Source organism: Pipistrellus hanaki, assembly GCF_964339955.1.
Source record: "Pipistrellus hanaki genome assembly, chromosome: 5".
NCBI classification, from domain to species: domain Eukaryota; kingdom Metazoa; phylum Chordata; class Mammalia; order Chiroptera; family Vespertilionidae; genus Pipistrellus; species Pipistrellus hanaki.
Genome location: NC_140507.1, coordinates 16,049,438 through 16,192,413, shown reverse-complemented (window position 1 = coordinate 16,192,413; position 142,976 = coordinate 16,049,438). Strand labels below are relative to the sequence as shown.

Below are 142,976 nucleotides of genomic sequence, written 5' to 3'. Positions count from 1 at the left end.
AGTGTCACGAGTCTGTTTTCCCACTTCCTCCCCAACCTTGGAAATTGTGTCATTTTCAAGCTTTACGAGTCTGATGGGTATAAAAGGCCATCTCATTTTAATTAGTTGTTTTTCATGACCAAAGCAGTAAAATAGGAAGACAGGTTTTCCTTATGCTTTGCATTTTCTTAACGTACTCTATTATATATAACAAGTCTTGCTATTTGCTAGGAGAAGTGTTCAAGGTCTTCCACTTCTACAGATTGCTTGACTATTGCTTACTCTTCCATGTCATTCTAGAATGAGTGTGTTACATTCTGCAAAAGACCTTGGTGGTGTTTTGATTGTGTTGCTTTGCCCTTATAAACAGAGGAGAACCTGGCACCTTTTACCAGTAATCAGGAGGTATCTTGCCATAATTCAGGTTTATTTTTTATATCCTTCAGTAACATTTTATAATGGCTCTCATAAAGGTGTTTTTTAGGTAGGTTATTTCTAGAAGTATAACTTTGTTTTGGGTTTTTTGTCATTGTTTGGCTTTGTGTTGCTTTTGAGAATGTGGTTTCTTTTCCATTACATATTTATGATTGATTATTGTTGCCGGATTACAACAAGGCTATTGATTTTTCCAGGTTGACCTCATATCTTACCACTCACTGAAATCTGTAATTAGTTTTGTTTATTTATTTGGCTAAATTTCTTTATTTAATTTATTTTTAATTTTATTATTTTTAATTTTAATTTGTATTTCTCCTTCCAGCAGTATCATTGAATACTAGCTGTGTGATTTTAACCTTTTGGTTCCTGGGTTTCCTTGGTAAACAGAGATGACAGTAGCATCTTCCTGGGGATTTTGTGTGTTGGCTAATTGAGAGTAAATACTGAACAGAGGTGGCCATTTCCTCCCAGTGATGTCATTGGTCAGGCACTCTGCTAGGGGCTGAGGGAGACAGAGACGCCCCAGGGGGTGCTCCCCGGGAAGGGGAAGAGTAGGCAGACATAAAAGTGGGAAAGCATGCCCCTTCCAGCTGGGAGCAGAGCCGGGGAGGGGCCATGAATGGGGCATCTGTGGCCTGAGCAAAGGGGAGGCAGGGAAAGCTGAGTTTCTGATGCTGACCTGGCACTTGTTCTAAGGGCTCCTAGCTTTGTACTGGGGCTGTCCGGTTCAAGGATCCCCCGACTCCTCCTGCTGCAGTGCCACCTCGGGCCCCTCTTCGGGGGATGAAGACAGTTGGCAGCTTGGCCAAGTGGCACGGAGCACCAGCAACAGAATCACACCCCCTGGCATGGATTCCCTGTCTGGGAGACTGACCCAGTGACCCGGCCACACCCTCTGGGCTACTAACCTAACCCTGCTGCTCTCCTTTCCAACTTCCCTGGCCTGCTTTGGCTCTACTTCCCCACAGCAGCCTGATCACACTCCATGCAGTTGTCAACCTCTCTGCACCTGTTGGTGTCGTGCTAACTGGGAAATGGTAGTCTTCTCCCTACAGCTCTGGGTGGCTGTTGAAACTGAGGGTTTAGCTAATGAATGTGGAAGGGATTTGTGGTGAACAAAGCATCCTGCAAACATTAATCTCCTTTCTAGCCCTGAAACCTTACACTCGTCACTTAGCCTTACAGGGCCTGGTTGCCTTGTCTGAGAGTTGAAGGTAGATGGGATCCTTCTGCATGGGGTTTCTCATTCATGTATTCATTCATTTGCAGGTGTTATTTTGGAGTGCTGACCACTGGGAGGCCCCAGGCACCCTATCCTCTCTTTGCTTCCCTCTCAGCTGGATGCATCCCACTCCCAGCTGGGGGTTCCCAGTCTTGGGGCAGGAGGCAGAGCACAGCTGGGTGAGAAAATTCAGGACCCTGTGGGGCATTCCCCATACAGCTACATTTATTCAACACAAGGGACTGTCCTTTAGTCTGAGATTCTCTTTCTATCTAGTCATAAAAAAGCCCATTTCTTTTGTGGAACGATGGTGACCAGAGGTGGGAGTTGATTTTCTAAATGTTCTTCTTTGGCAAAGTGAAAAGTTAGCAACTCTGGTGTGGCCGAAAGGCTCTCGAATGGGCCCCTGTGACAGCATCTTCCCGGCACGTGAGCCCTTGTGTAATCCCTGGGAGAATGGGCTGGGCTTGGTGACTTAGGTTCTAGGATGGAATACAGCAGTAATCACTTCCGGAACTAGGTTACGCAAGATTGTGACTTCCATCTTGCCAGGCGAGGCCTGCTCTTGCCTTCTGGCCTTGCACACATGCTCTGATGAAACAAAGTGCCATGTAAGGGATACTGTCCACACGGCCAAGATCTGAGGGTGGCCTCTGGCCAGGACTCCAACTGTCCTCAAGAATTGAACCCTGCCAAAACCGGTTTGGCTAAGTGGATAGAGCGTAGGCCTGCGGACTGAAAGGTCCCAGGTTCAATTCCGGTCAAGGGCATGTACCGTGGTTACGGGCACATCCCCAGTGGGAGGTGTGCAGGAGGCAGCTGATCGATGTTTCTCACTCTCTCTCCCTCTCAAGTCCTCTCTGTAAAAAATCAATAAAATATATTAAAAGAAGAAGAATTATTGAACCCTACAGGCAGCCACATGCCCTTGAGAAGATAGTTCCCCAGTCAAGCCTTACGATTACTGCAGCCCAGCTGCAGAGCCCAGAGTAGAATGAGGCCACTGAGGCACAAAATGGGTTTTACGGCAAGTTGTTATGCAGCAATAGATAACCAATACATTTGGATATTTTAAAATGTTCCTGGTCTGTGAGATCAAAAATTCAGATTCCCATTATGGTTAAAACAGCCTTTTGCAATTCCTTTGCAGATAAGCATGTTAGATGGTAAAGACCTGATTCTCAGCCGGGCCCTTCCTCTCTTAGGTAAATAAGCTTTGGGCAGGTTACATCTCTGAGCCTCAAATTCCTCATCACACTACTTTCCTAAATAGGATAATATGTGCAAATACCAATACTGATTATTCCTGGGAGGTTCTTTTGTGTCAGGGTCAGTGTTAAATGCTTTACAGGCATTATTGCATTTTATCCTCACAAACATCTGAGGTAAGTAGTTGTTACTCGCACCTAACCCCCCTAATCCCCCCCGCAAGGTGAGAAAAGGGAGGCTCACAGAGACCTGGGACCATACTGAAGCCTGCCAATTTGAAAGCACAGGACCTGTGTGTGCCTGACGCTTTGTAGGCCCTCGGTAAATTGTGACTTACTACCAGTAGTAAATGAGTAAAAATTTAAAAGAAAGAAGATGCTTTCTCGCTTGTGACCACTAGGTGGCAGTAAAGACAGGCAGACGAGCCTCCACCGCTTAAATTGATACTACCGGTAGTAGCTGAAAATTGATTCCTTCCTTATTTCCCTAAATATGTGTAGAATGCTTGCTCTATGCCAAATGGTTTTCAATAATTAGTTATAGTAATGCTCATCACAACCTTGTGAGGTTTGTTATTATCAACTTACAAAGCAGGAAACAGGCTGAGAGTTAAATCACTTCTCAGTCAGCTAGAAAACAGCATGAATTAAGTAAATCAAAAGCCACGCCCCGTGGTTGGCAAACTGCGGTTCGCGAGCCACATTCGGCTCTTTGACCCCTTGAGTGTGGCTCTTCCACAAAATACCGCAGCCTGGGTGAGTCTATTTTGAAGAAGTGGCATTAGAAGAAGTCTAAGTTTAAAAAATTTGGCTTTCAAAAGAAATTTCAATCGTACTGTTGCTATTTGGCTCTGTTGACTAATGAGTTTGCCGACCACTCGCCAAGACTATTTCCAGAGCTTTCCCATGCCAGTATACCTGAGTTGCTATATACAGTTGTCAAGAAAGAAAGGGTAGTTTTGTTTATGTATGTGTTACATATTATCCTTCATTTACCTCTTTCGCCTGCTGGTGAGTATTGGAAACATTTCCGTGGGAGTCCGTGCCTCCTCTCCTGGCAGCTGTAGAGTGTATCGTTTGTAGTGTGGCTGGATCACAAATATGTAGGCAAGCAAGCCTCCGTGAATAGTCATTTGAAAGGCTTCCAGTACTGTTATTGCTTTTACAAAAAAAAAAAAAAAAAAAAAAGCTTGCACAAACATCCGTTTACAGCTGCCTCTGTGGTAGCACTTCTGCCCCCATAGGCTCCCAGGAGTGCAATCCCTGGGTTGTGGTTGTGTGTGTGGTTGTTTGTTGATAGAGATGCTAATCGCCTGCAGGTAGGCTGTGCCCGTTTTCATTCTCACCCACAGTGTGGGAGGGAGCCCATCTCCATGGCATTGACAGCCTGGAGGTTATCAACACTCACAAAGTTTAATGTGGCTCAGTAGTTGAGTGTTGGCCTGTGCACCAGGAGGTCACAGTTCAACTCCGAGTCAGGGCACATGCCCAGGTTGTGGGCTTGATTCTCTCTTTTTTTTTTTTTTTTTTTTTTAATAATCTTTATTGTTCATATTATTACAAAGGTTCCTCATTTCTTCCCCCCTCCACCAGCTTCCCACCCCACCCTCTGCCCTTTCCCCACCCCCCATTGTCCTCATCCATAGGTGCACAGTTTATGTTCAGTCTTTTCCCGCATCCACCACTCCCCTTTTCCCCCCAAGAATTGTCAGTCCACTCCCCTCCCATATCTCTGATTCTATTATAATCAACAGTTAATATTGTTCATCAGGTTTTTTAATTTCCTTGGTGTTTTTTTTAATTAATAAACTTTTATATTTTTAAGAATAAATTTTAAAATCTAATAATTTTAAACCTTGTTTTTTCTGCCCTGGGAACTGAGAAGCAAACTTGTTTACATGTAAACTTGCCCTTAGTCTATCAAAAGGCGTAGCCATTCTAATGTAAATGGACACATTGTTTAAAGATAGCTGCTGGCTGGAATTGGATTACCTGTTCTGGGTGGGAAGGTCTTGTCTTCCCCTTTCTCCATTGAAATTAAGGTGTTAGCTTTAAAACCTCATTTTGGCAAGAGACCTTAAACTTTCAGAACTTTAAATTTTTCAGGTAGTAAATCAATTACTTAGTATTTTCTCAAATCAATAATACCTCCACATGCCCAAGGATACACTTCACACAAAAGACACTTCCAAATAGATCAACCAACCTCATCTAGACCCCACACAAGGCACTCACAGATCAATATCCCAGCGCTGTAATAACTCAACACATCCAGATCTAAGCCTTCATCACTTAATTCAGCAGACCCTCAAGTTCCCCCAAAAGTTTCCAGCCATGTCTGAGAAGCAGCCCTGGGGCATGGGCAGGCGAGGAGCGAGCTGTTTCGGCCCGGCCTCTGTTGCTCCGGTCCACTCCACAATCAACTGTTCCGGGCCTGGCCACTGCCGCTCCGGGCCTGGCTGCTGCTGCTCCGGGCCTGGCCTCTGTTGCTCTGGTCCACTCCACAATCAACTAGCCGCTGCTGCTCCAGGCCTGGCTGCTCCTGTGGGCTCGATTCTCAATAGGGGGCCTGCAGGAGGCAGCTGATCAATGGTTCTCTCCCTCTCCATTCCTCTATCTCTAAAAATCAAAGCATATTTTAAGAGAAAAAAGAAAAGGTACCACTTTTTTAGGTTTTTTTTTTTTTTTTTTTAAATATTGTTATTGGTTTCAGAGAGGAAGGGAGAGGGAGAGAGAGAGAGATAGAAACATCAATGATGAGAGGGAATAACTGATCAGCTGCCTCCTGCACGCCTCCCACTGGGGATCAAGACCGTGTAACAGAGGCATGTGCCCTTGACCAGAATCGAACCTGGGCTTTTCTGGTTTTGATGTACAGATGCTATCAGCACAACCAAATTGGAAGCTCCTAGGTTACATTTGTGCTTCCATTGACCTAGAAGTGTGAATGATTTGTTATTTGGGACAGTAGGGAATGAGGTGGGGAGGTGAAGTCGTAGGGGAAGAGGGAATTTGAAAATAATTCAGAAATACCACAAGGGGGAAGCTGAAGAGGACTTCTAGGCCCCACTCATGACTGAGACTCAGATGGGAGGTCTCTGTGCCTCCTTAGAGCAAGCATCCTGGGGGCTTCCAGAACATGGGGCTCTCCCTAAAGTTCGAGACTCCTATGCGCAGCCCTTTCCACTTACCTGACACCCCGCCCTGCCTCAGCTTCCTCATTCTTCTCTGCCCCTTATCTAAGACCTGTGATTTCCCCCATTTTACAGATAAGCAAACCGAGGCTTGGGAAGGTGAAAGTATCCAGGGGCCTAAAGGAAGTGGTGGGCAGTACAGAGCAGGCAGATACCGAGCTAGGTGGCCCTGAGGGAGCTCCTGGACCCTCAGGGGGAGGTAGAACCTCCCCACGCAGGGCCCGCAGCTGTGGAGCTGGCCGGGCCTCTCCCAGAGAGCAGCCTGGGTGTCATTCTCACCCCACCCTCTCCTGGGCGCACGTTATCTGAGTTCTGGACACACAGCTGCAGACTCTCACCAGCTGAGGCCCTCTTGGCAGCGCAGCTGACCTTTGCTCATGTAAACACGGCCTGGCCCAGAATGGCCTGGCTTGGCCTCGGGCCTCAGTCACGGCCGTGCCCAGGAGGGCATGTGTGCAGGTGCTCAGGGTCATGAGGGTGGCTTCAGGCCTCCACATATCCCCTTGGAGTTGCACCTGGGGGCAGAAGACATCCTGCTGTCTGCTCTGACCCCAGGGACTCTCAGGATGGTTTCAGGGCCCAGGTTACTTCCAAAAGGAGGACCAGGCTGGAACTAAAGAATCCCAGGCGAGCCAAAACCGGTTTGGCTCAGTGGTAGAGCGTCGGTCTGTGGACTGAAGGGTCCCAGGTTCGATTCTGGTCAAGGGCATGTACGTTGGTTGCGGGCACATCCCCGGTGGGGGGCGTGTGCAGGAGGCAGCTGGTCGATGTTTCTCTCTCATCGATGTTTCTGGCTCTCTATCTCTCTTCCTTTCTCTCTGTAAAAAAAATCAATAAAATATATTTTTAAAAATTTAAAAATAAAAAAAAATAAAGAATCCCAGGCGAACCTGAAAATCACCCAGCGGGTCCGTGCCCAGGGCCACCTGGCAGACAGAGCCTGGTCCACATAGACTGAACAGGTCACAACTTCTCTGGGCTCAGCAGCCTCCACTGTCCAAGGTCCCTGGCTCGCCTCCTGGCTGGAGACCCTGGACCCCCTGGTCCCCACCACCTACTCCCTACAGTCCTGTTATCTCCAGGGCCCGGGGTCCTGCTGGTTCCTGGGACAGGGCCCACCCTCCCTGGGGGACCAGATGAGAAGGGACTGCAGGGGCTGCTTGGTCCCGATAGCAGGGGCATGGCCTTTATCAGCGGGGCTCAGGGCTCTGTGCAGGCATGTGGCCCGCCTGGGAGAGGGAGCCACGAGAGAGGCTGCCCAGGTCCTGGGCATATGAGATACAAACCAGAGACCTTTCTTAGTAGTTTGTTTTGTTTTTAAGTCTATTTTGTTTTCTCTGATTAGAAAGGTAATGCAGGCATGTTACAATAAATTAAACACAACAAAAATAGATGGCACTGAAAGTGAAAGTGCCCGCGATGACAGGAAAAGAAGAGAGATGAGAAAAGAAAGTGAAAGTGCCTATAAATGCATATCCAACCTAATCCCTGAGCCCAGTTCATGCTCATCTCACCAGACTTTTTTTACACATAAACTGACACTGTCATTTCACGGGATTGGAACCATACAGGAGAGCCCGGTGTGCTGGCTCAGAGCCTGCCCCAGGTCCCAAGCCTGGGGCTCCCTCACTTCGTGCCCACACACGCGCTTCATCTCCTTGAACCTCGGTTTCCTAATCTGTCAGCCTCACTTGGATATTGCCACAATTAAGCAAAATAACGCAGGTGAGGCCTGGCCCCCGGCGAGCTCTCAGTAACCGGCAGTGTCACCAGTGTTGTCTATACCGCCCGCGCCTTTATTTTTCACCAACAGTAACCCCCTGGACTCTCTTTATATCGATGCCAAAGATGTAGCCCACTCCTCTGGACAGACTCAGAGCCTTCCTTGTCTGGCTATTTTTTGACATACAATAAAACACACCCATTTTAAGAGCACAGGTCAATCAATGACTTTCAAAAAAAGTCACACAGTCACGTATCCTCCCAAAGTTCTCTCATGCCCCTCGTGATCAATCCTTGTCCCCATATCCTGCCCCAGGCAGCCACGGACCCGTTTCCTGTCTCTGCAGCTGCGATTCCCCTCACCCAGGACGTGCGCCGAATAGAGTCAAGCGGTAGGCACTCTCCGGGTTAAGGCTTTTCCGCTCAACATACTGGTTTTGAGATTCACCCTCGTGCCCCTCTACCCGTCCTCGGTTGCTTTCTTTGCTGAGGAGTGTCCATCACGTGGAGGTACCTGCTGTTGATCCCTTATTTTTAAACCTCCAATGAGAAAGGACACTGAGATTGTTTCCAAATGATTACTGTGACCTTATAAGGATTCTGCAGTGAGTAGCTGTGCACATGCCTATGGTCAGGATTGCAGAGGAATTCTGGGATGATTGAAGTGCAATAGAAATTTAAAAAAATAAATAGATAAACCCTCCTTTTCCAGCTGGGGGCCCGGGGGCAAGGGCATGGCAAGCGCCATCAGAATCCAGCTCTGCCTTTACCCAGCTCTTCCTGAGGCCTTGCCCAAAGCAAGGTGGGCACACCCAGGGCATCTCCTACTGGTGTTCAAGTCTTTGATGGTGACAGTGAAGAAGTGATGATGATGATGTGATCACAGTGTTGGCCACTGGCGCTGAATTGGAATAGTAAGCAGTGTTCTAAGTGCTTTGTAGGGATCAGCTCAAGTTAATCTACGCAATAGCTCAATGAAGGAGGAAAAACTATTATTCCCATTCCATACATAAAAAAACAACAACAGAGGCGCAGAGAGGTTAAGCAGCTTGACCGAGGTCACACAGCCAGGAAGTGGCAGAACCCAGACTCCCCTCCAGGCAGTGGAGCACTGGAGCTGCTGCCCTCAGAAGCACATGGCCATGAGTCCCTGCTGAGCAGGAAAGGTGACGTAGCACTGTGGATACCGCCTGAATCAGACACCAGGCAGCCAGGCCTCCTGTCCCCGTGACGTGGGCAGTCCGTTCCATCTCTGGACTCAAAGAAAAAGGAGGCAGTTTGGAAAGATGGTTCTCAGGACCCTTTGGCAATGTGGTTCTAGATGATTTTCTAGAGCTGAGTTGACATGAGAAAGGTTCGTGGCTTTAGTCCCCGAACAGGGTCAGGAGAGGCAGGTGGTCTGGTGGCTTTTCCAGACTGGAAATCGGAGGCCAGCTCTCAGTTCCCAGTGGCTACGTGGTGATCCTGAGCAAGGGATTTGGCTTCTCTGTCCCTGGGGCAGGCAAAGCTGGCCTTCCCGTCACACCAATCTCACTGCTGGCTCAGACACCTGAAATCATGGAGTCGAGAGAGCAACATGTCTCTACTCTCAAAGTCCCTCTTTCAACCTCCAGGCCACCCAATCTCCTCCCTCCCCTGGCCCCTGCCTTCAGAACCAGTGTTATAGGTGCTCCCTGCCTCTCTCCAGCCTGTTCTCAAATTTATACCAACTAAAAGATGTGCAGTTTACACTACATTTATTGAGCACTGTTATAATTTACATGAATTAACATTTTTAATCCTTTTAAAAGCCTTGTGATCTAAAGATTCCCATCTCATATTACAGAGGGAGTATCTGAGGCTCAGAGAGGTTGAGTGCTTTGCCCCAGTTTACATAGCAAGTACAGGGTACAGCCAGGATATGGATCTAGACAGACTGTTCCTGAGTTTACACTCTTTAGTACTTAATATTCCGGATGGTATGTTACCTAAATCCCCCGTGAGGGACAGTTAGGTTGTTTCCAGATGACTTTTCCAAGTTTTTTTGTTTGTTTGTTTTTGTTTTTTTAATTGATTTTTCACAGAGAGAAAGAGAGAGGGATAGAGAGTTAGAAACATCGATGAGAGAGAATCATCAATCAGCTGCCTCTTGCACAACCCCCACTGGGGATGTGCCCGCAACCAAGGTACATGCCCTTGACCGGAATCGAACCTGGAACCTTTCAGTCCGCAGGCAGACGCTCTATCCACTGAGCCAAACCGGTCCCGGCGACTTTTCCAAGTTTTGACATTGGCTAGAGTCAGATGCCCCTTTCCACTGCCCGAGATCACAGAGGTATAGTCACTCTGTGACCATACGGTCCAGAATTCAGAGCTCCACCCACACTTACCCAGGATCAAGGTGAAATCCTACCATTTCCCGGGACCCACGTAGCTCTGTTCTTGCCTCCTGGAGCCCCAAGGATTCGTGGGTGTGGCCTTCGTAGTGTGGACAAGAGAGGACAGACTTCTGAGTCCCCCAGGCACTTCTGGCCTGGGCTTAATTGTTCCAATATGTGGTTAGGATTGTCAGACAGTTTTTCTAACCAATCAACAAAAGACAAGGCCTGTGATGGCCATCAGTGCCGTTCACCAAATATTCCGGTGCTCCCTACTCTAGCACATAATGGGATGCACACCTCTTCCCTAGAGAGTTAAACATGTCTGTATGACTTGCTTTGTCAAAGGAAAAAAAAAAAAAAGTGAGAGGAAGTAATGAGTGACTTCCAGGTAGAACTTTAAGAGCCAGAGTGCAATTGTCTGTATTCTCCCTTAGCTTTTGGAATGGCCATCGGTAGTGTTCCCAATGGTGACCACTCTGTCAGCTTGAGGCCTGGAGTAAGGGAACACAAAACAGAACCTGTCACAGTCCCACGTGGATGCTTTAAGCCCCTATCTTGGGGTGGTTTGTCACTGGAGCATAACCTGGCCTATACTGACTGATACAGGGCCCTGTCTGGTGAGCTCAGGCTGCTGTGAGCCTGGTGATAACCCACCAAGAGCTGTCCGAATCTGCAGACTCCAAGCCCTCTGGTCTCCTAGTGAACGTGCTGTGGAGGAATAACAGGCACTCGCTCCTTGAGGGCTCTGTTGGAGGGAAGAACTTCGGGATGAGAAAGGGAAGGGTCTTTCCCTGTGTTAGACCAGAGCCTGAAAGAGTCCTCGCCCTTGCTCTGAGTGTGCATGGGCTGGTGGTGGATTAAATGTGGTATAAACGTCAGGTACCCAGTGCAGCCCCTGGCACATGGTAGGTTCTGGACAAATGTCTGGCCAGCAAAGATGCTCTCTAAAGCCCCATTGCTAATGGCAAAGATTTAAAAAGTAGTATCAACAATAGGAGGAATAGTTAACTAATGAAGGTATGTCCATGTACTACTAAGCAGCCAAAAAAGAGGGGTGGGGAAGGTAGAAGCATGTAACATGTAGATAATTACATACTGTGAAGTGAAAAGAACAAATGATCCAACAGGTTAGCTTGGGAGACAGGCAGACCTGGGTTCAAGTCCCAGCCCTCCTAGCTGTGTGCCTTGGGCAAGGAGCCTAATTGCTCTAAGCTTCAGAGAATGACAATGATAGTTGCTCAATAAATGAGAGCTATTATTATCACTTTATTGTTATCATTATTCATAACAAACTTAGTCAGCATTGACAGAGCACCATTATCATCGCTCTGTCATCCTATATTTTATCTCACTGTGGACCCTGTGAAGTTGATTTTCTAAAAATATATTTTTATTTGAGAGGAAGGGAGAGGGACAAAGAGATAGAAACATCAATGATGAGAAAGAATCATTGATTGGCTTCCCCCTGCATGTCCCTGCACTAAGGATTGAGCCCACTCCCCAGGCATGTGCCCTGATGGGGAATCAAACTGTGACCTCCTGTTTCATAGGTCAATGCTCAACCACTAAGCCACACCAGCCAGGCCCTGGCTGACATCTTGATGGCAACTTTTTGTGAGAGGCCCCAGGCCAGCGCCTAGGAAGCTAAGTCACTCTTGAATTCCTGAACCACAGGAACTGTGAGATAGTAAATACTTACCTTAAGGCACTAAGCCTCGGGGTCATTTGCTACGAACACAACCACACAATCCCAGTACAAGGAAAAACATCCTGACTTTTTTAAAAAAATCAAACATTATTGCATGTCTCTCTCTCTCCCTTCTGGCACATGTGTTGGAAGAACTAACCAGTCCACGCAGACCATCCCCTTGTGTGTACTCACCTGGCCAAGTTCTCAGGACTCTCTTTCATTATTAACTCTAAACTGTTGCTTCCTCTGACTTACAGCAAGTTAAATGCCGTTTGGCAGCTTTTCTACAGTGCAATTCAAATAAAAAGCACTGGAGCGGTATATGCCCTGGCTTGTCACAAACATTAACTTCATGCACCAGTAAAAAGTTGACCCTTGGAGGTCAGGAGACCGGAGCCCACTGTGCTAGGGGGCTTCGTCGGTAGCTGGACCAGGGAGACCTCACCCTCTCCGATCACAAAGCCCTCCTGCCCAGGCCCTGCTGCCTGACCCTCTGGGCCTCTCCGCGGGCTCCGTGCACAGCGGGGGAGGAGCCCTCCTTCCTCCGTGGAATCTGCTCCTGGTGCAGACCAGGCAGTTAGGCTTTGCGGTGACTACGCTTTGGCTCAGATTCCCTTAGTCCTGTCCCCGTGGGTAAGTTACGTAGTAGCATCGGTGTTCCTGACCTTCCTCTTCGCTGCTGTGGGCCGGATGATAGCCTTTCCTCACAGAGCTGTTAACGGGACCCAGTGAAACGCTGTCCAGGGCTTAGCGCAGTGCCGGGCAATTAGTATGTGCTCATTTGTATTTCATAATTAATCTAGAATCATAGTGATAATGGAAGCTGTGATTTATTAAGGACTCACTGCCCATTAGCATCCTTCACATGTACTATATCTTTTTTTATTTTTTATTTTATTGATTTTTTTACAGAGAGGAAGAGAGAGGGATAGAGAGTTGGAAACATCAATGAGAGAGAATCATCGATCAGCTGCCTCTTGCACCACCACCCCCTCACCCCCCACTGGGGATGTGCCCGCAACCACATGCCCTTGACTGGAATCAAACCTGGGACCTTTCAGTCCGCAGGCCATGCTCTCTCCATTGAGCCAAACTGGTTTCGGCTCTTTTTTTTTTTTTTTTTTTTTTTTTTTTTTTGTGAGAGAGAGAATGTTTATTAAAACTGGGGACAGTGAAACAAGAAAGGACTTATGATAGAAGAAGCCACAGGAGAGCTTTGCCTTTCTAGAAATATTATGGGAAAGAAGTGAGCCAAAGTGGGGCTGCTATTAGCTCTCCAGGAGTCAGAGAAAAGGGGGCCTTGGGGACAGGCTCAGGGCTTAGCCCGGGACAAACTGCCCATTGCTCCCCTGGTTTCAAGTCACTCGGGGCCCCTTAGAGTTTAGGGGAAAGAAAAAGGGGAAGGAAAAGGCACGGGCATGCTCCCAGGAGGGAGGGCTTGCTGTAGTGTATCATTTAAGCCTGTCAGGGAGGGCCGCTCAGTACGCCCACTTTAGAAACAAAGAAGTCACAGCACAGAGGTTAAGTGCCTTGCCCAAGATCACACAGACTCGGGGGAGGAGGCGCCAGAATCCTCCTCCTTAACTATTCTGCTCTGCAGCCCCACAGAAGGAATGGAGGGAGGCCCCACAAACCAGGAACACCGCAGGGAGCAGGGGGAGAGATGGCACAGCAAGGGAACACACAGTCAAGAGAAGACAGTTCCCGGAGTAGCAGAGACAGGGGTGGCATGGAGGTCCTCTGCGGGCATTGTCGCCTGTGTCTTGTCTGCAGCAGGAGCCTCAGGCCTCCTGTGCATGTGGCAGGGCTACTGCACTCTTCTCCCCCGGCTGCCCAGACCCCACCCAGCCAAGGTGGCCAGCCCCATAGCAGCGTGGACAGCGTGCAGGGACCTGGACATGCTGAGAGCCCGCGGCAGGCTCCGCCTTGCCCTTCCTGAGCACCTGCTCTGGCTACAGCAGCAGTTGCTCATTACAATCAGGTTCTGCGGGTGGAGAAAGTCCATTTGCAAAGATGACACAGCAAAAGATGTAACAGCGTCAAACAGGCTCAGCTTTGGCCCAGCATTGTAGCATTGTCCTCTTCTCGCTGAACTAGGAAAGCAAATTCGCAGAACCAGCAGCATCCACAGATCTGGGCCAGAGAAGGTCAGCTGGCTCCAGGCCCTCTTCCTCCTGGCTCTGACCTCAGGGAACCCCTGTGACTCAAAGGATAACAATAAGAGCCGTAAAGGTATCTATGAGATGTTGAGCCCTGTGCTTTCTTTGGCTGAGGCTCAGAGAAGTTGCGTTCCTGGGCAAGGTGGCCCAGCTGCTAACCCTTTTGCTTGTGCAAAGGCAAGGAGCTCCCTGCATGGAAGTGGGGATCATCATGAGAAAAGAGGGATGGCAAAGCCCCTGGACAGCGCGGGGACTGTAACATTTTTCAGGGAGGCAGGAGAGTCTAGCATGTGGCGATTTTGTCTCCAGGACACTTGGGAATGTCTGGAGACACTGTGGTTGTCACAAGTGGGGAGGGAGGCGCTACCAGCATCTAGGGCGTAGAGGCCAGGCACGCTGCCGAACACCCTACCGTACACCAGACAGACCCACAACGCTGAGTTCTCCGGACCCAAGTGTCACAGTGCTGAGGTTGTGAGGCCCGGGGCTTGCAGGTGAGAGGGCATGTAGCCTCTGGAGCCTGGGACTAACCAGCTGCATACCAGGCTCGGCCCTTCACTTCCTCACTTCCCCCTCTGTAAAGCCAGGGGTGCCTCTTCTGGCTCCAGAGCTGAACCAATGCTGGTTAAGTGCTTCTCAGGGGTAGGCACACAGTAAGTGCTCATAAAGTTGCTACTGTTGATTACCAAGGACATGCCTCTGCAGAGGAGCACTGACAAGGTAGGCCGAGAGGTAGGCTATGAGAGAAGCCAGCCAAGTGCTTAAACGGGTGGAGAGGCCAGGGGAGGCCTGGGGAGGCCGTGACAAAGGTGTTCTGGCCTTTAAGGCCTGCCCTGGTCTTGCTTCAGCCTACATTGCCCACCCCATCTCCCACTGCTCTAGATGGTCGCTGGGCCAGCATACACTTTTCTCTACCTCCATATCCCTATACTCCCCAAGGACATCTTCCTCTAAGAAATGTCTTGAACCAGTGTGGCTCAGTGGTTGAACATAGACCAATGAATCAAGAGGTCACTGGTTTGATTCCAGGACAGGGCCCATGCTCAGGTTTCAGGCTCTATCCGCAGTAGGGGATGTGCAGGAGGCATCTGATGGATGTTTCTCAAAACAATGTTTCTATCTATCCCTCTCCCTTCTTTTCTCTCTCTCTCTCTCTCTCTCTCTCTCTCTAAAAATCAATAAAAACATATCTACACTAATAAAAGAAAAAGACACAAATTGACCATACCTTTGCGATGCCCACCAGCCAATCAGGAGTGAGTATGCAAAGTAACCCAACAAAGATGGTGGGTTAATTTGCATAAGCAGGTGCTGAGCAACCAGGGGCAACGATGCAGGCATTCTGCATTGCCCCACCGCTCTGGGCCTCTGGGCAGCGCGTGAAGGCGGAAAGATGGCTCCGGCCATTGCAAAGGCTGTGCTGACAGCCCGGGGAAGGAAGGCCCATTCTTGCACGAATCTTTGTGCATCAGGCCTCTAGTTTGAAAAATAAAAAGAAATGCCTTGACCAGCCCAACCCTTAAGAATCATGTCCTCCTCATGACAGACTGAATCAATATGATGGCTACAGATATACATCTAGATACATACAAAGATATCCACATGACTCAAAAAAAACCTGCATTCTCTCTCTCTCTTTTTTTTTTTTTTAATATATTTTTTTATTGATTTTGTACAGAGAGGAAGGGAGAGAGATAGAGAGTTGGAAACATCGATGAGAGAGAGTCATCGATCAGCTGCCTCTTGCACACCCCCTACTGGGGATATGCCCGCAACCAAGGTACATGCCCTTGACCGGAATCGAACCCTGGACCCTTCAGTCCCCAAGCCAACGCTCTATCCACTGAGCTAAACCGGTCTTGGCTGCATTCTCATTTATACACATGCCCATATGCAACCTCAAGACACACTCCAGCCCTGGTCACAGACTCACACACACTCTCTCTCACACACACACACACATATACACACGCAATCACAACCAAAACCCTACAGGAGGTTAACCTTGCCTGAAACAATCCTTTCTTTTCTTTTGCGGTTTCTGCCTATAAAAACCTTCCATACCGTTCAGCTTCTCTGGCTGCGCTCTCCTTGCCAGAGGGGATGCCACTCAGTTCAGGACTGGATCAATAAAGCCAATTAGGTCTTCAGAAGTATTCATTGACTTTCTGTTCTTTAACAATAAACATGCATACACACACCTGCTCAAGACACGCAAATGCACTCCAATACATCATCCCAAACATTCAAAAATATATGGGAAAAAAACACGCCTGTCCCCTCACACACACTCCCATTCATGGATTCATGTACAACACAAAAACATTGCTAAGGAAACTTTCTTGGGGCAACCTTCCAAATCCAAACTTGTGTTATCCCTACAGAATGCGCCAGTAGATCGTTTCTCCCTTTAAATTTCCATTTGTGGCAGCGCTGTGGGTTTTCTCCCTCCCCTGCAAGCCCCCGGAGCGGCTCGGTCTTACTCTTCTCTTTCGCTTTCTAACGCCCAGTCCCGCCCAGTCCCGTCCCCAAGGCCTCCCGCGGGAGGTGCCCGCTAAAGACCCGTGCCTAGTGGTGTATTTGGCTCAAACAAACTATTATACCAAGTTCCTTAAAATCAAACAACAAACAAAGGTGCGTTCCCCAGCACCAACCCTACACAGGCAGAGCGGGCCTGTGGGTGTGGCTAGAAACCACGTGCTCACAGGGGAACAAGGGGATGAGGATGAATGGAGTCCTGGCACTCTCCCCTCCCATCTCCGCCCAGCCCCACCCACTCCGCGACTCTGGTCCCCCTCCCGCTCGGTCCCTCCACCCTCCACCCACCGCCCTCCACCCTCTCCGCGTCCCCAACCCCGGCCCAGCAGGAGGGAGGCGGCGGGGGTGGGGGCTGGGGCTTCGGCCTCCCTAGCAGCTCCTCCCCGCCTCCCTTCCTCTCTCCTTCCGACCTTTCTCCTCCCTTTCCCCTTCCTCCTCCCTCCACCCCACCCCCATGTCGGCCCCGCCCCGTCCACCGCCCCACCTCGGCCCTCCCGGCCCTCCCCTTGCTCCTCCTCTCCCCTCCTGTGCGCCCGAGGCTGAGTCATCGCTGCGGAGCGGCGGGGCTTCTGGCCTGCAGGTTGGGAGGGTAGGAGGGTGTGGGAGAGGGACGCCCGAGACCGTCACCACCGCCCGCGAACCCGGCAGAGCCCCCCCCCCCCAACGGCCCTCGCCGGGGAAGGCCTGGGAGGGGCGCGGGAGAGAGCCAGGCCCGCGGCGGGGAGGCATCCCGCCGCCCCTCTGCGGCGGCTTTGCCGCATTCTGCAGGAGTTGAGTGATTAGGGTGGCATCACACACACACACACAGATTAGGGTGACTCCTAGGCCAGGCATCGCAAACCGGCGGCCCACGGGCAAATCTGGCCTGCACCTGATCTTTATCTGGCCCACAGAGTGTTTTTGTTTTTGTTTTTTTTAAAGGGTTAACTAGATGCCAGTATTTAAACACCTTACTGTATTTGCCATGGTCTCCACACACAGGCCACTGAATTCCTTTTATGTTACAGGCCAAGCCCTTGTGCCAGTGATTCTAATCCAATCCATAATATCCTTTCCTCACATGGGAATGGGGAAGGGGATGGTGCCCAAAGACACACTCTACGTAAGGCCTTAATGCTGACCTGACCGAGAACTCAGCTTTTCCTCATCTGTTTTATCTTTTCTACCAAACCATTCTGCTTCCCTGATATGCAACCAAGAATGGGAATTGTCTTGTGAAGCCGAGCCCCAGAAGAGGATCTGGTGATCAGAGTGGGCCCCAAATGGAAGATGCTTGGGAGCAGTAGTTAACCAGGAGAAGGGTCAAACGGCTTTGACCTTGGGTGAGGGCAGATTCATACTAAGACACTGAGCAGAAAGAGTCCACAGCAGCCCTTCTCTGGAGTTGATGGTAGCTTCTCACAACCTTACCCTTGGAGTTGCAATAGAAGACAAAATTGGGGCAGGTGAATAGGTAGAGCAGTTGGCAATTCTGACAAATCCTATATAATAAAGAGCTAATATGCAAATGGTCATCACCCTGGTCTTGGGTACCTGAGACTGCAACCTCCCCCCCCCCCCGCCCCCCCTTCGTGGGGCTTGATGGGGAGGGGGCTGGCTGGGGCTGGGTCTCACACATTTCAAAGCACACTCATGTGGGCGCGTCCCACAGTGTGCCCCATACTCTGACAGGAGGGATATTTTGATATACATTTTACTAACTTCCTTTCATCTCTGACACTTCTATTATAGAGAAAGGGCAAATAGCAATATTAAAATATTTCCTCTAATTCCCTTTTAATGTACATGAATTTCTTGCACCGGGCCATTAGTTTGACTATAAGTTGTTTTCAAGTCACTGTAGACTTGGCCTTAATACTAGACGGTTGTATAAGGACTACAAAGGCAGTTATTGTTTGAATTATTCTCTACTGTAGTGTTCCTCAGCCTGTAATATCTACACAATTCTTACAAAATGCAGATTCTGACTCGGTAGGACTGGGGTGGGATCTGAGATCCCTTATTTCTGACAAGCTTCCAGGTGAGGCTAGTGCCAGAAGCCCTCAGACTCCACTTTGAGCAGCAAGACTCTGGACGCCTTCTGTTTACTCATGAGGGTCACTGCTACTTGGCAACTAAGAGGAGGGGCTCAGATCCCACAGACCTGGGCATGGTTCCCAGTCCCCCCTTAATGCCAGGAAACCTTGGGCAGGCTGCTCATCCTCTCTGCCTCAATTTTCTCAGCTGTCAATTGGAATAAAACACTTCCTTCCAGGGTAGGATGGGGAAGGAAGAATGAACCGGACATGTGGGCCCAGCAAGGTGTGACTCATGGTAGGTGTTCTGTAAAGGTAGTTTCTGTTGTCGTGGGAATGTCCGTGGGCAATGACACCCATAGCAACATGGTTAGGAAAGGGGAAATATAAGATGTTTCAGGATAATAACTGAACCCCTTCATGTGGCCTTCCAGGTCATGTATGGAATGGTTACACCCAGCCCACTCCCGGCCACTTATTAACTCCTTCGGCCATGGTACTTTCTCTCCTCAGAGGCCTCGTACATGCTGTTCCTCATACTCCTACCTCTCCTACCTGCCTGGCCCGTTCTTATCCTTCAGTCTCAGCTCCTATGTCACTTCCTCAGACATGGCTTCCTTGATCCCCAAGACTCTAGAGCAGGGGTCTTCAAACTACGGCCCGCGGGCCACATGTGGCCCGCAGAGGAGTCTGATCCGGCCCGCCAGGTTTTTTGGGCAGTGAGCGCAGCCAAGGTGTTACAGTAGGAATTAGTAGTTCATATAGTCCGGCCCTCCAGCTCTCTGAGGGACCGTGACCTGGCCCCCACTTTAAAAGTTTGAGGACCCCTGCTCTAGAGTAAGGATTTAGGGGGTATATTTTGGTAAGGAGTGAGGGGACATCTCTTGAGGCCATATATATATATATATATATATATATATATATATATATATATATATATATTAGAGGCTTGTGGGGGAGCTGTCTATCTATATTTTGATTCTAAGTTTATTCAGAACAACATTTGTTGGGGCGGGGGGGGGGGCACTAGGGATTCAGAGGAACTAAACACTGACCCAGCCACTCTACAAATTGGAAAATTGTCTTTCTGCAAATTAGAAAAAGGCACAGCTTAGGCAAGCAAGCAGGGCCTGGATTTCAGGTCTCGCCTGCCCTCTCCGCTGGTTACCTTTGTGCAGTATACAAACTGCAGCCTTGTATGGCCGCTCTAGAGCTAATGCTTCCGCAGACCGCCTCGTGAGCTGCTTAATCCTCTTGCCTGGATTAGGCTCCTTTTATAAACTTTCTGAACTCCATAAAACTCATCACAATTGGAATTATTTTTCCGTAGGAACGCTTTATTTAAAATCAGTCTCTGGCACTAGCTTTAAACAACATCAAGGCAAAAACTATTCCCCTTGTTCAAGGCTGTTTCCCCAGCACCTAGCCTGGTGCCTGCAGCAAAGCAAGTGCTTCGTACATATTTGCTGCATGTTTCCGGAGCTTATGGTCTGTCGGTGGAGATAGGACTCAGGACCACGGCATGAGATGGACAGGCTCGGAGCTAAAATATCGGTGCTGTCCCAAAGAGGGAGGTGTCGCTTCTGGCTGAGGTCACCCAGGGATGCCCACAGGAGAGACGGTGTTTGGACGGGGCCTGACCGAACAGGTGGAGCTCATTAGACCCAGGTGAGTGGGAGGTGTTCTTGACAGCAGGAACAGCAAAGGCAAGAGGTACAGAGGGAGAAGAGTTCAATGTGTTCCTCTGACAAGTCTCAAATTATGATCAGCAGACGGGCCAAATGTCTTTGGCAAATTAGCAAACTATTTAAAAAATCAGATTTCATATAAAGATCCAGACTTCAGAATTCTCTTAGAAAAAAAAAAGAAAAAAAAAGGAAGATCTCACCAGGCGGTAACGGCGGTCACTGACTGGCACTGAGAAGTGACACTCCCTTTGGAAAGTCTGTGCATGCTCCATTTTGCCACAGTCCCACCTTTCCCCATTGCATTCTTTCACCCGACTCTCTTCACTCATTATCGACCCTTCCATCCTAGCTGTGCAGCCAGCTATGGGAAACCAGACCCATTTAGACCCACACCCCGTGGGGTCCACAGGCTGAAGGTCTGCGCATAGGTTTGAGGAGGCACTGAATTCCTCCCTGGATCTCTGTTCCCTGGGGCCCAGCTCTCCAGAAGGGGCACCCGGCCTTCACCTGCTGGGGCAAGTGGGGAGAGTTGATGACCCCAGCAGCCCTCCACTCATCCTTCCCAGGGCAGGCAGTGAGCGCTCTCAGGCACCATGCCCACCCCTCCTGCCACTGGGATAACACCCAGCTCCTTAGAATGGCAGAGGAGGCTTGCCTCCACCTTCATCCAACCTGCCTTCCCATCTCATGTGCCTTGAGATCTTAAGGAAGACTTTGTGAATTTCCAAGCAGAGGCTCAGGCATTCACATTCAAATCCGAATCTTCTTGTTTCCAGCTGCATGACCTCAGCCAAGTTACCACATATCACTAAACCTCGATTTCCACACACTTAAAATAGGGGCGGTAGCACCCACTCTATGGATCCATGTGAGAATTACATGAGTCATTTAAGCATAGTTCCTGGAACATGTAAATTCACCCTAAGTGCCTGTTACTATAACAATTCCCAGCCACATTTGCCTGCCACCTCCTCCTTCCTAAAGCTCATCACACTCTTTCCAAACACTGTCTCCATGTATATCTAAGGAAACTCTTCCGCTTCCTTTTTCTCTGCTCCGTGGGCTCCCACACACCCTTGAAAGCCTTAGTCAAACACATTGCCTGTGAAGCCTTTCCATCCTTCCCAGTTTCTTCCTCCTGAGAGGATGCAATAGACGACACAGCTTCACCTATTTTTGGGCTTCTGCCAGAAATGCTGAGTCTGGATCTAAGCAGGCCATTAGAGGAATTTCAGAGGATAGAGGAACACGTTGAATAACAGAAGTCCAGAATGGGGGACAGTGTATCTGACAAGTCATTGACGTTTCTATTCCTTTCTCCTTCTCCCTTCCTCTCTTTGAAATCAATAAAAATATATTTAAAAAATTTTTTTTTAAAAAAAGAAGATGGGCTGAAACTGGTTTGGCTCAGTGGATAGAGCATTGGCCTGCGAACTAAAATGTCCCCAGTTCGATTCCGGTCGAGGGCATGTACATTGGTTGCTGGCACATCCCCGGTGTAGGGTGTGCAGGAGGCAGCTGGTCGATGTTTCTCTCATCATCGATGTTTCTAACTCTCTATCCTTCTCCCTTCCTCTCTGTAAAAAAATCAATAAAATATATTTAAAAAAAATAAAGAAAGAAAGAAGATGGCATGCCAAATCCGGTTTGGTTCAGCCTTCGGACTGAAGGGTCCCAGGTTCGATTCTGGTCAAGGGCATGTACATTGGTTGCAGGCACATTCCCAGTAGGAGGTGAGCAAGGGGCAGCTGACCGATGATTCTCTCTCATTGATGTTTCTAACTCTCTATCCCTCTCTCTTCCTCTATGTAAAAAATCAATAAAATATATTTTTTTAAAAGATGGCAGTATTTCAACTTTTTTATGGCTGAGTAGTAGTCCAATGTATGCATTTACCACATCTTCTTTATCCAATCACCTATCAAAGGACACTTTGATTGTTTCTATGTCTTGGCCACCATGAGCATTACTGCAATGAACCTAAGGGTGCATCTATCTTTGCAAATAAATGTTTTCAAATTTTTCAGGTAGGTACCCAGGAGAGGGATAGCTGGGTCATATAGTAACTCTATTATTTATTTATTTTTTTAAAACTGCCATACTGTTTTCCATAGTGGCCCTTCCAGTTTACATTCACACCAGCAGTGAATGAGGGTTCCATTTTCTCCACAACCTTTCCAATACTTGTTATTACCTGCTTTGTTGATAATAGCCATTCTAGCAGGTGTGAAAGAGTATCTCATTGTAGTTCGTTTGATATATTTTATTAATTTTTTACAGAGAGGAAAAAAGAGGGATAGAGAGCTAGAAACATCGATGATGAAAGAAACATCAACCAGCTGCCTCCTGCATACCCCCTACCAGGGATGTGCCCGCAACCAATGTACATGCCCTTGACCGGAATTGAACCTGGGACCTTTCAGTCCGTAGGCCGACGCTCTATCCACTGAGACAAACCGGTTTCAGCTGTTCATTTGTTTGTGTTCAGCACCATTTATTCTTTCTGTGCCCTCTTCCACCTTCACCTGTCCCCTCTCATTGTGGTTTTGAGTTGATTTCCCCACTAGCTAGTGAAGTTGAGCATCTTTTCAAATATCTATTGGCCATTTGTATGTCTTCTTGGAAGAAGTTGTCTGTTCATATCTTCTGCCCATTATTTTTTTTTATTGGATTTATTGAATTGTTTGCTTAAGTGTCGAGTTGCTGAGTTCTTTATATATTTTAGATATTAACCCCCTGTTGTTTATAAATATCATCACCCATTCCATCAGTTGCCTTTTTGTTTTGTTGGTGGTTTCTTTTCCTGTGCAGAAGCTTTTCAGTTTGATATAGTCCCATTCATTTATTTTTGCCTTTACTTCCCTTGCCTTTGGATTCAAATTAATAAAATCTTCTCTAAGACTCAGATCTGTAAGTTTAGTACCTATGCTTTTTTATGTAATTTATTATTTCAGGTCTTATATTTAAGTCTTTGATCCATTTTGAATTAATTTTTGACATGAGAACCAACGATAATCTAGTTTCATTCTTTTGCATCTGGTTTTCCAGTTTTTCCAGCACCATTTATTGAAGAGGCTTTCTTTTATCCATTATATGTTTTTGGCCCCCTTGTCAAAAATGGTATGCCCATATACATGTGGTTTTATTTTTGGGCTCTCATTTTTGTTCCATTGGTCGTTTTTTTCTGCTAATACCATGCTGTTTTGATTATTGTTGCTTTGTAGTATAGTTTGAAGTCAGGTAGTGCGATACCTCCAGCTTCAGTCTTTTTTCTTACAATTGCTTTGACAATTTGAGGTCTGATGATTTTTTGTTTTATTTCTTTTAAAAATGGCATTGGTATTTTGATGGTGGTTGCATTAAATTTATATGTTGCTTTGGGTAATATAGGCATTTTAACTTGTTGATTCCTTCAATCCATGAACACGGAATACCTTTCCATTTCATTGTGTCTTTTTCAATCTCTTTGATAATGCCTTGTAGTTTTCAATATATGAATTCTTCATATACTGAAAAGTTAACATCCTTTGTTAAGTTTATTCCTAGGAATTTTGTTCTTTTTGTTGCAATTGCAAAAGGAATTTTTTTTTTATTTCTTTTTCTGAAATTTAACTGGGGTCAACTGTATTTTCAGCTGTGGTTGGAAATCCAAGTAATGGCTAACTTAAATTATATTCAAATTTTCAACTGTGCAGGTGGCCAGTGCCCATAACCCCTATATTATTTAAGAGTCAGCTGTAGTCGAAACCGGTTTGGCTCAGTGGTAGAGCATCGGTCTGCGGACTGAAGGGTCCCAGGTTCGATTCTGGTCAAGGGCATGTGCGTTGGTTGAGGGGCACATCCCCAGTGGGGGGTGTGCAAGAGGCAGCTGGTCAATGTTTCTCTCTCATTGATGTTTCTAGCTCTCTATCTCTCTCCCTTCCTCTCTGTAAAAAATCAATAAAATGTATTTTTAAAAAAACAGCAACACTTTGCATGGATACATTTAAAAAAAAAAAAAAGAGTCAGCTGTATATAGGATTCAGTACTACCGTGGTTTCAGGCAACTACTGGGGGTCTTGGAACATACCCTGCATACAAGGGGGGACCATACATGCTGTAATATTGATGAACCCTGAAAACATTACTAAATGATTTAAAGGAAATCTCCAGAATAGGCAAACTCATAGAGACACAAAACAGATTAATGGTTGTTCAGGGCTGAGGAGATGGAGGATTGGGAAGTGATGGCTAACGGGTACAAGGATTCTTTTTGAGGTGATAAAAATATTCTAAAATTGATCATGGTGAAGGTTGCATACTCTTAATATACTAAAAACAATTGAATTTATATTTTAAATGGGTGTGTAAATTATATCTCTGTAAAGCTGGGAGGGGGGAAGCAGAGGAAATATCGTATGCACCCATGAATCTGCCAAGCTAGTTGAGTGTGTGTGTGTGGGGGGGGGGGGGAGGGGGAATGTGCGAATGAATGAATGGCTATTTCCCTTGCAGTTGACAAGAACCTACCATATTTCCAAAGTAGAAAATGAATTCTCTTGACAGTTTTATGGAAAGGCTCACTCCTAGCTCCCAAGAACCCATTAATGTACTAATAAGAAACCTGATAATTCAATAAATAATCCCTGAGGTTACCAGCACCACATCAGAAGAAAAGAAATGCACGGATGATTTCTTTTTTTAAAAAAATAAATCTTTATTGTTCATATTATTACAAAAGTTCCTCATTCCCCCCCACCTCCACCAGGTTTTCACCCCACCCTCTGCCCTTTCTCCACCCCTCATTGTCCTCATCCATAGGTGCACAGTTTATGTTCAGTCTCTTCCCGCACCCCCCACTCCTCTTTTCCCTGAGAATCGTCAGTCCACTCCTTTTCCGTGCCTCTGATTCTGTTATATTCAACAGTTAATATTGTTCATCAGGTTTTTTAATTCCCTTGGTTTTTAGATTCACTTGTTGATAGTTACATGTTTGTTGTTCAGATGATTTCTTTTGGATACAAATTGTGGGATTGAGAGCAAGGGGCCGCCAGGATGTTCTGTTCAGGAAAGGGTCCCTGGAGATCTATCTCACTGTGATCTGTTTCCACTTGGCAAACCTTGATTCATTTATCTGGGCTTAGCTGACTATTCCTGCGTTTGTTTTTCTCCTCACCCTGATCATTCAGGAGGACAGTTGTAATGAAAGCTCCAGGATAAAATAATTCACGAGGTTCTGCGGGAATAACTGGGGAGGACCCAAACACTGTGGTGGACATCCACCAACTGGCAGGCAAGGTGCTTGTTGAACATGCTGAGTCCCGGCCTGGGCCCTGGAGGTTCTGACTCAGGAGGACTGGTGTGGGGCCATGGAAACAGCATCTATAATACTAAAAGGTTAATATGCAAATAGATGAATGGTGGAACAACCGAACAACCGGTCACTGTGACGTGCGCTGACCACCAGGGGGTGTGTGAGGAACATAGTGTGCATTAGCCTCGGCGGGATGGTGGAGCAAGTGAGCCAGAGCACCAGACCAAGGTGGGGTGCCGGTGGCTGTCACTGGGGCGAGTGTCAGGTGGTTACTGAAAATTCTTTGCTCCCGTGCTGTGAATATTCCTCCACGTTCTTCACGTGGGTTCGGGCTCTGGAAGAGGGGCCAGCACACAAATGAAAGAGACAAGATGAGATAATTGGTACTATTGGGGGACCAGGAGGAAGCCCAGCTCAAGGAAGGACTTGGAGCCTTGCACTCCTTTTATTCAATTTGGGATCCACCTATTGCCCTTAGGCAGGCAATTTCTAGGAACAGGCAGACTATCTTATCAGTATGGATTTATATGACTGTCTGGTGGGGAAGTTGCTTCAGCTACCATTGCTTTGACTACACAGTGAGTGCATAACTGTTCTGGAATCCCTATCCACACTTCTCTGATAGTGAAGACAATGGGTGCTTCCTGCACCATGCACTGTGGTCCCACTGGGCACTTGGACCTGCTGCCAGTGCCAGCCCCGCTCGCACCCACTGCTGGCACCAGAACCATGCAGCTGCGGCGAGGATGGGCCGAGACACGCCCTTGTGCCCACCACAGCCTCTCGGTCCACAGTTCATTTCAAGGAACACAAATTTGTGCAACGGGCCCCTAGTTTCAAGTAAAGTAACTGCGGTGTCGCCAAAACAAGGAAGTCCTGGCAATCTGAGAAACACGTGAACGAAGAAGAGACAGCAGGATTTGAAATGTGTACATGCAGAAAAGCGGGTTTTCTTAGGGATCTTAGAGATCATTGAACTTCATGGTTTTCATACTGTACCCCCTGGAACTCCTTTAGGCTCCATGGGACACTTGGAGGGGGCTGTGGAGTTGGTGGAGGGACAGAAGTGTAGATGGGTCTACCTCCTTCAACAGCTCCATTTACATTTGTGATTTAATCGGGGGATTGAGTTGTATTGCTTGAAAACCACTACTCTTGCCCTGTCCCTCATATGCAAGTGGGAAAACTGAGGACTAGCGAGGAAAACATTTCCCCAGGGTAACAGGGTGATGGCACATGGAGGGCAGAACCTGGCCCTTCCAGCCCAGGGCCCCTCCCACAGGGAAGACCAGTTTTGGGTACATCTGTTCATTTCAGAGTAGTTTTTCCTCTCTGTCTCCAGCAAATTCCATATAAGACAGCAGGGCTCAGATAAGGGTGAGGAGAATGAGGCATCCACGTCTGCACAACATTTAGGGTGGTGCCAAAAAATTTAGTGATCATGATAAATAACATTTTAATGCAACCTTTTAAAAATCAAAATTAATGTTGAAAAATTCACCATGGACAAAATATCAATATTTTAAAGAAAAGTGGCATCGCTAGTTCTGATTTTTCATTTTGTTCCAAGCTCCAATGTGGTATCCATGACACAATTATGCGTCCTGATTTTATTTAAAGTTTTGGTATTTTGTTTATCATAGAGTTTTTGCATTAATTTTGATTTTTTTAAATTTTTTATTTTTATTTATTTATTTTTTTTTAAATATATATATTTTATTGATTTTAGACAGAGAGGAATTGAGAGGGACAGAGAGTTAGAAACGTCGATGAGAGAGAAACATCAACCAGCCGCCTCCTGCACACCCTCCACTGGGGATGCGCCAGCAACCAAGGCACATGCCCTTGACCGGAATCAAACCCGGGACCCTTCAGTCCGCAGGCTGACGCTCTATCCACTGAGCCAAACCGGTCCCGGCTTAATTTTGATTTTTAAAATATTGCACTCAAGTATTATTTCTCTAGGGTACTAAGTGTTTTTGTGCCTCTCTTAATTTACCAGTAGTACCTGAGGCAGGTGCCTCACATGTTTCACCCTAATCAGGTCTTTTGGAACAAAGCTGAGGAATGCCCCATTGCCTTCTGGGAATCCCTCCAGATTCTATCACAGAATTTGTCTGACAGAATTAATGTTTGTTTGGTCTCACTGTGACATTGCCCTTTTCACCTGACCTGCAGAGAGGTTTGCAATAGGCAATGGAAATTCGTTTTTGCTGACCCAGCAACATTCTCCCTTCTCTGGGGACAGCAACCTCACATTGCTTGGGAAAGCTTTCCTCCCCACCTGAGAAGCTGACTCCAAGCTGGAGGTGGGCATGTGACTCAGCTCTGCCAATCAGAGCCTTGTATCCCCTGGCCATATGATTGGTTCAGGAGTGATCATGTGATTCAGTTACAGGCAATGAGACTCAATTCTGAGGGTTTGGTATGAACTTTGGGGAAGGGAAACTTCCTCTTTTCTGTGGTAGCTGAGAGGATAGGATGTAAGCCTTCCTGGGGAACTGAGTCTCTGAGACAAAAGACAACAGGTGGAGAGATGGATTGAGCTCCTGGATCCAGCTGAGCAAAAAGCAAGTCTACTCTTTGAACTTAAGGGATGTGTGAGCTAGCTTTTGTCTAAGTCAGTTTGAGTAGTGTCTCTGACATTGAGGTGATTCACTCCCGCTTGCCTGCAGTCTGGCCAGGTTGGCCCCAGGAGGTGCCTTGGGGAAGCCTCACACCTATCAGCAGACTTCCACCCTGAAGATCTTCATCCAAGTGGTGGCATCCAGGGTGTCCTTCATCCAAGGACAGCCTTCGAAGGCAGAGTATTGATAGCAATAACAACTCTAGGCAGCATTAGTGAGCTTTAGTGCCACTGTCAGGTTCTGCAGTAAATACACATCTACTAACAACACTACAGAGCAGATTCTGTTTCAACTTCAGGCTGAAATTCAGTACATCTATCCCCAGGCCAAACATCCCAATCACCAACTAGAGGCCAAAAGAAGGCCCTGGTTATCTAGCGGATGAGCATGCTTCCCACTGTACCTTGTCTCTTTTGTCAACAGGCTCTCTAGGAGGCTGACTCTTTCTAAGAACAGCTGAGCCCAGGCATTAGCACCCTTCCATCCCCACTGTCGGCATTTTTAAAAAAATACATTTTTATTGATTTTTTCCAGAGAGGGAGAGAGAGTTAGAAATATCGATGAGAGAGAAACATCGACCAGCTGCCTCTTGCACACCCCCTATTGGGGATGTGCCTGCAACCAAGGTACATGCCCTTGATCGGAATCGAACCTGGGACCCTTGAGTCTGCAGGCCGACGCTCTATCCACTGAGCCAAACCGGTTTTGGCACACTGTCGGCATCTTGAAGTAGTTAGGCCAGCTTCCTTTGGCCTGGTAGTGGGGCCCAACACCTAGGGCAGTTCAGGTCTCCAAGATTGGTAGGTGGGTTGGCCCACTGACCATCTTTGTCATTTATGCTCATTTATTCATTCAACAAACATTTATTGTGTGCCAGCTATGTGCCAAATCCCATTTTAAGCAATGAGGCTACAACTTGTGAACAGTACTGGAGGCACACATCAAACAAATTATACAGGTAATTACTTAATTACAAGTATGATTGACACCAAGAAGGAAAAATTCAGGCTATTATGAGAATGTGCAATAGACGCATCTAAACCTGTCTAAGCAGTGGCCAGAGTATTATGACCACCTGACATTTGTAGACAAATTAGCTGTACACTGCATCGTATGGAATATGGAAGCCAAAGGTCTGTTCAAACACCTTTGCTGTCTGCAGTTACCAAGATAAAATGTCTCTAGTTCACATAAGAACACAAGGATTGGACAGTCGAGCATTGGAAAAAAGTCATGTGGTCTGATGAATCACGTTTCCAGTTGCATCATGCAGATGGCATATGGGAACCCCTTTCACATCCCGCGTGGTTCAGGGTTCCTGCTCGGGTTCTGGAGAAGGGCCGCACACAAATTAAAGAGAGACTAGAAGAAATTTATTTCACCTTTTTTTAAATTAAATTATTATCTGTGTAAATATTTTAACATTGCCCCCCCTCGAGACTAAAAGAAATTTAGTTTGGCAATATGGGGGACCAGGCGGGAGCCCACCTCTAATGGGAGGACTGCCATTAGGCTCTGGCCTTGCTATCCCTTTTATTGAGACTATGGGATACACCTATTGCCCTTAAGCAGGTTTGGGAGACACCCATAGCCCTTAGGCATGTAATAAGCTGATTATCATATCAGTAAGGATTTACATGATAAGATGGGGAAGTTGCCTCAGTTACCATTGTCTCTGACCTTTCAGAGCTTCAAGGTTGACCAGCCTTTTACATCTTTCTGTTAGTGAGACAATGAGAATTTCGAGGAAATAGCATGAAAGCACGCACCCCACATGCATGAGTAAAACCCTTCAAGCTAGTGGGGGCAGTGTTATGGTTTGAGGCATGTTTTCCTGGCATAATTTGGGCTTTTAATTCATGTGGAACAACATCTGAATAGCATAACAAACCTAAGTATTGTTGCTGATCAAGTTTATCCTATCATGTTGATGGTGTATCCCAATAGAGATGGCTTCTTCCAGCAAGACAATGAGCCATGCCACAGTGCTCATATTGTGCAGGAGCAGTTTCAAGAACATGAGGAAGACTTTACTTTGCTTAGGTGGCCCCCACAATCACCAGATCTCAATCCAACTGAGCATTTGTGGGATGAAGTTCAAAGAGCTGTCAGGCAGCTGGTTCCACAACCATCAAATCTCACAGAAAGGGACAGTGCTATTCATCAGGCATGCTGTCAGATTCCTCACATCACCTTTCAACATCTCGTGGGGCCAATGCCAAGAAGAATCACCATAGTACTGACGGCAAAAGGTGGCCCAACGAAGTCCTGGTGGGGGTGGTCATAATAATCTGGCCACTCAGTGTATATATATTTCTTGATTTCAGAGAGGAAGAGAGATGGAAATAGAAAGAGAAACATTAATGATGAGAGAGAATCATTGATTGGCTGCCTCCTGTTCACCCCCAAATAGGGATCGAGCCCACAACCTGGTCTTGTGTCCTGACTGGGAATGGAACCATGACCTCCTAGTTCATAGGTCAATGCTCACCTACTGAGTCAGGTAAGCCAGCCAGGAACTAAGCAGCTTTATTCATTTGACAGATATGTTCAGAGTGACCACTCAGTCCTAGGTGCTGTGCTTGGTGCTGAGTGCTGGTCAGAGTGGGGAATAGGGCATAGCCCCTGCCCACAAAGAGCTCACTGTGCACAACAAATAAACCATCTGACCAGCTGTCCCTGTGGCCTGTAGCCCGTGAGCAGCTGCCCGTCTACAGCTCTGACATCCGTGTGAAAAAACAACTATGCTCCTGCCTAGACAGGAGAACCAAATAGGGGAGTGCAAAAGTAGGTTTATAGTTGTGAGTACATGAAGCAGAGTGTTATTCTGTTTTATTATTTACTAGAGGCCCAGTGCACGAAATTCGTGCAAGGGCAGGGTCCCTAGGCCTGGCCAGCAATCAGGGCCTATTGGGACCTTCCTTGCCCTGGTGCTGACAGGGGCCTTCATTTGTTCCGTGCCACCCCCTGGTGGTCAGCGCACATCATAGCGAATGGTCAAACTCCTGGTCAGTCAGACTCCCAAGGGGACAATTTGCAGATTAGCCTTTTATTATATAGGATTGGTTACTGTATTATTTTCCATAGCAACAAGTGTAAACTTACTTTTGCTGTATTTAACTGGTTCCACTTGCCTCACATTGGTCTTACCATGTCATTTTCCTGACCTCAATGGCTTTTGCTCTCTGCGGTGGAAAGAATTGGGACAAACGATCGCTGGGCCTGCTGAGAATGTTTTGCTAGGCTTGTAAAAATGGTCTCATTGGAAGAAGGCATCAGTGAAGGGAAAGACACTCCCTGGGCCACATGCTCTAGTGCGCTGGCTGGGGACAGGAGCTTGGCTTTGAAGGACAGACCTCTTGTGATATTTCTGGCTGCCTGGCCCCCAGGGCGTAGGCCAGAGTGTGGTGCCCAGCTCTGCACAGGGAACTTTCTAGATGGTTTTATTAGAGCATACGATGCTTTGGCTTCAGCAGCCAGAAGCATCCGACAATTCTGCAGAGCTGGAAGTGGGGTTCTCACCAGCAGAAGTGAGCATGTGGGTGTTTTCAGACACAGGACTTGTGGCTCTGTGCTTCTCAGAGCCAGCCTCCCTGCAGAATATGGCAGCCAGAATCATTGGACCCCTGGGCCCTGATCCAGGCCTGAAACGTGACAGCATGGGGAGAAATGGGAAGGATGGAGTGGCCTCTGACTGAATCCTCGCTGGACTGAAGCAATTTGAGGATGGGGAGTGTTGACCCTTTTCTGTACCTCCAGAGGCTGACACCCTGGGTGTCTTATATAATCAGCATCATAACTCCAACATGTTGAGGGCATACTGTATGCTAAGCATTAGTTCATTTAAAACTCTCAACAATCCTATGAGGTAGGTTCCATTATCCTCACTTTATAGGGACCTGAGTGAGGCTTAGGTTGATAGAGCAGCATTAGATTATAGAGCTGTGTTATCCTGTCACGTCTTAGCAAGGGCCTCAGAGAGCAATCAGAGGAGAGTAGGAGGGTGGCAAGGAGTCCCTTAAATGTGCCTGCTTGGGGAAGGGCTGGGATAGAAAGCAGCTAACTGAGCCCGGCCAGTGTGGCTCAGTAGTTGAGCATTGACCTAGGAGCCAAGGGGTCACCGGTTCAATTCCAGGTCAGGGCACATGCCTGGGTTTCAGGCTCGATCCCCTATGGGACTGCCAGGTGCAGGAGGCAGCCTGTCAATGATTCTCTCATTGTTGATGTTTCTATCTTTCTCTTCTTCTCTGAAATCAATAAAAATATATTTAAAAAAATAAAAATAAATAAAGCAGCTGTCTGACCCGAGACAAGCTTTCAACTTCACACAGAGCCTTGTCCATCTTGGCTCTAACAAGTGTGAGGTTAACTATTTTTTTTTTTTAAAAAAAAGACGTTTTATTGATTTTTACAGAGAGGAAGGGAGAGGGATAGAGAGTTAGAAACATTGATCAGCTGCCTCCGGTTTGGGCATGAGGTTAACTATTTTAAGAGCAACATAGAATGTAGCATTTTGTCCTTTTGCTAAAGACTTTACTCTGCATTAATACTAATAAGAGTGAATAATCTCTCCATTGAGGTTTTATTCCTTTTCTGTCACAGGGTCTAGGGCTTTATTTAATCCTTAAATTTCATTTATTCTTCACATCAACCTATGAAGTAGGTATTATTATTATCCTTTTTAGGAAAGAGACTTTAGCCGAAACCGGTTTGACTCAGTGGATAGAGCGTCGGCCTGCGGACTGAAAGGTTCGATTCAGGTCAAGGGCATGTTGCAGGCTCACCTTGGTTGCAGGCACATCCCCAGTAGGGAGTGTGTAGGAGGCAGCTGATTGATGTTTCTACTCTTTCTCCCTCTCCCTTCCTCTCCTTAAAAATTCAGTAAAAAAAAAAATATATTTTTAAAAGTTGTTTTATGAATTAACACCAGCCGTGACAGCTACCCTTTCTTTGTTTCCTTTTTAAAATTTGAGTTTGTCATAGTTTCAAAATTCTGTTAATTGGCTGATATTTTAACTTTTCATGGTGAAAATTTTCAAGTATTTATACAATAGAAGAGAAAATAGTATAATGACCTTTTATGCTCCTGTCATCACATTCATGATTATCAACTCCTTTCCAATTTTGTTCCCTTTATATTCCACCACCCATTTTAAAAAATATATATTTTATTGATTTTTTACAGAGAGGAGGAGAAAGGGATAGAGAGCTAGAAACATCGATGAGAGAGAAACATCGACCAGCTGCCTCCTGCACACCCCCTACCGGGGATGTGCCCGCAACCAATGTACATTCCCTTGACCGGAATCAAACCTGGGACCCTTCAGTCCGCAGACCCACGCTCTACCACTGAGCCAAACCGGTTTCGGCAGAATTCCCCTTTTTAAACATAACCTCAGTACATCATGAAACGCCTCTGTCAGCAATAATCCCTTAACATTATCAAATTTTTGGTCACATTTCTCCAATTATCCTATAATTTTTATCTTTGAGTTAGGATTTGAAAAAGTCCATACATTATAATTGGTCAGTATTTCTTAAGTGTCTTTAATCTATCCCTCCCGTGGTTCTCTTTCTCTCTTTTTACAATCTTGCCATTCATTTGTGAAAGCAATCAGGTTGGTTTTCCTGTTAGGCTTCCTCCCAGTTTGGCTTTGCTTATTTCATCCCTGGGGTGTAATAATTTCATGTGCTCCTCAGTCCCTGCATTTCCTGTAAATTGGTAACAAGACCAAACTATGGTCCATGAGCCAAATCCAGCCCCACCCTTTTTTGTAAATAGGATTTTATTGGAACACAGCTATGCCCATTTGTTTAGCTCTCGTCTACAGCTGCTTTTTTGGTGCTACAACACCATGTTGCATAGTTGCAACAGAGACTGGATAGCCTGTGAAGTTTAAAATATTTACCACCTGGCTGTTAGTGAGAAAGTTTGTCAACTGCTGCTCTCAAGGCTTGATCAGATTCCCACTTGATTTGTGGGACATGATTTCTTCCTCAGAGGTGCTGGTTAATTCCTTCAAGAGCCCATTATGTCTGATTCTCTCTCCTTTTGTAATATTGTCAGTTAGATCAGCCATAAGGAGGTGCAAAATGGTGATATTCTGAGTCAGTCCTTCATTCCATTTCGTGTAAATTGTTGGAATGCTTATGTAAAGAGCAGCTTCCTCTCCTCTACCATTTGGTTGCCTGAGGCACAGATTTTACAGGAAAAACAATAAACGCTCAATTGTTTCCCTTTGTTACCAGTTTTCAAAATAGTAAGTTGATTTCCTAATATCTTCCAAGATCATCACTGAAGTTTTTGTTTATTTTCATTACTGCTGGGATTAAAAAAAAAATAGTCTATAGATTTTTAGAGACAAAAGGAGAGGCAGAGAGAGAGAAACATTGATAGGCTGCCTCCCACCAGGGATTGAGCCCCAAACCCAAATTCCTAGTCATCTGCCCTGACCAGGAATCAAACCTTTCATCATACAGATGTCCAACCATTGAGCTACACTGGCTAGGGCTACTGCTGGAATTTTTAGTATTGTATTCTGTTGGTTGGGATTTTGTCCTTCAGTGTGATAAACTCTTAAAGTCATAACCTTTACCCTCTGTAAGTTTATACATGTCTACAGAGTGGAGAAGTATGAGGTTATGGCATTGTAGGCTCATGGAATGATTGTTGGGTTGGTATGCCAGTGAGCTCCAGATTTTGGTCTCCCTCCCTAACACATGAAGATAAAGAAAGGAAGGGGATGGAGGGAGGTAGAAGGTAAAGGGAGGATAAATGGTGATGGAAGGAGACTTTATTTGGATTGGTGAACACACAATACAATATACAGATGATGTATTATCGAATTGTACACCTGAAACCTATATAATTTTATTAACTACTATCATCCCAATAAATTCAACTAAAAAAAAAAAAAGGAAGGGGAAATTTGCAAGAGGGGAACTTGGCAAGTCAATTCATCTCTCTGAATCACTTCCTTATATATTAAAAAAAAAAGGGGGGGGGGCTGCTGGGCCCTGGACGGGGTGGCTCAGTTGACTGGGCATCATCTCACATCCAAGGGGTTGCCAGTTAGATTGTCTGTTAGATTGACTGAGTTTCAGGCTCCATCCCCAGTTGGAATTCCCAGTAGGGGATGTGCAGGAGACAGGCAGTCAACATTACCCTCTCACATTGATGTTTCTCTCCCACCCCCCTTCTTCTCTAAAAATAAATAAAAATATTTAAATAAATAAATAAATACATTAGGGGTGCAGGGGCTAGACTACTCTGTAGCCATAGCAGCTTTCTTTCTGTTCTTCCAATACACCTGCCCCAGGGCCTTTGCACTTGCAGTTCTCAGTACCTAAAACACTCTTGCTCCACTTCTTCCAATGATTAGTTCCTTATTATGATTCAAGTCTCTTTGTCATGATTCAAGCTTCTCAGACAGAACCTCCCAGACCAATGATCTAAAATAGTTACTACTACCCCCATCACTTTGTCATATCAGCCTATTTCATTTTTTTCATGGTGCCTATCTAATCTGATTACTTGTTTATATCTATCTCCACTCTCTCCAGAGTGCAAACTCAATAAGAGTAGGGTCTTTGACTTGCTTGTTCACTGATGTATCCCCAGGAATTAAAATAGCCTGGCACATAACAGTTGCTGAATAACAATGCATGCTGAATGAAAGAATTTCTACTAAAGGAATGGATGGATGGATGAGATAATCTCCAAAGTCCCTTTTTGATCTGAATCCAACAAGATACCGTGAGTGTAGACTCACATACAAGCATGACTATACCACTTTACAGATGTGGAAACTGAGTCATGAGTGAGAGCCAAAGGCTTCACAGAGAGGAAGGTGGTGTGGTCCAATAGCACTACTTGGGAAGTCAAAAGCAGGAGCCTCGGTTTCGAATCCTCACACATCCTAGTCTGCCCACCTTCCTTCATAGAGCTGTGTGAACTGGACAAGTCATTTCACCCCTCCAAGGATGCCCAGCCAGTGTGGTCCCATGAACCAGGAGGTCACGACACATGCCCAGATTGTGGGCTCAATTCCCAGTGTGGGGCATGCAGGAGGCAGCCAATCAATGACTCTCTCATCATTGATGTGTCTATCTCTCCCTACATCTCCTTTCCTCTCTGAAATTAAAAAAAAAAAAAAAAATTTATAAAAAGCACACAGGCCAGCCAAAACTGGTTTGGCTCAGTGGATAGAGCGTTGGCTTGTGGACTCAAGGGTCCCAGGTTCAATTCCGGTCAAGGGCATGTACATTGGTTGCAGGCACATCCCTAGTGGGGGGTGTGCAGGAGGCAGCTGATCGATATTTCTCTCTCATCGATGTTTCTACAGGAGGCAGCTGATTGATGTTTCTCTCTCATCGATGTTTCTAACTATCCCTCTCCCGTCCTCTCTGAAAAATCAATAAAATATATTAAAAAATTAAAAAATCACACAGCTTCTCCATCCCAAATAGAAAGTATACTAATAACTCTGGTCTAGAGTTCCTGTGAGATAGTGAAGCTATGTGAACTGAACAGCATCAGGCACCGTGCAGAACGTTTTGCCTTTTCTTTACCCCCGGATTGTCCCTGGAGGTGGGAGTGAGGAAGGAAGCTGAGGACCCGGCATGGAGGAGGGGAGAGCCAGCAGGTTGCCATGGTTTGTTTACTCACCTGAGTCTCTGGCCTTCCCCTAGCCTAGCTGCTCTCACCTGCTCAGGTAAAGAAGTAGGGGGAGCTTGGTTCAGCCAATGAACTGTGATCATTCTCTTAAAGGCACCCAGCAGCTGGCAAGAAAACCAGCCATGCAACCTAGAGAGCTCCCTGGATGCCAGGAGGCAGCTGGGCAAGCTTCAGTAACTAAGGCCTCCAAGGCCACACTGTGACCCCGGGGCCTGGTCACGAGAGGGTGCTTGTTCAGAGAGGCCTGCACCTCACCCGGAGCTGCCCCTCCAGGAGGCCTTCAGGCCTAGCTGCCCTGGCAGACACCCAGGGAGGAAGACAACGTGGCCTTGGCAGCTGCCCGCCAGGAAGGAGCCCACAGGTGCCAGGGAGGAGACGTTTCCAGTCCCGGCCCCCTCAGCAGCCCTGGTGAGTCTTGATGCTCTGGCTTCCTGAACCTCAGCACAGCAGGGTGTGGTGGGCAGATGGTTGCCCCTGAGGGGGAGGGGGCAGACACGCTGGGTGCTGGTTCCAGCCCTGCTGTGTCCCTCCAGCTCTCTGAGCCTCGTGTTCCCCACCTGGGAAATGAGCTCCAACGTCCACGTCAGCTTTTCCTTTTATTATTTGCCCCTGTCACACCCCCTTGTTTTGAAAGTTTTCTGACTGCCAAGCTGTACTGTGTTATGTAATTAGTCATTAATTGGTATTCCTCCTTGTATGCTAATTGGGGCCTTATGATAGCCAATCAGTGGTTTGTGGTCATCAGGAACAAACCATGGCAATACTAGTTTAACCAAAAGCAAAGAAATGTGGTGTTTTAGTCTGTATGTGAGATCTTATCTAGAATCAATATTTGGTTTTCATTTGGCCTTTTGAAATATGAGAAATAGAGCACTTGTGGGTAATTTCCAGATTATGGGGACTCTAGGTCGGGGAACCCTAGATCTAGCTTGCATGGGTTATGGGGGCACTGGGCAGAAATACTTCCTTCACACCCCAAACCCAGCTTTGGTCTCTACAATGTTGCCTCACACATGAGATGTATTCTTGAAAGTGGAAGCCTTTGACCTGAAAACTTTCTGTGTGGGGCTGGACTGCTCCCAGGAGTCTCCACACAGGATTCCTCCCACCTCTGACTGAGGCTGGGGCCTGGGTGGGGCCTCAGGCCTCTGCTGGAGGGTGCCCAGGGGGAATGGGAACAGGTAGGTGTGAATGCAGGGCTTGTGCTGGGAATCAGGAGATGAGACTTGACCTCAGGCAACTTGCCTAATTGATTTTAAAAAAATATATATTTTTTATTGATTTTTTTTACAGAGAGAGATAGTTAGAAACATCGATTAGAGAGAAACATTGATCAGCTGCCTCCCACCCTACTGGGGATGTGCCCGCAACCAAGGTACATGCCCTTGCCTGGAATTGAACCTGGGACCCTTCAGTCCGCAGGCCGACGCTCTATCCACTGAGCCAAACTAGTTAGGGCTGCCTAACCTCTTTGACCCTCAGTTTTCCCAGCTGTGAAAGGGGAGTGATGTAATTTTGGCAATACTTTACTACTAAAATTATTCTTAGGGCCAAATAAAATAGAGTATTTCATGGAAGCTTAGATTCTACAGATTTTAAGATGCATTCAAGATTCAAACATGTTTTAAATTCACAAACATGCATTTTAGAACCCATGAAACAGAGTAATGGATGGTAAATTTGACTACATGATGAAGAATTATTCTGATTCTGATGGAATCGTGGCTGCTTGTTAAAATCTTTTACTTTTTGAAATATAGACTCATATAAACAGAAAGCAGGGGAAACAGCTCCCTGAGTAGTGGTATTTTCTAATGATTCCTTGAACCGAAACCCAGGCCTGGAATGCGCCCCGATGCATGAGGCAGGATAACAGATGCTTAATTAAAGCTTGCATTTAGAGTCAGACTGACTGGTGACCTTGGGTGTAAGTCACTTTCCTGTGTCTCACTCTCTTCCAAATCCTACAGTGCGATGGTGGGTGGGGGAGTGTCAAACGGGTAGCCCTTGCTGTTAAGTTGGGATGCAGCACAGGACAAGAACTCAGAACCCCCTGCATGTTCGGCTAGAGATTCCCAGATCTTGGAGACAGGAGTGGGCTGGATAAACGGATCCAGAGCAAGACTCCTGGGTCAGTTTCCTCCTGTGTAAAATGGGGCCCCTCACTCTCCTGCCCCCGTCTGGAGCAGCAGGAGGCTCCAGGGCAACGTTGGATGAGAAAGTGCTTTGGAATCAGTGCTGTTCCCCAAGTCCATGAAGCTGATGCTTCTTGCTTCCAAGGGCCAGTCAAGGTACCCAGCACCTTTCGTTCAGCCTCCCCTCGTTTTCTCCTCCCCAGCAGCTCCCTGCTGAGCACATCTCTTTCAAGGAACACTGGTTCCCAGGACTGTGACAGTGGGCCCCCTTCCCACCCAGTGGGGCTGTGGGAAAATGAAATGGAATAAGAATTAGAACCGAAGTTTCCCAGGAACAGAAGAGGCAGCCACTCTTGTCCAGGGCTTTGGGCTGATGGTGCATGTGAGCATGTGCACAAAGGCTAACAAAATTAAAGTTGAAAAATTCGAATGCTGTAACGACGCCCAGGAGGCCATGTTAGCCAGCCCCCTTCTGTGGGGGAGATCTCTCTTCTAACCAACACTAGAAGGTTGCAGCTGGACCCTAGGGAAGCCTCTTACACATCTTTCCTTGGTAACCAGCCCTGGCATCCCAAAAGCCTCTCCGGGGTGTGGCAGGGTGTGTGTGAGCCTGTTTGAGGGCGTTGGGTGTCTGAGTTCCATGGACATGGAGTACCCACAGCTTAGAGAAAAATAAGCTTGCGATGGATGGAGCTTGGATTACTCCTCCAACCACCATGAAGCTTAGAGACTGTTTGGTGGAGGAACTAGATTTATTGAGGACGTACCACGGGCTAATGATGGTGCTAAGTGTTGTAAATTCATGACTTCATTGAATCATCGCAGTAGCCCATTATATTATTCCCATTTTCCAGATGGGGGCACTGAGGCTTAGAGAGGCTACGCATCTTGAGTAAGATCGCTCAGTTAACAAGGGGCTGAAATGGGATTCAGATCTTTATGTCTAAATCCAGAGCCTGGGCTCTTCCCAATCCCACCAGAAGTTGCAAATCAAGCCAAATGCTAAAGTCTCCAGATACGTTTTCTTTGGCCTACATAGTGTTTTAACAGTTTAAAAATTTAGATGCTGACATTTAAAAATTTGACATTTGAAAATGGAATTTTTAATATAAAAATCTAGGTTCTGACTTCTCTTTAAAAACCAGAAGGAAGATGTGGGCCCATCTTCTCATGTGCCAACTATCAACTTGAACTGATTGTAAGCTGCTGCCTTTAAATGGGACGTGTAACCTCTAGTCTGCCACAGTCCCCACTGTTCCCTACTATTTCCTACCCAGCCCACTTTCTGTTTATACCAGCCTGGCCCTGAGGGCCTGTGGAGACCTGGACCCTGGTCTCCGAACACTGGCTTGAACTGGCTGTGACTTTAGGTAAATTATGGCACCTTTCCTGGCTTTAGCTGTAACCTGGAATCGTTAGCACTCTGAAATAGCTTCCCTAGAGACATTCTGGGCTGTTTGGGGGAGAAGCCACAGTCTCCAGCACATCTTCCCCTTGGCCCCTGGCTGTGTGTGAGCAGGGTCTGTGTGAATGACATCAGGAGTTGGCCAGCGTTATTCACTCTTTGTCACCATCATTCCTGCACTGCATGTCTGATGTTCCTTGTGACACAAAACGCTTGGGACAGGTTGGGCCTGGTGTGAGGCCCATTCCCAAAACTTGGATCAGAGGCTGACTTCCATGTGCCTCTAAGCATCTCCTCCAGGATTCTGATTGAGATTTCAGCAGCTGAGGGTCCTATTCCGACTTCATTTTTGCTATAGGTGCAAGAGAGAAAATCTACAGCCCGGCTGAGAATGTTCTCTCTTTCTCTGTTATACACATATGCACACGCCCATGCATATGTCCACATGCAAGCATATGGCTCAGAAGTAGCCATGTTTTTTAGGTCTTCCCATCTACCAGGTGTTTTAATTGTGTTTCTGAGATCAGATCTTTAGAGCCCTGGAATTGTAGAGATGGAAATGCAGTGGTGCCTTAGACCATTTAGATCATTGATATTTTTCACTTTATTTGCTAATTCCAATCCATTGGTAGAGTGTTTAAAAGGCTTCTGAAGATACAAAGGTCATGGAATGATCGTACACTGAGCTCTATCATCAATGTCTTTGGAGGGCATGGCAAGGAATTGTAACAGTACTCATGCCAAAAATTATACAGAAATGAAAAGTGGTCTGGGAATGGGAGATGACTTGTCCAAAGTCACTCAGCAAGGCAAGGCAGAGTAAGATCCAGAAGCAGGGTCTCTCTTGACCTTGAAGCATCTAGTACTTCGCTATAGTAGCTCAGAGAAGGAAACTGAGAATGGGAAGAAAAATGACAGAAACAAGACCAGGACCCAGGAGTCCTGGCTCCCCTAAGAAGCCTGGCTGGGCTTGGGCGAAGGAATTCTGTGTGTCCCAATAGGCTGAGCCCTGCCAGCCTCGCCTGTGGCTTCTGCTCCACTTAGAATCCCTTTGCTCCTGCCCCAGTTTCCTGTCTCATTTTCCTCGGGCTCAGTGCACATCGGAGCATGGGGCCCAGGGGATCCTAGGCCCTACATACCCTCTTTAGGCAGGCTTCGGCAAGCTCCCAGCCCCCTGTTCTGAAAGAGAAGTCCTAGAACATGGGATCTTAACCTCATTGATGCCATGGACTCCTCTGGCAATCTGGTGAAGCCAGTGGACCCCTTCTGAGTGTATTTTTAAATCACAAAACAAAATATATGGTATTACAAAGGAAGCAAAACATGTCAAAATATACCCAAAAAGTGAGTATATTTTTTCCATTGACTTTTAGAGAGAATGAGAGGGAGAGTGGAGGGGGAGAGAAGGAGAAACATCGATGTGAGAGAGACACTGCAATTGGTTGCCTCCCTCTCTCTCCCTGATTGGGTCAGGGATTAAGTCTGCAACCAAGGTACATGCCCTTGACAGGAAATGAACCCATAGCCCTTTGGTGCAAGGGCCTATGCTCTAACCACTGAGAAAATCATCTAGGGCTCAAGATTTTTAACAAATGTTTATGATAGACTAATATACACCTTCTTTATTAATACATTTGAAAAGAGATCTGGCAGTAGGTAGAATAACTGTTGTAATTTTAAAGTAATGAGGAGTGTAGATGAACTACAATGACTAATATGATATGAAAATATCAGTGATTTCTCCGGGTGACAGAGTCACAGGACCTCTCAATATTACTGTGGCCACTGCCTACACTCATTACGTAACATAGTATTTAACTCGAGTTAAAGGCTAGTGAAAAAAGAGAGAGAATTTTTCCCATCCAAGCCCCTGAATCCTATCTGCAGAGCAGGCTGGGAGTTCCTCACTCTAGGATGTTCAAGCAGGAGTCTGCGAGTCCAGAGGTTTGCAAACTGTGGGCCGTGGAACCCTGGGGATTCTGGAAGTGTCACGAAGGCTGCGACATGGTGCGGGCAAGCGAGACAGCCGTTGAAGCAGGCACCTCTGAGTCTACCGCCTCTGCCTCAGCAGGTTCTTTTCTTTTTGAGGTCATCTTCATGATTTATATAAGATCCCTTCATAAAAAAGGGCTCACTCATTTGTGTCTGAATGTCAAAAACTCTAGCTTGGCCCCACCCACCTCTTCATATAACACAGAGCAAAGCCGAGGTGGAGAGTAGTGAAGGTGTTAGAGAGCAGCAATCTTCAGCCTTGTTCCTCTCATGGCACACATAAACTAATTGCTGAGATTCTGCAGCACACCAAAAAAAATGTTGGTTTTCTTGCTGATCTGACAAAAGAAAAGGTATAATTTTGATTCATTCATACTGGACAGCTATTGTTGGGTTGGCTGTTGTCATTTTTTAATTTAGACAATCTAAGAGGTCAGTGCCCCTGACTAAATAGTCAGGTATTGCATGTGTTAAAAATTCTTGCCGCACGCCAGTTGAAATCGCAGTGCTAGAGGCACACTGCCCTTCGGTGGCTGGGGTGGGGCCGTGGAAGAGGGAAGGAAACTTCCCACTACCTCTGCCTGCCAACCATTCAGGGAAGCCGTCTCCTAAGGCCCGGTGTGGGCCCACAAGTCAGGGAGACCTGAATTCCAGGTCCTAGTTCTGCCACTACCTCGAGTTTCTCATCCGCTAAACAGAGATAATAATATACGGGTGTTGAGAGGACCAAATAAGAGGGAGTCATAAGAAGTATAAAGAACCGTTGAAGGGATTTTAATGTGTTTGTCTCCTTGCCTGAGACCCTTTCTAGTTCTTCTAGGAGTCTTCCTACCCATACCAACAAACTAGACAGGTCTGTTGTACCACAACAGAATACTAATCCCAGTAGTCCATCTCAGTGATACAGTCAGACTGTGGTTGAACAGCCCATTGGTTAGTCACCCAATCTGCCAATTGACCTCCTAAGTCCCTCCTCTTTGTTGCCCCTACCACCATGTTATCTGTCTGGCCTGCATTTCTCTACCAGCCCCTGAGCTCTCGCTCACTGTGTGCTCCAGTCTGACTCCATAGAGCCCAAACTTTTTGACTAAATCCCGACCCTGTCCTTCTTCTGCTTCATGGCCCATGGTGTCTCCTCACTGCTCACAAGGCTAAGTCCAGCCTCATGGCAACCCAGACCCTAGGCATCTGCCTCCAGCCTCCCTCCTTCCCTCCTGCAGGGAGGCTGCCACGCTCCTGCTGCTCGAGTCCCCCTTGTCTTCTGCAATGAGTGCAGACAGTAGCACCAGCCCCAGGACCTGTGAGAAGATGATTCGGGAAATTAGGCCTGCTCCTCTCTAAGTCTGATGGAGTGGCCTGGGGAAGCTGGACATGCAGAGGAAGGGGGCAGGGCACATGACACAGGGTTATTTTCGGAGATCAGCCAGTGGAGATAGCTGGGAGGACCTGCACTGTAGGGGCTGGGGGTGGGATGGGAGGAGTCTGCCATTTGCTAAATTTTATGAGCCAGAGGCAGGAATCGGGTCACCAGGAACAGGTTATGGCCAAGCAATGGGGAATTCCTAGAATCCCGGATTCTTAGAATGTCAGAGCCAGAAGGGAACATGGGTATCTCTCCTTTAGTCTAACTCCTCTCTGCTTCAGACAGAAAAGTAAATCCCAGAAAAGGGGAATGACTTGCCCACGGTCACATGAGTTTGAGGCACAGCCTGGACTGCAATGAACATCAGATTTTCTTCCCAATTTTCGTGTTCTGGGCTCTGCCCTGTGAATTCCCATTAGGAGACTAAATAACTGGTCTGAGACTGATTTACCAACAATGGGCTAATGTGTCACTCTGGCTAGTGCAATGCTGGCTCTTACCAGAGGTTGTCAACACCTTAACCCCAAGGTCCCCAGCTAGAGGACAGTGACAAGTTACAAGTGTGTCGAGATCTAGAGCCCTCAGGTGTCAAATGGCCAGGTGGAGCCTGGGGTAGCCAGAGCCCCCAATTCTGATGGGACAGTGACCTTCAGGCTTCAAATAATCTCATTAGTTTAAATCAAAGGGTATCAAATCATGTACTGTAATGGGAAAAGTTGGGAAGCACTGTCTTAATCCCAAAGCATGAATAATTTTAGGGTTGATGTTAACAAAGGTGGAGTGAGGGAGAGTCAGAAGATACAGGTTCTAGTTCTAGCTGTACTATTTCCTTCTGGCTTGTATATTCCAGAGGGAATAAATAACATGAGGAAAAGTAAGTTACTATTTATTGTGCCTCATTTCATCTTTCCAATAGTTCTATAATTAGGCACTGTTATCAACTCCATTATACAGATGAGGAAACTGAGTCAGGGAAATTAAGGGACTTAGCCAAAACCCACTACTAGGAAATGGTGGAGCTAGAATTTGAAACCAAGTCCATCTTTCTCTGGATTTTGTGCTCTTAACTACTCTGCTATAAGGACTTGTGTGGGAACTAGTGGGAAAGAAAGATTTGGGGTTTCTCAGCCCTGCTCCCTTGACATCAGAACTAGGGATTCTCCATCTGCTCCAGATTGCCAGGTTTCAGGAAGGCCTCAGCAGGAGGGAAAACAGGCCGTGGGGTCCTGAAGACTCCTGAGAAATAAGGACTACCCGCACCCGTGCCTTCATGGCTGAGAGATTATCAACAGGATTTAGGGTGAGTATTCTGCATAGAGAGAACCATAATCCGCCAGGAGTAGAACCTCCTGCCCTCAGGGGAGAAAAAGATGATGAGATATCACTGGTTGCTGCACTGAAATATAACTAAAATTAAGAACTCAATAGATGGATATAATACCGTATATTAGCGCAGCTAAAGATAAAATTAGTGAATTGAAAGACAGATCAGTAGGAAGTACCCAGACTACAGCACACATAATACAGAAAAGAATCATGGGGAACATGTAAAAATCTAAATATTTATCATTGAAGTCCAAGGTAGAGTGTAGTAATGGAGAGGAATAGGAAAAGATGAGGGGGAAGAGGGGGAAGAAGGGGGAAGAAGGGGGAGGAGAAGGAGGAGGAGGAGGAGTAGGAGGAGGAGGAGAAGGAGGAGGAGGAGGAAGGTAGGGCATAAGAATAGGTAGGGGAAGGGGGAAGAAGAAAGGAGAGAAGAGAATTGAAGAGAAATGAAGCAATATTTGATGGTGGTCAACAATTTTCCAAACTTGGTGGGAGACATTAAGCCACAGATTTAAGAATCACTTTAAAACCCAAGCAGAAGAAATCAAGAAACCTGAACTAGGGCCTACTGTGGTGTAACTGCTGAAATCTAAAGATAAGGGGGAAATCTTAAAGGAGCAGTAACACTGACAGGTGCTCAGCAGAAATAATGAAAGCTAGAAGGCAATAGAAAGATATCTTCAGAGTGACAAATGAAAATAAATAGTATGTGAGCATAGATTAATAGTTCTCAAGTTTTAATGCATATGGATCAGCTGGGCTGGGGTAGGAAGAGGAGAAATGTTCAAGTTTTAGATTCTCAGATCTCACCCCAGGTATTTGGATTTAGCAAGCTATGGGAGTAGAGTCAAGGAATCTACTCTCAAATAGTATCCTGCTGTTCTGATGCTGTGGGTGTGTGGTAGATCATTTGCAATGGTGTCTGTATCAGTTCCTCCCATTCCTGTATCCATGACCATTTGCAATGTGACTCTGCCATCCCTCCAGTTACAAGATAGAGTCTATTTTTCCTCCTTTTGAATCTGGGCTTGCCCTATGGCTTATTTTGGTTAATAGGTATCAGTTAAAGTGATATTGTGGGACATCTAAGCCTTGGCCTTAAGAAGCCTTGCATTTTCAGCATTCACTCTATTGGAACTCAGTTGCCATGCAAAAACACAAACAAACAACAACAAAAAATACCTGAGCCCGTCTTGCTGGAAACATATGGAGAGAAAGGCACAGACAACACCAACCTTGAGTGAGGCATGGATCTGCTATTTCTTTCTTTAGAGTTCTCTTTATTCCTAGTGAGCCAGCCCTCTGAAACCAGGAAGCAAAACCCCTTTTTTTGCTTTAATGTCTCTCCAGCTCCCTCTATGGAGTTAGGGATTCTCCATTTGCTCCAGATTATCAGGAAGGGTCCAACTACAAAAAAACAATAGCTGGCAAAAAAACAAAAACAAAAACAAAAACACAATATATTTGTAAAGGGCCCAGATCCATTTTCCTAGAGCGGGCAAAAAGGGTAAATAGCACAGGCCATCCTAGACCATCCGTTGCATCAGTCTCCGTGACTTCAACCACATGAGTGACCTTAGATGAGACTAGCAGTGCTATCTAGCTGAGCCCAGCCCAAATTGCCAAGTCAGAGTTATAAGCAAATAGATGTCATTGTTTTTAAGCCCTAAGTTTTGGGGGTAGTTTATTTATACAAAAAACTATAACACCAATGTTGCAGACTGGATTGTTTTCCACTTCCCACTTCTGAGACTTTTTCTGTGCTATTCCTTCTGCCCAAAGTGACATTTCTGCCCCCCTGTGCCTGATGGATGTATTTTCCTACAACAACTTAATAGTTTCATTGACCTATATATCGCACATATATAAAAAGTGCACAAGTCATAAATGTATAGTGTGACACATTTCTCCAAGTAATTATACAGCTGACCCCTGAACAACGCAGTTGTTCGAGCACTGACCCCTGTACAGTTAATAACCATGTGTAACTTTTGACTCCCCAAAGACTTAACTATAGTCAGCCCTTTGCATCTGTGGATTCAACCCACCATGGATCAAAATGGTATTTTATTTATTTATTTATTTATTTATTTATTTAATTTTTTTACAGAGAGGAAGAAAGAGAGATAGAAAGCTAAAAACATCGATGAGAGAGAAACATTGACCAGCTGCCTCTTGCACACCCCCTACTGGGGATGTGCCCCCAACCAACGTACATGCCCCTGACCGGAATCGAACCTGGGACCTTTCAGTCCGCAGACCGACGCTCTACCACTGAGCCAAACTGGTTTCGGCCAAAATGGTATTTTAGATCCACAGTTGGAAAAATACAGTTGGGAATGTGAAAATACTGTTTTCCCTTCGTAGTTTATTGAATCTGCAGATTGCAGAAAATCTGCAAATCCAAAGGGCTAACTGTATTTAGTGAGAAAATTCATGTGTAAGTGGACCTGTGGAGCTCAAACTTGTGTTGCTTAAAGTCAACTGTACGTTGTGACTTATAGTCAGATACCTCCCCCCACATTCCCTCAAAGTCTTTAGTCATGTCTCCAAGGGTATGCACTGTTCTGATATCTTATACTAGGGTTAGTTTTGCATTTTGACATCAGTGGATGTAAAAGTTCTCTTTTGCCCTAGCTGGTTTGGCTCAGTGGATAGAGCATCAGCCTGCGGACTGAAGGGTCCCAGCTTTAATTCCAGTCAAGGGCACATGCCCAGGTTGCGGGCTCAATCCCCAGTAGGGGCACGAAGGAGGCAGCCAATCAGTGATTCTTCTCATCCATCTATCTCTCCCTCTTCCTTCTTCTCTGAAATCAATAATATTATATATCCTTTTTTGTGGCTTGTTTTTGTTTTTGTTTTTGTTTTTGTTTTTGCTCAACACCCTATTTGTGACATTCAGCCACATGGCTACGTGTAGCTCTAGTTTATTTTCATCACAGTATAGTTTGCAGTTTTGTGTATATAACTCAATGTATTGTATTTTATCCATTCTATTGACCAATACTGTAGTCAGGTTGTTTCCAGTTTGGGGCAATTACAAAAAGTGCTGCTTGCCGAAACTGATTTGGCTCAGTGGTAGAGCGTCGGTCTGCGGATTGAAAGGTCCCAGGTTCGATTCCGGTCAAGGGCATGTACATTGGTTGCTGGCACATCCCCGGTAGAGGGGCGTGCAGGAGGCAGCTGGTCGATGTTTCTCTCTCATCGACGTTTCTAGCTCTCTATCCCTCTCTCCTCCTCTCTGTAAAAAAAATCAATAATATATATATTTTTTAAAAAGTGCTGCTTGCACATGCCTTTTTGGGAACATATGTATGTATGCATCTCTGTTGGTCACTCTAGATAAGTTAAATTTCTGGATTAAGGAGCACTCTCATAGTATATGAAAACTTTTTAAAAATCAAAATATAAAATGACATGCATAGATTAACAACCACCATGTAAGAGGAGAAAAAAAAAAACTAAATACCTATGCATGGAGTAAAAGGATATTAGAAAAGAAAAAGAAAACAAAATGTTCACATGGTTTATGGATCAAGGAAATAGGAGTGATTTTTTTTCCTCTTGACCTTCTTCTGTCTTGCCCAATAATTGTGTAATGACCATATATTACTTTTATAAACAAAAGAAACATTTAATCCTATTGATCTCCAAAGTTCTTGTTCAAATGCCACTTCCAGTGGCCTTACCGTAGCCAGATCACTGTAGCCAGCCAACGTCTTGCTTCATTTTATACTCTCTAGAGCAAAACCACATTGCAGCAGGAGCACAGTACCTTACCTGGGCAAGGTGCTTGCAAAACGTCTGATCCTTTGCCCATAGTCACAGAATTTTAAGCAGCAGACATTTCTCAAAAGAGCACTCTCTTTTACTAGTAAGAGAGGCAGAAATATGAACCTAGATTACCAGCTCCATTTTCAACTTGAAAACAACTGACGCTGAAAGAGGTTAAGCGGTAGGCCCACTGTCACACAGCAAATCGCTCGTTCAAGAAAGAGGAGTCTGGTGCAAAGCATATCATCTACCAAGTATATTTTGAACAGAGCCAAGAGTCAGGGTGGAGATTAAGATAAAAGCAGAAGTTTGGAAACCTCAGCTTTGCCTTACTGACTGTGTAACTTTGAGCAAGTTAATTTACCTCTTTGAACTTCAGTCCCCTCGCGGCCACATTGGAAAAATGGGAATAGACTGATTTTCAGGATGGCAAATAGGGTTTGACTCTGATTGGGTGGTGGGGGCTGCCTAGAGTGCTACGTTGAGAAGGATCTTGAGGACAAGTCCGGCCTTAGTGGGGAGGAGTCCTATAATTGATGAATAATGTCTGTCTGAGCAGGGGATTTAAAAATGGTATTATGTTTATTAGATTACTTATTTGTCTTTCCTGGACAAATTGATCTTCAAGACCTTTTCCAGCCTTCTGTTCAGAATTCTCAGGTTTAGATCTATTCATGTGTCTGGTGGGCAAACCATCCCATAGACAATTAATCTGAATTCTAAAGGGGAAGGAATTGTAATTATCTTCTAAAACTACAGACTTTGTCTCCAGCAATGTCTGTGATCTATATTTAAATAATCTGTAAAACACTCAGAGATCCTTGGTGATGAAAATGTCTGAATATAAAATGTTAATTACATAGTTGTAAGTTCTTTTTAGATAAATCATATTATTACAATCACCATATTTGATAGCCCTTCCTGCCTGCTCATTCCCCTCCCCTCAGGTTGGAGTTGATCCGAGGAGGTGTGTCCTGTGGTTGTAGTGTGCGGTGCAGTTAGTACACAGATGAAGCAGATGAATGTCCCAAGTACAGTCCCACAACCCCAGACCTCTCCTACTCCCCAGGCTGGTGTCAATCCTGAGCTGTCTGGACCCACCTGAATGTCACATGGCTTGGGATCTCTAAAGGAAGGTTGTCCTATCTTTAAAACAAATATTTTAAAACCACCAGAGAGCAGAAGGGGTGCTGCTTGAACAATTTAAGTAACACATACGTTACATGTTTATAGTTAATGAACAGAGCCATGAATAGGATGGCAGGTAAGTGCGTCACATTGATCCAGCAGAATAGCCAGGCTGTCAGACTGCTGTGGGTGTGAACATAGCTCTGAGGTCTATAAATGAGTTTGTACCATTTACCCGCTGCAGAATGGGCTTAATAATAGTACCTACTTCAGAGGGTTATTGTATGAGATAATTCATGAAAAACACAAGTGCCTGGCATAGATTAAGCTTGCCCTAATATTACTGTTATTATGTTAAAGTCAATTATTATCAGTGATTTCTAATTATATAGAAAATAAGACCTGCAATTATGAATTCAACTTATGTAAATTTTGTGGGTAACAAGACAGGTTTGCATGGGCTAAAGGTTTTGTTGTTGTTTTAATAAGTAACAAAATGCTCCTTTACAAAAATGTTAGAAAACACAGATTGGCAAAAAGAACAGAATCAGTACTTAGAGATAGCCACTGTTAATCTTTGGGGGCATATCCTAATGTAATAATGTACATATGTCAGAACAGAAAAGGACAATTGACAAAAATAGAATCATACTAAATAGGCTGTTTTGTAATCAGTGGTTTTTCAATGAGTAAAAGGAGGTCTACAAGCAAATGTATTAGGTTTTTGTTTTTGTCTTTAACTTTAATAAAAGATACACAACTTAGCCCTAACCAGTTTGGCTCAGTGGATAGAGCGTTGGCCTGCAGACTGAAGGGTCCCAGGTTCGATTCCAGTCAAGGGTATATACCTTGGTTGTGGGCACATCCCCAGTGGGGGGTGTGCAGGAGGCAGCTGATCAATGTTTCTAACACTCTACCCCTCTCCCTTCCTCTCTGTAAAAAATCAATAAAATATATTTTAAAAAAAGATACCCAACATAAAATTTACCTTTTTAAAGTATACAATTAATGTGTTAAGTATATTCATATTATTATAAAACTGATCTCCAGAGCGTTTTCATCTTGCAAATCTGAAACTCTACACCCATTCAACAGCTTCCCCTTCCCCCCACCCCCCAACCTCTGGTAACCTTTATCCTACTTTCTGTCTCTATGAATTTGTCTATTTTGTATACCTTGATATAAATGGAATTACACAGTATCTATTGTTTGGTGAGGACTTATTTCATTCAGCATAATGTTCTCAAGGTTCATCCATGTTGTAGCACGTGGCAGGATTTTCTTTCTTTCTAAGGCTGAATAGTGTTTTATTGTGTGTATATACCACAGTTGTTCAGCCATTCACCCATTGATGGACTTTTGGGTTGTTTCCACCTCTTGGCTATTGTGAGAAACACTGTGAACAGGACTGTGCAAGTATCTCTTCCTGACCCGGCTTTCATTTCCTTTGGATATATACCCAGAAGCGGGATTGCTAGATCATATCGTAGTTCTTTTTTTTTTTTTTTTAATTTAATTTTTTTGAGAAAGATGCATACTGTTTTCCATAATGGTCACACCTTTCACATTCCCACCAACAGTGTACAAGAGTTCCAATTTCTCCACATCCTTGCCAATGCTTTTTTTTCCTCCTCCTCCTCCTCCTCCTCCTTCTTCTTCTTCTTCTTCTTCTTCTTCTTCTTCTTCTTCTTCTTCTTCTTCTTCTTTTATAGTAGCCCTCCTAATGGTTGTGAGGTGAACAAATGTATTGTTTACAAAACAGCCTATTTAGTATGATTCTATTTTTGTCAATTGTCCTTTTCTGTTCTGACATATGTACATTATTACATTAGGATATGCCCCCAATCCTGGAGAAAATGTTCAAAATCCTCAAAAGAACAAACCCCTTAGATACTAGGAAGATGGAGTCTTCTTTTTTATTATAAACGAGTAACACATTGTTTTGAATCTTACCAAATTTAATCTCATTAAGCATAGTCTGCTTTGTGGATAAACCTCCCCCACTACGATCACTCCAAATTTCAGGGTGTCTGCTTATCAAAGGACAGTTAGCTTTGCGATGCTACAGGAACTCAACCTTCTCAAAAGCCAACCTACCTCCCAACATCTCTCTTTGATCTGCTCTTTTCCAGGTTTCCCACCCTGCCTTCTCCTCTTGAAATGAGTTGGTCTCTGTTTTCCCAGCTTTCCAGCTCTGCTCCAGCACCCACCCCCCTCAGCCCTCCCCCTCAGGGACCCTGAAATTTTCCTGATCCCATTTGCACATCGGTTCCTAGGGAAACTCAGATCCTTGTCTCATGCTCCAGGCCCTCAGGCAACCTGTTTGAACAATTAGCTCAGGGAGCTCAGTGAGTACATGTGTGCATGTGTGTGTGTGTGTGTGTCTGTCTGTCTGACTGTCTGAGATGGGATACTGTAACCATCATTCCCTTAGCAGTCTTCGTTACCACATGTGCATCTCACCCTACTGAATACCACTTTGTCAATAGAAATTAATTCCTTTTTCTTTTTTTTAAATAAATTTTTATTGATTATAGAGAGCAGGGGAGAGGGAGAGATATGGAAACATCAATGACAAGAGGGCCCCTAGCCAGTTTGGCTCAGCGGATAGAGCACTGGCCTGTGGACTGAAGGGTCCCAGGTTCGATTCCACTCAAGGGCACATGCCCAGGTTGCAAGCTCGATCCCCAATAGAGGGTGTGCAGGAGGCAGCCAATGAATGGTTCTCCCTCATCATTGATGTTTCTATCTCTCTCTTTATCTCCCTTTCTCTCTGAAATGAATAAAAATATATATATATTTTAAATGATGAGAGGAAATTATTGATCAACTGCCTCCTGCACGCCCCCTCATGGTTCATAGGTTGGTGCTTAACCACTAGGCTACACTGGCTGGGCAAATTCTTTTTTCTCACCAACTAACCTCTCTATGCCAACCAGCATCTAATCTGGACCTTGTGAAGAAACAGCAGGCTATTCTCATGCCCACAGAAACACTGAGAGACTATACTGGCTCCAATGGGCTGCCTTCCTCAGCACAATCCTTAAACCCTTTAGATTAGACATTATTCTTGCCCTAAATGCTGTCCTTAGACACTGACCCTCTCATAAATTAGGGCTCTGCCATATCATTTAATCACTTTTTTTTAAAAGCAGCTAAATTTATAGCTTTTCACTGTCCAGGTCAATGAATTTTGACAGATGTAAACCCCTCTGAATTATAAGATTTTGATACAAAATCAGCTAATTTAGATACATTGCATGATCCATATAACTATTGAAAAGAGAATGGAGTTTGAAGTCAAGACTACCTGGTTATGTAACCAAGCCTCTGCCATTAACTAGCTGTGTGACTTCGGGCAAGTACCTTTCCCTCTCTGGACCTTGGTTTCTGATCTGGACAATGAGAAAGCTGACTCTAGGAGCCTCCTCTAGCCTTAGGTCCACAAGACACGAAGGGCGTTGAACAAAGGTCATACAAGACTTCCTGAAACTATGCAGCCCTCCTATGTTCTGCTGACATTTGCAAAGTGAATGTACTACCTCACCCAGATCCTTCTAATCAAATTCCTAAAGGAGAGAAACCGAAGAAATAATCAATAGCTGTAACAATAAACAAAGATGGCAGAAATCAGCCAAAGCCAAGCCCTGCATCCTGTAGGAATGTACCAAATGCTTACAAATAAACCCTTCCCAAATGTTTGCTCCGGTACTTTAATGAAAGAAGCTTCTGAAGGCATTAGCTTCAAATTCACAACAAGTACCAAAAACACTCTGTGTGCCAAATAGGTTGAGTTTAGCTATTTTGCTGTTTGGAAGCTAATGTGCCGTGCTAAAAGAGGAAAGGATTTCTCCAATAAAATAAGACGAATCCCTCGTATTTATGCTGCACTTTTTACTTTTCAAAGCGTTCTTGTTCCATTCCTCACCTGATCTATACATGGTTGTGTGGTAAGGAGCAAAACGGAGATATGCGTGCTCCTTTTTTCAGGTGAGGACCCGGAGGCCCGGAACGATGTGAAGGGAATATTCTCACAGTCACCAGTGAGCTTACCCTTCTGAATTCGCAGGCCTGTGTCTTTGGGCTGGATCCCAACGCTGTGTTTTTGTTACAAACCAACCAACCAACCCACCCAGAGAACAGAGTCCAAGAAGATCTGAATAAAATAATAACAATAAGAACACTCACAGGCAGTAAGTAGTGAATGGTAACAGACATTCACTGCCTTCCCGCTAGGTATTTTCACTTGTAATTCTCCCAACAGCCCGACAAGTGTCCCCCTCTTCTACAGGAGGCAGAATGGAGGTGCAGAGAGGGCGCCAGTCTTGCTCAAGCAGACACAGCCAATGGGTTGCAGAGGTGGGATTCCTCCCAGGCCGCCTGGCTCACAGCCCAGGCCCTTTGCCCTATGTTGCGCTGCCTCATGTTTCACGATGCTGCTGATTAAAGAACTTTCTAAACAAAGCTGCCCATTGGCGAGCTGAGCCACCAGAGGGGCAGTAAGGCCCTACAGGGCACTCCAAGCGGCTCCCTGCTGAGCAGTGTTTAGAGGGTAGTTAGGCTGAAGGCAGAGAGCTGGCCTGCCATCCTGGAATTAGAGGATTTGGTGAAATGTCTCAAAAACCCCAGTGTTTCCAGTTCAGGATAGTGACAGATCCTCCTGGCCCCTGGGTTTCCAGGTTGAACACCCTCTCACAGCTAGGAGAACAGAATGGATCATCCTGGAAATCTGACAGCATGGTCCCATCCCAGGGACTGGGGACAGGGAACAGCAGAACACCGAGTTACAGAGTGCCTGCTGCCTGATTAAATCAATGCTCTGTGTGCTTACGGAGATACAACTCAGCAGGCTCGCTCCTGGGTCGGAGGCCCAGATGTTAGTCACAGAACCACAGTCAGAGCGCCAGGGGTTTTCAGCAGCACCTCCTCCGACCACTTCATTTCACACGTGGGGAATACGAAGGCCCAGAGAATGAGAGCGCCTTGCCAGAAGATACATAGCATCCATTCAACAAAGTATTAAGTACCTACTATGCCAAGCACCATGCTTAGGACCGGGGACACTAAAAAGTGAACAAAATAGCCACAAGCTCAAGTCTCTCAGAGATTATACATTGTTGCAGAAATGGGCAAAAAGCAGGTAAACACATAAAATCAGAGATTCTGATCTGATATGAGGGACATGGAGTAGATGAGCCAAGTTAATAAAGGGAGGTCTCTCTGAGAAGGGGCCATTCAAGCCGAGGCTTGAAGGATGAGAAGTGTATGGTATTTGTGTGTGTGCATGTGTTGGAGGCTGTGTCCCAGAGCCCTCAGGCTGGGATGAGCTCCAAGTGTTTAAGGAGATGGCACATGGCATGGGTTGGGGAGAGAAGAGAGGGGAGGTCCGAGGAGGATGAGTCTGGAGCACAGAGGGTTTTTGTGAGCCAAGGAAAGAGGTCTGGAGTTTATTCTTGTTGCAATCTGAAGCTATTGGAGGGGTTTTGCAGAATAGAGCCCTGGCATACAGGAGCAGGTCGCTGAACTTCTGTGGGGCGCAGTTCTTCAGCTGCCAACTGGGACAATCATGTTTGCCCTGTCTCCATGAAAACCCTTTGGGAAATGTAATGTGATACAAATAAAAGGTGGGCTGCTGTGAGGTAAGGCATCCATAGGTGCTTAATAGACAACACTTTACTGTATAAAGGGGGGATTTGCAATGAAGTGGAGAAAGCACTCATCATATAGAGTGTCGGGGGGTGGGGGCAGCAAAAAATAAAACTGTTGAATGTGCAATATGATCTCAAATGTAAAATATACATAGAAAGAAAGGCTAGAAGAAAATACATCAACATATTGCCAGTGATTGCCTCTGAATTGTGGGCTTTTTGTTTTGTTTTCTTAATCCTCACCTGAGGATATTTTTCCATTGATTTTGAGAGAGAATGGAAGGGAAGGGGAGAGAAACATCAACGTGAGAGAGACACATCAATTGTTTGCCTCCCACATGTACCTTTGACTAGGGCTAGGGATCCATTCTGCAACCAAGGTATGTGCCCTTGATAAAAATTCAAACCTGGGACCCTTCAGTCCTCAGGCTGATGCTCTATCCACTGAGCCAAACCAGCCAAGGCAGTTGTGGGCTTTTATGTGGGTTTTACTTAGCAAGACTTAACTTTTTTCCTTTTTTTTGTCCAGCCAGTGTAGTTGAGCATCAACCTATGAACCAGGAGATCACGGTTTGATTCCCAGTCAGGGCACATGCCCAGATTGCAGGTTTGATCCCCAGTAAGTGGCATATAGGAGGCAGCGATCAATGATTCTTTCTCATCATTGATGTTTCTATCTCTTTCTCACTCTTCCTTCCTCTATTTTTTTTTTAAGTTATTGGAAATTAAAAATATTAAAAATACTTAGCTGAAAGTATTTATTTTACTTTTGTATTTTATTGTTTAAAAGTTCAGTGAAACCTCATTTCTCGATACTTCTCCCATCTCAAACAATTCACTTCTCAACCTGACAACCCTTTCATGCTGATACCTGTATGCTAAGTCACACATCTCTCAGGTGTCAAAGGAGAGAATGCGCAAATATTAGTCCGTTTACCTCTGTTAAAATCTCAGCATATTTTACAGTGAATATTTTCATGTTTTCTTTGCTTTTGTTGCTGCTTATAATTATTGTTAAATTTTCATGTTTTACTGTACATATATCCTTTCCTTTTTGTCAAATTTTCATTTATATTTCATGTCCTTTTTGTTTTTAAAGTGATTATTTATAGATTAGACAGTACAATAGACATGTACTGTATATATATATATAAGAAAGGGTAAAACAGATTCATCTGAGGGTCTGGAGCGGATTAATTCAATTTATATTATTTCTAATGGGAAAAAATGATTCAGTTTTCCAACAGCCTTCCAGAATGAATTAAGTTTGAGGAACGAGGTTCCACTGTACATTTATAATGTATATGTTTATTATATATAATACTAGAGGCCTGGTGCACGAAATTCGTGCACAGGGAAGGGGGTGTCCCTCAGGCAGCCTGCACCCTCTGCAATCTGGGATCCCTCTCACAATCCAGGACTGCTGGCTCCCAACCGTTAGCCTGCATGCCTGCCTGATTGTCCCTAACCGTTTCTGCCTACCAGCCTGATTTCACCCCCTAACCACTCCCCTTCAGCCTGATCAACACCTAACTGCTCCCCTGCCAGCCCAATTGCCCCTAACTGCCCTCCCCTGCTGGCCTGGTCCCTCCCAACTGCCCTCCCTTGCAGGCCTGGTCCCTCCCAACTGCCCTCCCTTGTAGACCTGGTCCCCCCCAACTGCCCTCCCCTACTGGCCTGGTCTCCGCCAACTGCTCTCCCCTGCAGGCCTGGTCCCTCCCAACTGTTGTGAGCACTGGGGTGAGTCTCAGCCCATCCTTCACATCCCCACCCGGCCACTCCTGTTATGCCTCCATCCCCCACCCCAGTCCTCTCTGTCGGCAGCCCCACTCCTGCCACTGCCACTCCCATGTGCAGAGCTATTGGGGCCAGCGCCAGCAGCAGGTGCAAGTGACGGCTGCTGCCCTGATCGTCTCTCAGGAGCAGGGGGAGGTAGAGAAGCCCTCAGGGGCAACTGCGGCTAGCAGCCGCTGCTTGCACCCACTGATGGCACCGAGTGATGGGGACTGGTGCCAGTCTCTGGCAGTGGGTGTGAGTGGAGCCAGCGCTGGCAGCAGATGTGAGTGCCAGGCAGGACCATGGTGCGCAGGAGCAAAGAATTTTCAGTGATCACCAGAGCCTCACCCTGGTAACAGTGACCAGCCCCACCTTGGTCTGGCACCCCTACTCACCGGCTTCACCATGCCACCACGCCCGGCGCCCACATGTTCTGCGCTCTACCGCCTGCTGCTGACACCCGCCATATCTCATGCGTGCCCCCTGGTGGTCAGCGTGCGTCATAGCAACTGGTTGTTCTGTTGTTCTGCTGTTTAGTCTATTTGCATAGTAGTGTTTTATATAGAGAGATGGAAAATGTTAAAAATAGGTCATATGTTTTAAATTACGCACCATTCTCAGTGCAAGATGAAATCTCGAGCTGTCCCGCTAGGGAGGTGTCCCATCCTTTTGTCCAGCACATCCACACTGCATATGCCACTCAGCTGTTAGTCACTTAGTAGTTGTCTCAGTTATCAGATTGGCTATTACGGAGGGTGAGAGCACACACTGTCATATAACTTTTACTACAGCATATGGTTATATTTTTCTATGTTATTATTAGTTATTGTTAATCTCTTACTGCGCTTAATTTATAAATTAAACTTTATTTTAGGAGTGGATGTATAGAAAAAAAACCAGTACATATGGGGTACAGCACTACCTGCATTTTCAGGCATCCACTGGGGTGGGTCTTGGAACACATCATCCTTGTATAAGGAGGAAGTGCAGTGCGTATATGTGGCAGGGAGAACAGTTAGTGGGAAGCCTGTCATGACACCACCTGGAAAATGCAGGAATGCCAGGGAGGGTGCCAGGGCTGGGGAAAGAGGCCGCCTGGGTAGCCTGGAGGAGAAGGGGGCTGGGACGCTGCCTGTCTCTAACTCAGAGTAGTGACTGTGTTAAAAGTTAACCCTCTATTAGACCACCTTCACTGCAAACCCGTCCTGTTGCTTCCCCAGCTCCCATGAGCAGCTTGGACTGTCTCTGAGTCTACCTCCTTATCTGTAAAATGGGGATAATCATACTTACAGGGAAGGGTTGCCCTGGGGGTTAACCAGCTATTATGGGAAAAGTCAGCACCTCGCCTCCCTCCTCGCCTTACCCGTTAACTATTCCTGTCTACATCTGCTTCCCGAGGAGATCTAGGCCGAGCCTCCTCCCATGAACTGAAGTAAGTTTCTTGGCATGTGCCAGAAAGCCCAAGAGTCCTTAGGGATTGGAAAAACACTCCCCAGCTGGCACTGTTTGTTTTGGCCAAGGCCCTGCCTTCCCTGACCCCACCCACTCCTCCATGTCAGTGTAAAGAGGCCTCCTGCCCAGGAGCCCCTCATATCAGAAGCAGATAAGTGATACAGCCCAAGTTCTCCCAGAAACACAAGGTCCTTTGGAAAATCAAACTCAAAGAGGACTAAAACTGCACATCCACGTGTGTTAAATTTTCCTTTTTAATAAGTACAGATGACTCATGCCCGCCCCCCCCCCCCCAAAAAAAAAAAAACAAACACACAAACAAAACAGAATAAAGTATCTTTCTTCACACTCATAAACCAGATGGACAGGTATAATGCTCTTCATTTTGTGGATGGGGAAATAGACGCCCAGGAAGGAGGCTGCCCGAAGGCATTCAGCAAAGTCAGAGATGAGACCCAGGTTATAGACCAGGTCTCCCGGCCCTCTAATCTCTCATTTGGCTTCTTCTGTCTTTCCTTAGGACCTTGCCAGGACCAGGAGCACTGGCACGTAATTGATTACAAATAGGGATTTGGACCTACTTTGTCGTTTTTATATTTTAGGTTTGATTTTCTCACTCTGTATGCCTATGTGTTTTCAGCACATGACGTGTCAAAGTCATGGGTACAGCACAAGTTAGTCTGATCCTTGTCCCTTTCTGCTTAAATAATATGCTGTCTTACCTCTTTTATGGGGCTGAGATCACCTATTGCTTAATTAGTTGGTTTCTCCCCACCCCCCGCCCTACCCCCCAATTACAGTTTAGCTTTTGGAGAGACAGGATTCAAGTTTTTCATTATCTTCCCTGGACCTGTGTATTTGATGGGTTCCTTATAAATGCCTGTGGATATGGCAGCGGAGGGAAGGGAGACAGACCTTACAGTGATGTGGTGGGTAAGAAGGCCTGTGGAGTTAGACTGCCCCGAAACAGCCCTCTCTGATATTTGGCTGCTGCCTGTGACCCAAGCGCTCATCTTATTTTCCTTTCTGAACTTTGTAGTTGTTTGTAACTAAAGCTACCACCTGCAGGGCCTAGCCTGTGCCTAGCACAACCTAGGAACTCAAATATTTGTAGAAAGAATTAATACCTATATCACTAGGTTATTGTGAAGATTAAATGTGACAGTGGATATCAAGTATTTCTCATAGAACCTGACATACAGTAACTACGCAATAAAAACCACTCTTAACTATTGGGTCATTATTAGTATTAGAACTAAACACCTGCATATAGAATGCCGCGGTGGGTTAGGAATAAATAAAACCTGAATTCAAATCCCAATTCCATTATGCAGAAAAAGCTACTGGATGTAGAATCAGAGTACTCAGGTGTGAGACCTGGTTCTGCCATGGACCAGTTGTGCAACCTGGAATAAGTAACTGACTTCTCTCAACTTCAGTGTCATCATCAGCAAAGCAAGGAGATTGAGTAACCATTAAGGTTCTTTTTTGCCCTAGCCAGTTTGGTTTAGTGGATAGAGCATCGGCTTCAGACCAAAGGGTCCGGGGTTCAATTCCTGTCAAGATCACATATCTTGGTTGCAGGTTCCTCCCAGGCCCAAGCCCTGGTCAGGGCCCATGCAGGAGGCAACAGATTGATGAAACATCTCTCACATCGATGTTTCTCTCTGCTTTTCCCCTCTTTCTTCCACTCTCACTAAAAATCAATGGAAAAATATCCCCTGGCAAGGATTAACAATGAAAAGAGTCTCTCTTTTTTAAAAATTTTTATTAAGGTATTATATGTGTATATACCATACCAATCTCCCCCCCCCCCCTCCCCGTCTCTCTCTTTTTAAAAAAATATATATTTTATTGATTTTTTTTTTTTTTTATAAAGAGGAAGGGAGAGGGATAGAGAGTTAGAAACATTGATGAAAGAAAAACATCAATTAGCTGTCTCCTGCATACACCCTACTGGGGATGTGTCTGCAACCAAGGTACATGCCTTTGACCAGAATTGAACCTGGGACCCTTCAGTCTGCAGACCAACACTCTATCCACTGAGCCAAACTGGTTAGGGCAAGAGCCTCTCTCTCTCTCTCTCTCTCTCTCTCTCTCTCTCTCTCTCTCTCTCTCTCATCTCTTACAGCCTCAATGTCTCATTTCCTCTGGCCCCAGTTTGCCCATGTGTAAAATGACACATGGTGCTTAGAAGCCCCTTTCTAGGGCAGGTGAGGCCCAAGATGTGTAGATCCCAATGCCGCTCCAGCCTCTACACAGAGGTCCTGGCAATACTTGTTCAGCTGATTTACTGCTGAGGGGTGTGAACTGGTGACTTGTCCACACAGAGCTTTGGTCCCCTCATGAACTATAATATAAGGGGGGCATCTTTCCCTCTCTTTCTCCAATTATAGGAATGCTAGAGGCTCAGTGCACGAATTTTCATGCACTCCGTGGAGGGGGGCGGGGTCAGCCCAGCCTGTGTCCTCTCACAGTCTGGGAGCCCTGGGGGGATGTCTGACTGTGGCTGAGGCCCGCTCCCTGCAGGCTCAGCACTGCTGTGGAGGCAGGATAGGATCCCACCACCACCGCCGCACACCAGCCTTCAGCTTGCCTTGTGGCTGAGTGGCACTCCCCTATGGGAGCACACCGCCCCCCCATTCCCCCTCCGCAGCCACCTCCTGTTGCCATCCCCTCCCTCTGACCGCTAGCACCTGCCTTGGCTGGCCTGGCACAGCCTGCTTGCCCTGCACCCCTGTCCTGCTCCTATTCGGTCGATTTGCATATTAGGCTTTTATTATATAGGATTGGAAAGAATAACCAACCATGACCATTATGTCCCATATTAACAAAGTTTAGAGAGGGCATCATGTAAAGAACCTCTTCAGAAATTATTTATCAATAAATACAATAAAAATTATGCAACCCAGTGGCATTTTTTTATTTTTATTTTTTATTTTATTGATTTTGTACAGAGAGGAAGGGAGAGAGATAGAGAGTTAGAAACATCGATGAGAGAGAGTCATCGATCAGCTGCCTCTTGCATACCCCCTACTGGGGATATGCCCGCAACCAAGGTACATGCCCTTGACCGGAATCGAACCCGGGACCTTTCAGTCTCCAAGCCGACGCTCTATCCATTGAGCCAAACTGGTCCCCGCGGCATTTTATCTTCTGATTAAAGGTATATATAATGCAATTATGAAAAAAATGTGCTTAAATTCACTGAGATATCGTTAATCATTACCTTCTTTAGTACTTCTTTTTTTTTTTTTTTTTTAAGGGTAAAGAATTATAAATTTATTAGGTGATCTAGAAAACCAGATGGCTGAGCCCCCAAATGGTACCAGCCTTTAGTACCTCTTTTGAAACACTGGCCTCAGACTCTATAATTTACATAGCTCTCTGATTTATACACTGAGTGGCCAGATTATTAAGATCTCTGAATGCATAATTGGCCACTCAGTGTATATCCTATATAATAAGAGGCTAATATGCAACTTATCCCCTAGGCCAGGAGTTCCACCAACCGACACACCGGCCAACCACCCATGTCCATTCCCCCTGGCCAGGCTGGCTGGACCCCACCCATGCACGAATTCATGCACCGGGCCTATAATATATACTGAGTTGACTTGACTCCTCACAAAAGCTCAGAGGGTAGAAGCAAGACAGGTATTATGTGCCCCCATTTTTTCCACCAGCAAGGTGGACCCAAGGAAGTATGAAGAGTTGGCCACCTTGCAGAGTTCAAGTTACGGAAGAGTTGGGATTAGACTTCAGATTGTCCCCACCCGCACCTCTCCTGAGTAGTCCTGGTTACAATGGCCCTACAACCAGCCTTGCCCTGTGGGGCAGTTGCAAGAAGCTTTTCAACAAGCAGGTTGTGAGTTCTAACTGTCTGGGAGACGGCCAGCATTTCCAGGCTGCTGTCTCTTGAGCAGGTGGGATCACAGCCTGATCACAGTCAGAGGCCAGAACTTCTCCAAGCGAAGTGTGGGACCACCTGGTGGCTAAGTACCTAAGGAGTCTTATTAGACATGCAGATTTCTGGGTTCAATCCCAGGTAGGCCTGATTCCAAATGCTTTGGAATCTGTGTTCAAAAATTTCCCTTATGGTCCAAACTAAAGTAGCTGAAATAGTCTAACCTATTACTGTAGTCATTATTATCTTCACAGATACTAGACAAGAAGTTGTTTATCACATACTTTTATTGTCACTTTCTCCACCTTAAATGTACATTCCATGAGGATAGGGAGTTTGCTAGCCTGGTTTATTGCTAAACCTGGGTTTCCTAGAACCCAAAGGCCCCCACAGTACGAGGTGTGTAAATATTTATTGAAACGAGTGTGCACTGAAGTTTGAAACCAGTCATACACCACGCCTTCGTTGTACAATAGGGAAACTGAGGCCCAATGAATTAATGACTGCTGCAGAGGCCATATAAGGGCCAGAATAAAATCTCAGAACTCAGGAGTCGCAATCACAAGTTGGTTTAACTCTGCCCAAAGCAATTAAAAAAAAAAAAAATGAAACCCACTTGAAAGAAAAGACATTTCCGGCCCTTTCGGGAGTTTGGCCAGGTTGGGGGCGGCTGGTGATTCAATTCCCACTTCCTAGGCGCCCCAAACCTTCGTCTGAGGCTTCAGGACCTGCCTTCCGCACCCGGGGTCAAACACACCTCCGTGTCCGCAGGGTCGGCGGGACCAGAGCACGGACCGTGGAGGTGAGGGCGGCTCGCCCAAGGTCACCCGGGAGGGGTCAGGGTGCCAGGGAACCTGCGGCCTCCGCGCGTCTTTGGGGTAGAGGAGGGGCACCAGCCCTCCCCCCTTATCATCCTGTAAATCGATGGTGACGTTAATAGTTCCTTCCCCCGAACCCGGAGCACCCAACCCAAAAAGCGTCAGCAGGCCAGGCCAGCCGCGTGGCCGGCTTCCATGTGCTCCACCTGCGGCTGCTCTCAGGCGTTGGCCCTTTAAGACACCTCCCCTTTTCCCCCGCCCCCCTCCCAGGTCTCCTTTCCAGCCTCTCTCCTGACCCCCCCCTTCCGAATTGCATCAGGCACGTGCTCGCCCCCGTCGGGTCTGAGCACCCCGCACCCCCAAGCCTGGGAGGTGCTCCGAGGACTCGGAGGCGAGGGGCGGGGCCGGGGGCGGGCCCGCGAGGCCGTGCGCGCGCGCTCCCGCCGCCTCCGCCGCCCGCCCGGCGCCCGGGATCGGCCCCAGCGGGCGCGCCCCCGCCGCGCCGTCCCGCCCCTCGCCCGCCGCGTCGCGAGGCGCGCGCCCGCCCGCCGCCTGCCGCGGATCGCGTGGTCGGCTCGGCTCGCCGCGCCTCTCCCCCGTCCGTCCATATTGCTGCAGCCCCCGAGCCGGGAAGCTCGGGCCGCCCCGGCGGCGGGGGGGAGGGAGGGACAGCACGAGAAGCCTGCCAGGCTCCGGGGGGCGCCTCGCGAGGAACGGGCGGGGGGGGACGCGCGCCAAGGAGGCCTGGACTGCAGAGTGGGGGGCCTTCCCTCCCCCCCCCCCCGCCCCGCCAGCGGGCCTCGGATCTACGGCGGCTGCATCCGACCGGGAGGGAGGCCGCGCCTAGCGTGAACCCCGACCCTTCTCCGCAGAGACCGGGGCCCAGCGCCCCGGAGGAAGGCGTCGCGGGCGCCCCGGGAGCCGAGTTCGAGGCGGGGGAGGCCGCCTCCGGCGCGCCCGGCTTCTCCGGGGGGGCGGGCGCGCAGATGGCCACTCAGGTGGAGCCGCTGCTGCCGGGAGGCGCTCCGCTGCTGCAGGCCGAGGAGCACGGGGGGCTGGTGAGGAAGAAGCCGCCGCCGCCGCCGGCGCCCGAGGGCCAGGGCGAGCCCGGCGCGAACGACGTCGGCGGGGGAGAGCCGGACGGCGGCGGCCGGAGACCGCGGCCCCCCTGCGCCAAGCCGCCCAAGGAGGGCGGCGGGCAGCCGGAGCGCGAGAGCCCGCGGCCGCCTCCGCCCCCCGGCGCCGAGGGCCTGGCCTTCAGCGACGGGGAGGAGGGCGGCGGAGAGCCGGGCGCCGGCGGAGGAGCGGCCGGAGCCGCGGGCGCCGGGCGCCGGGACTTCGTGGAGGCCCCTCCGCCCAAGGTGAACCCGTGGACCAAGAACGCGCTGCCGCCGGTGCTGGCCGCCGTGAACGGACAGTCTCTCCCAGGTGGGTCTCCCGCTCGCCGGCCCGGGTGCGGGGGCCTCTTCCGGGGACACGGGCGTCCCCTCCCCCAGAGGCCTCTGGGGTCCGCCGCTGGTCGCAGTGACTAGGGATTTTTTTTTTTTTTTTTTTATTGCTTCCTGGCTAATTCGGGACGCCGAGCCCCCCTCCCCCCCAGGCGCACTCGGGGAGCCGGCCCCGCAGGAGGGCCCAGCCTCCGGGCCGCAGCGGTTAGTGGGCAGCGGCGTGGCCCGGGCCTACCTCGCCAGGAGCGGGCGGCGCTGGTTTCGGGGAAGAGGGTTCCCCCCCGCCGCGTGGTCTGAGGGGGACGGTTTCCAGCCCCGGCCTCTGCCTCGGGGAGCCCCTTCGCCCCGCTCCGCCCCACGCTCCCCGCTTTGGCAGCAGCGCCGCGAGCCCCGCGTTGTAAAGGTCCAATGAGCCCGTGTCACGGGCGGCAGGAGGGCCGGCGACGAGCCCACGGGCTCGGGGTGTAAAAGTTAACTTTTGTTCCCGGGCGCACGGCGTCCGGCGGTCGGATCGCCATCGGTGACGGGCTGCGGGGTCGGTTACGGAGAGAATGGGGAGAAGGAGGAAACCCAGCGTGTCATTGAAGCCGGGGGTTTCCCTCCTCCATCCCGGGGGCCTTCCGCCTTGAGAGGGAGCCGGGTGGCCGGGGTGCGGGGAGCCCGGGGAAGGGGTTTGGGCGGAAAAGGCGAGGCGGGTGAGGGGGCCTGCGCGCACGCGGGCCGCGGGGAGGGAGTGGCCGCGCCGGGCCGGGCGGCCGGGTGACAGTTGGGCGCCATGCGCCGCCGCCGCCAGCCCCGCGGGCCGCTCGCGGCCGCCCGGCCTGTGCGTTCGGCGCCCGGCGCGGCGCGGGGGGTGGGCGGCGGGTTCCGGCCGGGGGCGCGGTCGGGAGGGTGCGGGGGCGCGGGTGTGAGTGCGCGGCCCCCCTTCCCTCCCGGCATTCCTCCGCGGCCCGGGCAACGTGGTGCCTTCCCGCGCGGGGAGCCGCATGTGGCCGCCGGCCGGCGCTCGCTCGTCCTCCCTGCCTCCCTCCCTCCCTCGGCTTTTTGGGTCCTTTGGGGCCAGGCCCCCGGGGAGGTGGAGGTGGAGGTTCAGGGAATCCTGGAGGAGCGGTGTCAGCGTGGGGAGAGAGGCGGCGCTAACATGGAGGAGGCTCGCCTGGGCCTCCCGTTGCCGAGAATAGACCGGCGTCTGGGTCTGGGAGCACACACACCCTCTCCGCTCCCTCTGCCGAGCTGGCGCGCAGGGGCGTAATGCAGAGTCTGGATGTCTTGGTTTTGGGTCCCTTTGAAGTTGGCCAGTATCAAAACCCCATTGTAGAGCTAGAAGGGTGGCCTGTGGCCGCGGCTCCAGTGCCGGTTCAGAACTCCTCCCCTTGCAGTCACTGGCTGAGGCCGACTGGTTTAAACCATCAGAATGGGGAAAGTTGTAGGGATCTTCATGCCTTCACATGCAAGGGAGTTAGAATCACTGGTAGTCCTAGAAAAACAACAACAACAAAAAACAGAACAGTTAATTCTGAAAATGGGGTGTTGCAATTTTTATTTCTTTTAAGGTTGCTTCATTTGGAGGAGGGGACATTTGGGGTTTACTAAAGTACCTCAAACCGTGCTCTCTTCCTTCTGCCCTTCCCCCCCTTTCCCTGCCAGAGCTCTATTATGCAAAGGGCAGTGCTGAAACTTCCATTTTCTTGCATATCCCTCCTGATCCACCTACAGAGGGAGGGAAGGCAACTTTAAGACACTCTTTGGTCCTTCCCCTCTTTAAATTCAAAGGGGTATAATCATCCCAGGAGAGAGCACTCCTCAGAAGTTTAAATGGGGCTACTCACCCTGGCGGCTGCTGCTTCTGCTTAGCCAATGGTGAACCTGCCCTGTGGGTTTTAAATCAGCCATGACATCAGGTGGTGGTGTATGCCTGAGCTGGTATTTTGTGCAAGTCCAGGGCCCTTGATAGGGTGCGTCACTGGGGTTATTGGTCGTGGGAAGAAGACAGTTTGGCTGACATCTCTCACCTTTTCCTCCAAGTGGAGAAGACAACTTGCTGTAGTTAAGTGCCCACAACAAAATTCTGAGTCAGGTAGATTTGCTCGGTGCTTGTTTTTCTGAAATCTTAAGGCAAAAAAAAGTGTCTTGTTTACTGGTTGGTTTTGGAATAGTCTCTGACAGACTAACTGAATTAATTTATTAAATTCTGTTAAAGCTTGTAGCTAGGGCTCAGATGCTTTATGAAGGAGAATTTTGTGATTGGCATGTCTGGTAAGGTTAGATGGGCCTTTCTTTGGATTCTACATAGAAGTCTACGTAAGGCCTTTTTCACCCCTGATTTTATTTGCAGTTTGGACAAGTTTAAATGTGACACCAGTGGAGTGGCAGTGTAGTCTTGGGAATTTTGCGTTCTGTGATGCATGCCTTTGGGAGTCTACCGAAATGAGTCCCTCATAAGCAGGCTAAAGGCTTTCCAAAGCTTGCTGCAAATGCCTATTTTTAGCTCTCCTTTTGGCTCAGATGCTGGTGTTTTAGTTCTTTAAGGGACACGTGCAGTAACTAGTAATGAAAGGTATTTTTCGATATTCCCCCCTTATTTGTGGGTTTCTCTTTTCTGGCTTAAGCTTCTATGTCTTATATTTGTTGTTTCAAATCTTGGGATTTCCATTTTGGCTTTTTATGTTTCCATCCCCTAGAATATTTTGGGAAAAAAATAATATATATGTACATATATGTGTATACACACACACACATTTATATTTATCCAAGCCACAACTCTTCAAGTAACTAACACAGGATGTCTTAGTTAAAAGCAGCAAAAGTTCTGGGGTCAAAACTGCATGGGTTCAAATACCAGCTCTTAACCATTTCTAGCTGTGCCTCCTTGGACAATAAGTTCCATAACCTTTCTGTGCCTCAGCTTTCCCATTTGTGTACTAGGGATTAAATCATGATTTATCTGCTTCTTGGGGCTGTTGTGAGCATTCACCGTGATAATGTGTAAAGCATTTACTTAGCCCAGTGCCTGTCCTGTAGCTGTTATACCATGTCTGGGAGATTGAGACTATGGGACTTTCTGGGACTTTTTCTGGGTCTCCATGTTCTCCGCTTGTAAGAAGAGGGAGTTGGAGAACACAGCATGATATGGATAATCTTAAATGTTGGTTACCCAAAAAATTGGCTATTTCGGCTTTGGAATGTGGTGTGATGACTTTTTAAAATAAGTTTTAACTTGTTAATTTGCCTTTCATTAAGATTATCTTTTGGGAGAGTGCACATGTGCTCTCAGGGCTGTGGGGAAAAGGCCATTGAGACTTTGAGAATGTATCATCATCACTAGAAGCCTCCACTCACCCCAGTGTGGGACTCAGTGGGTTGGTTTTGTAGCACATTTAACTTTAACCAATGCTGCAGTCTTTTTCTTGATTTCTCTTTAAAGGAAAGTCAGGGCAGAGTCTAAGACTTGAGTGTTAATGTTCTGGGCATCACTTTTTTCTGTGTCCCTTTGGAGTATAGATAACTGACGGTACAAAATAAAAAAGGGTTATATAATCTTGGCTAACCCATGACAACCCCAGGGACCCTCTGCCCTACTGAACTGGCCTCAAATAAACCTCCCATTCTCTTTCTTTACTTTCCTCTCTGAGTTTGGGCCCTTCCTCATGTCTCCCACACCATTTCAGTAGGTAGGGCATCTGCATTTCTGTCTGAAGACCTCCCTCATAGCCTCAGACCTACTTCAGCCCCTGGTTCCCACCATAGAAGTAGACTGGATGCAAGTAAGAGCTTTGCCTGGATTCATATAGTCTGCACTTTTGAGCTCCACCTGCTGCTGCTTTTCCTTTATTGAGATATAATTGCCATATAATATTATTAGTTTCAGTTGTGCAATGTAATGATTCTATATTTGTATATATCCAGTTTTGCATTTAAGTTGCTGTGCAATCCTGGGTGAATTAGTCTCTCTGAGCTACTGATACTCTCAAAATGAGAAAATGATAACTATTTCAAAAGATCATGAGAATTAAAGAAGGTGATATTAATAAAGCCCTTAGCATAGTGTCAAGCAGAGTATCTGTTAAGTGCTACTTACTTAATAATTGCAGTTTTAATTTTTTTTTAGTAATAAATGATGGTTATTAGTATTTGTTCCACTTCTGATCTGTTCATGACCTGCATTTTGGAAACCAGCAACCCATGCTTTCTCCGTTTCTGTAAAAAGAAAGAATTGGGTTAAGTCTAAATGTCGGAGTTGTTGGGTTTTTGTAGTTTTTTGGTATCAAAAACACTTTTTAAATAAAACCTCCCCCCACAAAAGAAAGAAACCAATGCAGAGCCCCCCCCCCCCCTTTTTTTTTTCTTCTTTTAAACGTGTGTGTTTATACCTCCTGTAGTGGAAAAAACTCCAGTTTTGAATCCAAACTCAGGGCTGCAGTGACTCTTGCTTCAGGAACCTGGGCTGTTCACTTGGGGGTGATATCAAACATTGTGGAAAACCAGACCTTATGTGCCTTACAATGTTATAGTAGAAAATACACAGCACTGTCTGTAGAAATCTTCCCCTCCCTAAGTAAAAATTGAACCTAGACCCAACAGAACCATAGATCTGTGGGGCTAGAGAAACACATTGATTGACTGTGAGGTAGCAGTTATCGGACTCCTGAATGTGTGGAATTCTACAGCACAGATAATTTTATCAGTCAGTAAGTGGCATTTTAATAAAGGGAACTGTTGCAGATGAAAAGAGTTGAAACATCAGATACACTGTGTGGATCTTGTTTGGATCCCAATTCAAACAAACCAGTTATAAAACAGTTCTTTTGGCTAAGAACTGCTGCGGTAGCCTAGGTAAATGAGGACTTCACCTCTTTTCCTGTAGTTCAAATCACTTTCTCCTTTTCTAAAGAATGCACCCAATTAGGAAAGAGGTAGGGGAAGGTCTTCACCTGCTCTCAGGCCCCCTCCTTTTGGGCAGGGAGTTTGAGTTTTACCCCAGCTGGGCGGTGTGTGCCTGATAGGAAGGAAGAGTTTAGGGGTGGTTAGGAGGTGGTTCCAGGCCCTTGGGAGCTAGTGGGTACTTTCATCTTTCTTGAACCCTGACTCTCCCAAGAGGCAGAGTCTCTTGGCTGACCCACTGCATTTGCAATGGGGACTGGCAAGAGTGTTTTATAGCTGTTACTCAGCTCAGCACTGTTTCCCTCCCTTTGGGAGGTGGGTAGGGAGAGGAGGCGGAGCCCTGTCCGAAACCACAAAAACCTCTTTAAAATGGAGAGCTTGGCAGATGGGAGTGCCCCTGTTTGCAAAATCCAAGACAAGCTCAAAGGAGGTAATTAGTGTTTTGGGACCTCAAGAGGGCTCACAGGTGCCTCAGTCTGGGCTCCCAAACCTCCCTGGCTGGTCCACAGTGACCTAAGGGAGTGGCCAGGAGAGAGGACAGCCTTACTTCGCTGGGGGTTCATGATAGGAAACAAGTTTTGGTAGTCTGGCTGGTGAAAATACAGGAAACAGTGGGGCAAAGGGGGTAAGTGATGGAATTTAATTCAGAACATGGGCAGAATACTTCTCTCTGCTCTCACCTAGTGACCTTAGCTTGCCTCTTTGTTTTTTTATTCACAGAATGGAACTAACACTTATGCTGAGGTTCTTTTGAGAATCAAATTGATAGTGAGTATTGGGGAGCTCAGTTCAGAAGTTAAAATGTCCCATACAAGCCCTGGCTAGTGTGGCTCAGTTGGTTGGAGCATCATCCTCTAGTACACCAAAAAGTGTTGAGTTTGCCCTAGCCGGTTTGGCTGCAGATTGAAGGGTCCTGTGTTTGATTTCAGTCAAGGGCACATACCTGGGTTGCGAGCTTGATTCCTGGTTAGGGGAGTGCAGGAGACAGTCGACCAGTGATTCTCTCTCATCATTGATATTTCTCTCTCCTCTCCCTTCTTCTCTGAAATCAATAAAATATATATATATTTAAAAACCAAAACAAAAGTGTTAAGTTCAGTTCCCAATTAAGGCAAATACCAAGGTTATTGGTTCCATCTCCAGTTGTGCACGTGGAAGGCAACAGATCTATCCCTCCTCCCCTTCCTCTTCCTCCTCCCTCTCTTCTCCTTTTCTCCCTTCCTCTCTAAAATCAATAAAAAGTAAAATGTTCCACACATGTAAGTGATTTATATTCCAGAAGATGCATTCCCAAGCTAGGTATATCTAGTTTGAGGTCATCACCTGTTCCGAGAGGTTATCCAAGCCTTTCCTAAATAAGGATGGATAATCAGGAGCTATCTTTTCAAGAAGCTTTATTTGTAATAGGTACCAGAACCAAGTGGCCAACTTGTGACATAGCTTAGGGGATCTCAGGGAGTTTTTCAGAATCAGGACAGTCTCAAAGAGATACCTTTTTTTGGCTGCCCCTTTGGTTTGGATTATTTAGCAAAGTCCTGGTGGGGTGGGTGGGCAGTGAGGATTGGAGACCTTAATTGATGAATTTTGTGCAGCTTGATGTATGAATGTTATGTATGGTGAAGGGCTCCCCAATCTCAGATTGGGGTACTGTTGGGACATTCAATGACTCCTCCATCAAAAGCCTTGTTTATAGGGTACTCTGTAATAAATAACCTTCTAAAATTGTCCTCCAAACATAATGCTATTCAAGGCAGCCTTTTCTCTTCCCTGCTTTAAGTAAAGTGGCTGGGGGTCTCAGTTCCACCCCCTACACTCAGCTCCACTTTAGGCAAAACCCAAACCAGGCTACTCTTACATCCATGTAATTGGTCTCTTTCCCTCATATTGCTGTTAATATACAGAAGAAAAGCAAAGAAACACAACCCAAAGTGGCAGAAAGACATTGAAGATGGACTGGGAGGGTTTCTGTACATAGCACCGAGCCCATCTCTCACTGTTCCTAAGCACCACAATGTGGGCTCCTTGCTGCAGGACTGTTACCCGCGGGCCCCCTCCCCCCCGTGATTCTTCAATTACACACACACACCAACTATAGAGTTGCATGACAGCCCAGGGCAGGATCAGGAGAGTGGCTCTAAGAAGTAGAATGGGCCACCTGGTGGCTGAATCGCCCACCTGGTTTGTGTATGGTTTTTGCTTTCCTTGTCACACTTAGCTTATTGAAGCTTCTGAAAACCCCAAGGTTAATAATGGTGGTATCATATTTAACCATTTACTGGGTGCTTTCCATGTTCTGTCCCATGTAATCTTAGCAGGTGAGCTTTTTATGCCTACTTCACAGATAAGGAAAGTGAGGCTCAGGAGTGGTTAACATGTTAAGTGCCAAGACTGTTTTGTCTTCCTTTCTGTTTAGCCCGTGATACCCGAATTTACCAATACGCTGGCAGCCAGAGACTGACAGGTCCAAACGGAAAGTATAGTGTCAGTCACCGGTGACTGACATGGCGCTTAACGTGATTTCTTAGACTAAGCCTTGGGCTCATCCTTGACCGCTTCTCTATCATCTCACATCTAATTTACATCCCTTTGGCTCCCCAAAAAACCTGTATCCAAAACTAAATGCTTCTTACAACCTTTTCTGTTGCCAGCCTGGTCCACACAGCATTGCTTTCCCACCTAGATTTTTAGCAGCCTCCTAACTGGTCTGTCACTCTTGCTCAAAACACTCTTAAGGCATATTATTATAGGGGAATAAAATCAGAGGCCTCAGCATTCCTATATAATAAAAAGGTAATACATAAATTTACCCTCACGCCGTCAAACAAGATGGCCACCCCTATATGGTCAAAGATGGCCAGCAGGGGAGGGTAGTTGTGGGCGGTCAGGCCAGCAGGGGAGGGCTGTTAGGGGTGTCCAGACCAGCAGGGGAGGGCAGTTGAGGGGTGGCACCAGGCCAGCAGGGGAGTGGTTAGAGGGTGACTGGGCTTGCAGGCAGGTGAATGGTTGGGAGACAGCTTCCCGGATTGTGAGAATGGTGTCCGGATTGTGAGAGGGATGTCTGACTGCCAGGCATCCCCTGAGGGGTCCTAGGTTGGAGAGAGTGCAGCCTGGGCTGAGGGACACACACCCCAGTGCACTAATTTTGTGCACTGGGCCTAGTATCCTATAAGTCTGCTTGATCTGGCTCTCCATACCATCATTCTCCCAAGCTCTGACACCCTCCCTCCACCCCCAACTTTTACCTCCCAACTACCTTGCTTTCCCTGAGGCACATTCTCCTGCTTTATGGCTTTTGTTCTGGAATGCTCTTCCCCCTAGATAGCCACATGGCTCACACCCTCACTTTCTCTGGTTCCTGTTCATATATCAGTGTGATGGAGAGGTCTTCCCAGACCTCCCTATGTAAACAGCACACTGCCACCTCTTACTCTGCAGCCCCTCTCTCTTACCCTGCTTCAGCTTCCTTCTTAGCTATTATCACCATTGGGTCAGAGACTTTGATATTTGACTACTGCTGTATTCTCAGCACCTACAACATACCAAGCACAATAGTAGGCAGCTATTTAATTAGAGAATGAATGGATGAATCTCACACTTTAAAGCAGCATTCAGCACATTTTGAGTCGCCTACAGATGCCAAAGTGAATAATAAAAGTCTGTGTTGGCAAGGAACATGCACTCGTGACCCGGTATGGAAGGTACTGTGTAAGGAAGGTATGGGGTTCTTTAGGGGTGCAGCAGGGGCACCCAACCAATGAAGGTCAGAGAAGTCTTTCTGGAGGAAGCAGTGACTAAGCTGAAATGGGAAGGATGGGCAGGAGTTACCTAAGAGAAGGCCTGGAAAGCTCATTCTTGGTAGAGGAAAGGCCCTGGGGTTCAGGGAACTGAGTAATTCCCTGTGGTTGTAATGCAAATGATTGGGAAGGTAAAATCTGATTTGAACAGGAAGGTAGTTGAGAGTCATTGAAGATTTTAAGTGGCATAGTCAGATATTTTCTTTTGAAAGATTACTCTGGCCATGTGGCAAAGACTCTTAATTTAAGAATTAGATGGCTTGGAGTTTCCTTTCTGATCCTTTGAGGCAGTCTTCCCAGATTATAAAAGCGAACAGGCTTCCAAGTCATCCTGAATTGTAGGACTTGGGCAATTATCAGCTGTCATTCTTGGGTAGGGAGCGGCTATGGTTTATGGGATTTCTCTGACCTTTTAGAGGGCCAGATTAGTTGTAATTCATCTCAGTTGCTAGAAGAAAGAAGCACAGTTGCTGAACTGGCGTAGGCTGAGCTCATGCTTGAGCTTAGAGCCTCCAGTCTGCTTATGCCTGCTGTAGAGGGCTAGGCAGGAAGAGGAGGTGGCCCTGGAAGCAGTGGCAGGGAGACAGGCTTCCAGGTGGCAGTCCCCACCTCCACCAGGGGAGACACCTGTGTGGCAGGACTCCATAGCTCGGCTGCCTGCTACCAGTCCCTGCAGTTTGGCCCTGCAGGTTCTTATACAGGTAGCAATGTATACAAGGTCTCCGTCTCCTTCCCATCCGAGCACCTCCCCTAACTGAATTCAGCTGTCGTAGTGATTTCCCGAGAAACGATAGTTAGGCTTCTGCAGCTCTGTGTCCAGTTGTCAACTCTGTTCCTATTGCTTTGGCTTCAAGGAGGTTGGGTTTACTTCCCCTCCTTTCAGAGAAGGAGTATAGAGCTGAAAGGGATTCTGAATGTCATTAAATCTAAACCTCTCACAGTTTAGGTACTAAAGGCCCAGAAAGGAAATAGGAGTTGTTCAAAATCAGTTCAAAGCAAGGCTGAGACTTGAACCCAAGTATCTGGGCTCCCACTCCAGTTCTATTTACACTCCACCTCTGGAGAAAAAGACAGAATGGGATACTAGAACATGAACTTTGAACTGTCAACCCAGTCACTTACCAACTGAGTGCCTGTGGTGTAACTTCTGGCTTCAGTAAATGGAATTATATGTAGTTACCCACATAGTGAGATCATTGTTGAAAGTGAGCTAAGTGAATATGATTGCTTAGCTGGAGCCTGGCAAGAAATAAGTAAAAAGTGATAACTATTAAGAGTATTGATGGTGTGGGTTTTTTTTGTTTTGTTTTGAGACCTGAATTTGACCCAGGTCTTCAGTTTGTAACAAAGGTAGGTGCTAAAGCCAACTTCTCTGGCTTCCTGGGTCCTTTGCCTGATTCCTCTGTTTGGTCCTGAGCCTACCCAGGAAGGAAGGTAGACCCTGCCCTGGGCTGTCAATGCAACTCCAAAGTGGAGGGCAATTGAAGAATCCTTGGGGGTACAGTCCTGCAGTGAGGAGCCTGCATTGTGGTGCTTAGGAATGCCCCGGTTATAGGATGTTAGTGAGATGGGCTCAGTGCTTTGTATGGAAACCCTCCCAGTCCATCTTCGATGTCTTTCTGCCACTTTGGGTTGTGTTTCTTTGCTTTTCTTCTGTATATAAACAGCAATATGAGGGAAAGAGACCAATTACATGGAGGTAAGAGTAGCCTGGTTTGGGTTTTGCCTAAAGTGGAGCTGAGTGAAGGGGGTGGAATTTAGATATGGTGAGAGCAAGGTTGGGTGTGGGAGACAGGGTGCTACTTCTAGGTAATGTGGGAGGGAGACAGGAAATTAGGAATATACAGAGGGGGTGGCTCACTGGGACACATGCACATTTCTAGGAGGGAACGGTTGAGAGAACGAGGGTTATTTTGTCCAGAGAATCAAAGCATGGGGTGGGTAGAAATGCCTGTTCTGAAATAAAGCATTTGAGTAGACCTGCTTAATATAGCCCTACGGGTGAAGGTCTTGGAGGTAGAACATTAGTAAGTAGGTTTTGGCTCTGTCTTTAAGGTCCCTTCCAGCTCAGACACCCTGTTAGGTATGAGACCAGCTAAGGCAGATATTACTGTGTCTTGGCTCGAAAGGGGAAAGGCCCTGGCTAGAGGCCTTGTGTATCATGGTCCTGCTTTTGGAGCATTGGAACTAACTGGAGCATTACATTTTCTTTGGGGTCCACAGTCATGGAGAGAGACTTCTTCAAAGCAGACTGCTCCTCACACAATGGTTGGTGTGGGCCTTGTAAAGGAGGTGCGGGGAGAGGAGTGGAGAATCTGGGCAGGAAAATGAGACCAACCTTCTAGTCCCAGGTGTTTGACTCACTTGCTAAGATGTGTTGGGTGATTTACTGAACCTTTTTAGACTTCCTTTCTCTTCACTGAAAATGAGGGTGATTGAGTCAGACCTTTCAAGGTCCTTTCCCACTAGGATTAAGTTTGATATATCAATTGGAGATCAAGACTGCAGTTGATGAGGAAAATTTCATCTAACTGGGATTGTTTTCCCCACCCAATTGCACTGGCTTTAGAGTGTCATCCCCAAGAGTTTGGCCAAGGCTATGGGATTCTTCTACCTAGGCATGGGGCAGGCTGACCTAGGCTTCTAGAAAATGCTGGACTAAGATGGGCTGCCCCAAAAGGTTGTGGGTGCCCTCAGAGGTGTGGAGACAGTGGTGGCTCATCTCTTAGCAGTAATATTATTGAGAAGATTCTGACATATCCTGTACATGGTTAAGTTGGGTGGTTGCTGAGACCCACCTCTGGCTCTGTGGTTTAGAACCTAGGTCGGGAGGAGGCCAGGGCCAAAGTATTAACTGTCTCAGTAGAAGGGAAGTTGACCCATCTCCAGAAACAGAATTCAGAGACCTCAGGCTTATCTAGAGAACCATCAGGGCTTGAGCTTACCCTTTGTGTGAAAGGAAGTAACTTGACTGCCACCAAAGGGAAAGTCATTCATCTCACATTTATTTAAATTACCTACTAAGTGTTAGACCATGGCATTCTGATGGGAACAAGACTGAAGGAGCCTGCCTTTGTAGTTTACATTCTAATGGGGAGACACAGTAAACCAGCTAGGTTATCACTGCCAAGCAAATCCCCCCAAAAGATAGTACAACCATTTTATTCATTGATTTGTGGGTCAGCATTTGGACAGGGCTCAGCCAAGTGATTATTTTCTTACATAGCAGTGGTAAAGGTGGTGGTGTCCTGATCTGTAAAGTCCACCACAGCTTCACTCACATGTTTGGTACCTTGGCATGGATGGCTGAAAGGTTGATTTCAGTGCCCAGCATGGTGATTTCGTGTAGTAGTACTACATATGGCTTAGGGCTCTCAGAGGGTGTTTCAAGAGATGAGTAAATTCCGTCAGTATCCTTGAGATCCTGGGCCTGCACACTGGCACAGCATCACTTTTACCATATGATGTTGATAGAGGTTACAGATCCTGCAGAGTGAAGGTCAGGGGACATGGGTCCTGCCTTTCCACAGAAGAGTCTATTTGCAGCCACCTTTAATGCTACATGGCAGTTTCTGATAGTGGTAAAGTGCTTTGTGAAAGAAAGGCATTGTAACAGAAAAGTGTGGGGATGGAAGTGGAAGTGGGCTTGACTGGGGCAGCCTCTATCAAGGTGTCAGGGAATAATGCCCTAAGGGTGAGCCAAGATGGGGAGCCTGGTGATGAGCATTCTAGCCTAGAGTGACATTAAGTTCTAGGTGATAATGAGTTTAGAGTTCTCCAAGAAACATAAAGGCCTGTGTGAGAGAGAGGTGAGGGGCTCAAAAAAGCAGAAAAGCAAGAGGCTTTTGGAGGCCAGCTTAGGAAGTTTGGGTCCTGTTCTGAAAATAGTGAGAGAGGTGGCATGATCTTGTTTCTTCAGGAATACTCTGTTCTGTTGAGATTGAACTGGGGTTGGGGCAGCAGGAGGCCAGGTTGGAAGCAGGGGAACCTCGTTGGAAAGAGATGAAAGGAATGGATGATGGCATAGTGACTTGGGTCTGATTTTTTTTTTTTTTTTTTTTTTTTTTTTAAGCTCTTTCCCCCCTGAGACTAAGCCACTTGAAGATGAAGTTTTCTGGTTGCTATTTCTTACTTCGGCTCTTAAACTGTCCAGAAGCTTAGTTTGTGGAACTGTGCCTATTAATCAGAAGGGTGGCCTGAGGCAGGCAGAAGTTTATTCTCCAGGTTCTCGGTCTCATGGCCCCAGAGCTAGGGAAGTTGGTGTTTCTTTGCCTAGACCAACTTTCCCAGGCCTGTCCCAGGCTCCATGCCCTAGCATGGAGGTGGAGTGAGGGTGTGAATGAATAGTATGGGGGCACCAGCAGGAGCTGAACAAAGATGGTGGAACACCTGGGCGTGGGTAATGAGCCTCACCTGACCTTTTTATGCCATAGTTTTCTATTCCTGACTTCTTGTCAGAAAGTGTGCTGGCTTTTTTATTTCAAGTCAGATCTTTAGGGTGGGCAAGCTGGGGGAGTTGAGTGGTCAGCACAAGTTGCCTGAGGTGAAAGTTTGGGGATCCAAATTCTGATTTCAGCCCGCTCTCTCATTTCTTTTGACCAGGTCTTTGTTTTTCACAACTTGTGTGCTCCTGGGTACAGTTGCTCATCCATTGCTAGTGTGCCATTATCATGTCCCTGGCTTAGCCAAGTGTCCTAGAATCTATCTCAGAGGTAGCTTGCCTTGTAGCTTGCCCCTTGAGGGCAGATGTTCTAGGGAGTCAGGCAAGACTGCATCAAGACTCTCCACTTCTCATGTAATTATCAAACTTCTGAGCCACCACTCACACCTTATTCATTTATTGGTTCATTTTCACTACACCCCTATGGGATATAGCCATAGTTGTGATCCTCAATTTACAGAGGAGAAAACAGGTGTTCAGAGAGGTTTAGTAATTTGCTCAAGGCTGAACAGTAGTTGGTAAATAGCTGGGATTCCAGACAATAGCAAACTGCCTTTAGATTTCCTGCCTTACTTGTTATCTGGCTTTGTATTCTCCCAGACTACAGAAGAATACAAACCCCAACCAGAAAAGTCTCACATAAACCTTTAGACAGCCGGAATCTCTGGGTCACTGGTGGCCCAGCCTAGAGGTCCCAGCTCTGCTCCTTTGACCACTGTGAGTGGGTATGAGCCGGGCCCTGGCCTCTCATCCCCCAGAAATGTCCCTTCCTCTTCACTTCTGTTAGGCCTGTGCAGCCTGCTGGAAAGAGCCACACTGATCTTGTGGTTTCTCAGGAGTGGCCTCCAGGCCAATGTGAGGGGTTTGGGAGTGGTTCTGGGTTACCAAAGCAGGGTGGAAACACTATTGTGTGTTGGGCCTTTTAACTTCTTTTGAAGGGGAAATATTTTCAACTTATTAAAACAACACCAATTCATTGTAGAAGATGTCCAAGTATGTTTTTACAAAGAGAACAAATCTCTATAATCTCTCCCTCCAACTACCATTAATACTGTGAAGCAGCTATATCCTTTTAGACCAGTGCTGCCTAATAGAAATACAGTGCAAGCCACATGTGTAATTTCAAATTTTTTGGTAGCCATATTTTTAAAAGACAGGTGAAACCCTTTCTATATAATAAAAGGCTAATATGCAAATCAACCAAATGGTGTAACAATTGCTTGCTATGACACACACTGACTACCAGGGGGCAGATGCTCAATGCAGAAGCTGCAATCTGGTGGTCAGTGTGCTCCCACATGGGGAGAGCTGCTCATCCACAAGCTGGGCTCTCACGGGGAGTGGGCCTAAGTCAAGCCGTCAGTTGGACATCCCCCAAGGGCTCCCAGACTGCTAGAGAGCGCAGACCAGGCTGAGGGACTCCCTCTCCATCCCCACCCCCTGAGTGCATGAATTTCATGCACTGGGCCTCTAGTTTAAATATAACAGATATAAAAATTGTTAGTGAAATCACACGCAAATTGTCCCCACGAGCGGGAATTCCGCTGACCAAGAGTTAGACGTGTGCTGACCACTAGGGGGTGTTGTGGAACATGGTGGACATCAGCAACGCAGCACTGTAGGCCCCAATGAGAGGGGGATCACATTGGGATGGTGGAGCAGGTGAGTGGGTAGCCAAGGCGGGTGCGAATGGTGGCCCCTATTGCCCCACAGATCGGCCCTGACCACCAGCCAGGCTTAGGGACCCTGTCCGTGCACCAGGCCTCTAGGATTTCATATTCTTTGTGACACGTCTATAAAATCTACTCTTTTACACTTAAAGCACTTCTCAGTTCGGACTAGCCACATTAAAAGACTGTGTGGGTACACACACACACACGTATATGTACACACATATTTTGAAAATATGGGATCATACTTTGTGAGCTATTTATTTTTTCCCCTACTTAGAAACGTGCTGCCCAGCCAGAGTGGCTTGGTTGGTTGAACATCGTCTTGTACACCAAAAGGTTGCTGGTTCAATTCCCAGTCAGGGCACATACCTGGATTGCGTATTTAATCCCTAATTGGGAAACATGTCAAGCAACCAAGCAATGTTTCTTCTCTCCTTTCCTCTCTCTAAATAAGCATGTCCTTGGGTGAGGATTTAAAAACAAGAGGGAAAGAAGCACAGGCTTCTAAGGGCACTTACCTTGTAACCTTAAAGCAGCCTTGGGGAAAAAAGTCGTGCTTTCCTGAGAAAGATGAAGGAGCTGGCCAGTGCTACTTCCCTGGGAGTGCAGGCTCAGACACCCAGCTCTGGTGCTGTGAGGACTGTGCTCCTTCACTCCCCCTTGTAGGCTGTTGATCGAGACCCCTGAGCCCAGTCCAGAATTCACATGTCGCATGTGTCCATGCCCCCACACATACCACTTTGCAAAGGGAAGCAGGCCCACATAGGGAAAGCTCCTAATGGAGGCTGCCATTTTGGGATGCAGTGTTTAAAACAAGCACTCCTCTCCTGATGCTCAGTTCAGTGCTCTTCCCATCACATTCAGCTGCCGTCCAAGAGCTTACTCTTGGGTTTGCAAGTAGCCAAGGTACAAAGAAGAAACCAGTGGAGGTGGGCAAAGGCCTCCACATGGGTTTGTCCTGGGTTGCCCCTAAGTCCACCAGATGTTCTTATTCATCAATCCCTTGGGTTGAAAGAGTTGGTACTACCTTTGGGATAACCCCCCAAGACTTCAGAAGAGTTTACAAAACACTTTCATATCTCAGTGCCCTTGAGGTGGGTTGTAATAGGTTCCCTTTTATGGAGAAAGTTCTCCATAGGCTTTTGGAGATAAAGGGACCTGCCCAGTGTCAGAGTTAAAAACTGGCTGAGCCACTTCTCTCCCCACCTCCCCCTTTAAAGCATAAGAGAAAAAGTCAGAGTAAAAAGAAGATAAACATCAGTCTTTCTTTTTCTTTTCTTTTTTTTAAAAAAAAATATTTTATTGATTTTACACAGAGAGGAATTGAGAGGGACAGAGAGTTAGAAACGTCGATGAGAGGGAAACATCGACCAGCTGCCTCCTGCACATCCGCCACTGGGGATGTGCCCGCAACCAAGGTACATGCCCTTGACTGGAATCGAACCTGGGACCCTTCAGTCCACAGGCCGATGCTCTATCCACTGAGCCAAACTGGTTCCGGCAAGCATCAGTCTTTCAATCAGGGTATTGCAAGGGAGATACTTAGCATAGTGACAAATAGTACTAAGGGCTCAGTAGTAGCTTCATAAAGGTTTCAAAAAGATGTTTAACTCTGTTGGACTTTCTCTCCAGGAGCTGTAGACACAGCAGTTCGTCCATTGTGTGGGAGGCCCTCTTGCTGAGCATGGGAAAAGGGTTGTAAGAACATTGGCAGCTTGGGGATACCAGGCTGCAAAAGTTCCCCACTGGCTGTAGCTTGGCTTGTAGCTGCTCTAGGATATTCTCTGACATTCCAGGCTTTCTGGTCCCTCCTGACTTGAATCATCACTGGCATTTCCCTTTGAGGTGGCAGCTCCTGAGATCCGCCAGAATCCAAAGGAGCTTTGGAAGCCATCTGGTTGCTTCTCATTTTATAGGAAATCGAGATTGTCTCTTAGCCAAAGTCTCCTAGGTAGCACCAAGGAGTTCGTGATGCCCATGCTAGGTCTCACTTCATTCCACCCTTTTCCTTCAAGGAGAAAGAAACAGGAGCCCCTTTGAGTGACAGTGCTGCAGGCATATAGACTAAAAGAGAACTTGGCCTGGCAGAACAAGCTCCAAGGCAGGGCAGGCCCAGTGTCGCTCCTGGCCCTCTAGACACAAGCCTTCAGCTCTCTTCCCCCTTCTACCCCACTCCCTCCATACCCACTGGGCCAGCCATTGACCCACCCTAAAAAGGCTTCTCCAAATGGAGAAGGTGTTGCGGGAAATGCTCTAAATTTTCTGGAAGCCGGCCCTCCCTCCCACTATTCTGCCTTACTGATGAGCTGCTCAAAATGGTTTTGGGAGAGGTGGGGGCACTAAACAGACATCCAGAACTAGGTATGTAATAGGGGTGGAAAAATCTGTCAGTGGCCTTAATGAGATATTGGAGACATCTATATACTTCAGAAATAATAGCTAACAAGTATTGAGTGCTTACTATGTGGGAGGCACTTTTCAAGCACTTTAAATGATCCAGTCATTTAATTCTACAATCCATTAGTTTAGAAACGTTCCTATTTACAGAAACCCAGGCCACCAATGTAGAAGTAGCAGAGCCTGGACCTTAATCATTGCACCACTCAGCTGCTGGATGTGTAGTTGAGTGATGCAGGCTGACCTTGGGAAAGTAGACTGTTTTCCTGTCTTCCAGTCCAGTGCTCTTTTTACAGAGGCATCTGTTCCATAATTCTCACTTGTGTTTGCATCTTGTTCTTCTTGGGCCTTGCCTTAATCCCTCTGGAAGACCCTGGACCTAAGTTTACAGACCTTGCCTGAGATGAGGACAGATTGGGTCCTGGAGGGAAAATTAGCAATGAACCTACCAACACCATGTCAGCTTTCATATTGGCTACTAGTTTCATGACTGGAACCTGGGCAATCTTACCCACTCTATGTACTCACAGTACACATGTGGGTTAAATAGTTGAGATGATGAGCATTTTCAGTCATTGCCAAACTGCAAATATAAATATGTTTGTAGCTGCATCCTTTCTGCCCACAGCTGATATTGCAAATTGATCCCAGGCAGTCAAGATCAACCAGACACAGGTGGAATTTCAGCTTAAAGCCCTTATATAAATACTCTCAGTCAATAGGAACTGTCTTGTTCATCATCACTTCCCCAGTGGCTGGCACATATACCTCTCAGTAACCAAGTTTGCCCATGATAGTCAACTTTCATGATAGGTTGGCAGGAGCACAGGCCTGGGATCTCAGAAAGCAAGTTGATACTTTGGGGGCAAGTCAGGAAACCCTACGTGTCTCAGTTCTACTCTCTGTAATATGGAGAGGACAACATCCACCCTTCCTACCTCAAACATTTTTTTTTTCCTTTGAGACTTAGGTGTCATGTTAGATGAGGAAGTACCTTATGAGCTGATTTGCCATGTCATCAAGGGTAAAGAAAGGTAATTTACTTAGATGGATGGTTTATGCTCTTGTTCAACTCTCGCCTTGTGTGGCCGCCCCCTACCCCCGCTTCCCCAACAAGACAGGGCATATACAAAACCCCTATTTTCCATCTCCTGTTCCCCTTTCCTGCCCGCCCTTTGTCCTGCATATAGCTCTGCACTTCCTTTATCCTCTCCTTTCTTATCTGCTGGAGGAAGCACAATTCTAGGCCTGGTGTGGGCCAGAGCCCTGGCCTTTGGGTTACAGGTGGCTCTAGAGCAATGGTTCTCAACCTTTCTAATGACCCCAACCATAAAATCATTTTTGTTGCTACTTCATAACTAATTTTGCTACTGTTAATGAATCGTAATGTAAATATCTGTGTTTTCCGATGATGGTCTTAGGCTCTATGGCAGCAGTTCTCAACCTGTGGGTCGCAACAACACAGGAAAACACATATTTACATTACAATTCATTAACAGTAGCAAAATTATAATTATGAAGTAACAACGAAAATGATCTTATGGTTGCAGGTCACTACAACATGAGGAACTGTATTAAAGGGTCCAGGCATTAAAAAGGTTGAGAACCACTGCTCTAGAGCATTATCTTTGAAAGTAGAGGCCCAGTGAAGAATTCATGCATTGTGTGTGTGTGTGTGTGTGGTGGGGCTGTCCCTCAGCCCTGCCTGTGCCCTCTCCAGTGTCTGGGAGCCCTCAGGGGTTGTGTGACTGATGGCTTAGGCGGGAAGCAGGTTTAAGCCAGTAGTTGGACATCCTTAGCGCTGCCTGAGTTGGGAGAGGCTCCTGCCACCGAGCCCAGTTCGGGGCTTCTACTGAGCAGTGTTCCCCCTGTGGGAGTGCACTGACCACCAGGGTCAGGCACCTGGGCTTCCCTCCGGGCCTGGCTTCCTATGGAATGATGTCTGGTCTAATTAGCCAGTGCTTTGATTCCTGGCTCTGCTTGCCCTTCTTCCCCTGGGCCGAGTGGCAGGTGAGCTGATGGGCTTAGAGAAGTGGATTCTCACCAGCTGGCAGGTGAGCTGATGGGCTTAGAGAAGTGGTTCTGGTACCAGTGGCTAGTCTGTGTAGGTAGTGTAGGCTTGAGCTGGAGCCCCTTGGGGACCTAAAGAACCTAGTGTTTATCTGCTGCAGAGCTGAGAGGCCTAGGGTAGCCTGGGATTTTGGTCCTTGGGTCAGATACCTTTACATTTTGTTAGCTTTGGCTAGTCATTTAGCCTCTGAGTCTCCTCTAGAACTGGAATAGCCTTTGTAAAGATTAAAAAACCTAATGCACAAAAGCCCATAGCATGAGGCCTGACAAATGCTTGGTAAGTGTAACTATACTTATTTAAGGGACCCAGACCCCAGAGCACTGGGTGAGCAAAAAGGCCTGGAGGCTCTTTGGTGTAAGGCGGAAGCAGACAGTCTCTTCAGAGCCTTCATTCTTCTCCCTCTGGTACTGCCATAGTTTGGAGCTGGTTGTGAAACTAAACCCTGAGCCCATCCCAGACCCATCCTTTGTGACCTCATATCTGTCAAGACACTCAGCTTGTGGCTTCTTGACAGGTACTGGTTCCTGATGCTGGGAATTGGACTGGAAGATAAATGAAAGGGATGTGCTCCTCATGCACTCTTCCTGGCTGCTCTGTGTGTGTGTGTAATGGAAGCACATTACCTCCTGCTCTTGTGGGCCTGGTAATTCCTGTCTGCAAGGGAGACTGGAGACCCGGGTCCCTTCCTGGTGGTCTCACTCATTGTCAAACATCAATTGGCATCAGCATTGCACAGGATAATCTAACTCTGCCCCTCTTCCCAACCTGATTTCTGGAGCTTGGGGGAAGATAGGAATCTGCATTTTAACGAAGGCTCCTCTCCCCCAAATTCCACCCCCCCAGGTGTCCTTAGATTGTAGAATTATGGTATTGCAAGTCTACAGCTCATAAGTCTGGGTTTTCACAGCTGTGAAGTGAGGGTTGTTTTTTGTGAGTTGTTTTTTTTTTTAATATCAGCTTCTGCACAGTAACTCTAGCTGAGTGGGAGATGAAGTGGCAAAGGGGCTTGGGCTCTGCCACTTATTTCTCTTTTTAAGAAACTATTAAATATTTAATACAAAGGAATGTAAGTGTAAAAGAAAAAGATTAAAATGAGAATCTATGCATCCACTAACTGTGTAAGAAGTGCAGCCTAGAAAGCTGGCTTCATCTGAAGTTGTGGTTCAAGTGATAAATGTGCATGAGATGACAGGTACCCTCTGCCCTGACCACAGGCCTCTGAATGGAGAAAGTGAAGACACCCAGGTGGGAATTTTTGCCCAGCTCCCATAGCAAGGGCTGTAGATTCTATGCCATGACTAGCATCCCTGTTTGAGGCTCCTCCTACTTACTACCCCACTGTCATGGGGCAATGGCTCTTCTTCCCTATAGTAGCCAGATTTAGCAGGTGATACAGGATGCATAAATTGAATAATAAGGTATCCCAAATATTTCATGGAACATACTTATTTTTAATAAATTACTTGCTGTTTCTCTGAAATTTATAATTGGATGTCCCGAGTTATTTGCTATGATCACAGTCTCCTTTTATTTATTTTTAGCATCACGTTCAAATATTGCCTCAAAGGAGACAAAAAGAATACTGTCATACATTTATGCTAGTTCTGTGTTTATGGTTTAATTTAAGCTGCTTAAATCCTATGTACTAGCAGCTGTCATGAACCCCTTTCATAGTTTTAGAAAACCAGAGGTTAAGTCTGACTCTTCTAAGAACTTCCATGTAAGGTGCCTTTCCACTTCCTCACAAGCCTGCTTGCTTGGCCTTTATCCTGTGTGGCCTAGTTGGTGCCTATCAATTTACAGGCTACATGAGCAGTGGCTCATATTTGACCATCTCACCAACCTTCTGAGTTACTTATTTGATGGTGGCTGGTATTGAGAAGTTCTTCGAGTTGACTTCAAAGTACATGCTGTTAAACTGTTCTCTCCTGCTTCTTAGCCCAGCAGCCTTGTAAAAATAGTGGTGAGGTGCATTTTGGGGCGGGGGGTGAGACCCCTCTACATTTGCTAAAGGGGAAGGGTGTGGAATATGGTACCTGCTGCCTTCTGTCAGCAGAGTTAGGGAGTCTGCAGATGGGACAGCTCCTGTCTCCACATCCATAATGTCCAGGGCTCTACTTCTTTCCACTTGGGACGAAGCATGTGGCACTGAATCCGGAGCTTCTGGAGAGCAAGGCCAGCCTGGGTGACCTGGATTTAGGGAACTAGTTTCTGCCCAAGACCTCTAGCTCCCCATCTGCTTCCAGGCACTGGCAAGCCCCTTCTATCTCTGGAGTTTTCTGGAGTTGTTAGAGATTGTTCAGTCCAGAGAGCAAGAAACGGTTAGCGAGAGTACCCCACTGCCACACTGGATAGAAGGCTAGTCAGGCCTGCTTACATCGGGTCTTTCAGAGAGCTGAGATCCATCCTTCCCTGGAGAAGTGTGAAGTCAAGTTGGGGGTGAATGTGGGGCCTGCTCCCCAGGTATACTTCATGCAGTACACCCCTCCTTTTCTGTCATGTATTCCAGTTCCACGTGAGAAAGTCAGTTTTCTTTTTTTTAAATATGTATTTTTTCATTGGTTTAAAAAATATATATACTTCAGAGAGGAAGAGAGAGGGAAACATCAATGATGAGGAGCTCCTGCACGCCCACGAAACTAGGACTCTTCAGTCCACAGGCTGATGCTCTATCTACTGAGCCACACCAGCTAGGGTGAGAAGTCAGTTTTCTTAAAAACAGAAGGGCAGCCCATAGCCCTGGTGTGGCTAAGAGGTTGACCTATGAACCAGGAGGTCACTGTTAGTTTTCTGGTCAGGTCACATGTCTGAGTAGTGGGCTTGAGCCCCATAGGGGGGGTGCACAGAAGACAGCTGATCAAGTGATTCTCTCTCATCATTGATGTTTCTCTCCCTCTCCCTCTCCGAAATCAATAAAAATATATTTCAAAAACAAAAAAGCAGAGAGAGGGGCAGCTCCTCTACTGCTTGGGCCCCTGCCCCAAGCACTATGCATAGGTGCAATGGTGCACAGAATGTGTTTGTTGAGGGGGAACTTGACTTTCCTACCTGTGGGAAAAGCTCTGGATCTGGAGGCAAGAACTCAATGTTCAGTGTCAGCTTCACAAAAAGTCACAGGTCACCTTGGGCACAGCCTGATCCTTCCTGGGCCTCAGTTTTCCTGTCCTAAAGTAATAATCCAGAGTAATTTCTTGGGCCCAGAAGCCTCTTCCAGCAGAGAATGCCCTACATATAGGTTTAAAAAAAATGAGGTTGCATTACCTGAGGTGGTGGGTGATCACTAGGGATAGCAGGAAAGCAGTTTAAGGGCAGCAGCCTCCCCATCAGAATAATGAGGTTGGGAGGGCAGCAGAAGGTTGCATGTGCCTTGGAACCTTCCTGAGAGACTGGTTCCTGAAGTCAGAGCCCAGCCGCCTGATGACTTGCCTGTCCCTTCGGCCTTCCTAGAATAGTGGTCTGCGGACCACTGGTGGTCTCTGAGGTCCGAAAGGTTGGTGACCGCTGACTTAGAGAGCCCACAGACTGAATATGGTATGTAGAAGGGTTTTTTCAATGATAATTTATTGACAGCATTTAGAAAGCAGGAAATTTCTCGTTGATGCCTACTTTTGTTTTTCTATTTTTCTTGAAAACGCAGAATCTTTGGCAATACTATGTTTGAGAGTTGGTGCCTGTGCTTCCTAGCCCCGCTGTATCTGCCAGCCTTGTGATTTATGGTATGGTCTGGGACCTCTGGGTAGTCCTTGTGCTGGACTGTGTGACCTCTATTCCCAGAGCTGCCCCCTGATGTTTGGATTGAAGCACACTGGTTCCAGCTCTGAGGACAGAGCATAGGTCTGGGCTCTAAAAGGATTACAGCTGCCATGCTGCTCTGTCATGATGGAATGAGTTAAATAACCTTCCTTTCAAGAAGAGAATTTTCTGGGAAGTTGAGTACCCATACCTATGTAAATTCCTTCATTCCGTAAATATTTACTGTGGGCCTGCCATGCACAGGTTGCAGTCCTGGATTCCAGGGTCTAGTGGGCAGGTAGAAAAGATCCTTACTCTATGGAGCTCCCAGTCGTTCTGACCGAGGGATGGTACGAGCTGGTCAAGTCCAGGTTTGGGGGCAGGAGGCTGTACCTGAGTTTCTAACCTTAGCTCTGCTACTTGCTAGCCTGGTGTCCTTGAGCAAGGTAGATAGCCTATTTTCTGAGCCTCAGTTTCCGCACCTATAATCTGGGAATCGTTGTCACACCCACCTCCTAGAGTTGCAGTGAAAAATAACTGAGCTATTGCATGTAAAGAGCTTTGACACCTTGCTAGCACCTAGTATGTGCTCAGTAATTGATTAGTGGGTTAGGATATACACAAATGCATCTATTTTGGGATGGTGAGTGCTCTGAAGACCCCAAATTATAGGCTGAATTGGAACTTGATTTAGATTTGCTAGGAGGGCCAAACTTACATTGAATAGTCAGGGAGGATCTCCTTGGAAGGTTTACCCTGCTGCGATCTGTGAATAATGTCACATGGAATATACTGTGCGACCTTGGGCAAGTCCGTTCCCTCAGTTTCATTTTCTTCGGTAGAATAATAGTGGGTTTTATTTTAAGGCATTTTATTTTTTTTTTAATAAATATATTTTATTGATTTTTTTACAGAGAGGAGGGGAGAGGGATAGAGAGCTAGAAACTTCGATGAGAGAGAAACATCAACCAGCTGCCTCTTGCACACCTCCTACCGGGGATGTGCCCGCAACCAAGGTACATGCCCTTGACCGGAATCGAACCTGGGACCTTCCAGTCCGCAGACCGACACTCTACCACTGAGCCAAACCAGTTTTGGCTTTTAAGGCATTTTAGTGAAATGACATATAGAAAGCAACTTAGGCCAGTTTTTGTTACATTCAGCACCCAGTAAACAGTGGCTATGGTTAATACTCTTCTAAACAGAACCATACGTGCCATTTGGAAAGTCTGGTGTAGGGAGCTGGCACTTAAGAGGCCAGGGACTTCACTGGCTGCTGGTATATTTCAGCTGTGGGGATAGGACTTTAGGGACTGGTACCAGCAGTGAGGGTGATCACAGCCATCTGAGGGCTGCAGGGAGAGTGTGGACACCGGGCTGCTTGGGTCACCAGGGGCTAAAGATAGTTGACATGAGCTGGTCCTGGGCCCAGCTGTGTGGCATCATGTGACTGGAGCCCTGCCCCTCCTCCCAAGCCTAGAGGCATAGACTCTGCAGTCCTGGGCTGGCTCAGCTGGTCTTTTGAGTGGAGCCTCAAGATGGTCTGACCTTCTGAAGGTTTCTCTCCCTCTCTCTGTCCATCCCTCCCCACAAGAGCACCCTTCAGCCCCCTCCTGTGTTTCATCTGCAGGTCTGAGGGGGGAATTTGTGGCGGGAGGGCTGGGCAGAGAGAGGCTTCTGAGGACTGGTGGCAACGGCAACTGCAGCGGGAGAACTGGTAACCAAGGTGAGGAGGGTTAACCCGACATTCCTTTTGCTCTGGAGTAGAATGTTCCTGCTTAGGTCAGTGGGATGGGATGAAAGGCCTGTGGTCTCCGAGCTCCTTCTTTGTGACCACCCCACCCGCAGGCTGGGTGACAGGTGAGAATACATCTGGCTTTTCAGACTCTGCCCTAGAGCATAGGCTGTTTGGAATGGAGCAAAAGGGTGAGGATGTAACCCAGACTTCCTTTCCTTGCCCACCTCAACCTCCCCTTGATTGTTCCACTGCCTTCCACAGTCAGGGTCTGGACTGCAGCTCAGGCAGAGGGTGGAGGTAGACTCCATGTCAGATGAACTGGAGTCTTTTGTTCCTTTCCTCCCAGGGCTCCAGGGGTTCCAGAGGTGGGGACTTCAGCTGGGTATTCTTGGTGAGTGTCCCTGGTCCTCTCTGGATAGGGGAGAAGAGGATTGTCAGGTTGCTAGCATTCAATCCTGAGTGTCACTTGCCCTGTACTGTGACGTTAGGTTTCTCTTCCTGGGCCTTGGTTTTTCCCAGTGTGTAGAATGATACCTCTGCAGCTCTGTCTTTGAGTGCCTGCCCTGTTGGCCACTCTGAGGAGGTAACTTGGACCCTTCTCTCTGTTAAGAGCACAGGTTTTAGAGTCAGACTGCTTGGCTTCAAATCCCGTTCTACTGCTTGCTGGCTGTGATTTTGGCAAAAAAATACCCTTGCACCATGTGCCTTGGTTTCCTTGTTTGTAAAATGAGACCAATTAGAGGAACTTACTGAATGTTAGAACAGGGCATGGCATCTGGTAAGTGCTCAGTACATAGTATCTGTACTTGTTAATGTTATCACAACCACCGTTTGTTGCTAGCATTTCCTCTGCTTTAGTGAGAAATCTCTCTCCCCATACCTCTAGACCTAATATTACCGCCTTTTGTTCAGTTGAGGAAGGTGAGGCTCAGGGAGGGGGTGGTAGATAGTATCCCCAGGTGATAAAATTGATGAGTGGAGTCTGGCCAGGACCCAACATTGATGATAGGTGATCTTAGTTAAGGCAGGTTTGGGGCCTGGCTCTAGCATTGCCTAGAACCCTGGTTGGCAAACTGCAGTTCTTGAGCCACATGTGGCTCTTTGGCCCCTTGAGTGTGGCTCTTCCACAAAATACCATGACCTGGGCGAGTCTATTTTGAAGAAATGGCGTTAGAAGTTTTAAGTTTAAAGAATTTGGCTCTCAAAAGAAATGTCAGCCGAAACCGGGTTGGCTCAGTGGATAGAGAGTCGGCTGCGGACTGAAAGGTCCCAGGTTCTCAGTCCCAGGTTCGATTCTGGTCTCAGTCCCAGGTTCGATTCTGATCGGGGGCATGTACCTTGGTTGCGGGCACATCCCAGTGGGGGCTGTGCAGGAGGCAGCTGATCAATGATTCTCTCTCATCGATGTTTCTGACTCTCTGTTGAAAATCAATAAAATATATAAAAAAAGAAAGAAAGAAAGAAATGTCAATCGTTGTACTGTTGATATTTGGCTCTGTTGACTAATGAGTTTGCCATCCACTGGCCTAGGCTACTTCAGCCTGGGGAGGGCTCCCTGCTGAAGACTGAGGGCTGAGGCCATAGCCTTAGGAATTGGCACTTGGGAAGCAAAGCCCTTGTTCTTCTCCAGTGTGAGATGGTGTTGCCAGGCCCTGAGCTACACACTGGGATTACTGCTGGGAAAGCAGCCTAGTTTCTGCCTTCAAGGATCGCACGGTGGGGGCAGGCAGTGAACACTTAAAAGGAAAGCTGTGAAAATGCTAGCAGGGGCACTTGGGATCTGCAAGGGCTCTGAGGTCTCCCTCCAAGGAAGTCAACCGAATGGCCAGGGATAGGGCAGCAGGTGGGTGAGTGTGAACTCAAGCAAAGCCTAACAAATTACCTGCTCCCCAACATATAAGTGTGTGTGTGTGTGTGTGTTTTGCAAGCAGGGTAAACTCATCATTTCAGATGCCATTCTCCAGGAGATTGGTGCCAGCCCCAAAATAAACCTTTGGCCTTCTCCATTCCCCTGGCAGTAAGGCCTGAAATCTAGTCCTCTCAGGCCACCACTCTCAGTCCTATATGCTTTCTCTTTAGCCCAGACCTGTCTCACCTTTCACCCACACTTGGTCCCTCAGCTTCAGTTCCAGCTTCTCCCTCTTGGCAATTCTTACCACAATCTGATTGATGAGTTTGATTCTCCTGTGTACCTCTCTCCCTAAAAACCTTCACTAGTTTCCCCTTGGTTGACCAAGTTCTTGCTCCTTAGACTTCCTAAATCTGGCCCCTCTGAGTAGTTTTTATTTCAAAAGGTCAGCTTTAAGGATCTTTCTGGAATAAAGTAATGTAGGAAACATTTGTCTTTTTATTTGGCTTTGTAACAGGTGTTAATGGGTTTAGCCCCTTTGTAGACTAAACGAGACTATTTGAGGCTCTCTATTCCTCTTCTGTGCTGAGTAAAAAATTGAATGACTAAATTTCAACTGAAAGGGAACTCTAGGCCTTCCGTATACTCTTCCTTCCTCTCTAGCACGGCAGAGGTTTCTGCCAAAGCCTCCCTGGAGGTTTGTGGTACATTTCCCTTCTTTCCTCCCTCTTTCCTGGGGAAATCTGCTCTGGAACCCAGTCTGTGTTTGGAGGGCAGTATCTGGAAGAAGAGCCAGGTTTGGGAAGGGGGGCTCATTTGTAATCTGAATCAGTGAGTTGAGCCAAGAGTTTTTTCATACATGCTCTGATTCTTTTCATGTTGATTATTTTATGGTTTCTTTACTGATGAGGATAGGGATGGCTTAAAAATATTAAACTTCCTTTGTGCATTTAAATTTTAATTAGCATTTACATTTGACCCTTGAACAACACAGGTTTGAACTGCATAGGTTTACTTAGACATGGATTTATTTATTTTTTCCAATAAATACCTGTATTATTTTGACCTGCTAGATGCAGAGGGCCAACTGTATGCATTGATTTAATGCCATCTATAATAATAAAAGCGTAATATGCTAATTAGACCAGATGAAGCCGCGACTGCGAGGGAAGCCCAGGTCCCAGGTACCAGAGGGAAGCCGGGGCCAGCAGCTGGGAAAAGGAAGGCCTACTCTTGTTTCATATAAGGGACTTGAGCAGCCATGAATTTTATCTGTGGGTGGTTCGGGGTGGGGCGGGGGGTAGGTCCTAGAACCAATGGGACAAGTTTTGAGGAAGTCAGAAGTCATGTGGATTTTCTACTGCACAGAGTTTAAGAGTCAGTTGTATTTTTAGCATTTGCTTTGTGCTGGCACTTTTACTGCTCATTTAACAGTCACAGTGGCCCTATGAGATAATTAAGACTCCAGTTTTACAGAAGAGGAAACTGGAGTTGCAAGGGGAAGAGTATGCAGGGATTCTGACCCAAGCGCATCACATAACAAAGTCTGTGTGCTAAAGGACTGTCTGTCCTACTTTCCTAATCAGTTTTTGAATAATGGGGTGTCACATACTTGAAAGTTGAGGTGTAGAAAGGCAGAATCTCAGTGGTTCTTGGTCAGCTACTCCACTTTGCTGGAAAGCTGCCCTCCGCTCCCACCACCTCACTCATTAACCCCTCTGCCCAGCCGCATCTCCCACCTACCCTCTTGTTTCCTGTCATCCTGCATTAGCTTCCGGTAGTCAGCTCCCCTCTTCCCACCACTCTCAATAATATTAGCTAAAAAGAGTGACGTGGCCGTGCAGATACAGATTGTCAAAAGTCTGCTGGTGCCCCACCTCCCCCCAACACACGCACATGGAGATGTTGGTGTGCTGCATCTAATACACAGACCCAGCTGAGGATCCAGGAAACCCTTGGACCCCCTGGAACTAGAGTCGTGCTGGCTCCTGGCAGACTCTGGGCCAATGGGACAGAAAGCAGCTTTTGTCCTTTTCAAGGTATTCATTAGCTCCTGACTTCCCTTAGTCAAGGATGAAGACACTCCGATGGCCTCTTGTCTTCAGCTTCTTCCCCTTATAGAATGGAGTCCCCATGTAAGACCCATCTCACCCCACTTATCCCTCCTGAGAACCTCTCCCTACCCTCAGTAACCCTGTTTGCCAGGGAATACCAGGGTAATGTCCTAACGTTGCACCAGGAAGGTTTGGGATCCTTTCTCCTGCCAGTGGACACACAGGATTTCTGGTGAGCACTGGAAAAGGGAGTTGACTTTGGGTTGAGACTTCCATCGCCCATCCTGGCTCTTCCTGGGGAAGCCCCTTTCCTTTGGGGGACCTCAGTTCCCTATCTGCAAGCAGAGGGCATTAGAACTAGGGTCCCTTTTGCTGCTCTTAACATTTTACAACTGTTTGTTAGGGAGGCACAGGGTGGTGACTTCTGTGTTTCCTGAGCACTGACCGGGTCAGGGTGACTAAGCATTTTTCAGAATTCAGAGGTGGAGGGAGGGGGCTGGTACCTGTGCAAAGAATTGGTTTTCTTGGGGGGCCCTTTCCGATTCCAGGCCCCATTGGGGACACGTGTGTTTGCCTGGGAAGGGTAGGTAGGTGGCTGAGAGGAGACTCTGGAAGGGATGTGTAATTGAAGTCAGTAAAATTTATAATTTTTTAATTCGATGTTTCCATTTTTTTGTTGGTATTCTTTTCTCTTTTTTTTTTGTAATTTTGTATTTTCCTTTGTGCTTTATATATAAATAAATGAAAATGTATATATCATTTATTTTAAACAAGTATAAATAAAAAATAATAATAATATGAAATCACGTCCTCCGGGCGTGACGTACTGACACGTCCTAGTGAAAGAGTACGCGCCCATTACAGGTTGTGTAATTAAAAAGGGAACTCCCCGGTTAACAGGTTAAAGGCAGAAATAGTTCTCTCTCCCTAGTGTGCTTTTTTGGGGTCTCTTATGGGACTTAGTTCTTTCTTGGGGCAGAGGCAGCTTGAGATCCTAGTTGGGAGCAGAACAAGAGCAGGCCACTATGGGTTTTGGGGTAGAGAGATGTTAGCTAGGAATGGGGCATTTTCAACAAACTTCACACAAGACTGTAGAATATTCCATGCGTGCCCACACTAGCCACATTCTCCTGGTTAGTTTGGGATTGGTTGGGGGGGTAGGGAATCAGTGGAGTCTTTTAGTGACAGAAGGGCTCTCTCCTTAACTGGGGTTGAACTTTCACTACTTTACCATGTCCCTTTGTGATCTCGGCGAACAAAATATCAGGCAGGGTGATCATAGGATCTGACTTCCCAACTTTGAAAGAGTTTTTATTAGAAGAAACAGACAATGACCTGAAAAACTTTGCCTTTCCCTTTCCCAGAAAGTCTTCAGGAATAACTCTTCCACCAAACTTGATTCCCTCTTTTAACTTGTTAATGAATTTGATGTTGCAAGCCCTTGATGTTTTTCCTCCTGGTAGCATGCATGGGGTATTGGGGCCAGGAGGAGGGATTACCACCATGGCTCAGGTGTAATCGAGGAAGCTGATCCTGTAATGAAATAGCTGCCTCTGCCAGGGTCCTGGTTCGAAACAGCACAGTCAAGGTGCTCGGTGGTCTTAGGCTTCTCTGGATTAACCCAAGATTAGTAAGGAAATCAGTGTGGAGTTAGGAGCTTTCTGGGTCTAAGAGTTCCATCCTATAGGCAGAGATTTCTGATTCTCTACTCCTAGCAGTGGGGCTGGGGTTCACGGCTTCATGTATCAGAAGTGTGTAGAGTGTCTTGAGGGGCCAAGTGGCTCTGGTATGGCTAGAAGCCAAGAATGCAGTGACTTCACAGTTAAACCCAAGGAAGCACGCTCTCTACTCATTAAGGGAACATAGGTCTGATCAAGGAGTAGAACATTCCTTTTGAGACTGACCTTGCAAATTTCTTTGCACAGAGACTGGAGGCAGTTCTTGCCCTGGCATGGCTGGCCAGCAATGGAGACAGAGTGATAGGAGAGAAGTGGGTGAGCAGAGTCCAAGGGTCTGTCTGCAGGAGGAAGGGTTTAGAAACCCTTCAGAACTGTGTTGAGAAAACAAGTGTAGAGTAGAAGGGATCGGATCCACTTCCTTAACACACACACACTTTATTTTTAAAAACTCATGTCTGTCTTTTTTGAAACTGCTGGAGAATGCCAAAACAAAAGTAAATCACTATAAACATGCTGCTTAACTCTGTAACTCTTAAATTCCTTCCAGAGTTTCTACTATGTATGTGTTCATGTGCACATTTTTTGTTTTACCAAAATAGGATTGTATCATTTCTCATCTATTATTTATCTCTTCATAGCAGTAGAAATCATTATATTCCTAATGACTATAAAAGTTGTTAAATTTTAATTGAGACAGTTTTCTACTGTAGGTTGTTTTTAGCGGTTTGCACTTTAGAGGACTTATTTTATGTGACTCTAAATAAACACTTTCTAATTTGAATCATTAGGATAAATTCCTAAAGGTAGAACGATTAAGTCAAATGGGGTCTCACTTTTTCCTTGGGAACTTTGAAGGCAGACAGAATTTTCCTGAATGGCTAACTCTTTATTTTGCTAGAGCTCATTGAGGACTGAGTTCTGGCCTTGGTGTGTGTGGTCTTAGAAAGAGGCCCCTGATGCTTTAACTTCTTGATTGCTCAGTTAGGGTTTTTATCTTGCCTTCTCCGTGATTACTAGACCTGATCTGCTCACACACAGATTTCTAGAATGTTAAGAAGTATAGGGCTGTGAGAGCCTTCCCACTTCAAGAGTCAGGTTCCTGCCCTAACTGGTTGGGCTCAGTGGATAGAGCGTCAGTCTGCAGACTCAAGAGGTCCCAGGTTTGATTCTGGTCAAGGGCATGTACCTTGGTTGCGGGCACATCCCCCGTAGGTGGTGTGCAGGAGGCAGCTGATTGATGTTTCTATCTTTCTCCCTTCCTTTCTGTAAAAATTTTTTTTTTTTTTTTTTTTTTTTAAGAGTCAAGTTCCTGAGGTCTTGGCTGCTGATTGTCCTTATGAGCTCACTTTCCATGATTTCTTCAGAAAAGCTGATAAAATTGTTATTGTTTTTAGAGCATGCATCCTTTAACTCTATCATGTCGTCTTCCTTTGGGAGCCTACAGGTTGCTTGTGGAGTGGGAATGGTGATGGGTGTGAGGAGCTGGCAGTGGTCCTTTTCATAGGCTCTGCATAATAATTTCTCCCTTCTTGTTCCCGCAGAACATTCTGTTCCAGCAAAGGTGGTGAGGGCAGCAGTTCCTAAACCGCGCAAAGGCAACAAGGTAAGGAATAGGAGTAGACAACCCAAGGAGTCTTCTGGGGGGAAGGGGGGCCCACCCTGTTCTAGCTGGGTGCTTCTGAGCTGCCAGGTAGTTCTGGATTCTCTCTAAATAGCAGGGGAACCCTTTCTGGGCCTCCAGGGTTGATGGTCCTAGTGGAAAGACTTATTTGGCCTCTGATCTCTTGATGGAGCTGTGTGTTGGGCGAGAGGTTGAAATGGCAGAGGTGGGGTCATCCCAGAGCCTTCATAGAATGTGCCTTGCAGGTTGGTGACTTTGGAGATGCAATCAACTGGCCCACACCTGGAGAGATAGCCCACAAGTGTGTGCAGGTGAGTCTGAGGAAAGGGATGGGTAGGATGGAACTCTTGTTTATATTTACACATTTGGCTTTTCAAGCTTTCAGAGCTTCAGGTCTTAAGAGGAATGGTTGGTGCAATTTGGGCAGCATTGAACTTAGATAGCGTCATCATGTAAGCCCTGGCTGTGTATTAGTGACTGCCAACTGCTGTCTATATTCATCATTTCAGCTAGCCCTCAGAGTGACTCGTAGGTGCTTTAATCATTCCCATGTTCTAGATGAGACCATTAAGGCTGAGTGAGGTTAATTGCTAGCCTTTGATGGCCAAGTGTGGCTTGGAAGTGAAGTGTGCTGCATTATTCCAGAACCTGTGTTGTCCATCACTACACTTGGATTGCCAGAGAGTGGTTGGACATTGACCAGGTATCCGCCTCTCAGGGAGCTTATAGCTCTCTCTAGTTTCAGCAGAGGAGGGACTTCTGGTCAGTCCTCTCCTTCCCTGGCTTTCATTCTAGGCTGACGGTCTAGGTCCTTCCCTGATGGTGGCCGCTGGCCTTCAGTTTGCAGGCAGGGTTAGTGTTGATAGGCTGAGGGCCAGCATCTCCTCCATCCCACAAACTACCTGGATGTGGTCCTATTTATTGTGGGGAGTAAATAAACTTGGCTTCTGTGAGTCCCAGCCCCTTTGTCCTAGAGATTGTCTCTTTCACTTAGACTTGAAGCCAGAGAAACAGGTTGTCTCCCACCTCCTGCCTGTTTGACCACACTTCCCAATAAAAGCATCGGGCTTGAAAACAGGACCTTTAGAATGCATCCAGCCCAACCTGCCATCGCATGCTCCAGCTACTTCTGCCCTGTCTTTCTAGTGATGAGACTTGCAGACTCACCACACCTCCCGATTACTTTTATTCCTACTTGTAGCCACAGTCCCACAAGTCTCAGCCTGCCCGTAAGCTGCCACCCAAAAAGGACATGAAGGAACAGGAGAAAGGAGAAGGGAGCGATAGTAAGGAGAGCCCAAAAACCAAATCGGATGAATCAGGGGAGGAGAAGAATGGGGATGAGGACTCCCAGCGAGGGGGTCAGAAGAAAAAAGGTGAGTGACTTGGAGTGGGGCTTGGAAGAACGTGGCAGGGCTGCACTGTGAAGTGGCAGAGGAATTTCAGGGGCCTAAGGAGTCCTTAGGAGGCTGGCTGGTCAGCAGTCTTCACCTGTCATCGGTCTGTCAGATCCTTCTCTTATTAAACAAGCATTTGGTAAACCCTCTTCTGAGCAGTGGGGCTCTAGCAGTGCACAAGGCAGGTGAAGTCTTCTCAGTATTCTTTGTGTATCTTAATGTGTTGCTGTCCTGTGGACGATTTTCATTGCTCTGGCTGAAACTAAAGCTAGGGCATAAATTCGGCTGCTCTAACTGAGATCCAAAGTAACAGTGATTAAACAAGACGAAATCTTTCTTTCACTTGACCCCTCAGTGTAAGTAGGCCAGGCTTAGAATGGCAACTCCGACTCCTTTTTATCTTGCTGTTGTGTGTTTGCTATTACCCTCTCCAGCTAGCAGGAAGGGGAACGGGAAAGTGGCTCCCTTTTAGGGACTCAACCTGGGATTGACTACTTTTACTCAGCTCTCCTAGCCAGAACTTTGGCATAAGTCTAAAGGGAGCCTGGAAAGTGCAGTCTTGATTCTGGGCAAACACGTGTCTGGCTCCAGAAGGCAACCATGGAGAAATTGGTGTTGCGAGTCACCCAGGAGTGTCCATCAAAGTGAGGTCCAGCATGAGAAGGGAATTTGCCCAAGTCACCAGATTGTGATTCGGGCCTGAAGCCCTGGACAGGGGAAGAAAGTTGGGGGTAAGGCTAGCTGGGAGGGACCTCCTTCAAGCCCTTCTGTGCTGGTGCCGTCTTCCAGGGAACAAACACAAGTGGGTCCCATTGCAAATAGACATGAAGCCTGAAGTGTCGAGAGAGAAACTGGTCTCGCGCCCTGTTCGCCCGCCAGAGCCACGACACACACCTGCCAACCGCGGGGAGATCAAAGGTATGTGCCACCTACTGTGGAGGGTCTGGTCATGGTGGTCACCTTCAGGCCTGACCCAAAGCCCTCTTCTCTTTACAGGGTCTGAGCCTGCCACCTTCGTGTCTGTGCCTGTGGCCCCCCCCACCTCAACCTGGCAACCAGAGACCAAACCGGAGCCTGCCTGGCCCGACCAGGATGAGACATCGAGTGTGAAGAGTGATGGGGCTGGTGGGGCACGGGCTTCCTTCCGCGGCCGTGGACGGGGGCGTGGTCGTGGCCGCGGACGTGGCCGGGGTGGCATTCGAAGTACGTGAGGCCCCTTTGGGCTCCGGGATGTCCCAGGGAGTGCGGCAGGGGTGGTGGGCTGAGATTGCCTCTCCCTCATGGCACCCATTTTCCCTATAGCCCATTTTGACTACCAGTTTGGCTACCGAAAGTTTGATGGTACAGAGGGTCCTCGAACCCCGAAGTATATGAACAACATTACCTACTATTTTGACAATGTCAGCAGCACTGAGCTTTACAGTGTGGACCAGGAGCTGCTCAAAGACTACATCAAGCGCCAGATGTGAGTGGATGGAGCCTTCTTTCTGGAGAGAGGAGATGGGTAGAGGTTTGTGAGCTGCCTGAGTTTGGCAGCTGGGCAGTTGCTGCCCTGGCTGGAGCTAAGAAAGATAACTTTCTCTCATCTCTTAAGCTAATTGTTCATAAAGTTATTGTTTTGTACAGCAGTGCAGTAATACCATATTTACCTTAAGAAAATGACAGGTTGCCACTAACCAAATAGATATTTAGACTACCCTCCCACCCCCTGTCCTTTTGTAATGGCTTCACTGCCAGAATGCTAGCAAACGCTTAAGTCCTCACTATTGGTGAGGCTAAATGCTTGATAGGCATTCTTTTATTTAAACCAGCAATTGTCAATTCCTCTGAGCTAGTTTTATCCCCATTTTATAGATGAGTAAACTGCCAGTGCCTTGCCCATTGTCTCACAACTAGTAAGTGACAAGACACATAGTTGAGTCCATTTCTGTCTGATTGTAAAACCTTTGCTCCTGGCCACTCTGGTGTATTTATTGTTTCTCAGTTCAGCAAGGGAGCCATACAAGGAAGTAGATCATGGCACATAGAATGTGATAGGTATTTCAGGAGCAGAGAAGAAGGGAGTTTGCCACGCATGCAAAGGGACTGAAGGGCAGGAGGAGTGGTTTGACCAAAGGTAGGGAGCCAGGAAAGAATAACATTTCTTTCAGTCCTTAAGACCCACGTATGTACACTAGGGCTACAGAGGGAAGTCAGGTTGTGTGAGGTCGCTGGGTGTGCAGCAGAACAGGAAAGGCATATTTGTAAACGATGCAGCAATCATTCCTGTTCTCCCTCGGCCTAGTGAATACTACTTCAGCGTGGACAATTTAGAGCGCGACTTCTTCCTGCGACGGAAAATGGATGCTGACGGTTTCCTTCCCATCACTCTTATTGCTTCCTTCCACCGAGTGCAGGCCCTTACCACCGACATTTCACTCATCTTTGCGGTATGTCTTCTGGGGCGGGGGTGTGTGTGTGGAGATAGTTCTGACTTTTCAAGGATGGAGTTTGGGTTAAGGCAGGAAGCCTTGGAAGAACCCCGTTTGCCTTCTGTCAACGTTCCAAGGCTTATCCAGCTTCTCTCCTTGCCTCCTCTCCCCACCCCCTTTTTTTATTATGTAATTTTCTAACAGGTTCAAAAGTGGATGATGGTATGATGAACCCACATCACCCAACCTTAGCAATTTGCAACTCATGGCCAGTCTTATTCCCTCAACCCCCCAATTTGTTTCCTTTCCCAGATTACTTTGAAGAAAGTATTAGGTAACCTGATATTTCATCCATGTTTCAGTATCTGTCTCTAAAAGATAAAGACCTGCTTAAAAAAATATAATCACAGTATCATTATCCCATGTAAAAGCATTAAAATTCTTTAAGGTCACCGAATACTTGGTCAGTTGCAAACCTCCACTTGATAAAAAAATTTCTTGCTTTAGTCAGCGTTGTTCAATGGTTAGAATGTCCACTCAAGCACCAAAGTGTCTCGAGTGTGATTGCTGGTTAAGAGAATGTACCTTGGTTACAGGTTCAAAACCCCCTCCCCCTCTCCCCCCAGGGCTCTTGCAGGAGACAACCAATTGATGTGTCTCTCTCAAATTTATGTTTCTCTTCCCTCCCTTCCTCCTACTCTCTCTAAAAATCAATGGAAAAAATATCCTTGGGTAAGGATTAATTTTTTCCTTTTAGTAGTTTATGAGACCCACATATTCTCTTAAGTTTCCCCTCCCCCCTGTTTTTCCTTATAATTTATTATTTGAATAAAATGTGCTGTATATCGCCGGGACCGGTTTGGCTCAGTGGATAGAGCGTCGGCCTGCGGACTGAAAGGTCCTAGGAGGCAGCTGGTCGATGTTTCTCTCTCATCAACGTTTCTAACTCTCTGTCCCTCTCAATTCCTCTCTGTGTAAAATAAAAAAAAAAAAAATTTAAAAATGTGCTGTATATCATATAGGACATTGTAGTCATTTAACATGTTTTATGCTCCAGAGTTTTTGTAAATTGGTAATCTAGAGGCCAGATCAGATTCAGGTTTGGGCCGTCCCCCTTGTCAATCAAGAGTTTAAATTTAGAGATAATTTGATTTTCCCTCTTGTGGTAGAAGTTTCTAATGATGATCATTGCCTATTATTTTACTGGGGATTTCAAGATGCTGATAGTCTAATTCTGTGGTCCATCTTCATGTCTTACCCTGAAGGTAACCTGATTAAATCCTTCTATTAAGAAAATAAGCACATGCTTCCATAAGTATTTGTCTCTTCCTCTTTCTTGGATGAATGGTAACATCTGACACATATATTTCTCTACTTGTTTTATGTTTTTACTTACTAGATCTAAGAGCATAGTGGTATAGAATAGAAAGAAAGATACTCTTCTATTCTTTTTATAGTTGGATATGTATCTTTTCATAGTTTTGCCAGTGTGTCTTTGGTATGAATTTCTAGAAGAATGGATGTATGCAAGGGCAAATGCATATGTAATTTTGCTAGTATTGCCTAATTCTCTTTCCATGGGTTGGGCCTTTTGCATTCTCACCAGCTGTACGCGAGAGTGCCTCTTTCCCCAGCCTCAGCAGCAGAGGATGTTGTGACATGTTGAAATGTTTTCCTCGCCCATTTAAAAGATTTTTAAAAGAAAACTTTTTTCCTCTCTCTACTCTTGACCGTTTTTCCTAGAGACAAACACCTGTAAAAGTTTACCTATGAATCTTAGAAAAATTTGTATGTTTTTATTTAAACACCAGTGGGATCTTTTGCTCAGTGACCTAGACTTGTTTTTTTTTTTTTTTTTTTTGCTCTTTCCACCTCAGCACATATGAAGCTGTTTTTACTGGGTAGTTTTCCCTTGAGTGAATGAGCCATAATTTATTTAAATTGTCTATATGGTGGCAAGTTAGACGTTTCCACATTTTTTCCTATTACACACAATGTTGCCATGAATGGCTTTCCCTGTGTATCTTATACATATTGTCACCTGTTTGTGCAAGCATTTCTCTGGGGCATATTACTGGTTATAGAATGGCAGGTGTGTTTTTCATGTTTGTGCCTCCTACGAGTTTGAAAATCTCACTTGTTTACCAGTCGTGGAAGATGGGGCCAGTGTTTTAATACTCCTACCAGCACTGGACTCATACCTGAGCTCGTGGGGGCCCAGTCATCTATCCAAGTCTTTCCTCTGCATCCTCTCTCTTTTTCTTCCCTGCAGGCCCTAAAAGACAGCAAGGTGGTGGAGATCGTTGATGAGAAAGTTCGCAGGAGGGAGGAGCCAGAAAAATGGCCTCTTCCTGGTCCCCCAATAGTGGATTATTCCCAGACCGATTTCTCTCAGCTTCTCAACTGCCCTGAGTTTGTGCCCCGCCAGCACTACCAGAAGGAGACAGGTATGCACCATGTGGGCATATGGGTGTGCCTCCCCTTACCCTTGTCCTCTGGCCAGCAGTCCTCCTTAGGGCTGTCATCAGGAGGAGGACTGGAGGGATGAGGACCTTATCTTTCCACCCTTCAGAGTCGGCGCCTGGCTCTCCTCGTGCAGTCACCCCAGTGCCAACCAAAACGGAGGAGGTCAGCAACCTAAAGACACTGCCCAAGGGCCTGTCTGCCAGCCTGCCTGACCTGGATTCAGAGAACTGGATTGAAGTGAAGAAGAGGCCTCGGCCCTCTCCAGCACGGCCCAAGGTGGGTAAGGTCTGTCCTTCACCCTGGGTCCTAGGAGCCAGGCTGGAGTGCTTGGAGGGATATTACATGGAGCTCTGAGCTCTGAAGTGCTATCAGGCAAGCTGGGGGCTTAAGGTGTAATATGAGCTGTCACCAGTAACTGCAGGAGGTTGCTGTGGCTGTTTCCATTGTCAGTGGTGACTGCCCCTCAGGACAACCCTAGCTGCATGCATTCTGAGTGGCATCCTTTACAGGAGGAGATCATGTAGCTTCTGGCAGCGGTATTCCAAGTTTCTTGCTGCTTGCTGTTCTTTTTGTCCTGTATAAATCCCTGGGGCTGCATTTTAAGTGCTTTTCCCTGAATTTTTCCTCATGGCACCTGTATAAGTCCCCTAGGCCCTCAGAAGAGGGAAGACCGAGAGCCTGTATATAGAGTTGGTCTATGGACTAGAACACAGGTCTCCTGTGTTGGTCAGTGACTTTGGGATCCTTGTTTAATATCTCAGGGCTGTAGCTTCCTTTCCCCAACTTCACATGAAGGAGGGATCTGACTGCTGTAGAAAGAGAAAAGCAAGCCAAAACCGGTTTGGCTCAATGGATAGAGCGTCGGCTTGGGGACTGAAGGGACCCGGGTTCGATTCCGGTCAAGGGCATGTACCTTGGTTGTGGGCATATCTCCAGTAGGGGTTGTGCAAGAGGCAGTTGATCGATGACTCTCTCTCATCGATGTTTCTAACTATCTCTCTCCCTTCCTCTCTGTACAAAATCAATAAAATATATTTTAAAAAAAAGAAAGAAAGAAAGAAAGAGAAAAGCAATATATGAATAGTACAAATTGAGTCCACTGTTAGAGAAGTGTTTCATTCTCAGATTGAAATTGCTGTTCCCCTTTCCAGGAGCAGACTTTTGCTCCATCCACTTACCTCCCTACCCCCCTACCCTCTTTGGCTTGGGGACCAACACCCTGGTGACTCTTTCCCCTCGATTTGTTCTTGTGGTAGAAGTCAGAGGAGCCCAGGTTAGTCCACCAGACCTCTGTGCCTCAGCAACTGCCCTCTCAGCAGCTGATGTCCAAGGATCAGGATGAGCAAGAGGAACTGGATTTCCTGTTTGACGAGGAGATGGAGCAGATGGATGGACGGAAGAACACCTTTACCGCCTGGTCTGATGAGGACTCTGACTATGAAATTGATGACCGGGATGTCAACAAGATCCTCATTGTCACTCAGACGCCACCTTACATGCGCCGGCACCCAGGGGGGGACCGCACAGGCAACCACACCTCCCGTGCCAAGATGAGCGCTGAGCTGGCCAAGATTATTAACGATGGACTCAACTACTATGAGCAGGACCTGTGGGCTTCAAAGTTCGAGCCTGAGTACTCCCAGATCAAGGTAAGTTTGAACAAAGCAGTGAGGGTGGGGCCTAGGTGCCAATAGCTAATGGGGGAAAGAAAGCTAATTAGCTACGTGACCTTGGGCACAGAATCTCAGTGTTCTCAATAAGAAAGGAGGTGATAATTGATACCTGACTGAGACATTGACGTTAAACACTTTGTAAACTCTGCCAATGTGTGGGATGGTTACTGTGCCACCTGAACATCCATATTTAATGTCATAACAGTCAGCTAGACACTTCTGTGGGAAATAGAATAAGGACTAGGTTGTCATTTTTATTCTTAAATATTTAGGCAGTTGTAAAACTTTAAAAGCCTTTAAAGGAGTTTACTTTGGATTTGGAAGATGGAGAAAAGATAGATCTTTTTAAAATCATTGCTGCTTGGAAATAGTCAAAACCTCTGTTGTAGTTTTGACAGAGTGGATATATGGTGAGCCCATGTGGTGAGTAGCAGTGTGTTTAGTGGTGAGGGGAGAGTAGCAGTAGGAGATTCGGGGGAGTCTGCATTGAGTTCCTGGGGAGCTGGAGTACTGATCTGTCTTGTTGCACATAGGCCTGGGCAAGTACTAGCCCCTTCTGGGTTAGCACACTTGTGCCCAGGTAACTGGGGTTGAGGAATGGTGAGGGAGCAGCTGAGAGCCTGGGGACCAGAATTCCACGTATGTGGACGTGGGAGCTGCCCTCTCCAGCTTCCTGCATGTCTTGATTCCTAAACAGGCTAGGGCAGTCCTCTTACTAACATCCTTCCCCACCCATCTCGTATCCTCTGCAGCAAGAAGTCGAGAACTTCAAGAAAGTCAACATGATCAGCCGGGAGCAGTTTGACACACTAACCCCTGAGCCCCCTGTGGATCCCAACCAGGAGGTCCCTCCTGGACCACCCCGATTCCAACAAGGTGAGGAGTGACACGGGTCCCTGGCCTGGGTTGGAAGTTCTAGTCACGGTTTGCTGACCCGCTCTGCCTCTGCAGTTCCCACTGACGCCCTGGCCAACAAGTTGTTTGGTGCTCCTGAGCCTTCTACCATTGCCCGCTCTCTACCAACCACTGTCCCAGAGTCGCCAAACTACCGCAATGCCAGGACCCCCCGCACTCCCCGGACACCGCAGCTCAAAGATTCAAGCCAGACGTCACGGTTTTACCCAGTGGTGAAGGAAGGACGGACCCTAGATGCCAAGGTGAGGCGCTCCAGCCTGGCTACTAGGAGTCTTAGACCCACTCTACTGCATCCCAGTGCTTCTCTCTCCCGCCTTGTCTAGACCACGAGAGTGCCAAATCCCCCACCTGCTCTGTGCTTAGGCTGGTGGGTCCATCCTGGGGCTGAGTGACCACATCTACAAAATGAATTCTATGGGAATGGTGGCCCCATGGACCATGATAAGATCCAAGGAGGACTGACCAGGTGCAGGTCCTTGGGCAAATTACTTCGCTCCCAAGCCTCAACTTCTTTCGTGAAATAGGCATATCAGCTTCTAACTGTGGATGTTGTGAGAGAATAGATTTGAAAATGATTTGTAAACGGTGTGATGACACACGCATGAGGGGAATCTTAATACTACAAAATGCTTGATGCTCCTCACATTTGTATGAATACAATTAATAACAAGTTCCTGGACTGACCTTTACAGATGCCTCGGAAAAGGAAGACAAGACACAGCTCCAACCCACCCTTGGAGAGTCATGTGGGCTGGGTGATGGATTCCCGAGAGCACAGGCCCCGGACTTCTTCCATCAGGTGCGTGGCTGTGGGGAGGAGAGACCAGGTTGACTGAGGTGGGTGGAAGCGCCATAAGATCAATGGGACCAAGAATCTCTTTGGTAAGAAAATGAAAGAAAGGGACCTTCATCTAAATAAAAAAAAGCCATGAGTAGTCTAGAAAGCTTCATCCCAGGCCTGGGAAGAGGAAGGCTTCTTTCTGAAGCAGTGGGTCACACCGCATGGAACCAGGTTCTGAGAGAGCACTTGAGTTGTCTTCAAAGGAGAATATTTGCTGCCTACATCAGAATAGCCATGTAGTTGAATAAAGATACAAATTCCTGGGCTGGGCTGACGTTAGGGCCCAGCTTCCTTTTTATTTATTTTTAGTAAAACAGCCCCAGTATTTTCTGTTCCAAAGCCAGGATTGAGAGCTACTGGTCTGTATTCTTATTTCCTGCAAAGATGGTACAGGACTGAAAGTAGACATGGTTTTCAAAAAAATAGAGGTGGATTAACCCATTATAGCTCAGAATGGGAAGGTAAAGGTTAATTCAGGATAAATAAATGGTTAAATAAAGGCTCGGGTTTGGGCATTGTGCAGATTTCAGCCTTTAAATAGCTTCATGACCTGGGATGAGTGTCTCAGTCTCTGTGAACCTAAGTGACCTCTTTGTAAAGATACAAAGAGCAAGTCATTTATATAAGTCGGGGGCCTAACACAGTAACTGGACCTCCTTGTTTGTTGCCCTGTGAGAGGCTAGATCTTGGCTAAAGGAAGAAACTAGAGGGGCCCCTGCTAACCTGATGGCCCTCTGCTCTGCCCATGGTGACACTTATCTCTTTTGTTGCCTCTGTAGCTCCAGCCCCTCAGAAGGGACGCCTACGGTTGGCAGCTATGGCTGCACCCCTCAGTCGCTGCCCAAGTTTCAGCATCCTTCCCATGAGCTGCTCAAGGAAAATGGCTTCACACAACACGTCTACCACAAGTATCGTAGGCGCTGCCTTAATGGTAAGAAGCACGGGGAAGGCGATGAGCCTCTGGGGCTGCTATTTAGAACCAGAGTATAAGTACTGATGGACTAGGTCAGCGGCCGCCAACTGGTGGTCCGTGAGTCCGAAAGGTTGGCGACCGCTGGACTATGTGACTATTCTCTCTGATCTCAAAACAAGAAGCAGGTGACATTATAGCAAGAAGGAATGAAATAGACTCAGGCAGAGTGGTTTTGGAATATAGGAAGCTAAAAGAATTTGGTACTCAGAACATGCTTGCTCCTTGTTCTTCCTCTATTGATATAAAAACTATAAAGAGTTTTCCTATTTCTGTTAAGACTACCAACTCGGCCATTGTCCAGTGTGGTCCACTGTCCATCTCCAAAGGTGTGTGTGAGGCACCATATATTCTTGAGAACAGGTTGTCTGACGATGGCCTGGGCCAAATCCAGCCAGCAGCCTGTTTCTAAGAGTAGTTTTTACATTTTTAAGGGGTTCTGGGTAAAAAAGAATTTATAATAGAACCCATTTGTGACTGCAATGCCTAAAATATTTACTCTGTGACCCTTCACAAAAGAAAGTTTGCTAACCTTCCTTTAGAGTCTAGACAATAGTCTACAGAAAGACCCGCTCCAGGTGCTCTCCTGAGTTTCTTTTTATAACAAAAATGAGGTACCTTTTAACTGTAGGTTTCTGTCGGGTTAGTTGTCAAGTGCTCAAAACCAGTCTTAATATTGTAATTATTGCCCTAACCGGTTTCTCCACGTCCTCCCAACATTTGTTATTGTCTGTCTTTATCATAGCTATCCTGGTAGATACAAAGTGATGCTTCCCTGTGGCTTTGATAGACATTTCCCTGATAGCTAATAGTGTTGAATAATTTCCATGTTGGCCATATTTATATCTTCTTTGGAAAATTGTTTATTCAGAACCTTTATTTATTTTTTTTTTCTCTAGTTGCTTGTGCTTTGGTGTTGTGTATTGTTTTTATTATTAGCACTTAGTACTTGTTAATATTGTAGGGCTCCTGAAATAATGGTAATAAGTATAAAGAATATATGCCGAAACCGGTTTGGCTTATTGGATAGAGCATCAGCCTGTGGACTGAAAGGTCCCGGGTTCGATTCCGGTCAAGGGCATGTACCTGGGTTGCGGGCACATCCCCGGTGGGAGGTGTGCAAGAGGCAGCTGATTGATGTTTCTTTCATCGATGTCTCTAACTCTCTATCCCTCTCCTTTCCTCTCTGTAAAAAAAATCAATAAAATATACTTTTTTTAAAAAAAGAATATAACTTGTTGGCATGTACAAATGATTTGTTTGCACCTTTGTTCTAACTGCACTTGAGCCCAATACTTTTTTTTTTTTTAATTAATGTACTGTAATGGTACCTTTTTTTTTTTTTTTTTAATATATTTTATTGATTTTGTACAGAGAGGAAGGGAGAGAGATAGAGAGTTAGAAACATCGATGAGAGAGAGTCATCGATCAGCTGCCTCTTGCACACCCCCTACCGGGGATATGCCCGCAACCAAGGCACATGCCCTTGACCGGAATCGAACCCGGGTCCCTTCAGTCCCCAAGCCGACGCTCTATCCATTGAGCCAAACCGGTCCCGGCTGAGCCCAATACTTTTTGAGGTGAAGAGCTAGACCGGGGTTCTGGTTCAGAAGTTCCTGCCCACCTGCTTCTGGTGAGGCCTAGAACCAGAGTCCAGCAGCAGGGCCTGACAGAGTAGTTAGTGCTCCATAAAGACCTCCTGAAAGACCAACCGGGCAAGTGATGAGCAAGGTCCTTACGCTCTCGGATCCATCTGTCCCCTGAAGCACCTGCAGCCTGGTCCTGACAAGTCTTTCCTTCTTTCCCCCATTAGAGCGGAAACGCTTGGGCATTGGCCAATCTCAGGAGATGAACACTCTCTTTCGGTTTTGGTCCTTCTTCCTCCGAGATCACTTTAACAAAAAGATGTATGAGGAGTTCAAGCAGCTGTCTCTGGAGGATGCCAAAGAAGGCTACAGGTGAGCGGGATTGGGGTGGGGCTCTGGCTCGTGGTTGGCAGGTGGTTAGAGGTCCCTGATGGGTCTGCTTCCAGAATATAACTGGAGATCTCTTATATGTATACTTCATATTCTTTATTTAAAATGTTATTTTTGGATGAGTAATATATTCACATGCTTCAAAATTCAAAGAGGCAGGTTTGGCTCGGTGAATAGAGTATATATATATATGCCTGCGGACTGAAGGGTCCCAGGTTCTATTCCAGTCAAGGGCACATGCCTGGGTAGCAGGCTCCGTCCTCAGTGGGGGGTGTGCAGGAGGCAGCCAATCAATGATTCTCTCCCATCATTGATGTTTCTATCTCTCCCTCTCCCTTCCTCTCAGAAATCAATACAAATATATATATATTTTTTAATTCAAAGAGTTCAAAAATTATATAGTAATAAGCCTCCTAACTTTCTCCTTCCAAATATTTCATTTTCCCAGAGTCAATCAGGATTGTTAGAATCTTAAGGGTTTTTCCAGAAAATATTCTGCCTACATAAGCAAGGACCTATGCAGTGTCTCCTATCCCCTTGTTTACACAGAAGATGATCTCTATTATATATGCTCTTGCACCTTGATGTTCCACTTAATGCTATATTTTGAAGATCATTCCATATCCATCCATAAATAACGTTCTTATTCCTTTTATAGTCTGTATAGTATTACACTGAATGGATGTACTGTAATTTATTTAACCAGTCTCCTACTGATAGATTCTTACATTGTTTTCAATGTTTTACTATCTTGAAAACTTTAGACTTTTCTCTATTTTTCCCAAGTAAAATGTGTTCTCTAAGCAATTTGAAAAGGACAGAAATGCTTAAAGAAGCTGGTGGCAAAAATGACTCAGTCTGGTGTTAAAGCTCTGCCATATTTCATGTCTTTTAGATCATCCTGTGAATGCCTTCTTGTTTCTTCCTTATCATTAATAAGCATAACCATTTTTCCATGTTGTTAAAATAATTGACCTTTTGGCCTTCTTACAGAAGTTACATGTTTTTGCTTGAAAGTTTAGAAAATATAGATAAGATCACTTGGAAAAGTTCCAACTTCCGAAGATAATAAGTGTTAGCATATTTAAGTGTATGTCCTTTTAACTTTGTGTGCATACATAGATGTAAAGTTGACATATTTGTTTTAAAAAATGGGCTCATTCTATATATAACACTTTGAAATGTGTATTTTCCACTTGACACTATCTCAAGCATTTGTCAGTATGAGTGAATATTTACATTGTAATTTTTAATAGCGTATATTATTCTGTCGAACAGATTTATCATGTTTTTCTTAACCACTTCTCTGTTCTTAGACATGTAGATTTTGTTGAATAATTCTGCTATGAACAGTTTTGGTATATCTATAAAATCTAAATCTGCATCTTTGGCCATTTCCCTGACATGTTCCTACAATTGGAATACCTGAGACAGATAAATGAACAGACCTACTAATTGGCATAGTCAGATGGCTTTGCAGAAAGCGTATCCCAGGTATTGGCAAGCTTTTCCTGAAAGAGGACAGACAATAAATATTTGATGCTTCGTGATCTCCGCTGCAACTACACAGCTCTGCTGTTACAGAAGAAAGCAGGCAGTGACATTCCACAAATGAATTGGAGTAAACCAAGGGTGCAGTTTGGGGTGCTGTTCATTTGGCCAGTTTGCTGACCCCTGGCAGACAGTTAAAATTTAATATTGGAGCCACTTAGACTAGCAAGAACTCACCATTTCCTTGATAATCCATTGTGTTCAAACTCTTTCCCTGTTCATCTATTATGAGGGTTCATTTCTCTTTTTTAAGAAGAAGAAACTGAGTCCTGATTTCACTGATTTGTGTTTTCCCATAGATATGGTTTGGAGTGCCTTTTCCGATACTACAGTTATGGCCTGGAAAAGAAGTTCCGGCTGGACATATTTAAGGATTTTCAGGAGGAAACCGTGAAAGACTATGAAGCCGGTGAGAGCCAGAGTTGGAGCCCTGTGAGCCCTGGTCATCTAGGCCTTCTTCCCCTCACTCCCCAGTTTGACGTGGGTCTGTCACATCACACTTCACTCCTCCGAGCCTCTCAACCACACCAGCCCAGCTTCTCTCTACCTCTCTACCTTTCTCCTCTTTCCCTACAGGTCAGCTCTATGGGCTGGAGAAATTCTGGGCCTTCTTGAAATATTCCAAAGCCAAAAATTTGGACATTGACCCCAAACTTCAAGAATACCTCGGCAAATTCCGACGTCTCGAAGACTTCCGAGTGGATGTGAGTACAGTTCTCTCTCATTCTGGGTTGTCCTGGAAGAACACTGGATGGAGGTCAGGGAACCTGGGTTCTTGATCCAGTTCTGTTGTGCCCAGGGATACAACCCGCAAGTTTGGGCCTCGTGTCTTCTTCTGTAAAATCCAGGGTGAGAAGTGGACAATGAAGGCTAATTGGAAGGGGCTATATGGTTGCTCTTCCCAGAATTGGCTAAATTGTCATAATGCCCTTTCCATTTTTAAAAATATATATATTTTATTGATTTTTTTACAGAGAGGAAGAGAGAGGGACAGAGAGTTAGAAACATCGATGATGGCGGGGGGGGGGGGGAGAGGAACATTTGTAATAATGTGAACAATAAAACCTTATTTTAAAAAAGAAAAAGAAAAAAAAAAAGAAACATCCATGAGAGAGAATCATCGATCAGCTGCCTCTTGCACACCCCCTACTGGGGATGTGCCCGCAACCAAGGTACGTGCCCTTGACCGGAATCGAACCTGGGACCTTTCAGTCCCAAAGCCGACTCTCTATCCACTGAGCCAAACCGGTTTCGGCATGCCCTTTCCATTTTATCTCACAACCCTCCTTGTTACTGTGCCCTATTTGATGGTGATGGGTATCCAAGATGAAATGTTTTTGCTCCTTCTGGAAGAGGCGATTTCTAACCCCAGAAGTTTATAAATTACGTTCAGTTTTTTCTCTACCTCACCCCAGCTCCCCTGTCTGTCTGTTTATTTGAGAGAGAAACATAGATGTGGAAGAGAAATATTGATTGGTTGGCTTCCCAAATTGGGATCAAATCCACCACTGTTCAGAGTGCAGGAAGACTGCTCCAACTAACTGAGCCACGTGGAACACTAAGTCAACAGTGACATCTAGTGGTGAATTATGGTTATCACTACTAGGTTTTTCAAGGAGAGGTGGTGGTGGAGTTAATTGAATGTCTCTGTGCAAGGTGCTTCAGAGACTCCAGCAATGAGTGAAAGGCTTTGTCCTTCAAATAGTTAATAATGTAGTAGGGATATGGCAGTTATTTTATTCTATTAAGACCTCTTAGGAAAAATGCAAGTAGAAGTAAAGAGCAATAATAGTTTATATTTTATTTTTTAAATTACCATTGATTGAGTGCTTACTATGTGCTGGACAGTTCACATTATCATTTAACCTTGACAAAGTGGTGCAGTAGGCAAAGTTTATTGTTACCCCAGTAAAGGGTAACAAGGTAAACGGAAGCCCATGGCCATCCAGTGAGACATTAGCTGTACTGTCTAGGTTTCCCAAGATTGGAGATGAGTAGGGTTTTTGTTTGTTTGTTTTGGTTTTTTCATCCTTAAGTGCACTCCCTCCTATTTGGGGATGGGGGGGACATGTGCGGAGAACCCTTTAATAGGGAGACCAGTTATGGTGGAACAAGATGAGCTCAGCTTTGGCACCCAGAAAGGAAAGGAAACCTCCACCTCATCATGGTCACAAGACCTTTGGCAGTGGTGTAGCCAGACTGGAGCATGGTCTGACTCTTAGAGCAGTGTCCTGTTTAGACCTTGGAAGGACAAGGCAGTCTCCATGAGCCTCTGGGCCTTCTGATCAGAGACGTCTCAGCCTGTTGCATTCCATGAGTCATCTCCTGAGCAGTGACCCCTTCCCATAACCGGAACAGGAACTCCTGTGGATAAAAACCTGGGCCTCGGATAGTACGTGGGTCCAGTCCATATTTTGTCTTCACCGATTACCAGCTTTGGGACCCTGGGCGAAATATTTTTCTGTGCTTCAGTGTCCTCTTGTATAGTATCGATGATCTGTACCCAGGTCTGCATCCAAGGGTGGTGCAGACCCATGACTTAGTACATAAAATAGCACGGTGCTTGGCGTCCTAGCATGGAGACATTCTCAGTAAAACTAGTAATTTATTTTTAGGGTTAACCCTGTTCATTACCTGCATAACATTTGGAGGTGGGAAATAGGAGTGCCCTGTACAGCCCTGGCAGGGACGGGTAGTGCCTCCTAATCACCTGTGATTCCCTCTTCTGTTACAGCCCCCCATGGGTGAAGAGGGCAACCACAAGCGACACCCAGTAGCAGCAGGAGGTGGCGGCAGTGAGGGCAGGAAGCGGTGCCCCTCCCAGTCTTCCAGCAGGCCCACCACCGTGATCAGCCAACCCCCCACACCGCCCGCTGGCCAGCCCATCCGGGAAGATGCCAAATGGATAACCCAGCACTCAGCACACTGACTTTGGGGAAGTGAAAAACCCCTTGGCCCTGGGAGTTTGGGGGGAAGGGGGATGTTCAAGAGTCCATGGGGCACCCAGTCCCAGGAGAGGGGACAGAGAAGGGACAGGCCTCTAGTCATTAGGATGGGCCTTTGTGCTGAGTACACCTTTGGGGCTATCAGAGGTAACCCTGGGCAGGAGCCTCCACACATTCCCTTCCCCCTCCTCTCTCCATGACGTCTTCACATCCTAGCTTCTTCTAAGGGGGGAGGGAACAGGGGAGATTTTATATATATATATATATATATATATATATATATATATATATATATATATATATATATACATATACATATATATATATCAAGTTTTAAATTATTGATAGTTCATTTGGATTACCAAATCACTCTGTAGCCCTGCCCACGGCTGATAGGCCGCAGCCCTGGTCCCCATCCCACAGCCTCCTGCTCCCCCTCAAGCCAACTATGCAGCCCACAAGAAGGCCCTGTGGGCCCCATTGCCCAGCACTGTCCCGTTGAAGGCTCTGCAGCGCCCCTGGGCCCCACGAGCACCGGCCCGTTATCGTCGGGCTTGCCATCACCACGTTCTCCCTGCTGCCCCATGCCCTTCCGCCATCTTCCGGGAGAAGGAAACCAAAGGATCTAAAAGTGGTGGGGGAGGTTTGGCCTCTCCTACTCCCCTCTCCCCGTACCCCTTACTCCCCAGCCCAGAGAGACGCTGCTCATACCAGAAAAGACTATTGAAAGATGATTTATTTTATTTTTCTCTGACCTTATCATCCTTGGGGAAGAAGGAAAAAAAAAAAAAATGACAAAACCGACCATAAAAGACCAAAAAAAGAAAATCAGAAAACCCCCACCTAATCCACAGCAAGTGATGTTTTTCTCCTACCCTTGGAATTTGTTTGTTTTGTTCTTTGAAATAATATTTTTTTAAAAGTTGCCTTATTGTGGAGCAGGAATCTGAAATACCCAAATGCCTGTTTTCCTCGGTGGAGTCCACTCAGAGCTCTCACCTTCTCTGGATGTGCCTGGGCTGGATTGACTAGACTCTTCCTCTGGACTGAATTGCATGTACAGTGCCTCCTGCCTTGGAGGCAAGAGAGTTGGGGGTGGCTCGGATGAGAGCCATGCCCGAATATCCCTGCTGTTGCATCGTTTGAAGCTGATGTCCTGTGTCTACACTGCTGCCACTGTCGTGTCCTCGCTCTGCTTGCTGTTGCCTCACACTAGGCCCTGTCCCTGCTGTGATACCCTTCATCCTACCCTTGGAACCCCAAGGCCAAGTTTGCTTCAAACTGTTGGAGAAGAGCGTTGGCCTGGATCTGGGACAAACACGTCCTCAGCTTGACCATCTCCTCACTTCAGAGGGGAAAGGTGAACACCTGGCAGCTGAGGTTTGGAAGTGTTTCTTATGTTGAGACCTCAAGGAGGCTTTGTCTCAAAAGGTGGAGAAAAATGCCGTTCTCCTCCCTTGGGTCTGGTGGGGTCTCCCCATCTTGCATTCCCCTCTGCAAGCCATCTCTGCCCAGCCTCCAATCGACCCTGCCTGGGAACAGGGGACGAGGAGGAGTTGAAGGCTGGGGAGAACCCTGCCAGTTGGAGAAGCCCCATGGCAGGAAGGTATATGTGGACATAGAGTATACCTGACTTCTCCGGCCACTGACTGCGTGGGTTGGGCTGTGAAGCAATGGAATGGCTGGAGTCTACAGGCACTGGGAGGTGGGAGGTGGGAGGTGGGAGGTGGGGGTGAGGAAGGACTGACCCACACGGACTGGACTGGGTGTGGGATGACAGTGCATCCACCCCCAGTGGGGACCAGGCAGCACTGAAAAGTTTGTGGTAATTTGCTCAGTTGCTGACACTTTCTTGGCCCTTTTTTCCAACTCCCTCTGTTGGGCCCAAAGGTTGGGAGTAGGGGGCAGTACCCCAGGGCTTGCCTCTGTCTTGGGCACGTCGTTGCTTTTGGCCTGCCCCCTCATCTCTGCCCTCCCAGTGGTCGGTATGTTGGGAAACCCATCTCAGTTCCTGTGACCCAGTTGTCTCCAAAGCCACGGATGAGTGTCTGATCTCTGCTCTGACAGCGGGGTCTGCAGCCTTCCCTGCCCTGTCCGGTGCCCGCCCTGTGTTGTACCAGACACGACGTCTGCACCCCTGCCTCCTCTGCTGTATCTCCCTTTGCTTCAGGTTGCGCAGCCCTGTACTGTATCCAGCACCACAGAAACCTCAGTGTTTGTCCTCTGCTGGGTTTGGGGCACAAGGAAGCTGGGGTGTGGGGACAGGCTGTTCTGATAGTTTATTCCCAGGCCAGGGGCTGCCATCTTCTCCTGATCCCTCCCCACGGACACCCCAGAAAGAGGAAGCCCCTTTGAGGTGAGGACTTCATCTCAACGTAGGCTGAGGATGGGGAGAAAGGAGACTTTTTTCTTTTTCCTTTTTTCTTCCTTTTTTTTTTTTTTTTTTTTTTTTTTTTGTAACATATTAGGAGTTGATGTTGCAAAGAGTAGTTTACATCTTCACTTTCTGAAGACACTTGAATTTAGGACCGACGTATCTGTGACAAGCATGCCAGGAGTGGCAGGGGCCATCAGGGCTTGCCACTTCACACCCACCATCCTCTCATGGGGATCCAAGATCTGAGACACAAAGCAACAGCCTGCCCAGATCCTTCCGTTCATCCTGTATCCTCCCAGGATTGGTCCATGCCAACACACCCTTTGTGTGTCAGCCCTGCCCGGGGCAGGTTCTCACCCTCTCCTGAACCTGGGTACAGGTGCACTACCAGCAGAGCGGGGCTGCCAGCCGAGCCCCAGCCTGGACTCGGGCTCAGATCAAGATGCTGAGCCCCATGTCAAAGTTGTGTTCTGTTTTGTTCATTTGTAGCTTCCCTTCCCCCTTTCCTGGCGATTGATTTTGGAAAAGAGAGTAAGCTGCTCAGAAGGCCCTAGAAATGGGGAGAGGGGCAAGGAAGGCAACTAGGGTTGGGGTTTTTGCCAAAAGCCTGGTAGAGTAGTCTGGATCATCTGGTGTCCTTCTGAGTGGGACCCTGTAGTGCCTCCTGTGTGGAGGGCCCCTGGACTGGCCCCAGCCCCACCCTCTCCTTCAGCCGTGTTGACGGTGGCGGCAGAGAGGATAGGAACTTACAGCCCATTTCTCACTGGAGAGGAAAACGTGTCACCTGGCTTTGCGGAGAAGGTTCCACCTTGTGCTCATAATACATCATCTTTACCCTGTGCTAGGATATCACACGTAAAAGGACAAACAATGTAAAATACTTGAATGAGCTTGTATTATAACATTAATATTATTGAGAGTATCTGCTTTCCAGGCTGAAGTGATTCATTATTCTAGTCTGCTTTAGTCCTTTGTAATTTGTGGTAATTATGCTTTTCTTTTTAATACAAAAAAAAATGTATAAAAATAAAAACTTGAAAAGGCACAACACTGGCTGGTCTCCCATCTGGGATACAACCGTTGGGTGTGAGGAGGGGAGCTGGTGAGGGAGAACCCTGCCTGGGACAGGGGTCCCTTAGCTTTTAAGGCAGCATGAGAGCTGCCAGTCTTGAATTCGTGCTCACCTTGTATCTTAAGATGTGGGAGCTGCACCAGTGCCATAGAGCAGACCAGCCCAACAGCCAGCGGAGTTTCCTGCACATGCTGTGGCCTGGCCCGGAGGGAAGAGCCGGCCAGGAAGGAGGGGGGTGCTGTGATTTCTCACAGGAGGGCAGGCACCGCCCCTCCCTGAACAGACTTCCCTGCTGGGGTGTCAAGTTCAACACTGGCCTTGTGGAGTCCAGGGGAGCCTGAGGATTGATGCTAGGGGGGAACCCTCACCCCCATTGGGACTGGCCTCTGGGCTATCGGTGGCTTTCCCCCAACCCATGAGGCTAGTCTCTGGCAGTAGTATTCTGAATGCCAGTCGGCCTAGATGTATAATTAAAAAACAAAGTTCTGGCTTTATTTATTCATTTGGCAACTGTCCCATGCCTGGCTTTCCAGAGAATTTCACCAGCCAGCAGGTGGGAAGGGAGTAGGAGATAGTGGCCAGGGCTTATGCAGATTGATTCGGACAGGAAGACAGTCAACCTCACTCCCACACCTGTTAGAAATGCTTGTGAAAGGCCTGGAGCTCTGAGAAGCCACGTGACCGAGAGTTGTGCAGAGGCGAGAAAATACTGAAGTGGCTGATGGAGCTAAAAGACCAGTTTATTTCCATGCTTCCTCCTTGCACACATTTTCTTTTTTTTTTCTTTTTTTTTTTCTCTTTTTAAATATATTTTATTGATTTTACACAGAGAGGAATTGAGAGGGACAGAGAGTTAGAAACGTCGATGAGAAAGAAACACTGACCAGCCGCCTCTTGCACACCCCCCACAGGGGATGTGCCCGCAACCAAGGTACATGCCCTTGACCGGAATCGAACCCGGGACCCTTCAGTCCACAGGCCGACGCTCTATCCACTGAGCCAAACTGGTCCCAGCCTTGCACACATTTTCTGCTGCAAATTTGACACCTGAGCCTTGGCTTGAGCCTTATCCGTTTACCAACCTCAGGGCCCTTTTGTTTTATGCAGAAGAGGACAGGGCTGGGCCCCCTTGCCAGGGCCCACCTGCCAAAAGGGGTGATAGGTGGCCGTCTCTTTACCCCCTAGGTGCCCTGCTGGAACTTCCGAATCTCAAGGTCTTAAAGGGAAAAAAAATTTTCCACTCTTCCTCATTTCCTACCCATTTTAAGGATATTGAAGGCGGGCCGTTGTACGAACGGTTACTGGTAAGACCCAGGTTGTGGGTTCAGGCTAGTGGCTGTGAGGACTTAGCTAAGGATATAGGTCACCCACCAGGTGCACCAACTCCTGAGGGGTGAGTGGGTGGGGCTTTGCCAGGCCAGGGAGGACTCTACCTGGAAAGTGCCCAGTCGGCTCAATGGGCAGGTCCTCTGGATTCCTAGTGTTGATGGGAAGAAGTACTTGATGGTTCTGGAGATTTGTCCCTATCAGATGTTAAAGTATTTTATAAAGCTACAGGGGATGGTTATCTTGACATGTGAGCAGTGAAAGTTCAGGAATAGACCCAATTATGTGGGAGAATTTGGTGGCTGACTCTGATGGCCTCTCAAATCAGAGGGGTCAGATTGTTCTTGGGAGCCCCGGGCCCCTGGCAAAGACCATGGCTGCTGAGGGCAGGGCAGGGTGGGGATTGCTCCCACCCCAGCAGCTCTGGTTTTGTTTCAGATAAGCTTCCTGGTAAAATTGCATTTGAAAGGCGTCACTGCTAAAGCAACTGAGGAATCATTTTGGGGGAAATGCGGATTTTGCCCTTTGTTCAGCCATGTTTCTCATGCCTTCTCATTGGAGAGAGAGGGTTATAGCCTCTGGCCCTGCTTTAGAGAGTCTGATTTGGCGCTTCAGTCAAGTGTCCCCAAACTTTGACCCTTCCCTGTGGACTAAAGGGCCCCCAGTTTAGCAGGTCCACAGGGTTTGGCCCTTGGTTCCCAAGTTTGGCTGAAGGTACCGGTGTTCAGTCTGTACCCGTGGCGTCAGCTGTAATCCAGGGAGAAGCTTCGATGTCATTTTTGTTTTCAGAGAGGGCTGATGTGTGTTTGCAATGGGTCAGAGGTCACTGTCCCTGTTTGGGAGGGGCAATGGGGACTTGACCCCTACCACTATTGCCAGGCTGTCTGGCTCTGGCCTGAGTAGGGTATGAGAGAAGTTTTGGAGACAGGAGGGGGGGAAAGTGCTCTCTTCTGGTCCCCCCAGCCCCTGCAGAAGGGGCTCTCCGGAGCCACACGGCCTCCAGTGTGGCTGCCACCTGTCACTGATTACATCTTGCCTGCACAGAGTCATCTGGGCCCCTCTCCCCCTTCCCAGCAGAGGACTGTGGGGACTTGTCATTGTGGGGAGCGGTTTCTCTCTCTTCCGTAAGCTAACTCCTGGTCCCCTGGAGGGACAATAGGGGCAGTCAGAGGAGCCTTGACCCTGTCCTCTGCCCTGCATTTCCTGGAAGCCGGCCTTCTTTAGTGCGGGGCTGAAGAAGTAAGTTCCTAGGTGCAGTCAGGAGGCCTCAGGCCACCTTAGCAGTCCGATGCTGAGGGGATGGCCAGGATGGCACTCGGGCCCTCTCTCACTCCGTCTTTGGGGGGTCAGGGATGCTCTCAGAGAGTGGGGTGAAGCCTAACAGGAGGGTGTGTCTCTCATAGGCCTTGGTCTGCTTGAACACGGTGTCTGTCCCGTGCAGATGGTCCAGCACCCCCAGCACCCCGTAGCACTGGTTGAACCTGGAGGAGAGAAGAGGATGCTGGAGACCTGTGTGCTGACCTCATTGTGCCAGCCTCTCCCACATTTCTAAGCCCTCCCCTCCACCTCTCCCCTCCACGCCGACCGCCTACATCGAAAGCCCAGGAGAGATGGGGCCCACTTCTCTGGGGCCACCTAGACTGGAAATCTGTGAGCTTCCTCTGAAAAGCTCTTACTGTGACTGCTGTGCACACAAGTCAGATCCTGTGGCTGAATCAGAACCCCCTAGAATACCCTTTAAATCAGATTTCCAAGCCCTGCTCCTCCCGCCCCCTAGATACTGATTCAGCGTATTTAGAGGGAACTGAGAGGCTCCCCGGCCAGACTGGAGAAAGCCTGGAAGCTTTCAGTGCACAAGTCCCCTTGAACTGCAAGCAGGGTTATGCACTTATGCATTTTTCTAACAGTGCCCTAGCTTACTTTGCATACTCGAGGTCCAGGACCTAGCTAAAGGTTAAAATCCCAGTTGCAGAAAGAAGGAATGAGCAAGGTGGCCTGTGGTCCAGCGTGGTCATTCTCCCCGCCTCCAGACCTCTGCCTCCACTAGCGCCACACGTAAGCGGAGACACGGGTGTCTGCTAGCGGAAGTAAAGGTGGAGTTACTGACCCACAGCGGGCAAGGGACCCTTACTTGAGATGGTGATAGTCATGGAACTCGGGTGAAGGCAGGAAGGGTAGGTGGTAGCCGCAGTGGGAGATGGTGGTGATGATGAGAGTCAGGGAGAACCACACCATGATGGAGGACAAGTGGGAGCCCATGACTATGGGCCCCACCATCGCCGGCAGCATGTTGGAGACCTGCAAGAGAAGGGCTGTTGGCAGGTGGGCCCCAGGGAGGGGGAGGGGACCTGGTTGGGTGTCCCCTTTGCCCCAGGGCGGTACCAGGAAGACTTCCTTGTCTCAGGTCTGGAGAATCTGAAAGTTCCAAGAGCCTGGTTTGCTGGAATCACTCACCTTTGTATCTTGGGGCAAGTTATGAATGGTTTGAGCTCCAACTTCTTCATTAGTAAAGTGAGGATTAAAAGGGTTCTTGGGAAGATTAGATGAGGTAACGTATGATGGGCATCTGGGAGAGCCTGGCATATGCTAGGCCAACAACAGTGCTAGCTATTGAATGAATGGGGAGCGGAGGGGCCGGTGTGCTGTGGTTCTCGGCAGGAGACCCAGGGAAGGTAGCAGGCCTGTGCCTCGCTTCTGGGGAGTGAGCTCCACTCACCACATGCTCGACAGGGTGGGCATAGAGCGAGATCACGCCAATGGGAGCCGTCCACTCGTGGTGTTTCTTATGGATTTTCTTGTAGAACACTGGGTGGTGGAGGAGCCTGGAATAGAGTTAATAGTTCATAATCTGCCAATCTCCCTTCCCCGCTTTCCCACAGACCTGGAGAAACTGAGGTGTGGGCCCCAGGGGTTACATCTGCGGAGCGAGGCTGCAAACACACAGACGGGCCTTTGAGCTCTAACCCCACCTCTTAGGCTGCACAGTTTGGGAGGGAGTGACTTTGCCTCTGTATTATGATAGCTGTAAAATGGGGGTGATGGCTGAAACCGGTTTGGCTCAGTGGATAAAGCGTCGGCCTGCGGACTGAAAGATCCCAGGTCCGATTCCGGTAAAGGGCATGTACCTTGGTTGCGGGCACATCCCTAGTAGGGGGTGTGCAGGAGGCAGCTGGTTGATGATTCTCTCTCATTGATGTTTCTAACTCTCTCTTCCTCTCTGTGAAAAATCAATAAAATATATTTTTTAAAAATGGGGATGATGCCCAGAAAGGACTCACTAAGGAAGTGAATGGGAAATGCCCAGGAATGGAGAGGCTTCCTTTTCTGGACATTCGTCTCGTTTGTCAGCTGTGGGACATGCCTCCCTGTTAACTGCTTCGTGGGAGGCTCTGGAGGCAGGTGGTGGGGAGAGGGGCGCCAGCCGGCCCGCGGCCGCTCACCGGTGTGAGTAGTAGAACATGATCTCCTCGATCAGAGTGAAGATGGCCAGCTCCAGGAGGAACCAGTGGAAGGTGGGCAGCTCCCGGCGGCAGGGGTCTCTCCACAGCTTGAGGGTGGGGTAGAGGAGGACCACGATGGGGAGGGAGATGAGGAGCTGGTTGAGCAGCACCGTGCGCACAGACTGGCGCAGTTTCACGGGGTCCACCTGCCCCGGGAAGGAAGGAAGGAGGTGGGACAGTGTGAGATGTAGGATCTTTTCTTCTAGAGAAGCTCCACTGTGACCCGCTCTCAGGAAGCCCTGGTTCAGAAGTGGGTACTCGGAGTGACTGTCTGGCCATAGCTGGCAGCCCCTGACGGCTGCCCAGCCCCGGGGGACACCCTCTGGCAGTGCCTCTGCCCGCAGCCTTCAGTCTCCGCCTGAACCTGCCTTCTCCTTCCTGGTGCTGCAACTGTCACCGCAGTGGGGCTGTGGAGCCTTCTGGCCAAGATCACTGCGCCCCCACCATCCCCTTCCTCAGAGCACTGGGGGTCCCAGGAACAGCCCCATAACCACGGGCCACTTCCTGGGGTCTGGCGAGCTGGTGTAGGATTGGTCAGAAGGGATTCCTCCCGAGTCCCCTCTGCAAGCTGTAGGGGCTGCTGCAGAAGGTGAGCCGGAGGTCCTCAGACTTCAGGCCTTCCCCTTCCTGCAGCTCTTCCAGGCACTACGTCATCAAGAGACGATGATCTATGGCTATTTTAGAAGACGCAGCCTGAGGATTTAGGGTGAAATGTTATGATGTCTGGAACTTTTTCAAATGCTTAAGGCGAAAAGTTATAGAGGCACAGCTATTTACACTTTTATATATTGAAGAAACAAATGTAAAATGTTTAAAAGTGGTGAACCCAGGTGATACGTAAATGAGTGATTGTTGTACTACTTTTGTATATATGTCTTCACGTGTTCATAATTACAAAATGTTGGCGGGGGGAAGAGTGGACAGAGAAGAGGTGGAAACTGCGAAGACTTTTGCTGCAAAGGAGAGCAAGCACATGAGTGGTAGTGAGTGTAGGAGACAGGGTCAAGGGTTTCTGTTTGATTTGTGGGTGATTTTTTTTTTTTTTAAATCCTTACCCAACAATATATTTTTGTTGATTTTAGAGAGGAAAAGAGAGAGAGAGAGAAACATCAATTGGTTGCCTTCCAAATGCATCCCAACTGAGGATTGAACCAGCAAACCTGGGGATGTGCCCTGATGAGGAATCGAACCTGCAACCTTTTGGTGTACAGGAGAATGCTCCAACCAACTGACCCACCCTGACAGGGCTGGTTTAGTGTTAAGATGGAAAAAATTATAGCATGTTGATAATAATCCAGAGGGGAGTAATCTAGGAAAGTAAGGAAACTAAAGACACATGGAGCCCTGGCGGGGTAGCTGTTGGTAAGGGTGTCATCCCGATACTCCAAGTTGTGGTTTCAGTCTCTGGTCGGGGCACATATGAGAAGCAACCGATGAATGTACGGATAACTGGAACAACGAATTGATGCTCCTCTCTCCCGTTATAAATCAATAAGAAAAAACTGTTTTTGAAGAGGAGGGAGAAGGGAACCATTTCCCGGAGTCAGCAGGAGGTGCTGCCTGCAGCTCACCGCTCCGGGAAGGCTGGCTGGGACCGGAGCAGGGAGAGCTACCGGGGGGAAGGAGAGCAGGTGCTGGGGAGGCTGCGGGAGCTGCTCTGCTTAGTGAGGAGGGAGCAAGGCTGTCCTGTTCCTGAGGCCAGAGGAGGAGGTGCGGGCACCAGAGTAAGGAGGGGAGGTGGGAACGCGCTATGCAGCAATCAGGTGTCACTTGATCTGTTTCTGGTTTCGTAAGTGAGGGATCAGGCCTTTCTGGAACCGGCCAAAGACTGCGTGGTCTCCAGGGCTTCCTCCTTGCTTGTGTGTCTGCCCTGGAATGGCACAGTGTGGGGGGACAGGACTGCGGTCAGGGAAGAGGAGCGTTCCTGACCTCAGCTTCTGCTAACTGCGACACCTTCCCGTGTGCCTCTGCGATCGCTGTAGCCGGAGGTGTTGCCGGGTCAGGGTCAGGGATATTCCTGAGAGCTGATGCGGCCTGTGGTTAGCAGCATGGGCCATGGTGTCAGAAAGCTTGAGTGTGGATCACGGTTCTGCTCATGTCATGTCTCAGAAGCCTCCGCTTTCTCATCTGAACCAGGAAGGTTATGACAGTGCGTGGCCTGGAGCATGTAAGCGTCTAGTCCACCGTGCGGGTAAGGAGAGCCTCAGTGGCCTGGGTCCAGGGCGCTCTTCCCAGCCATTCTGCCCGCTGAGTGCGGGGCTGGGGCAGAGGGCCTGGGAGTGGAGGTGATCCGCCCGGTTCCTGGGCAGATCATCAGAGATGCTTGTCTTCTGGAAAGAAGCCAGGGCATGATCTGAGCGGAGAATCACCTCTTCCTGGTTGGGTAAGAAAAGGTTTCTGGCCAAAACTGGTTTGGCTCAGTGGATAGAGCATTAGCCTGTGGACTGAAAGGTCCCAGGTTCAATTCCGGTTGAGGGCATGTAACTTGGTTGCGGGCACATCCCCAGTGGGGGGTGTGCAGGAGGCAGCTGATGGATGATTCTCTCTCATCGAAGTTTCCAATCCTCTATCCCTCTCTCTTCCTCTCTGTAAAAACTCAATAAAAATAAATGTTTTAAAAAATGTTTTTTAAAGAAAAGGCTCTTGGAGGCAGTCAGAGTGCCAAGCAGGTCAGCTGGGCTCGGGGCCGTGGGCTCGCCATGGTGCTGTGTGCGTGGATGTGTCTTTATCATGAACAAGCTAAGCGTTATGGGTTGGCTGAATAACTGGGAAGGAGGACCTGCTTGCAAAACAAGCACCACCCACACATTCAGCATCCATACTGTCCGTCCAGCACGGAGGGGTCAGCCATTGTTTCCACAGGTGTCTTGCACACACGACAGCTGTCACCGTGTTCCAGCAGCCACCACTGCCGTCCCTGCACCTGTGGCTGAGGGGGCGCTGCTTGCATCTCCAGGACTCAGCCCAGTGCCAGGCTGAGCCGGTCACTCCTGCTCCTACAATGCCGACCCCAGCGCTGTGGGGCCGCACAGGCAGGGACAGCTTGGGGTGGGACCAGGAGACCAGAACAGTAGTCTTGACTGGCTGGCTCTGAGAGTTGGACCAAACTACTTCCTCTCTTTAACCTTATAACTTGGGGGACACCTCGTACACCTGAACTTGGCTCGCCCTGGCCACCGTCTCTCCTGGGCCAGCGGTGAGGATTTTGAGAGCATGGCTGAGCCCCTGCTTTCTGGGCGGTGACAGGGCGGAGCTGTGGCAACTCTTACCGGCTCATTCTTGCCAAGCTGAATCCGGTAGCGGGAGATGAAGTTGGGTTTCCCGGTTGTGTCAACCACCAGTAGGAGCCCGTTGATAGTCCAGAATGACAGGACAGGCATGTAGGTGGCACCTAAGGTTGAAAAGCAGAGGGGACAATCAGGGCGACTTCAGGTTCTCATGGCATGTGCATTAGGACCACACACTTGATGGTGACCCAGCCGGCGTTGTGAACAGTCCCTTGTCAGGAAGGTCTTGGTACTCCAAGCCAGGAGTCCTACCTTCAGTGACAGACTAGCTGAGGGGAACTTTGACAGGCCACTTAAGTGTCTTTAGCCCCAGCTAGTTTGGCTCAGTGGATAGAGTGTCAGAGTGCAGACCGAAGGGTCCCAGGCTTGATTCCAGTTAAGGGCACATGCCTGGGTTGCGGGCTTGGTCCAATGTTCAGGAGGCAGCCAATCAATGATTCCCTCTTATCACTGATATTTCTATCTCTCTTCCTTCCCCTTCCTCTTTGAATTCAAGAGAGAGAGAGAGAGAGAGAGAGAGAGAGAGAGAGAGGGAGGTCTTAACTTATTTTCTTAGTTTTAATACAACCGACTAGGTCAGTGGTCGGCAAACTCATTAGTCAACAAAGTCAAATATCGGTAGTACAATGATTGAAATTTCTTTTGAGAGCCAAAATTTTTAAACTTAAACTTCTTTTAAGCCACTTCTTCAAAATAGACTTGCCCAGGCCGTGGTATTTTGTGGAAGAGCTACACTCAAGGGGCCAAAGAGCCGCATGTGGCTCGCAAGCCGCAGTTTGCCGACCACAGGTCTAGGTGGTTAAAGACATTTTTTAAAAAATATATTTTTATTGATTTTTTTACAGAGATGAAGAGAGGGGGATAGTTAGAAACATCGATGAGAGAGATTCATTGATCAGCTGCCTCTTGTACACCCCCTACTGGGGATGTGCCCGCAACCAAGATACATGCCCTTGACCGGAATCAAACCTGGGACCTTTCAGTCCACAGGCCGACGCTCTATCCACTGAGCCAAACCGGTTTTGGCAGTTTTTAAAATTTTGATGTCTTGCCCAGGCGGCGTGGCTCAGTGGTTGAGTGTTGACCTATAAACCAGGAGGTCATGGTTTGATTCCCAGTCATAGTACATGCCTGGGTTGCGGGCTCGATCCCCAATAAGGGGCCGCACAGGAGGCAGCCAATCAATAAATCTCTGTCATCACTGATGTTTCTCTCTCTCTCTCTCTCTCTCTCTCTCTCTCTCTCTCTCTCTCTTCTCTCTCTCTCTCTCTCTCTCTCCCTCCCTCCCTCCCTCCCTCCCTCCCTATTTTATATATATATAACAAAAAATTTGTGATGTCTTATAAATTCAACTATATCTAATGTATGAGATTAATACTACTACACTTAAGAGTGGTTATTTCTTGGATATGGGAGAATGGGTGATTTTTCACCTTCTTTATGATTATTTGAATGGTCTGATTTTTGTTTTAGCAATGAGTATGTATTTATCTTTAATAACCAAGTCTTTTACTTTGGAAAAAAAAATATTGGGTTGGTGGTTGCCTTGTGGGCCATCCATCAGGGTGGCTGCCTACTTGGAAATCCAAGGGCTCCTTGAGGAATACAGAATAAAAACCACAAGAGATGATCTTGAACTTACATAGCTTTAACATTTACAATTGCAAGTATTTTCTGTCTGATGAGGTGATAGCTGGGTTCTCATCATTTTAACAGAAATACATGAAATGTTTTCCCACCATTTTCCCTACAGACATTTGCAATCTACACTGCTCTTTTCAATGACTGCTTACGATTTCTTTTGGGGGGAAAAAAGATCCCTTTGAACCAGTCATATTAACATTCAGCCCATTTTCAGTTATCCTCCGAGCTGAAAACATGGAACATTTTATTTGTATTTCCGTTTTGTGACAACTGACACTTTTTTATCTCCCCTTCTAGGCTGTGACAGAGGTTTTTGATGGGGTAGAGCACACTTTATCTTAAATATCTCCCCGTCTTCCGTGGAAGTTTGGCACAGAGGAACATTAATAAGTCTTCCTTGCATGGCCGAGGGCATTCACTATTGTAGATAATGCTGTTGTAAATCGCTGACATGGCTTTTTCTCAGCTTGTTTTGAATCATTCACATTGTCAGTAAATATTTGAGTGACGCTTGCTCTCCAGCCCCAAGCTAGATGGCACCGAGTATCAGAACACTGCTCACATGACATTGAGAAGCTGCCTGACTTCTAAAAGCAGGAGTATTGCTCTGAACTTGCCTTCATTTTCACACTCTTTATTTTTCCCATTTTGGGGCAGACGGAGGCCTCCATTTCTCAAGTTCTTTTGTTATATACCTAGGGGCATCCATTCCAGATTCGCCACAAGTTGAGCTCTCTTGGGGGTTACCACTGACTTAAACTTGAAGTCCTTATTCCTTGTAATAATGAGCTGAGAAGCCCCAAAGCAGAGGGCAGACCGTGGGGAAAGGAACTAGGGTCGGGACCCCAAGCTCTCGGTGCCAGTGGTCTGGGAGCTCACCTGTCACGAAGAGGATCCACTCCTTCCCTTCGTATGTGAGCAGCAGCCTCTCCCACTGGGCTTGCCAGAAGTGGCCAGAAGCACCCCAGAATCTCTGAAGATGCCTTGGGGGAAAACCAGGTTCCTGGGTGAAGACTGGTAGTTGCTCTGACCCCAGACCCCCACCCCCTGCCCTCCGGTCTGACAGACTCACCATGTGACGGAGTTCCAGAAGGCCACCAGCAGGAGAAGGCCGGAGCCCAGGATGAAGGCGGTCCTCCGCATGGAGCCCCAGATGTGTCCCTCCTGCGGAGGACAAGACAGCGTCAGGCCCCTGCAAGCCCGTGCCCACGCAGCCTGCCGCGGGAGCTGGCAGGAGCACTGAGTGATCAGGATCTCAGCCACCAGCTCCGCCGACCTTTTCCCAGTTTCTAGGGAAGGCTCATCCTTATCAAGAACCCCGCGCTGCAGGTGGGTGTGTTTATGAAAACCAGAGCTCAAGGTTGTGGGGAAGGCGGGGAGGGAACCGACCTGACTCCAGAGAGACTGGCCGGTGGTTCTGACACCCAGAGGAAGGCAGGAGCCTTCCGACAGCGGTGAGCTTTGTCACCGTCCTCCTGGGTACAGACACCCATTATGCAGGCATTGAGTCACCTGGGAGCCCTTTCAAAACGCCAGGCCCCTCCCAACCCAGTTACATAAGAGCCTCCAGGTTTTTCACTGCTTCCCGGCCAATGCCAAGGCCGGGACGGCCAGCACAGGAGGCCCTGCAGAACCCTCAGTGAGGGCCCCGGGACTGCACTGTGCGAGGCCTATTTTCCCATCCCCGTCTCCGCCTGCCCCTGAAGAAAAGAGTAAGTGAACATCTGTTCTGGCTTTTAATAACCTCTCGTCCTTCCAGCAAGACCAGCCAAGGTTGCCAGCCGGACAGGACAGTGGGCAGGTCGAGGGGCAAAGCGCAGGCCACTGGCAGCCACGGGAGGTGCTTCTGTGACCACCAAGAGCCTAAGGCGGCGACCGTGGCAAACCTGTGGTGCACACAGAAGGTGCCAGCCTTGGGGAGGAGGACCTGGCGCCAGGGGAGGCAGCTGCTGCGGCCCCTTGGACAGGACTGCGGACATCCTCACACCACCTGTGTCTCAGCCAGAGGAGTCCGCCCGGAGCCTTCCTGGGGGGAACTGGAGAGCTGGGGCCCCCACCAAGGGTCAGGGGGTGTTGTCGGGGAGGGAGGGTCAAACAGGACACTTGTTTTCATCCAGACGTTTGAATCTACAGGACCAGATGGTTTTGATGGATCCATTCATAGCAACCTGAGTCTGCACTGAATCATTTCTTCTCCGCTTACCCATCCCACCTTTGATCAAAAGACCAAAAAACAAACAAAAAAAACACACAGGTCTTTGTCCGGGGCCGCTGAGATGTTAAAGGGCTGGTGCTCCTCGGGGCCTTAGCTCCGAGGACCAGAGGGACTTGTTCTTGGACTGAAGCAGGTGTTCACTGCAAGGACACCCCGAACTCCTCAGGCCGGCGGCCCTGAGCTTCTGCAATGATTCCTCTTCTAGGACTCAGAGGGCGTTCCTTCTCAAGAACCTTTCCAGACTCACTAGGAATTTTTCATTTGAGTTTAATCAAATGAAACCAAGTCGAATTGAAAACCTCAATTTCACGCTCAGGTTTAGGCATTTTTTCCAGGGACTGTGGTGGTTTCTCTCTAGCAGCCCGAGTGGAGAATCATGCCGCGCTGAAGCTAGCTGCGTCAGGAGCCGGTCCCCAGTTCCTATTCCCAGGCCCCAGTGGGCCTCTCTGGTCCCCAGAGCAGTTCTGGAGAGGGTGGTGGCAAAGGCCTGAGACATGGGACATCCTAAGGGCCAAGGGACTATGGGAGGGTAGCTATGGGGCTGGCTGGCTGTTCCCTGGGGCAGGCAGAGGGGCTTTGCTTATAAGGAAGCTTGCCGTCACGTGCTCTTGGCTCAGCTACTGAAATGAGCTCCTCGCCAATGTGTCAGTTCCCCCTAACCCTCGGGAGACTGTGAGCGAGTGCGGAGACGGAAAGGGCCACTGGCTGCCTTCCCACCCGTGTGGTGGGAGCTGGCGTTTACCTGCTTCGGCTTCTCATGGCGCGGACGTCCAGCTTCCCCCTTCATCTGCAATAAGGAAGCACAGGTGAGTCTGGATGCACTGCACGTGCAGCCAAGGAAGTAGGGAACGGAAAAATCACGGGGCATGGCTAGCAGTGATTTTAAAAAATATATATTTTACTGATTTTTTTTTTACAGAGAGGGAGAGGAATAGAGAGTTAGAAACATTGATGGGAGAGAAACATGGATCGGCTGCCTCCTGCACACCTCCTACTGGGGATGTGCCCCCAACCAAGGTACATGCCCTTGACCAGAATTGAACTGGGACCTTTCAGTCTGCAGGCCGACACTCTATCCACTGAGCCAAACTGGTTAGGGCGGGCATAAATAGTGGTGATTTTTAATGCTGGCGACTCATTAAAATCACCTGGGGAGTTTTAAAAAGTTGCTCTGGCCCTGGCCGGATAGCTCAGTTGGTTAGAGCAGTGTTTCCCAACCTTCTCTCATGATGAGAATCACCTGGTGGAGTTGTTAAAACACAGATTCCTGAATCCCAACTAAGAAGTGCTAAACTATATAGAATTTTTGGGAACATATAGGTAAAATTGTATACTTAACTAGTGCTCTAACACAGATGTTATATACAGAGCACTAAGTTAGGTATGCAATTTTACCTATATGTTCTCAAAAATTCTAGTTTAGCACTTCTTAGTTGGGATTCAGGAATCTGTGTTTTAACAACTCCACCAGGTGATTCTCATCATCATGAGAGAAGGTTGGGAAACACTGGGTTAGAGCACTGTCCCAATATGCCAACGTTGTGGGTTGGATCACCAGCCAGGGCACATATAAGAATTAAACAATAGTTTAATTAAACAATAGTCTACGGCCATACCACTCTGACCATGCCCGATTTTGGAAGAATTAAGCAATGAATGCATAAATAAGCAGGACAACAAATTGATGTTTCTCATTCTCTCTCTCTCTCTTTTTCTTTCTCACCATCCTTCCTCTCTTTCTCAAATCAATAAGTTAAAAAAATTTTTTTACGAGGTTGCTCAGTAATATGAAGTAGGGGGCTGCCAATGGGACTTTGCCTGGAATAGGCTTTCTCAGATTATGGGATGTGACAAATCCTTCTTTTTGAGTAGCTTCACTCTCTGCCTCAGTATGACTCTCATCCAGAGGGAATCTCTGTCCTTATCTGCCAATGACTCTGGCCCAGGAGCCAGGGCTCTGTCTGACTCATTCGGACAGCTTTCTTAACCTCTGTGAAGTCAGGTCACCACACATGGGTGGGGTTTGTCACACTGAATAACATGGAAGCATTCTGTAAGCTGTTCAACTGTGGTTCAAACGGTAGATATATTTATACACAGAAATCGTTAAGACAGTGAGCCTGAAATCTTATACTTTTCTCAAGGTCACACCTCAGTCGTTGCTATCACTTACTAGTTCCTGAGACTGTGGCCAAGTTGTCCTCTCTGAGCCTTGGTTTCCTTAGCTATGAAATGGGAAGACCACCAGTGTTTTTCACTCATGTGATCTCTGCTGGGAGAGATGTGAGAAATATCCACATGCACCCTGACCGGGGATCGAACCCACCACCTTTTGGTGTACCGGAAGACACTCCCAATCACTGAGCCACCTGGTCAGGGCCTCACCTGGTTGAAGAGGGGCCTGGGAAATCACCTGGTCCCACCATGTGACCAGGATGAAAGAGCCTCGTCAAAGGAGGCTACAGATGGCAAAGCCAAGATTGTGGTCCCGCTTCCCATCTCTCTAAAGACATTTTATTCTTCGTGTTGATGGTTGTACCTGGTTTTATTATGCAAGTTCACCAGCTACAACCGCAGGAAACTGCTTCCCTGGATCCACATTTCTTATGTCACTCAGGTGGAAGGAAGGAAGAACGGTGACTTACAAAGTTAGGACAGCAGAGGTGGTGCCAGGCAGGCTCTCTGTCTCCACGGGGAGCACATTATGGCAGGAGGGACACAGGCAGCTCAGAAAAAAGGCCTGTCGGGGAGAAGTGCTGGGACATTGATACCCAGCCAGGGAGATAGCATAGATTTAAGAAAAGGCGTCTGAATGTTTGGCCAGTGTTGGCCCAACTCCCACCTGAGTCCCCAACCCCAACCCAGCCCCAGCTGGGCCTGCTTTTGCCCCCTCCTCCAGCTCCCTCTGTGGCCCGGAAGACAGCAGGGGACCTGCTGTGGCTTATAGCTGTGGAGTTCTGTCTCCCTGGGAGTGCTCATGAAAACTCACGAAAGAATCTGGCCAGTGTGGCTTGGTTGGGCATTGTTCTGGGCACCAAGAAGTCACCAGTTCAATTCCTGATCAGGGCACATGCCCGGGTTGCAGGCTCACTTCCCGGTATGGGGCATGCAGGAGGCAGCCGATCAATGATTCTCTCTCATCATTGAGGTTTCTCTCTCTTCCTCTCCCTCTCCCTCTGGTTCGTGGGTCGACACTCAACCATTGAGCCCTAATGGCTAGGTCAAAGAATTCTCCTTTGGAGAAACGTTTTTTCTCCACTTTCACTGTCCAGAGCATTTCTGATTGGCCCGATCCGGAGTCTGGCCCACATGGTCACGGTGGACAAGGCCCCATACAGACAAGCCACCCTTCGCGCAGTGACAGGATCCTGGGATGAATGAGGCAGATCCCTTTCAATCCTGCGGTCTGCCTGCTCCCTGCAGTCCCAGAAGCACAGTCATTAGGCAGAGGAAGGCGGTGCTAGGCACTTGCGGGGATAAGCCTGTCAGGTGTTTCATAATAAATTAGTAATATTAAAGGAAACACCATGTTGGGAAAGACATGGAGAATAAGCATCTGTAAACCATTTGCAGGTAGAACGTTCACACCAATTGAAGATATTCCTTAAACCAGCGTGGGTTTCCCTCCTCAGGGCTTGCTCGGAGTAGGAACTGTTCTGTTGATCCTGTTGAGGTAAGCATCTTGTTTGGGAAGGAAGCTGAGGAGATTGTCGGTCTGTCTGTCTTAAGCTTCCAGAACTCTCTGGGCTATGCTAAGCCCAAAGAACTTCATTTACAAGTCAGTCTCATTTCTAGCCTTTCCCAGTGTCTTATCACCACTATCTTGGAACAACTAAGACATGACCTTTGATCTGTTAGAAGCTCCTCTAATCCTCCTGCGGTTATTTACTCTGTGCAGAGAATTTACTCTGTGCAAGGAGCCCTGGAGCCAAGGTCCATATGGAGAGCCCTGGGCTAGAGGTCTGGGCCGGAGCTGAGAAAATGCGGAGTAGGGCAGGGGATCTGGCTCACGTCAGCAATCTTTAGAAAAGGACCACATACAGGTTCCTCTGTGCTCTGCGATACCTAGTTTCAAACCTCAACATGGAACCTCTCCCTCCCAGGCTGGGTTTTACCATACCCAAGGAATGTTTTAGTTAAACCATACTTTTTTTTCCTTCTTTTTAAGGCAAGATAGATGTAGAATCTGCCATGTGAATATAAAAACTGCAATTGAAGATATTCCTTATTCCATTATTTAGTTCCCCCAAATGAATTAGTGCACATAAGTTTTCTCTTTGGAAGAAGTGGTATGCTTTCTCATAGAATGCAAAAAAGAAATAGGCAATTCTCCACCAACACCCTTTTTTTTGTTGTTTATGAGGAAAGAGAGAAACATTGACCTGTTATTCTGCTTATTTATGCATTCATTGGTTGCTTCTTATATGTGCCCTAACATTAGATCAAACCCCCAGCCTTGGCGTAATGGGACGACATTAACCAACTGAGCCACCTGGCTAGAACCCACCATCACCCATTTTGCTTTAGCTTCCAGACAGCTCAGAGTGAAATTTACTCCAATTATACTTCAGATTTTTTTTTTCTATTCATATAACCTAACTAGAAGTCCAATGCACAAAATTTGTGTAAGAGTACGGTAGGCCTTCCTTCCCCCACCCTGAACGCTCCCCCCACTCCGGCTGCCAGCACCTGCTTCCCTCTGGCTTCCCTCTGGCACCCTGGACGCAGGCTTCCCTCATAGCACTGGGCTTCGTCCAGAAGGTCGTTGGGAAGGACATCTGGTCTAATTAGCATATTATGCTTCTATTATTATAGATTATATAAAATATGATGATGTGTATGCAAAGCTGTTCATTGTGAAATTGTTTTAATGGCTAGAGATTGGAAACAACTTAAATTCCATCAAGAAAGGATTGGTTAAATAAATTGGAGTACATCCAGTAATGATGCATTCTGTAGCCATGGAAGAAATAAGGCAGTTTTGGGTGTACTCTTCAGAAATATTAAGTGAAAAAAGCAATGTGTAGAACATGTGCAACCTTGCATGAGTATATTTGCATGCTGTTTACATCTGCATAAAATAACACACGTACTATTAGACTAGCCCTGGAAGAGGATCTGAGACTGGTAGCAATGGTGGCTTCCGGTGAGGTGAACTGGGCAGCTGAGGGGGCAGAAGCAAGGCTGTCTTTTTACCGTGTGCCTTTTTTCTGTTTTGGATTGTGTGCCATGAGTATATTTCACCTGCTCAGAAAATTACGGAAACATTTAAACACTTTAAATGACTGCAGTGCCCATTCACAGGAAACATTTTACTGAAGAGTCATACAGTAATTTGCGCTCCCTCTACTCTAAATCAATGATAATTTCAATTCCTGAAGGCCATTGAGAAGTCTTTGCCTCCCTTGAAATGGTATGACAGTTTTCCTGTGTTCATTTTTTCAGGGTGAAAGGATCCCCAGCTTTCATTAGACTGTGGAAGGTAATGATGACGATTAAGAGCCAATGCAATGGTTTTCTTCTTCCTTCTATTCCTTCCCCTCCCCCTGCTTTCTTTCTTTCTTTCTTTTTTTTTTAATAAATTTTTATTGTTCATATTATTACAAATGTTCCTTTCCTGCCCCCCCTCCCCCCATTGCTCTCTTCCACCAGGTTCCCACCCCACCCTTTGCCCTTTCCCCACCCCCCATTGTCCTCATCCATAGGTGCACAGTTTATGTTCAGTCTCTTCCCACATCCCCCTCTCCCCTTTTCCTCAAGAATCATCAGTTCACTCCCCTTCCATACCTCTGATTCTATTATATTCAACAGTTAATATTGTTCATCAGATTTTTTTTTAAATTTCCTTGGTTTTTAGATTCACTTGTTGATAGTTATGTATTTGTTGTTCATAATTTTTATCTTTATTTACTTTCTCTTCTGAAAGAACCCCCTTCAGCAATTCATATAATTCTGGTTTGGTGGTGATGAACTCCTTTAGCTTTTTTTTTTTTATTAGTGAAGCTCTTTATCTGGCCTTTGATTCTGAGTGATAGCTTTGCTGGGTAGATTATCTTTGGCTGTAGGTTCTTACTATTCATCACCTTGAATATTTCTTGCCATTCCCATCTGGCCTGCATGGTTTCTGTTGAGAAATCAGCTGACAATCGTATAGGTGCTCCTTTATAGGTAACTACCTGTTTTGCTCTTGCTGCTTTTAATATTCTCTCTTTGTCTTTTGCTCTTGGAATTTTAATTATGATTTGTCTTGGTGTGGTCCTCTTTGGATTCCTCTTGTTTGGAGTTCTGTGCGCTTCCTGGACTTGTAAGTCTAATTCTTTCACCAGGCGGGGGAAGTTTTCTGTCACTATTTCTTTCAGTATGTTTTCGATATTTTGCTCTCTCTCATCTTCTGGGACCCCCATAATTCTGATGTTGGTTCGCTTGAAGTTGTCCCATAGGTTTCTTACATTATCTTCAATTTTCTGGATTCTCTTGCCTTCTTGCTTCTGCGGAGGAGTGTCTTCTGGCTCTTTATGTTCCAAATCTTTGACTTGATTCTTGCGATCTTCCATTCTGTTTTTAGGACTCTGTATACTATTTTTTTTTTAAATATATTTTATTGATTTTTTACAGAGAGGAAGGGAGAGATATAGAGAGCTAGAAATGTCAATGAGAGAGAAACATCGACCAGCTGCCTCTTGCATATCCCCTACTGGGGATGTGCCCACAGCCCAGGTACATGCCCTTGACCGGAATCGAACCTGGGACCTTTCAGTCTGCAGACCGACGCTCTACCACTGAGCCAAACCGGTTTTGGCAGGACTCTGTATACTATTTTTTATTTCAGACAATATATTCTTTATTTCTTGTTGATCCCTTATCATTTCTTGTTGATTCCTTATTAATTCTAGTTGATCCCTTTTCATATCCTCATAGGTCTTATCCACCTTTTCGAGGAAATTCTTGAAAAACCGTATAAGCGTAGATTTGAATTCTATATCCAGTCGCTTTTTGTCCTCCATTTCTTTCGATTGTGATCTATTTCATTGTCTCGGCATTTTTGCCCCCCCTGCTTTCTTTTTGTTAACAATTTTAAGTTGTCTGAAAGTCAAGCATTAGCAGTAAAGCTCTCTACAGAGCCCAACCCCTTCCCACCCCCACAAAGCAATATGAAAGGTAGTCATTTAGTGCCTGATGGTTTCCAATCAGTTTTTATTTATTTGCCTCTGATATATTATTAGTACCTTAATATATAGTATCATAATATATATGATAGCTTTTATTGTAATATATATGATAGCTTTTATTGTAATATATATGATAGCTTTTATTGTAAGCTATCACAAATTCTTTTGAAGCTGAAGATTAAGTATAAACAAACAGGGCCACATATTAAAATTAAGAACAAAACCTGAAAGACTAGAAGGATGCAAGTACTGTACACTAAGCCCCAGCAGCTCTGGCTGATGTCAGCAGGCTGGGTGCGGATGATCAAGTCCACGATTAGGGGCTAAGATATCAATTTGACCTTGGAACCCTCTGCTCCGGGCAAACCTCTGGCCAAAGGGAAAGTGACTGTTTATCTTCTGATGATAAAAGGCCCACTTGGCCGTGGAGTCACAGGGATTATCTCCTGACATCTGATGCCATCAGAAGCCAGCCACAGAGTGTTTCCTAACCTGACATTTGTCCTTTGGCGAAGCCAATAGCCCACATGCGCTCTCCCAAGAACCTTAGGTAGGCAGGGGACTCGTCTGAGCTAATCAGTCCTAAACATTCTCTGAATATTTTGTGCTTTAGCAGCTTGTTTTCCATATCTCCCCACCTGTCTGCAGCCATGTTTTCAATTTTAAGTGAACAGAGTCAGTCAGAAAGATTCTAGGGAAGACCTCACAGTGGGCAGAGAAGTTCCTTAATATTGTTGGTCAATGGTAGTGCTCAAGTTAGAAACTTTGGGGGGGGAAAATCAACAACAATATGTTAAGGTACCAAAATCCCATTTTTATTGTTTTCTCCCTCTGACTTTCCCTCCACTTTTTAAAAAAATATATATTTTATTGATTTTTTTTTTACAGAGAAGAAGGGAGAGGGATAGAGAGTTAGAAACATCGATGAGAGAAAAACATCAATCAGCTGCCTCCTGCATACTCCCTACTGGGGATGTGCCCTCAACCAAGGTACATGCCCTTGACTGGAATTGAACCCAGGACTCTTCAGTCTGCAGGCTGACACTCCATCCACTGAGCCAAACTGGTTTCGGCTCCTCTACTTTTAAAATTCTTTTACATTCTCTCATCTAAGAACTACAAGTTTTCTTAAGCTCATCTATTCTAATGCCCCCGCTTTCCATCTGAAGAAAAGAAGGCCTAGAGATATTCAGCATTCAACTCCAAGGCACACAGTTATTTAGAATTCAGTGCTCATTATACCAACGGAGTCTACAAAAAAGTATAGAAAGTGCTGATGTGAGTGAATGTGGGGTAGGTATCAGGATTTTAAAGGGACACAAAGGAATGAGATCAGCCCCTATTAGCCATGAATAGTGTATTAGATATTATGTGTCTTTAATACCAAAGGGAAAACAGGACATGTTTCTCTAAAATATTAATCATCCTTTTAAGAATCATTCATGTGTGCCAGATATAATGCTAGGCACAGGAGATAGGAGGATAAAGAAGGCGTGCCTCGTGCCTTGCTTAATAAAGAAACACTATGTACGTAACTTTGATTTTCCAAGTGATAAAGTATATCGAGGAGATTATGAAATAGGATTTATAATGAGAATTCATTCAGGGAAGAGGAAGAAATGAAATGCACTAAGAAATAAATATTCTGATACTTTATAACAATGAATTGATTCCCCTTTAAAGGGAATTTGATATGTATTGTGAGATTACCCAAATTGGGTACTTTTTAGTGTGGTTGTTTCAAAAGCAGATGATTCTGATGGTGCAAGCTTCTTATTGCAGAATCCCCCAATCTAGATAAATGACACAGTAGGGCTGCAACTGATGCCCATGACCTCAGCGATCTGTACACGGCACAGGCAGGGGATGAGGGTGGGAGGAGCAGAGAGAGTTTAGTTTTGTCTGTCTGTATCCTTTATTCTTTCAGATCCTAGGTTGCTGATCTTCTGCATGATTAATAAACATTCCCCTTTCGTAGGTATTAAGATTGGTTATATCTTTATGAATGTGCAAGGCTCCTTGTATACATCTTGTGACGTTATTACCGTTATTTAGAGGAAACACAGAGAGAAAAAAGACCTGTGGACCACCTTTCTATGGCTAAGGAGCTAGGCCCACACAGCAGAACTGACCGGTTCTGGGCGTCACAGTTTCTGGCAAAATGCAGGGCTCCTCACACTTTGCCTAGTGCTACATGTGCTTTTGCAATAGCACAAATTGTGTTTCAACAGAGGGAAATGACATTGAGGACTGGGAGTCCTGGCATTATCTCAGGCTGTTTGCATTCTTAGAACAAGCCCAGCAATGGGCTTCCGGGGCTGAGACTGATCTGAAATGCGATTACGCTGCTTAAAGCCTCTGGTGAAGAGGGTTTTCAGGAGCTGCTCTAACCACGGTTTGGGCCTATGGGAGGCTTTTAAGGAAAAAGATATTCATTCAAGGTGATGAAATGCATGAAGGGAAAGGTCAAACTCTGAGGCAAAAACAACTTCCTCTGACAGCTTTAGCCATTACTGCCGGACCACTGCGTGCCCAGGAGGCTGAAGGCCTGCCCAGCTTGTTTACCGTATCCACAGCACCAACACAGGCCTGGCATGTAGCATGTATCCAGGAAGTGGTTGTTGAATAAATAAAAGAAGGAGAAATGAGTAAAAAACATTGTTTTCTTTGCACTCAGAATGTGTCCAACATTTGCTATGGAACATCTCTGAACCTTTCCCTGTACGAATGATTTTCCTTCCTAAGGTCAGAAGTTGCTGCTCAGAGCATTTCTGTTTTACCAAACCGAACTGAACCTTCCTATCCCAACCAGAGGCGTTTGGTTGGAATTGCACATGACACTGAGGCAGCCCACAGGCTGGCATCTTGTCTATCTTGTCTTGCTTGCCAAGCCCCAAAGGCCTGGGAGAGAACCCCCAAATCCCAGGCCTGCTGTTCACTCCCACCTATACACTGACATATCCCCTCCATCGGTCACCTTTGTTAAGCCTAGATAACAGAACAAACTTGTTCTGACTCCACACAGTTTCTGGCAAAAGCCAGGCTTCCTGAACACTTTGCCTGGCTGCGTGTGTTTTTGGAAGAGCATAGACCGGTAGCGCCTGCCGTAAGTCCTATCAGGCCACCAGCAATTCTAAAACTGAGCCATTGTTGGTAAATTTCAGTATGGTGCATCAAAACAGTCCTCATGTCAGTATGGCTTTTACATTTTAAGAATGTTGTCATCGGCCCCGTCCCTTGCAGGTCAGGAACAATTCAATCACAGTTGCTTTTCGCCAGTCTCTTCCAGTTAGATTTTCCTCTTTTGAGTGCTGACTTGGGAGTTTTCCCTAAACATGGTTTAGAAGCCAAACCCAAACCCATATGACAGAATTACCTGTCGGTTGCTGCCAAAACAAGACTACAGAAGAGGTAGATGGTACAGGTAAAGGCAGAGGACGTAGACATTAGAACTAAGAAAATGTCCTAGCAGTCACATGCAGAAGAATGAAACTAGATGACTGACTTTCAATGAACTAAAAATGGATTACAGCCTTGAATGTCAAACCTCAAACCATAAAACACAGGGAAGAAAACAGATGCTAAGTTTCTGGACATCACTTAGTCATGTTTTTGTGGATTTCATTCCAATGGCAAGGGAAACAAAAGCAAAAATAAACAAATGGGACTACATCAAACTAAAAAGCGTTTGTACAGCAAAGGAAACCATCAACAAAATGAAAAGGCAGCCTACCGAATGGGAAAAGATACTTACAAATCATATATCTGATAAGCAGTTAATATCAAAATATATAATGAATTCAAAAATCTTAAAAAAAAAAAAACCAACAACAAACAAACAGTCAAAAAATATGGACAACGAGCCCCAGCTTGTCTGGCTCAGTGGATAGAGTGTCAGCTTGTGGACTGAAGGGTCCTGGGTTTCATTCCAATCAAGGGCACATGCCTGGGTTTCAGGCTCTATCCCCAGTAGGGAGTGTGCAGGAGGCAGCCAATCAATGATTCTCATCATTGATGTTTCTATCTCTCCCTCTTCCTTCTTCTCCGAAATCAATAAAAATATATTTCAAAAAATGGGCAAGGGGCCCTAACCGGTTTGGCTCAATGGATAGAGCATCGGCTGTGGACTCAAGGGATCCAGGTTTGATTCCAGTCATGGGCATGTACCTTTGTTGCGGGCACATCCCCAGCAGCGAGTGTGCAGGAGGCAGCTGATTGTTTCTCTCTCATCGATGTTTCTAACTCTCTTTCCCTCTCTCTTCCTCTCTGTAAAAAATCAATAAAATATGTTTTTTAAAAAATGGGCAAAGAATCTAAATAGGCACTTTTGCAAAGAAGACATACAGATAGCCAATGGGCACATGAAAAGATGTTCAATATCATTATTAGGAAAATGTAAATCAAAACCACAGTAAGAATCACCTCACACCTGTTGGAATGGCTATCATCAAAAGACAAGAAATAACAAATGTTGGCAGAGAACAGAGAACCCTTGTACACTCCTGCTGGGACTGTAAATTAGTGCAGCCACTATGGAAAAAATATGAAGACTCCTCAAATTACCATATCACCCAGCTATTTTTTATCTGTGTATTTATCTGGAGAATATGAAATACTAATTTGAAACGATATTTGCACACTTATGTTCATTGCAGCATTATTTATAGTAGTAATGATATGGAAATACTAGTAGCCCTGGCTGGGTAGCTCAGTTGGTTAGTGTTGTCTCCATACACCAAGGTTGTGAGTTCGATCCCCGGTCAGGGCACATACAAGAATCAACCAATGAAGTAAGTGGAACAACACATTGATGTTTCTCTTTCTACTTCCTCTCTCTCTCTCTCTCTCTCTCTCTCTCTCTCTCAAATCAATAAATTAAAATTTTTTGTGAAAGATAATGTAAATAACTTAAGTGCCCATCGACAACTAAAGATAAGCAAAGTGTGGTCTATATACTATTACTCAGCCATAAAAAAGTGAAATCCTGCCATTTATGACACTGGATGGACCTTAAAAAAGTATTACACTAAGTAAAAGAAGTCAGATAGAAAAAGACAAACACCATGTGATTTCACTCATATGTGGGATATAAAAACAAAACCAAATGAGCAAACAACAACAAAATAAACAAAAAGCACACTTACAGAGACAGACAGCAGATGGTGGTTACCCGAGAGGAAGGAGGAGGGAGGGCAAAACGGAAAGGGGGTCAAATGCACGGTGGAAGCTTGTCTTTCGAGGTGAGCATGATGCAGCACATACAGATGTTGAAGTATAATGTTGTTATAAACCACTCTTACCTCAATCATTTAAAAAATTATTTAAATATAAATAAGGAAGGAAGGAGGGAAGAAAACATTCTGGGACATTGTTCAGACACAGACCTTGAGTGGAGAGGACAAGGAGGTGCCAGACATGAGACTGTATTTTGCCTTTTTTTAAAAAAATTCTCACTTGAGTATATGTTTTTATTGATCTTTATAGAGAGGAACAGAGAGAGAAAAAAACATTGATATGAGAGAGGTAGCGTTGCTATCAATTGGTTGCCTTCTCTACATACCCCGACAGGGATGGAACCCGAAACCTAGGTATATGCCCTAACTAGGAACCGAATATGCAACCTTTTTGGTGTATGGGACCATGCTCTAATCAACTGAGCCACACCGCCTAGGGTTTGCCTTTTCCTTCTTTTTTTTTAATTTTTTATTTAATATACTTTTTATTGGTTTCAGAGAGGAAGGGAAAGGGAGAGAGATAGAAACATCAATGATGAGACTCATTGATTGGCTGCCTCCTGCACGCCCCTACTGGGGGTTAAGCCTGCGACCCGGGCACACTTGACTGGCATCAAACCTGGGACCCTTCAATCTGCAGTCCAGCACTCCAGATCTCCACTGCGCAATACCAGCTAGGATGGGCTTGCCTTTTCTTTAAATGAACTTGGCAAAGAGCTTCCCTCCCCCGCAGTTCCCACTCACCTCTGCAGTGGGCTGCTTCCCAGCTCCTCCAATGTCCGGCCACAGCTCAGGGCTGCTTTCTCTTCCTCTTCAGCCCCTGCCCAGGCGGCCGCAGTCGCCTAACCCTGTGTTGTCACTGGAGTGGGTCAGGAGGCTGGCCTTGGGGATCAAGTTACACAGCAGCCCACTCACTGGCCTGAGCCAGGCACGTGACGAGAGAAAAAAGTCTGGGTCTGTGTGGACTGGAGACAAAAAGTGCCCTTGCTGCCAAGAACATCTACTTAAAGCCCAGGGGAGATCCAGGCAGGAGCTTGAAAGAGGGCAGTTGGCCAAATTTTGGGCTTTTGTTTTCTTTTTAAAAACTTCCTTCAT

General features: G+C 46.9%; 2 protein-coding genes across 4 annotated transcripts; one reads left to right on the top strand and one right to left on the bottom strand.

Annotated features, from left to right (window-relative positions):
• The first annotated feature begins 64,059 nt into the window (after positions 1–64,059).
• LARP1 (La ribonucleoprotein 1, translational regulator) lies at positions 64,060–114,334 on the top strand. 3 transcript variants are annotated; one of them, XM_084883142.1, is made up of 19 exons: positions 64,060–64,962; positions 96,833–96,894; positions 97,158–97,223; positions 98,114–98,288; positions 99,099–99,227; positions 99,306–99,413; positions 99,612–99,774; positions 100,594–100,738; positions 102,993–103,167; positions 103,293–103,462; positions 104,443–104,835; positions 105,612–105,735; positions 105,811–106,016; positions 106,467–106,573; positions 107,395–107,546; positions 109,399–109,543; positions 111,412–111,521; positions 111,689–111,816; positions 113,847–114,334. In XM_084883142.1, exons 1-19 carry the CDS (start codon positions 64,521–64,523, stop codon positions 114,039–114,041), a joined length of 3,195 nt encoding a protein of 1,064 aa, XP_084739268.1. In that variant the 5' UTR covers positions 64,060–64,520; the 3' UTR covers positions 114,042–114,334. The 3 variants fall into 3 exon arrangements, with proteins under 3 accessions (XP_084739268.1, XP_084739267.1, XP_084739266.1); XM_084883141.1 differs by having other exon boundaries at positions 99,306–99,434; XM_084883140.1 differs by having other exon boundaries at positions 99,306–99,512.
• Positions 114,335–118,228: 3,894 nt separating this feature from the next.
• FAXDC2 (fatty acid hydroxylase domain containing 2) lies at positions 118,229–142,752 on the bottom strand. Its single transcript, XM_084883139.1, has 9 exons — positions 142,626–142,752; positions 130,221–130,265; positions 128,336–128,427; positions 128,143–128,246; positions 125,602–125,723; positions 122,273–122,478; positions 121,549–121,654; positions 120,964–121,130; positions 118,229–120,313 (listed from the first exon to the last, which is right to left on the bottom strand). The coding sequence occupies exons 2-9, from the start codon at positions 130,263–130,265 to the stop codon at positions 120,160–120,162; spliced, it is 996 nt and encodes a 331-aa protein (XP_084739265.1). The 5' UTR covers positions 142,626–142,752; the 3' UTR covers positions 118,229–120,159.
• Positions 142,753–142,976: the final 224 nt, after the last annotated feature.

Coding starts and splice junctions, on each gene's coding strand:
- FAXDC2 (XM_084883139.1), bottom strand. CDS start 130,265: ATGAAGGGGGAAGCTGGACGTCCGCGCCATGAGAAGCCGAAGCAG. Junction 128,247..128,335: donor TTCTGGAACTCCGTCACATG/GTGAGTCTGTCA, acceptor TTTTCCCCCAAG/GCATCTTCAGAGATTCTGGG. Junction 125,724..128,142: donor GTGGATCCTCTTCGTGACAG/GTGAGCTCCCAG, acceptor TTTCAACCTTAG/GTGCCACCTACATGCCTGTC.
- LARP1 (XM_084883140.1), top strand. CDS start 64,521: ATGGCCACTCAGGTGGAGCCGCTGCTGCCGGGAGGCGCTCCGCTGCTG. Junction 98,289..99,098: donor AGGGGGTCAGAAGAAAAAAG/GTGAGTGACTTG, acceptor GCCGTCTTCCAG/GGAACAAACACAAGTGGGTC. Junction 111,522..111,688: donor CGTGAAAGACTATGAAGCCG/GTGAGAGCCAGA, acceptor CTTTCCCTACAG/GTCAGCTCTATGGGCTGGAG.